This window comes from Rhamphochromis sp. 'chilingali' (assembly GCF_963969265.1).
Source record: "Rhamphochromis sp. 'chilingali' genome assembly, chromosome: 18".
Classification (NCBI taxonomy): Eukaryota; Metazoa; Chordata; class Actinopteri; order Cichliformes; family Cichlidae; genus Rhamphochromis; species Rhamphochromis sp. 'chilingali'.
In genome coordinates this window covers 25,692,155-25,824,469 of record NC_137945.1, presented here as the reverse complement: position 1 = coordinate 25,824,469, position 132,315 = coordinate 25,692,155, and the positions used below count along the sequence as shown (strand labels likewise).

At 41.8% G+C, this 132,315-nt stretch overlaps 12 protein-coding genes and 1 long non-coding RNA gene across 15 annotated transcripts in view; 8 read left to right on the top strand and 5 right to left on the bottom strand.

The window, feature by feature from the left end:
* LOC308385884 (DIS3-like exonuclease 1) overlaps nt 1-10,932 on the bottom strand; it is a gene marked incomplete at its 3' end in the record, with an annotated part of 11,350 nt that extends 418 nt beyond the window's left edge. Inside the window, exons 1-8 of the mRNA XM_080865078.1 lie at nt 10,793-10,932; nt 8,894-9,022; nt 7,270-7,391; nt 5,670-5,837; nt 3,914-3,992; nt 3,631-3,804; nt 694-863; nt 5-160 (exon numbers count right to left, since the gene is read on the bottom strand). Coding sequence (XP_080721204.1) covers nt 5-160; nt 694-863; nt 3,631-3,804; nt 3,914-3,992; nt 5,670-5,837; nt 7,270-7,391; nt 8,894-9,022; nt 10,793-10,817 — 1,023 coding nt within the window. The 5' untranslated portion in view covers nt 10,818-10,932. The remainder of the gene's footprint in view (nt 1-4; nt 161-693; nt 864-3,630; nt 3,805-3,913; nt 3,993-5,669; nt 5,838-7,269; nt 7,392-8,893; nt 9,023-10,792) is intronic.
* LOC308386001 (serine/threonine-protein kinase pim-2-like) lies at nt 10,861-13,846 on the top strand. Its single transcript, XM_080865269.1, has 4 exons — nt 10,861-11,058; nt 12,074-12,254; nt 12,341-12,511; nt 12,601-13,846. The coding sequence occupies exons 1-4, from the start codon at nt 10,879-10,881 to the stop codon at nt 12,690-12,692; spliced, it is 624 nt and encodes a 207-aa protein (XP_080721395.1). The 5' UTR covers nt 10,861-10,878; the 3' UTR covers nt 12,693-13,846.
* A 4,537-nt stretch (nt 13,847-18,383) lies between these two features.
* Nucleotides 18,384-28,334, top strand: LOC308385883 (TIMELESS-interacting protein-like). The gene is made up of 8 exons (XM_080865077.1): nt 18,384-18,400; nt 20,598-20,745; nt 21,204-21,294; nt 22,543-22,666; nt 22,796-22,918; nt 23,005-23,068; nt 23,851-24,063; nt 27,879-28,334. Exons 1-8 carry the CDS (start codon nt 18,398-18,400, stop codon nt 28,121-28,123), a joined length of 1,011 nt encoding a protein of 336 aa, XP_080721203.1. The 5' UTR covers nt 18,384-18,397; the 3' UTR covers nt 28,124-28,334.
* A 362-nt stretch (nt 28,335-28,696) lies between these two features.
* On the bottom strand, nt 28,697-56,311 carry LOC308386016 (DIS3-like exonuclease 1). The gene is made up of 17 exons (XM_080865291.1): nt 56,172-56,311; nt 54,273-54,401; nt 52,649-52,770; nt 51,049-51,216; nt 49,295-49,373; nt 49,011-49,184; nt 46,071-46,243; nt 45,672-45,833; nt 39,423-39,670; nt 37,311-37,403; nt 36,940-37,228; nt 34,272-34,507; nt 32,928-33,082; nt 32,574-32,752; nt 32,338-32,483; nt 31,503-31,674; nt 28,697-29,944 (listed from the first exon to the last, which is right to left on the bottom strand). The coding sequence occupies exons 1-17, from the start codon at nt 56,194-56,196 to the stop codon at nt 29,627-29,629; spliced, it is 2,868 nt and encodes a 955-aa protein (XP_080721417.1). The 5' UTR covers nt 56,197-56,311; the 3' UTR covers nt 28,697-29,626.
* LOC308386020 lies at nt 43,420-45,665 on the bottom strand. The gene is made up of 2 exons (XR_013969691.1): nt 45,420-45,665; nt 43,420-43,617 (listed from the first exon to the last, which is right to left on the bottom strand). It is a non-coding gene; the product is annotated as an uncharacterized lncRNA (long non-coding RNA).
* LOC308386003 (serine/threonine-protein kinase pim-2-like) lies at nt 56,240-59,530 on the top strand. Its single transcript, XM_080865271.1, has 4 exons — nt 56,240-56,437; nt 57,453-57,633; nt 57,720-57,890; nt 57,980-59,530. The coding sequence occupies exons 1-4, from the start codon at nt 56,258-56,260 to the stop codon at nt 58,069-58,071; spliced, it is 624 nt and encodes a 207-aa protein (XP_080721397.1). The 5' UTR covers nt 56,240-56,257; the 3' UTR covers nt 58,072-59,530.
* Nucleotides 59,531-63,004: 3,474 nt separating this feature from the next.
* LOC308386002 (serine/threonine-protein kinase pim-2-like) lies at nt 63,005-66,295 on the top strand. Its single transcript, XM_080865270.1, has 4 exons — nt 63,005-63,202; nt 64,218-64,398; nt 64,485-64,655; nt 64,745-66,295. Exons 1-4 carry the CDS (start codon nt 63,023-63,025, stop codon nt 64,834-64,836), a joined length of 624 nt encoding a protein of 207 aa, XP_080721396.1. The 5' UTR covers nt 63,005-63,022; the 3' UTR covers nt 64,837-66,295.
* A 3,474-nt stretch (nt 66,296-69,769) lies between these two features.
* LOC308386004 (serine/threonine-protein kinase pim-2-like) lies at nt 69,770-73,061 on the top strand. Its single transcript, XM_080865272.1, has 4 exons — nt 69,770-69,967; nt 70,984-71,164; nt 71,251-71,421; nt 71,511-73,061. Exons 1-4 carry the CDS (start codon nt 69,788-69,790, stop codon nt 71,600-71,602), a joined length of 624 nt encoding a protein of 207 aa, XP_080721398.1. The 5' UTR covers nt 69,770-69,787; the 3' UTR covers nt 71,603-73,061.
* Nucleotides 73,062-76,999: 3,938 nt separating this feature from the next.
* Nucleotides 77,000-87,202, top strand: LOC308386000 (TIMELESS-interacting protein-like). Of its 2 annotated transcripts, XR_013969682.1 has the most exons (9): nt 77,000-77,155; nt 77,257-77,302; nt 79,500-79,647; nt 80,106-80,196; nt 81,405-81,524; nt 81,658-81,780; nt 81,867-81,930; nt 82,713-82,925; nt 86,747-87,202. XR_013969682.1 is itself a non-coding variant. In XM_080865268.1 (7 exons), exons 4-7 carry the CDS (start codon nt 81,679-81,681, stop codon nt 86,989-86,991), a joined length of 624 nt encoding a protein of 207 aa, XP_080721394.1. In that variant the 5' UTR covers nt 77,923-78,333; nt 79,500-79,647; nt 80,106-80,196; nt 81,658-81,678; the 3' UTR covers nt 86,992-87,202. The 2 variants fall into 2 exon arrangements, 1 of the variants encoding a protein (XP_080721394.1); XM_080865268.1 differs by lacking the exons at nt 77,000-77,155; nt 77,257-77,302; nt 81,405-81,524 and adding an exon at nt 77,923-78,333.
* Nucleotides 87,203-87,564: 362 nt separating this feature from the next.
* Nucleotides 87,565-98,569, bottom strand: LOC308385972 (DIS3-like exonuclease 1). Its single transcript, XM_080865220.1, has 9 exons — nt 98,304-98,569; nt 96,189-96,281; nt 95,818-96,106; nt 93,150-93,385; nt 91,808-91,962; nt 91,454-91,632; nt 91,218-91,363; nt 90,383-90,554; nt 87,565-88,812 (listed from the first exon to the last, which is right to left on the bottom strand). The coding sequence occupies exons 1-9, from the start codon at nt 98,540-98,542 to the stop codon at nt 88,495-88,497; spliced, it is 1,827 nt and encodes a 608-aa protein (XP_080721346.1). The 5' UTR covers nt 98,543-98,569; the 3' UTR covers nt 87,565-88,494.
* A 3,732-nt stretch (nt 98,570-102,301) lies between these two features.
* LOC308385975 (uncharacterized protein) lies at nt 102,302-111,802 on the bottom strand. 2 transcript variants are annotated; one of them, XM_080865223.1, is made up of 17 exons: nt 111,670-111,802; nt 110,517-110,593; nt 110,011-110,308; nt 109,637-109,789; nt 108,572-108,648; nt 108,033-108,363; nt 107,570-107,809; nt 107,067-107,412; nt 106,729-106,967; nt 106,478-106,633; nt 106,153-106,380; nt 105,614-105,944; nt 105,151-105,390; nt 104,651-104,753; nt 104,313-104,551; nt 104,062-104,217; nt 102,302-103,964 (listed from the first exon to the last, which is right to left on the bottom strand). In XM_080865223.1, the coding sequence occupies exons 2-8, from the start codon at nt 110,589-110,591 to the stop codon at nt 107,285-107,287; spliced, it is 1,302 nt and encodes a 433-aa protein (XP_080721349.1). In that variant the 5' UTR covers nt 110,592-110,593; nt 111,670-111,802; the 3' UTR covers nt 102,302-103,964; nt 104,062-104,217; nt 104,313-104,551; nt 104,651-104,753; nt 105,151-105,390; nt 105,614-105,944; nt 106,153-106,380; nt 106,478-106,633; nt 106,729-106,967; nt 107,067-107,284. The 2 variants fall into 2 exon arrangements, with proteins under 2 accessions (XP_080721349.1, XP_080721350.1); XM_080865224.1 differs by lacking the exon at nt 111,670-111,802 and having other exon boundaries at nt 110,517-111,227.
* On the top strand, nt 110,209-113,347 carry LOC308385996 (leucine-rich repeat-containing protein 31-like). The gene is made up of 5 exons (XM_080865259.1): nt 110,209-110,247; nt 111,403-111,505; nt 111,831-111,995; nt 112,160-112,315; nt 112,589-113,347. Exons 2-5 carry the CDS (start codon nt 111,451-111,453, stop codon nt 113,044-113,046), a joined length of 834 nt encoding a protein of 277 aa, XP_080721385.1. The 5' UTR covers nt 110,209-110,247; nt 111,403-111,450; the 3' UTR covers nt 113,047-113,347.
* Nucleotides 113,348-114,151: 804 nt separating this feature from the next.
* Nucleotides 114,152-119,627, top strand: LOC308385997 (kinesin-like protein KIF1B). Its single transcript, XM_080865260.1, has 10 exons — nt 114,152-114,223; nt 116,083-116,225; nt 116,755-116,974; nt 117,483-117,931; nt 118,030-118,163; nt 118,264-118,325; nt 118,420-118,565; nt 118,744-118,925; nt 119,141-119,311; nt 119,405-119,627. Exons 4-9 carry the CDS (start codon nt 117,908-117,910, stop codon nt 119,154-119,156), a joined length of 564 nt encoding a protein of 187 aa, XP_080721386.1. The 5' UTR covers nt 114,152-114,223; nt 116,083-116,225; nt 116,755-116,974; nt 117,483-117,907; the 3' UTR covers nt 119,157-119,311; nt 119,405-119,627.
* Nucleotides 119,628-132,315: the final 12,688 nt, after the last annotated feature.

Sequence of the window (132,315 nt, the reverse complement as noted above, 5' to 3'; positions counted from 1 at the left end):
GTGCGTCTGAGAAAGGAAGAATATGGATGCAGTTCTCTAGGAGGATGGTCTGGACCTCAGTCTCAAGCTCTCCAGCTCGACCCAAAACCCGTACACTATGGCCGTTGGGATAGAATGACGTGCTTTCCCATGAATCAATGCGCACCACAACTCTGTGGTCCTAGGTGAGGATGAGAAGACAGGGATAGAAATGAGACAGCACTTAGTAAACACTGGTCACACTATGAGACAAAAGCATAATGCTATAGTAACACTAGAGACTGGAGCGCAAACAAGATCGGTGTTGCTATGTGCAATGAATTTGCAATATTGTTGGCTTTGAAATGCTTCTTTGGAAGACGGGGACTAATTCTGCAACTACTCTCAGTCAGTTACTTTTATTTAAAGGGTGCAAAACACCAATCAAATGGTGATAAGATGGTCTGGAGATAGAGTCCTGCTTTTCAAGGCAATCACCTTGAAAGCGTTCATCCAGAGGTTGACAGTGTTGTATTCTCAACCTTTGATCGACCAGTTGGTTGCCGTAACTACTTGTAATTGAACGCTGAATGCAAAATATTCACTGCAATCACTGGAAAAGCAGCGTTTTTTCTTTGTTACAAGGCAGGTGCCGTCCTATTTTTACTCATGTGACTAAGCCATAATGTACATCATGAAAATAAAATCAACCTATAGATGTAAGTCAAGTCAGACCTGCAGAGCTTCAGCCTGTTGAGTACTGATGCGGATTTTAGGAATACGCTGGTCCCAAGGTATGGTCAGTATCCGCTGGGAATTCCTGCTCTGGGACTGAATCCCATCCCTAGTGGGGAAAGTTACCACGTAGTCTCTCCAGTTCCTCTGCAGGATCCCTACAATACGACCTGTGGGGTTAAATGTCAGACATCAGTACAGAGAGACATTTATGGAGTAAGTGAGGATGGACTCGATGATTGCGGTGTAGAATTGCATCATCGTCCGTGTTGGCAGGTTGAATTTCTTCAGCTGCCTCAGGAAGCACATCCTCTGCTGAGCCTTCTTTATGACGGAGGTGACGGAGGCTCCCACTTCAGGTCCTGGGTGATGGTGGTACCCAGGAAGCGGAATGAGTCCACAGAGGTGATGGGGGTGTCAGTCAGGATGATGGGGGGGGAGTGGGGCTGTGTGCTTCCTGAAGCCCACAATAATCTCCACTGTCTTCTGGGCATTCAGCACCAGGTTGTTGTGGCTGCACCAGGACACCAGACGTTCAACCTCCCTCCTGTAGGCAGACTCGTCCCCGTCCGAGATGAGTCCAATAGCGGTGGTGTCATCTGCAAACTTGATTAGCTTGACAGACTGGTGGGTGGAGGTGCAGCAGTTGGTGTACAGGGAGAAGAGCAGAGGAGAAAGAACGCAGCACTGGGGGGGAGCCGGTATATACATATGTACTACATAATTACATATGTGTTCATTCATAGTTTTGATGCCTTCAGTGAGAATCTACTATGTAGAAGTACCAGGCCATGACAGAAAAACCACTAAAAAAAAGGCGTGTCCACACTTTTGACTGGTAGGGGCTTCAGGTGTGCTTAGTGAATACCTCAGGCACCAGAAACCCAAGAAAGAGGAGCAAGAAGAGGAACCATCATGGAAGGACAGGATCCTGCACAGTACCACCAACAGATAAAAGAACTAGCTCACATCCAGAAATCCTACCAGTGGCTGGACTGGACTGAAATAGAGCACAGAGGCACTAATAATGGCAGCACATGAAGCCATAAGTACAAGATCCATAGAGGCTGGGGTCTACCAGACCAGTCAGTCAAGACCCCAGATACAAGCGTAAAGATGCCCCTGAGACAATCCAGCACATAACAACAGGGTGCAAGATGCTAGCAGACATACATGGAACGCCATAACCAAGTGGCCGGCATAGTATAAAGGGAATATCTGTGCCGAGTATGGCCTGGAAGTCCCGAGGTCAAAACGGGAGACGCCCCTTAGTGTGATGGAGAATGACCGAGCTAAGATGCTTCGGGGCTTCCAGATACAGACGGACAAAATGGTGATGGCTAATCGGACATAGTGGTGGTGAACAAGCAGAGGAAGACGGCTGTAGTGACAGATTTAGCAATCATCAGGAACATCAGGACGAAGGAACATGAGAAGCTAGAGTACCAAGGGCTCAGAGAAGAGCTTGAGAAGATGTGGAGGTGACGGTAACAGTGGTCCCCGTGGTAACCTGAGCACTCGGTGCGGTGACTCCCAAGCTAGGCGAGTGGTTCCAGCAGATCCCGGGAACAACATCTGAGATCTCTGTCCAGAAGAGCGCAGTCCTGGGAACAGCAGAGATGCTGCGCAGGACCCTCAAGCTCCCAGGCCTCTGGTAGAGGACCTGAGCTTGAAGGATTGACCGCCCGCAGGGGGGGGAAGTTTTTTGTCCTTAGGACCTCGTGTGTAAAAATAATAACAATAAGAAGGGTTAACAATGGTCAATTGCCTCCAGTTAGATTAAAATGTATTTTATGTGTTGCATATTTTTTTATGTAAAAACACAGGGTGTTCCCATTAGCCAAATTAAAAGTGTGACAAGCTAAAACAGTATTTTTGCACCTGAACTATCCCTCCCTGTTCTAGGTCTGCCACAGCTGAAAAGATTATTGATTATTTGTGCGAGTCCACGTGTATAGTTGCAGGAGTGTTCCTCGCCTTTTGAATACTGGGCCCTGAGTTGTGTGCTTAATTAATTAGTGTTTTTCTTTCTTTCTCTCTTTTGTCATTTGCGAGGTTACACTGGCAAACTTACGGGGCCCCGTCTGTCTCTGTTCTGTTGTGTTTGGTAAAGGGAACTGTATGTTAGTGGAAGCTCAGGATGCGTTCCCTGCCATTTGTGTCTCCTAGACTTAAAACTTTCTTTTGTATTGGACGAAAGAAAAGGTGTCAGACGTAAAAAAAATTCTACAGAAGATGAACAATATCTGCCATGTCATTAAAAAGCAGGAAAAACCAGCAAAGACGTGACACAGAACCTGAGAGATGCATTTGGCCCTTGAGTTGTTCGACGAAACTTCATCGTTATTTGAATCTCTGGAAATGTGGCTGTCAAGAAGCTATTCCCTGACGAATGGAACCATGGAGAAGAGGTTCAGTTGTGCCAAATTACACCAGAACTGTAATAAAAATCAGTAGCAACTTTAAAAAAAGTTTAATTGTGAATGCCTGTCCAGAAAATAGCTTCCAAATGTTATTTCACCCAAATATGTTCTTATAATGTTGCTTCATGCAGGTGATATAAACAAGAATGGTGAATGGACTAATTCTTATACAGCTCTTTTCTACTCTCACCCAATCACCCCATTCACACAAGCACTTCCTTCTATGCGTTTAAGTGCTTACTAAGCAACATTCACACTCACTATACTCCAATGGATGCATCGGAGAGCAACTTGGGGTTAGTATCTTTCCCAAAGATACTCGGCTTGCAGACTCGGGGAGCCACGGATCGAACCATTCATGTGGTTCGATCAAGATGCTTCATTGTTTTCATTACTTATTTGTGAGATATCCTGAACATATTTTAGGCAAATCAGACAGAAAATATAATACACAAAATATCATTAAATACAAAAATAAATCAAATGTGAATGAATGGAGTACAAACATTCCCACCTGTTGGCAGAGGTGTACTCTCATTGTCCTCTCCAGTTTTTTCATCCCCATCAGTCAGGGCTGTGTCCCTCCCTCTCCACTCGTTCTTGGGCAACAACTCCACCACAACCTCGTCCCCATGCACCGCTCTGTTTCGATTTTTTCGACCATACACAAGCACATCCCAAGTCAGATCTAAGATGGATAGGGGGGGTCAAAGTCGGGAGAAGAGATCAGAAACGTCTAGCAAATATAAGTTTAATGTGTCTGTTCCACCTGTTTTGAAAATGTAAGGCGTTTTCACCTGTGCTCTTGGTTGAGAAGTTCTTCGGCCTGACGAAAGCCTCGTTCTGTGCCCGATGCTTGTTAACATTCAGTGTACCCTAGTAAAAAGGAATGAAACAAGACATTTACTCTTCTGCCACTGAGGTTGTGTTAAACAATCTGGTGAAAAACTCCACTGCCTTCTCTTTGTGACATCTCCATACCTGCTCAGGTACAGTTGGGGAAATAATTATCACTGCTGAATTTGTAGGTTTCCTCAGTTACAAAGAAAGAACAATTATTCATGTTATTTCTTTAATGTTAGTTTCATTTAATGGAGAGCGATAGAATATCAACCAAAAACTGTCTGTGAAGGTTCTCAGTCATCCAGGTCATCGTAGTCAAAGGAGCTTGCAAAGAAAAGCGTCTGGACTTCTTTAAGTTGCTTGAAGACGTTTCACCTCTCATCCGAGAAGCTTCTTCAGTTCTAAGGTCAAATGGTGGAGAGTCCCAGATATAAACCTAGAGGGAGTATCCCCCCACAGAGGGACAAAAGGACCCCCTGATGATCCTCTAATCGCCTGAGCCAAGGTGTGAAACTGGGTGTGGGTCCCAATCAGCCAGAGTTTCGGGTGTGTTCATTGTGAAACCTGGCCCCACCTTATCATGCGAATTCCTGAGGTCAGATGGCCCAGGATGTGAGTGGGCGTTAAGGCGTCTGGGAAGGATCTCAAAACTGGATTATAGATGGCAGAGAGTTGGTGTCGTAAGCCCCGCCTCTGTTCAAAGATGGTCGCTCACAGTGGACATAGATGGCTTCTTTCACTCCTCTTTCAAACCATCTGTCCTCTCTGTCCAAAATGTGAACATTGGCATCCTCGAAAGAGTGACCTTTGACCTTTAGACGCAGATGTCCATCTGCCTCAGGAAACTCTTTCTCCCCATCGTCACCCTCTGACTACTCCACTTGATACCAAGAAAAGTCTTACCACTGGCAACAAAGGTCTCTACCCCAAATACTAAGCCATGTTTTGCTTGGGGACTCACTGAAAGTAACTTGCCAATCCCTTTATGACTTTTTAAAATAATAATAATAATAATAATGATGTGTTTTTTCTGTCTCTCTCCTTTAAAATTAAACTGCAAGAAAACTTAGAGACAGTTCATATCTTCTTCATTCAATAACAGTCCTGCTCTTCATCTCATTTTCTTTATTCGTCAGCCCCTCAAATACTCCTACCTCCTCAGCACACTCCCTACACTCATCAGTGTATTTCGTTAGTATAGATTAGTATATGTATTAAAGGTACCTGCAGTTTCTCTGAAAAATGAACAGGCTTAAAGCTACTAAAATATTTAAACGTTGTTCCTGCAGTTGTTTTAAACTCGTGTTTTAAAGAGAGATCCGGTATACTTAAAACAGGAGTTAGAGAATTGTGGATCAATATGTTTGTCATTGCACAAGATGATCAGATCTTTAGCATGAATGCTCACCTCTGTTTTCTACACACACACACATCACTGATCACATCACATGCTCACAGAGACACATTCACATACACACACATCACATGTTCACTCTTGCAGAGACACACGTTCACATGTGCGTGTCTTATCTGTCGCATCATTAATGTTGATGTTTGTGTGACCACTGAAGTTAATAAAAGGGCTTTGAGGGAAGGCTGGAGTTGGGCTAAGATCAGATGAAGACCTTCTCCCCTTGCAGCAAGTAAAAGAAAGCGCTGAGTCAGCGGGGTTTGAGCGTTAGACCCAACAACAGGTTGGTACATTTTTACCTGAATGTAACGTTCAGACTTTATACCAGCCTCCAGGACTTCAGCGGGAAGATGTTCGGGAAACTCTTTCTCCCCATCGTCGCCCTCTGTCTCTTGTTGTGCCTGAGAAATGGAGCTAAACAGTTCATGGGCTGCCTGCAGATCTGACCAGAAGCTTTGCAAATAATCCTGGCAAAGGAAAAACACACAGGTCAAGAAATAAATTACTTCAGTTGGCCTTCTTAGCTCCAGTAACATCCCTTCAAGGGCCTAAGTTTTGGATCCTCTTCCACTTAACCTTATCAGGTTCGAGAAAGAGAAATAGAGTAAAATCTTTCAAATTCACCTCAAATCAACAGCCAGATGCTTAAACCTTTTGATACAGTTAGACGTCCTCAGTATTAGTATTACAATAATAGTTAAATAGATATAAGAACTGGTTTCAGAATAAATAAAGCGAGTTTTTGGAATGGGCTTCCCAAAGCAACAACCTCAACCCTGTTGTTAATTGTTGGACCGTGCTTAAACGCCACGACCGTTTTAGGAAACCAACCAATTTAAATGAATTCTACCAATTCTGGTTGAAAATCTCTGTTTTCAGTGACCGAAAACGCCGTTTACGTGTGGACGAAAGGCGCAAACACATAGAAAAATCTGCGTTTTCAAAAATACCCGGGTACGTATGTTTGGATAAAAATATACAAATCTGGCAGCAATGTATCAAAAATGTATCACAATAGAAAGCGATGTAATATTAATTTCACGGCTACTAGCACGTACTGCTCTTTTTCCTTTAAATAAACATCAGACTTGATATCAGTCCTTATTGAGCAATGAGTTTACTCTCTGACCGACTCGTGTTTGCGGCGTTCCAAACACGTTGCCAAGAGGGAAGATGCAGAGTACCTGTGAAGCCAAACATATAATATCAATACCCATAACATGGCTAAAGGCTGTTTCTAACCTCTCTTCTTTACTTTAACTGTCATTTATTGACCATTTTAAATGGCGATACCAGTGTATCGACAAATAGGTAAAAAGTGTAACTGTTTTTTTCTGACAGAGCTCGGATCAATCAGTGCAATTACAAACAAGGCTGTGACCTTCACCTTTAGCGAAATTCTCATTTACATACTAGTTTAATAGTTTTCTGACTCATTGTCACTGTGTTTTATACAACCACAGCATGCTTGCTAGGCTGACATGAATTGAAAAACAAAGTGCAGCTCTCCGTATGTAAACAGACTAAATGCCACATATATTTACATTTTGTCACTTAACCAAGAAATCATGTGTAATGACCGAAAGTTTGACAACAACCACCAATTTCACTTCTAAGTGAGACTGTTCTAATACTGCTGCCAAAAATGTAAGTGTTTCAAAAACCCATGCCTGCTACATGCTACAATAGTCCCACTGAAGATTAGTGAAATAATACAGACCAACCAACTGTTCCATCATATAGGCTCCAACACAACGACTTTAACACAAAGAGCTGACTTTCAGTTTTAGGTGTTCAAACCACGTGTTTCTCTAAATGCATGATGATAAATCCCTGTAAGGTGGCTACATATAAGAAGCCGATATAGAGTAGATGGTATTATAAAGGTATTTCATATACCTGGACGGAGATGACGTACACTCCAGACGTCAGGCTGCTGAACTGAGCTACGGCCTCAGGATCCTCAGTGATCATCACTATATTCATCATTCCTGCCAGGTGGTTGTAGTACCACACTGCAGCTGAGTACACACACACACACACACACACATTAAATGAACTCACAAGTTTAGCATAAGATGCATGAAAGCAAATTGCCCGCTAAAGCAATAATCTTTAACATATCCCACTAAGTTTTTGCTGTTTTGTAGGTGGAAGTTATGATTTCACACTACTTGTAATTCAAATGGTGCTTCCACAGAAAGAATATAAAAAATAAATAATTGAGTGCCTTATCTATATAATAAACACATTTCATGAGAACACACTGCACTTCTAGCTTCATTTGTTGGCACAACATAAAAGTTTGTCAGATCGTGATTAACATTACAACCAAGTCTCTATTATTAAAAACACTCATTAAATCCTTTTGGTGCTTTTCTCTATTAAACTGGTATAAATATTAATCACTTTTAAGCTGCCATTCACAAGTCCTCCTGACTTCTTTGTTCCTGCACTTGTTTTCTACCTGAAGTGGAGGAAAAACATTTTTGAAAATGTTAAAATGACCCCTTTACCCATTGAACCCCTATTGGGACAAAACACTATGAATGCTCGATTGACATCTTAGCCAGTACGTGTGCTCTAAGTGCCATATGCATCTGCACCGCTGGCCTGTTGCACAATTTGAAAGAAAGTTCAAATGTAATGTTTACATTTTTAAATCTCCCAGATGAATTTTGCACACGTGTGAACTATACATTTATGTCACTTTCACAAAATATTTTTTAAACCCAGAGACTTAACATTTTTAGAAACACAATTTCCTTTCAAGAGTTGCTGAGCAGAAGTAGTCAGCAGGTGCAGTCAAAGACATTTTGTGTGATTGGATGATTATCAGGATGTCCTAAAAGCATCATTTGAAAAACCTTCAGTTAATCCAGTCCAAGAACAAAAGAACATATTTCTCCCATACTGGCTTCCCTGTTAAATCCAGAATTTAATTTAAAATCTTCTTACACAGAAAAGTCTTGAATAATCAAACCCCTTTTACACACCCACTTTACTCTCAGGCTGCGGGCTTATTTGTGGGGTTTACAAAAGTAGAATGGGAGGCAGAGCATCAGCCTTCATGCCCTTTTTTGTAGAACCAGCTTCCTATTTGCACACGGGAGACTGACGCCCTCTCACTATTAAGATTAGGATTAAAACTTTCCTTTTTGATTTATAGTTAGGGCTGGATTGAGTGACCCTGAATCCTCCCTTAGTTACGCTGCAATAGGCAAGATTGGGGACTTCCCATGGTGCAAGTATTTCATCTTTACTGAAGAACTGAATATGTTTTATTAGCATAATCTCCATTATAATTAATGAGATTTACAAATTTCACCTAGTGAAACATGTAACGTCACACTTTGACCCAGAAAAACAAAATGAAGTCAAAGAAGTATAAGTAGAAGAAAAAACATGACAAAGAGGAAAAAATGAGAAAGGAAAAGACTCTATAGACTCTATTTCTATGCTACATGTGCTGCAGCAACTTGACTGTACACTTCAGTGAGTGTGGTAAATAATGAGCACTGACCTGGTCTGCCATTTTTCCTGGCTCTCGCCCTTCTCTCGTGGACAGTAAGAGTACTTCTGAAATTCATTGGCAAACAGCACGCAGTCGTGTCGAGGGTCTTTGACAAGGGTTTGCAGCCGCTTGTAATATCTGCACAAACGCACATTACAAAAACAAGTACATTCAATAAAATCATAAATTACACTCAAGAAAGCCTCTCATTAGTTTGGGAGAATGGTGGGGATGTTAGGAGAACGTTAACCCTGAAGCACGAGGGAGAAAAAATAGACCAACGTATGTTGACTTTTCCTAACATAATTTATGTTCCTTTGTTCATTTTGGCTCATTTTTTAAATTCACTCTTGTTTGTAAAAATCAAAATAAAACAAAGACTTGTCTGTCAGATAATATGCATTAGACCTAAACATAAGATCCTGATCTGAAATTATTGAAAGAGGATGACACCTGGCTTTGTTATCCTTTGAGTTTCACAATAAAAGCCCAGTTGGTGAACTAAAGCAGCAGATTGCTTTTTTCTGAAACATGTTGACTATGTGTGAACACTATACTGCACTAACTTTAACGTGGCACATTTCAGAGTACATGTAGTAGCTGTTTCACACTAAAAATGAACACTTGTACTGATCAAACAGATGAAATAAGAAATAAAGGCCTACAAATGCCCCGATCACTAGTTGAGTTAATATAGATGATGTATAGAAAATTCAGCGATTCTGCAAAGTGAAACTGCAAAGAGAGTCCACGATGAAGCTTTTTTCTCTTTGCTGTGTACGTTAAATTCAATGGAAAACAGTAAGTAGTGATTCAGTATGACAACTCTGTATGTTTCACCAGATGTCCACCTAACGCTATCAAAGTGAAGCCTCATCACATTAATGATGCAACACTCTAAAATGGCTGTGTGAGCACAAATCAGGAATAAACTGGACTGAAACCCGAGTTCACGTGGGACTTCTTATTTACAGTGCTCATCAAGTTTGTCCAAAGCGCTCCTGCATGTTTATGCTGGACACATATTTCAAGTCACAGGCTGCGTCTCTTTCAGCTTTGTCAGCAGAGCTCTGATATAATGAGGCTGACCCCTGGTCAATGTCTACAGACATGTGTAGCTAGGTTAAGCTGGGCACACAGCTAACAGCTTGATTATGAATGCAACTCAACATTTCAAACAGAGCATCAGAATGGGGAGGAAAGTCGTTTAAAAGACTTTGAGCACGGCTGGTTACTGGTTGCAGATGAGCTACTCTGAGCATTTCAGGAAGCAGGTGCCGTGTTTGGGGATAGTTAACAACGCAGACAAGTTGCATTCATTTTAATGACATCACCACTAACTGCATTTTAAGACATGCAGTTAGTGGTGACAGGTTAATTGGAAACACTAAATTGCCCATAGGTGTGAATGCAGAAATGCGAGTGTGAATGGTTGTGTTAGTCCTGTAAGACTGGCTGACACATACCCAGGTACTTATATTCAGGTGAAGAGCAAAATGAACATTTAGGGTACAGCAGAGAGTAATTTGTGTGACAGCTGTAGTAAAACCCAATTTGTGTTTGTCTGTTTAGGTGACTTCCAAGCAAGATACGTGGAGGAGCACCGGCTTGGAGAAGGAGGCTGTGGAGCAGTGTTTGCTGGCTACCGCATAAAGGATCATTTACCAGTAAGTGTTCAGATGGTGGTAGTAAGACAGGCAGTAATGCAGATAAGGGATAATATCGTAAGCTGAGATGTATGCTGTTTTACACCTTTAATGATGTCATACTGAGGAAATGCTCATCAATGCCCTGTGTCTTTTAGGTGGCCATCAAACACATCCCAAAGGGGAAAGTGTACTGCAAAGTGAAGGTAAATGTGCAAGACTTGAATTGTTTTTACATTAGTGGATTGCATGCAGCGTTCACCTGTGGAACGTCTGTGCCTCATCATCCACTTTGTTGAAATATTTCAGGATGATAACGGGAAGAATGTGTCAGTGGAAGTTGCCATCATGCTGAAGCTTGCAGCTGAAGCAGATGGATCAGTGGAAACATCAGCCCCAGTGTCTCTGTTGGAGTGGTTTGACTTTGGCAGAGAGCTGATCCTGGTGATGGAGAGACCTGTCCCCGCTGTGGACCTGGATAAATACATAGAAGAAAATGGAGGATTTTTGCCAGAGGACAAGGCCAAGGCAAGTTGACTTGCCTTAGAAGAGTCTTAGACTGTACATCATTCAATCAAAGCACAGAGTATTAGAGAAACATTAACCCATTGATTGATTATTGTCTTTTTCATCGTTTCCAGGTAGGGCTGGGCTATATCATACCATTCACGGTAATACCGGTGTAATTTTGGGCAACGATAGGAAAATGAAATATCGCGCTAGAATAGGTAAAACGCGCATGCGCAGTGCCTATGTTTACATACGCAGATGGCGGTGACGCAGAAAGAGAAGAGCAAAAGTGGATCGTTGAATGAAACGGATGAACCAGAACTGATTTGTAAAAATGCTGCAACTTTAGTGGTGTGGAACTGGTTTAGCTTTCGTCCGTCAGATACACAACAAAGCACGATTTTTGGTAGCGCATGCTAGCGGGCCGCCGTTATTACCGTGTTGTTTGGAAAATACGGCACACTTAAAATCAATCCTTTGATTTTTCTGAAACTCGACAGTGCCCCTTATAATCCCGTGTGCCTTATGTATGAATTCTGGTTGTGTTTACTGACCTCAAAACGATTTTATGTACACGGCGACTTTGCTAAGCTACAAAGCCGCACCGCTCGATGGATTGTCGGAGCATTACGGCTATCGTAGGCAGGCGCCTCGCGGAGTGATACGTACTGCACCTCAACGTGATATTACCGTATTGTGTGTGTATAACCTCTTTTTAAGCTTTGTGGATATTTTACATGGTTATGCTGAGGATATGTCGGCCAATTTCCACTGGAAATGCCTTTTGGTTAAACTGTCAGCGAGGAATTTGCATTTGCACTGTTACATTTTTATATAACTTTAATGCACATAAAAAAACAGCTGCTTGTTTAAGTGAAAATACATTTATGGGGTTTTTTGCACTAATAAAGTTGTGGCGTTGTAAAGTATTTTGTCTAGTGTCAGTTATATCGTCAGTTATATCGTTATCACAACTTTTCAAATGTATATCGTGATAAATATTTTTGGTCATATCGCCCTGCTCTATTTCCAGGTCATTCTGAAGCAGCTGGTTGATGCTGCGAAGCACCTGGAGGATAAACACATCTTTCACCGGGACATCAAGAGTGAGAACATTCTAATTGAGACCGGCTCAGATGTACCGCGTGTTCGTATCATCGACTTTGGACTGAGCTGCTTTGTTAAGGAGCAGTCGCAGTACCGCGTCTTCTATGGTAACATATTCTGCTCTTGCTCTTCACAGATGTCACAATTTTCGCCTTTTGTTTTAGAAGAAATTGCAATTGTGTCTGTTTATTAGGTACAGAAATTTACTCCCCTCCCGAGTGGTACGGGCGCAGTTGCTACAGGTGTGGACCCACCACGGTATGGCAAATGGGAGTGGTTCTGTACGAAGCGCTTCATGCCGGGGACTTTAACACCACGAGCTTCCTCAAAAAGCGCCTGAAATTCAAAAGACATCTGTCCAAAAGTAAGAAAACGTCACACTTCAAGACTGACTGATGGCTTGGACCACTGGAACTATCATCTTCATGTTTTTTCTCTTTCCTTTCTTTCCAGACTGCCGGGATTTCTTGGACGCGTGTTTAACCAAAGTCCCGGAGACGCGGCCGACGCTGGAGGAGCTACAGCATCACACTTGGCTGAGATAAGCCTATCACACACACACACACAAACACACACAATTCAGACGTTATCATTTATGTGTGATGTATGAATTACCTTTCTTTTTTTCAGGAAATAATTTTTTTTAATTGGCCCACTTTAAATTTCAGTGTTTTGGAATTCCTGTAACCCCCCCCAGCCATCCCAGGAAAGGGGATCTCTCTTTGAATGGGCTTTCCCGAGGTTTCTTCCCGTCAGTCTGGCCCCCCCAGGGGAGTTTTTCCTCGTCTTCATAGAGAGCTTGGGCTGGCTCAGGAGCTCCATCAAAACTGTCTTTATTTAATTACTCTAATGTAATCATATACTTTAAAGTAATCAAATAAAAGACAGTAAAAATCTGAAGACTTGAAGTAAACTTCCATTAAAATAAAACTTGTTTAATTCATCTTTGCTGAGGATACTGTGTTATTACTATTTCAAGGATTATGTCAGAACACCGGATACTGGTACCCATCCCTACCCATCACTAGGGAACAGAACAAACCAGACATCAATTACAACAAAAATGACACTGACCCAGCCAGCATGACTCGTCTGCCTTAAGAAATGTTTAGCAATATTACAAATTGGGTGATATGCCTTAAAGTAGCTTCTCATGTGTTCAGCATTGTCAAAGGCTACATTTTAATTAAAACCACAATCTAGTAATGTTCTGTCTTTAACCTTCCTAATTTGTTTTTTGTCCTAACCTAATACTAAATTGCCAGTGAAAACAAAAGTTACATAAATAAAGAAGAGTAAAGAAAATTACGGTCTTTTTTATTGTAACAGTTTACCAGTGTACAGTTTGGTTTGTGACATATCTATCTAATAGACTCCAATTTGTGCATGTAAATGGAGAGTCCTCTTCACACACTGAGGTTAATTATGGAGTTCCACAGGGTTCAGTGCTAGGACCAATTCTGTTTACATTATACATGTTTCCCCTAGGCAGCATCATTAGAAGACATAGCATAAATTTTCACTGCTATGCAGATGACACCCAGCTCTATCTGTCCATGAAGCCAGATAACACACACCAATGAGTTACACTGCAGGAATGTCTTAAAGACTTAAAGACCTGGATGGCCGCTAACTTTCTGCTTCTTAATTCAGATCAAACTGAGGTTATTGTACTCGTCCCTGAAAAGTTTAGAAATATGGTATCTAACCAGATCCTTACTCTGGATGGCATTACCTTGGCCTCCAGTAACGCTGTGAGGAACCTTGGAGTCATTTTTGACCAGGACATGTCCTTCAACGCACATATTAAACAAATATGTAAGACTGCGTTCTTCCATTTGCGCAACATCTCTAAAATTAGAAATATCCTGTCTCAGAGTGACGCTGAAAAACTAGTTCATGCATTTATTGTGTGAATGTGTGTGTGAATGGGTGGATGACTGGATATGTAAAGCGCTTTGGGGTCCTTAGGGACTAGTAAAGCGCTATATAAATACAGGGCATTTACCATTTATTACTTCCAGGCTGGACGACTGTAATTCATTATTATCAGGATGTCCAAAAAACTCACTGAAAAGCCTTCAGCTGATCCAAAATGCTGCAGCAAGAGTCCTGACAGGGACTAGAAAGAGAGAGCAGATTTCTCCTGTTAAATCCAGAATTGAATTCAAAATCCTGCTCCTCACATACAAGGTCTTAAATAATCAGGCCCCATCTTATCTTAATGACCTTGTAGTACCATATCACCCTATTAGAGCACTTCGCTCTCGCTCTGCAGGCCTACTTGTTGTTCCTAGAGTATTTAAAAGTAGAATGGGAGGGAGAGCCTTCAGTTTTCAGGCCCCTCTTCTGTGGAACCAGCTTCCAGTTTGGATTCAGGAGACAGACACTATCTCTACTTTTAAGATTAGGCTTAAAACTTTCCTTTTTGCTAAAGCATATAGTTAGGGCTGGACCAGGTGACCCTGAATCCTCCCTTAGTTATGCTGCAATAGACGTAGGCTGCCGGGGATTCCCATGATGCATTGAGTTTTTCCTTTCCAGTCACCTTTCTCACTCACTATGTATTAATAGACCTCTCTGCATTGAATCATATCTGTTATTAACCTCTGTCTCTCTTCCACAGCATGTCTTTATCCCATCTTCCTTCTCTCACCCCAACCGGTCGCAGAAGATGGTCCCGCCCCTCCCTGAGCCTGGTTCTGCTGGAGGTTTCTTCCTGTTAAAAGGGAGTTTTTCCTTCCCACTGTCGCCAAAGTGCTTGCTCATAGGGGGTCATATGATTGTTGGGTTTTTCTCTGTATCTATGAAGCGCCTTGAGGTGACTTTTGTTGTGATTTGGCGCTATATAAATAAAATTGAATTGAATTGAATTGAATTATCTGAGGAAGAAGCAGAGTTGGTTTGTTTCCAGCTGAAATCATCCAGGCTCAGGAATTTGAATCGATCCACATCATTTCTGCTTGAACTAGAGAACATGAGTGTCGACTTACATTTGGTCTGTGAGACACATGTCATAGTGACAGTATTTGGGTTAATATGGCATTACTCACCCTGGTCGCATTTCTTCAATATCAGGCACCAAGTTCAGGAACTCGTTCTTTGCAGCCCGCGCAAGGTAGGAGGTCTCCAGAGTGGGAACCATCGGGAAGTTTTCACAGTCTGAGCAGGAGGGACTGGAGGCACGTGAGCTGTTCTCAGGGGTCCTTTAACACAAATCACACCAAGTTAGAATCAAATGGATAACCTGTCAATAACCGTTTGCAGATCGAGGTCAATGTTCCTAAAAATATGTTTACTTCTGGCCCATGGAGCCACAGCGCGAGTCCGAGAGAGAGGGGCAGGTAGAGGAAGGGGTGAGGGTGGCACTGCTGAAGCTCGTCACGGATGGATCACGTCCGATCGGTGAGATGAGAGAAAGCTGAAGTGAAACAACAGCAGGATGAGGTAGACGTCAATATAGGAACTCCCTGATGTGACACAGAAAGGCTATTTTTTTATTTCTTTGTATTATTTCTCACCTTGCAGTCACTGATGCTGTTCACCAGCTGGTTGTATTCAGTATTGAAGGTGTGTGTCAGAAGGCGCAGGCACTACAACACAACAGGAACAAGACCGAGCAGAGAAGGAAGAAGGCAGCAACAAGAACGCCCACTAAGCCCACGTTTTTCTCACCTTGGTGGCCAGCTCCTTCTCACGCTTTCAAAGGTGGTGCTGGAGATCTGCGAGGAGGCGGAGGTGGACGTGGACAGAGTGCTGGAGCTCACGCTGGGGGACAGAGACTCACTCAGGGACTTGGTGGTGGGAGCTGTTCCCACGGGAGCCGCCACTCCCAGAAGGTGACGGGTCTTTTCCACCTGGAAGAAAGATGGGGGCTAATGTGAGGTAGGGAGAAGAGGGGACGTTAGTCATGTAAAGGCCATAGGTGAGGGTAGGGACGTAGATCGACCGGTAAATTGAGAGCTTCGCTTTTACACTCAGCTCCCTCTTCACCACGACGGACCGGTGCAGCGTCCGCATTACTGCAGCTGCAGCCCCAATCCGTCTGTCGATCTCCGGCTCCCTTCTCCCATCACTCGCGAACAAGACCCCGAGATACTTGAACTCCTCCACTTGGGGCAGGAACTCATCCCCGACTCATCCTATATTTCCGTTTTTATATTTCTAATGTTTGCCTTGTTTTCTTCACTGTCTGGTCTGCCTCTGTCTTGCCTGTATGGATGCATTTACACCGAAATGTCCCCAACAAAGGATGTTTTAATTCACCACTATTCCAGTGAAACACGAGTCTCCCATCTTCCTGCTACCAGTCTGGAGTTTTTGTTCACCAAAGCACACACCAACTTCATACTGACGGACAGATCACTGCCCTTTTGCCGCCTTGTCTGACCGTGTTTTGTGGCTGTGGTTCACTTCACCTCACTCTTCCCCATTCTTGTCATTAAATCAGGCTGTTCTGCAACCATGGCAGCCATTCACTCTATGGCTTTATTCATGGTGTATTTTACCCCTTCACTAAAGGCCGTTCTCGTTTCCAACATTATATTTGCAGTGTTCGTCTATCTATCTATCCGGTTGTTCAGTGATGACGCGACGAATCCTACTTCCGGGTCTAAAGTAGTCTGCGTTTAATATGGCTTTTGTGTTGTTAACATGTTTAATGTTATGTATTTTCTTCTATTTGATCTCAAAAAGCTCCTAAAACAGTCAGTGATCCCTGTTGACCTCCCTCGGCTTTTATTACCGCTAATCATTTATTTAAGCTCAGTTTTTAAAACCTTACGATGTAACTACAGCCCAGCCCATGCAGCAGTATATGAATGACTAACCTCGTATTGTGGATGGATTATCTCAGTTGTTCTCCTGGCTGAAGTTTGGTCCTTTTACAGCATCCTGCCATGCGATTACATTTGTTTCTGACCACCGAGAACACTCACGTTAACTTTTATCGAGTGGAAAAAAAAGTTAGCTTGTTTATATTATGCTAACATAGCTATGTCGCTAGCGGTCACGTAGCACATCATTATATACCAGCTAGCCCAACTTCAGTAACCCTACAAACGTCACTGCTGTTTAGTTTTCTGTCTTCATTTATGCTGGAAGTGATAACAGAGCTGTATGTTTTAATTTGTTTCCAAAACCCCGCAGTCAGGACATGCTATATTGTATTTAGATAGAAGCTAGCGAGCTAACTCCCTGCTAACTTCTAACTCCATTAAATGTCATAAATTCCGTTTTCATGGATGCCTGGATGTTAAACTCAATTGTTACACCTGGTAGAGCAGAACGCTGATCATTTTATTAAAGATGAAAGACTTTAGACAGTTTTTCAACTCTCAGTAATGCCACAGTGATCGTTTGATATATGGACCTGCAGCGGAGTTTAGACCCAGACACGGCTAGTGACGTCAGACTGAACAACCGGATATCTGCGGAGTATTTTTTTTTAACGAGTATCCTATTTTCTAAAGCACAGCATGTAAAGGGTAGCTCGGTTAGCAGGATGCTAGCATGTAGCGCTTAGTGAGACACGCCTCAGACGAGTTGAGCAAAGACCCCGTCTGTGTACTTTATACGTGAGCAACGGATTTAAATAAAATTAAGGTTTCAAAAGACAAACTTGAAGATAAAAAAAATATATATATATACTCACCGGAGAGCCGCCAGGGTTTGCCGCTGCCATCTTGGCGCTCCTAAATTCAAAACTGCCTCTGCAGTCAGGCAGGGGAGGCGTGGAAATTGTCTTTGAGTTAGTCAAACGTTTTCCTTAGTTCGAGTAGATGATAAAAAAAAAAAATAATAATAAATGGGATTTTAAGTAGGACTAGGCGTTCTGTAATGATCTCTATTTAGGAGAAAAACTTAATCACTCACCTTTAAACAGCTCTCTTTTAGGAGACACACTGCTGGCTAACGGTGTCATGTGATCAAACAGCGTAATTTAATTGGCTGAGAGCCACTCGACTCGATCTGGTGCTGATTGCTCTGGCTTGGGTCATTAAAGTTCATCACTTTTGCAGTTGAATTTTTGCAGGTGAATTTTTTTCAGGTGAATTTTTGCAGGTGAATTTTTTTCAGGTGAATTTTTGCAGGTGAATATTTGCAGGTGAATATTTTTGCAGGGAAATTTGGAGGATAAAAATTCAGTGTCATAAATTCAATGTCTAAAAATACTTGAATTCTGATGATACTATATTTCTTCCATAGATATCCGTGCTCTCTGTTTATTAATAAAAGCCAAACTTCATTAATGGTAAGTGACAGAGATCTGATGAGTTCTTGCTGGTTTGTATCCACAGGAGGATACAAGCAGCTGCTTCTGTTTGCAGTCACCGTGCACCAGTGTTGTGTTTAATTGTGTCAGTGTTCATTTTTAAACACGTTTTTTAAATCAAATGTTTATGTATACATCAAGATTAATGTTCCAAACAAATGACACTGTACAGCAAATACATACATAGACATGTGCAGCAAAAGGAATCCGAGAAGATGTTTAACTTCTAAATGTTTAAATTGTTTGTTTTATATCCAAAGTCTGTCAGTTTGTCATTCCCTGTTATTGCTGCTGACTAATCACTCAAAGTGACACAACATGACCGTGGGTCTGATTTTTCTGGTAAACTTGTTTAGCAGCCCACTGGAGACGGATACCCTGTTCTTTGAACTTTAATACTGGACAGAAAATCGTCTCCTTCCAGAAACAAAGGGTAGCATTAGAACTTGTGTGAACAGCAAAACAATGTAGAAGATTTCCTTTTGTGTCTGTGTTGTGTCTAGGGCTGCCACGATTTGTCGACTAGTCACGATTACGTCGACTATCAAAATCGTCGACGACTGATTTAATAGTCGACGCGTCGTTTGAAGCTTTGTAAGATCCCAAAAGACGCAGGAATAAGTAGCAGGATTTAAGAGTGTAATAACGGACTGAAACAGAAGATGGCAGCACTGCATGTACAAGGATGCCAGCTGCCGTTAAACCCCGAAGAAGAAGAAGAAGAAGAAGAAGAAGAAGAAGCAGCAGCTGTGTCCCAGAATTCATAGCGCGGCCCAGCTCAGTTTCCAACAATGGCGGCAGCTAGTTAGTTTTAATATTACTCTTATTATTCTTTCTGGGTCACAAAATAAACGTTTAACATATTTTCAGCCGAGAATGTAGCTGTGTAAACCTCAAATATCGGCTCAGTTTATCAGGACACCACATATTTTCAAAAGCGCTCCGACGTTTTCAGAGTCGTCTGTTACCCACTAGCTCGATAGCTAGCCGGGGGCTAGGTCACTAGCACGGTGAGAACACCGGACTCCAGGCAAATTGTTTTCAAACCCACCGCCGTCTTTCGCTACTCAGGTTAAATATATATGAGTCACTTAGATAAATTAAAAATGTTGTTGTTTGGCTTTTTTTTTTTTTAGTATTTTATTTGTTCCTGAGTAAATCGGTTTGTCTGAGATTAAAGTTATAGTTTTTACACAGCTGAATAAACGTCAAGCAGACAACTGATTATCAGAAGTGTGAGATGCTGGAGAATATACTCCGTTGTCCTGTTATATTTTAGATAGCAAGGAGTTTATTAAACTTCACCGAAACAATCTGCAAATTTCATTAAAATTGAATAAACTATCATCTTGTCTTTATTTTTAGTTAGCACCTTAAAAGCTTAAAGCTGTAAGCTAATGATAGTTATATAAGAGCATATGCTGCATGGTGCAATAAGCTGTAGTTTTATGTCCAGTGGATGATGATCTGATTAGTCGACTAATCGCATAAATAATTGGTGACTAGTCGACTATCAAAATAATCGTTTGTGGCAGCCCTAGTTGTGTCACATCATTTTGGCTCAAGAGTTTACTTTATTGCTATGTTTGTTTTTTGCTATTTTATTACTACATTTGTATTGTGCAGCACTTCGGTCTGCCAGGTGTGTTTTTAAAGTGCTATATAAATGATGATGACGATGATGCTTACGGAACAGCTGAAAGACTTTAAAACAAACCTGTTACTTTAATGATATTTCTGTGGTACTACAGAGTCCAAAAGAAGTATCGCAGTAATAATTCATCCAAATTGTAACTTTTAAATGTCATTATCAGCCCAAAGGTTCACAACCAGTTCATCCCTGATAGAATGTAAATATATACAAATCTATAAATTGTATTATGTATATAACTGTGAAACAAACATAATGGACCATTAATGTATCATAATAGTACATTTCTGAATTTGGGGTATAATTCCAGGTGGGATGAGTGTCTGTACAGCTCCTCCTGTTGATGTAAAAAAAGAAAAAAGTAAATGCCAGTTTTTTTTAGGTTTTCATGTTGATGTTGTAACACAGTAAAGAATTACTCTTACAGAAATAAATGTCATTTTTTCAACTTGCAGTTAAATTCATGTAACTTAATGCTGATGCTGTTGACGACTGGGGCTCACACGTCTTTTACTTTGTCTCCAGGACCGACTCACCATGGTTGACCCACAGGAAAATAGCCCGCAGGACATTCCTGACTATGACGGCATAGAGGATGAAGCTTTCCCCCCACTCCCACCACCACACTCCCCAGGCCGGGGAGGCCAGGAGGAAGGAGACCCTTTTGCAGATGGTAGATGCTGCTGTGCTCTTACAGGATTACTATGAGGTCTTTAAGATGTGATGATTCAGAACTTTGTATTTTAAATTCATGGTTTAATGAAGAATCATAGAAAAATAAGATTCAGGAAAAAAGGCTAATGTGGGAGAAATACAACCTCTCATAGTCCTTCCACAAAGCTTTTTGGAACAGCTTGATAATAATGAATTTGTTAGTTCAGCCTAGAATTAACAAATGCATGAACTGGTTTTTCAGCATCTCTCTGAGACTGGATGTTTCTAACAATAACAACACACATGTTTTTGTTTGCGTGAGCAAATGAAACCTATCAGATACTGTTCAAACCAGCACATTTCTTCTGTAACCTCCAGTCTATAATTTGTCTGGATTTAAAGATAAGCTTGAAGTTTGCCACGCTGCCAACAGAATGAGTTAGAAACACATCCTGTTGTCATGTGTTTTCAATGCAGGAGATGAAGGTGAGGTATCACAGCTGGCTGATGTCCCTACTGCTAAAAGGAGAGGCGTGAAGAGACCCCAACCCAAGCTGGACTCCCACAGGTAGCAAAGACATTTATATCACGACAGAGGGTTGAAATGCATTAAAATGCGCATTTAAATAGGAATTTGATGTCATCTTGTGTGAGCTGGGACACAAGGAGGCCAAAATCATTGATTGACGTGTGCAGACTGTCAGTGTTGCAGCCAGGTTGAACACGAGTCTGTGACTGCACTGGTTTTTATCACCGTTTCACTAATAATCGTGCACAGAGGCTCAGAGACACACTGACACACAGAGTTGTTGCAAATGTTTGAAAACGTAAGTTTGTGGAAAGAACTTTGCACAAAAAAAGTGATGTGATATTATCTGAGTGGCGACACCTGTCGTTTCGCAGAGTACTGCAGCGTCTTCTTACGCTTTAGCGGCGGGTACAAATGACTGCATCTGTGTGATGATGGTGCAGCTTCACTCTGCCAGTCATTTAAAGAAGAAAGACTCTAATACCATTGTTGTTTTCATCATTTGGATGGGCAAAATTCCCAGACTGAAAATTGTCAGAGCGTTGGAGACATCCCTGGATGTGTGTGAGAAAGATGTTTCCAGTCTCTGTACACCTATAGTGTGAACCTGGTTAGTATTGCCAACCATAAGTCAGGCTCGTTCCCAGTAGTCTCCCAGTGGGTGTTCCAGTGGCACTCCTCTGTTACTGTTCTGTTCACAATGTTCCTGGACAGAACTAAGTTATACTAAATCAAAGGATGTTAAATAAGCTTTTAAGTAAGAACGTCGATTATACTTAGGATAAAACTTGCAAGCTGTATTAAAGAAAAACATAGATTTTCATTTGATAAAATATTCAAATTAATTGCAACTTTGCTATAAATATATATATATATATATATATATATATATATATATATATATATATATATATATATATATATATATATATATATATATATATAGCAATTTTTTATTTTTAGATGGAGAAATTTGACTATTTCTCATTATACTGCCTTATGTACAAACAGGTAGGAAAAGAAAGGTTGTGGGCACCCTGAAAACCAAACACCCTACCCCCCCCCAACAAGCTACTGCCTTCTGAACATGGTACATCTGAAGGCACTGACATTTCCATTCAGAGGGTCTGTCTGTGTTGGCCCTGTGACAGGCTGGCGACCTGGCTGCTGGGATGGGCTTCAGCCATCCACGATCCTGAATTGGATAAGCCAAATACGCCTGGATGTGCTGCTAACCCTGCTTGTAATCCATTAATGGTTTAACTTAGTCTTAATATTTTTTCCCAGGCTGATATCAGATCGAGGGCTTCCAGCTCTGGGCACTCTCTTTGACAATATCCAGTTCAAAGGCAAAGGTCAAAAGTTGCCCTTTCTGTCGTGGTCAAAAATGAGTGAGGGGAACCAGAGGTTGGTTTACCAAATTAAGATGTCTTTTGTTCCAATGACTGGAAGTCATTTTTTAGTGGGAAGAAGAAGCGTCCTATCACACACAGCCCTCTTTCATATCACTACTCGCTGTTTTTGATGTTTGCCCCATTAGGCTGCAGACCTGCGGCTGCTGATGCAGAAGATGGAGAACTGGGCCCACAGGTTGTACCCCAAATTGCAATTTGAAGATTTTATTGACAAAGTGGAAAGGCTCGGCAGCAAAAAGGAAGTGCAGGTGAGAGGAAGCAGTAGAATATTTCCTGCAAGCGTGTGGGATTCCTAATGTTCAGAATTTGTAATTTTTTACTCATTCTTCTATAGACATGTCTTAAACGAATACGACTGGACATGCCCCTGACACATGAAGATTTTACAAGTACAGATGGTAAGAAGAAAAATCATTACTGATGGGGATACGGTGGACTAGGGCTGTGAGATATGACCAAAGTCTCATCTCCCGATATAAGAATTCTATCGTCCGATAACGATATAAATCACAGAAATGTAACATTTTCTGTCAATTCTGTGAATCTCGACTTGCGTGAAGTGTTTCCAGCTGCGCGTCATGTAGCTGGAGTCGAGTGTTTTAACCGATGCATGAAACGACACATTTTTAGACAGAAGTTGTAACGGCGCCGTTTTCTTTGTGAGTATTTATTACACGGCGTGCTGCGGGGGAAAGCCTGTTCTAACGTTTGAGTCTAAGGTTTATTTTTTAGCACCTGGCGGCTCTGTTTTACTTCTCATCCGTAAACACTCTGCTCTTTCACGTGATTCCGTTTATTTTGAAAAGCCTCAACAGGATCTTGAGCTTTATTCTGAAAGGTTTATGTGGAACATAAACAAGCGGACACGCGATGGTTTTACCGTCGTTGTTGCTAACGACAACGCATAAAAACAGGCGCTTGTCCGTCCGTAGTGTGGTTATATATAAGAGAAAGAGAGAACTTTACTACAGTGACATCAGAACCATGAAGAAATATTGCCGTAAACAGTTTATTTTGCGACACCACGAAACAAACGATAGCGTAAAATGAAATAGACGTTTTTGTATATATCGTTGTATCGAACAGCCCTACGGTGGATTCACACCTGCAGGTGCACATAGGAAATACTTGCCATATTCCACAGGACTTAATTATCAGCACTGCTTGAAATTGTGTTCAGGTGCTGGTGACGAAGAGGTACAACGTGAACTGGAAACATTTGGGGATCCTGATCTGTTCAGCAGAGAGAGTTTTATTAATGCTCCCCAAGGGCAGATTGCCGAAGCCCTCGCTCCCCCACCTACTCCCTCTCTGACCGAAGAGCAGCAGAAACGTATTGAGCTGAACAGACAGCGGGCCCTGGAAAAGAGGCGCGCACGCCAGCAGCAAATTGGTAAGAATGGCAAAAATGTATCATACAGCTGGGACACAATATAACAGAAATAATTAATGATTCTGCTACAAAACATCCAGCGAAGGTTCATAAGGATCATCTAGCTTCATTGGTGTATTAACTTTATATGAAAATACAAAAAGCAAAACATTGAATGTACAGTATATTGCCAAAAGTGTTTGCTCATCTGCCCCCACACTCATATGAACTCGAGTGACATCCCATTCACGACGTCCGCCTGTGCAGCTATATCAGCTTCAACTCTTCTGGGAGTGTGTATGGGAGTTTATGACCATTTGTAAGGTCAGACACTGATGTTGAAGGCCTGGCTCCAAGTCTCTGCTCTCATTCATCCCAGTGGTGTTCTGGTCAGGACTCCCATGCCAGAGTTCATGTCTTTGTGGACCTTGCTTTGTGCACTGGTGCCCAGTCATGCTGGAACAGGAAGAAGCCATCCCCAAACTGTTCCCTTAAAGTCGGGAGCCAAAATGTCTTTGCATGCTGAAGCATTAAGAGTTCCTTTCACTGGAACGAAGAGACTGAGCCCAACTTCTGAAAAACAACCCCGCACCGAAATCCCCCTGCCACCAAACCTGGAGCTCTGTTGTCCTGGCAACTGCTAAGTTGACTTGTCTATCGGCTTTCCAGATTGAGAACTGTGATCCGTCGCTCCATAGACTGCATCTCTCCTGTTCTAGAGTCCAGTGGCGGCGTGCTTTACACCGCTGTGTCCCATTGCTTTGCGTTGCACTCTGTGATGTAAGGCTTGGACTACAGCTGCTCGGCCATGGAAATGGATTCCACGAAGCTCTCTGTGCACTGTTCTTTAGCTAATCTGGAGACCACGTGAAGTTTGGAGCGATGGACTCCACAGAAAATTAGCAACCTCTGTGCGCCTCAGTATCCACTGACCCCCACTCTGGGATTTTACGTGATCCACCACTTGATGGCTGAGTTGCTGTCGTTCCCAAACACTTCCACTTAGTAGCAGCAGTCTGCATGCCTAGGTGCTTGATTCTATACAGCTGTGGAAGTTACTGGATCACCTGAATTCAATGATTTGGATGATGGGTGGTGAGTGAATACTCCTTACAATATAGTGAAGTGGATCTAGTGTATATATCCACCAGAAACCCTGAAGGTCGAGTGACGAGTTCCCGTATTGCACAGTTCGTCCAAACCACCAGAGATTCCTCACATTAGTGTGGAGTTTGGTAATAAGAGGCAAAGCATGTAGAAAACATTGATTTCTTTACTGCCTGTCTGATGTCAGCTTCAATTAGGCGTAGTATTTTTGTTTTTGCCTTACACTTGTGATCCAAACTGTTTTTACTTCCTCTTTAGTTAAAGCGGAGCCAGCTGTCTGCGATCTATTGTCTACAAATCTTTAACAGTGACATTAAATCGTTCTTCAGGGTCCTCATTTACCGCAGAAATGATGTAATGTGATTTAAATGAGACCCATAGAAAAGAAAATGACCTGTTGATCGGTCTCTATTATGAGCCTTCACCCATAAAAATGTGTTTACAGTTTATAACACTAGATGGTGATATGAGACCGTTTCCATTGTATTACCCGAGCATGATTTACTCATCGACTTTAAACTTTCACATTTTAGTCATTAGTCCTCCTTAAGAGGAGCCAATCCACCCCCCCCCCCCTTTTTTTTCTGTCCAGTATAGAAACTAAACAGCTGACATCGTTCGGGTAGTGTAGCTTCCAGAGATCTGAAGTTAACGTGAACTCTGGAGGGCAGTCAAAAGCTTAATTTTTTATAATGCAACATACTATTATTTACATACATATTATTTTAATAAGCAGTTTCAGGGTTCGTGCTGTTTTAATGAGTGTTCGATGGAAAACGACACTGAAGGAATTTGTACTCTTGAGTCACATGACAGTAAATAATTTCGAGTATGTGTACATAACACAGGCTAATGTTTAAAACTATGATTATTATTTTGCTAGCTATCAAACTATCTGGAGAAATGATTGAAATGCACTGAGTGTGATAGAGTACGGCAGTGCTAGCACAGCAGTTAGTTATGGCATGGTGATTTATGCAGTGTGCTTTAAACTTGGCTAACATTACTTAGCAGTAGCAGTAATATTAGTGACTTCACTCAAGTGAAAGCTTTAATCGTTAGTCCGACACTTAACTAGCCAACTTAAGCCTTAAAGAAAAACTGGTAAAAAGAGGGACTGATGCATGTGGGCACAAAGAAGCCATTTCTTGTGCTGCTGAAGTTCCCTGGCTTTCATTCAAAATGTGTTTATCGTGAGCACCGACACATTAAACCATTTAAAAATTATAAATGGCTTTAAGCTCACATTGATGCCTGTGGGGCTCTATCAGCCACGGAGACGACAGACACATTTTAGTGTTTTAATGAATGAATGTTTCATACTTTAAGGCTGCCTGTTTATTTAAGGGAGATGAACAATACATTATTATTTGACATAATTCTATGACAGGTGATGGACTGAATAAATAGATTTTAGGTCGATGTTTGTGCGTTTTTAAAGTCTTATATGTTGAATTGAACTGAGTGTGTCATCTGTTCAAAGCCTCCTGTCAGTGCTGTTCTCCATGCCTGTCTTACTGTACATGGTGTTATTAGCACAAACACTTTAAAGCTGATCATTTAGGACTGTAACAATAATCCAGAGAGCAATGTAGTCAAACATCTCACAGTTAGTTTTATTGGGAATGAACTTTGACCTGTTAGGCCCCCAGGGCTTTTCTGAGCTTCCTGCTCGAAAATGAAGAGGCCAAAATAAATGGAGTATTTCTCTGCAATTACAAACTCTGTGTAAACAGTCTTGGTATCAAAATAAAGCTAACGCTTGTGAGCTGTCATCAGAGGGGTAAATATTACTGCAGATGTTACTATGTCAAAGTTACTGGGACTCAAACATAGAAAAAAATGATTATTTCCCTCACCTAATTTTTAAAAGTATTTTATAGCTTATATGCTATAAAATATACTTTGGGTCACATTTAACTCCAGAAAATCATAAATCAAAATATGGATGTTACCTGTCCACAGATTCATGGTGATGTAACTGCTCTTTTAACTGTTTGGTGTTTGTAGAAATGGTTTACAGCTGAGATTCAGAGGCTTCTGTGGACACTCATGTCTGCACTTATATTTCTGACCTCGTGTTATAACCGATTAAATGTGATCTCCTCTCTTTTCCCCCATTTTTGGTGGTGTGGGTGCTTAACTAGTTAAAGTACCAAACATCTGTCTCCTGTTGTTGTGTCACGTAGGAAAGAAGCATCAATATCTGATGAGCAGACTTGTTCATTTGTGCAGATTTCTTCTTTTGTGTGGTTGTTTTTTCCAAGTGGAGATGAGCATCTCTAACAAGTTGATTTGTTCACATTTGCACATCTGCATTTTTGAGAGAAATGAGTTTTTTGAGTTTGTGCACTATATGCATATAAGACAACCATTTCCTTTTTCAGTATTTTTGTGTGGTGCATTTTTCTCTGTTTTAACAAAAGAGGAACAAAGAACATTTAAGTCAACCTAAGACGATTTGTTTTAATTTTTACATGGTCTTACTGAGGTGATGCAAAGTGGAACATGCAAACTGTTTTTTTGGTAATGTGCTGGAAAAGCTTGATAATGGACCTTGAAAGTGCTTAAAGTGCTTAAATTTGACCCTGAACAATGAGTTTGAACCCTGCAGTTTACAGTTTCATTTTTCATTATCTCAGCTTTGCCTGTCTTTTATAAATCGTAGTAGACTGAGTGTGTCTGTGTTGACTGAAACCATCACTGTTTCTAATTCTCAACCCTTTCAGGCCCTTCAGCCTCTCAGACTGCTGACATGTTAGGAGACAAACCTCCAGCTGCATCCTCACCAAATGTCATCAAAGGTTCTACTGATGGAGATGAAACTGTAGAAGATCCTGACCTCGAGCCTTCCAACAACACCTCCACGCAACAAACCAGCCCGCTTCCCCCCAAAGACTCTGAGCCCGCTGAGGCTGAGACCGGCCTCAGCCCTGAGCAACAGCTCAGCAACGACTGTGTAGAGGGGGATTAAAGTTCACGTGCAGCAGTTTCTGCTGAAAAGCTTTGGCAGTGAGCAGATTTAAAGGTTTCCCAATGTTCGTGCCTGCTCATTCGAGTAATGTTGTGCATTTCTGGTGGTTTATATCTTGAGCACATGTTCCTACTGTGACGTCAGCTTTGGGTTAGCAAAGACATTTATAATCAATGGAAATAAATGTTTTTCTTATTTTTAAAAGTCCAAATCCTAAACGTATTTACCATGTGTTGGTATCTGTTACAGAAAAATATTTGAACTGATCCACAGTTCCTGCTCTGATGCATCTTCTTTCTCCAGTTTCACTATTGGCAGAATTTTGGTTGCAAACATGTTTCTATAAAAGGCCTCTGTGTGTGTGTAGTATGTGAGCTGTCAACTGACCATCACCCTCTTCCAAGCATTAAGTGCTCGTTCAATTATGAACAGTTCTTTCTTAAGCTACTGCAGGGACATGAAACGCAACACGATGAAGTGGCTCCATCTGCGCTAATGAAAACACCATTTTTAATTACAGGCCACTGCACACATATTGAAATAGTTATGTACAGTTCATATTTCTGTTGGTAGTTCTAGAAAACAATCTTAAAATCCACAAACCAAAAAACGCTTCTGATTATTTACCAGTTCAAACAATAAAAATGTCCTTGGTGTTGGTGTCTTCTATACAGGCTCTTGATATACAAACTATAAGATAAATACATCCTAGTTTTATACATCACTTCCAACACAACCAACCTCAGGTGTATTTCATTACTCTACGGGTTTATTTTAAAGTCTGCTAATGAGTGACATGAAGTTTTATCAGTCCGGTGACCTGTCCAGGGCGTATCCTGCCTCTCACCCTATGACAGCTGGGACAGATTCCAGGACGTGCAGAAGAAAATGGACGAGTGGACGTTTTATCATCTCCAGAACAATACTCGTGCTGGGTTTTGTATGAAGTGGTCACAGGTAGTACAATATGTGTGAACTCACCAAAAATGGTTCTATAACACAAGACATTTAATTTACACAAGACATTGATCCCACCAGTGAGATATTGAGATCACTGGTGCTGAGAGAAAAGCCTTTTGTTACCAGACTTCTTTAACCTGCTGCAGTTGACTAGTTTCCTGCAGGATTGAACCACATTTGCAGTGAGTACTAGGTCTTGTCAAAGTAACTGCTGACACTTCACTGGCATTAACACGTTCCCTATCCTCCTTACAACTAAGTTTAACTTGATGTGATTTTAAAAACTAACTTTTACAAAACGTATCCACTGATTCGGTTTGACTCTGGTTTCTAAAAAGATGGCGGGACATGTTTTTACTTAATATTGTGTTTGCTTTCCTGTGACTTCACACACTCGTGTGGTTTGTCCACACACAATCTGGAGCTACAAGAATGACCTGGATGACTCAGCACGAGTGATCTTCAATGATCACCGTTCTGTTAGCGCACAGCGTGCAGTTCTCACAAGTGTCTGCTTGGAGGTAAAGCTGGGCTACAGCGTTTCTATGCTGTTGTTGCCGGGAGGCGTGAAGCCCTTTCCAGATCCATCAGAGCCAACTCTCTGATTTCTTCCAGAATAGAGTACAGACTGGGAGTTTTGCTCTGACGAAACTCTCTTTCCTCTTTGGAGAGTTTGGGGCGCCGGGCTGTCTTCTCCTGAGCCAGCGCCTCTTCATTCTGACGCACCACCTCTTTGACCAGCTGACTGCGGCCCTGAGGGCTGGGCTGCTGGGACTTGGCACTGTGGTGAGGCTTGTTGCTGATGACCTCGAGGTTTAGACGGTCAGCGTGGCAAGTTGAAGAGTGGACAGAAATACGAACCTGAAGAGAGCAGAGAACGTAAGTCACAGTATTCCTCAGTTCGATCACTACACAGTAATGGCACCTACTGAAAATAGTCTAATGGAATGCTATGCAAAGACAGGCCCACTTAAGGTTTGTGACGTAATATATAACAGCAGTCCTCTCAGCACTGTGCGCAGCGTCACAGCTAAGTAGACAGTGGTGTAGAGTGGAGAAGTTTCCGACTGTGCCACAATTTTGTTCATAAATAGGATAAATTGGATACGTATGTTACACACACGTATCCAATGTAACAAACGTTCATCCATCCGTACACGAACTTTCTTTACTGTGCTTTCTAACATTCACACGACGTGGAGACTGGAGCAGAGGGGGAGAAAAACATTCATTAACACTGTGACCTCGGTCAAGTGTCACAGTGAGGTTGTTGTTTTGTTGATTTGTTTGTTGAATATCATCATCATCTCTTTGTTTGATATGATCATAGCTTGACAGCAGTCAATGCTGTGGTGGACAACTTGTGTTTGGGCTAATGTTTCTTTCTATCTTGTTTTGGCCACATGTGTCATCCATCAGTAAGCTATGTTGTTAGCATTGCCTTTGCCCTTTGACATTTATGACCCCAGGATAAGTCCATGAAAGAAAGAAAAGATGTTGATAACAGTGGAAGCAGCAGTACTCTGTCACTTTTTCATGTCTTAAAGCCAAAGATGTGAGAATAACACACCGTTACTTCAGTTTCTTTTTGTTAGCTAACCTTAGGGTAATGTTTCCTGCTCTTTTTGCTTAAATCACATGCACTTATTCCTCACAATCATCGTGTGTAACATGCCTGAACTTAATATAACTTGACGCCAGTGATGGGCAGCAACGCATAATTAGATTACTTTTTTCAAGTAACGAGTAAAGTAAGGGATTACTGTTGCAAAAAAGGTAATTAGATTACTGTTACTGTCCCGTAAACACGCTGCTCTACTGTGTTACTAAACCGTGAGTTTGTTTGCAAGAGTGTCTCATGACAATGACATAAGTGCATGCGACGTTTGTGGTAACAAACGTGTGCAGAGCAACAATGGATCATTTATCGAGTGCGAGAGAGAGAGTGCGACCGTGCAGCGTTTAAAGGCGTTTATGTGAAAACAATTACCGCCCACTGTCATTTTTTATCTCCCTTTACAAAAAGGTTTGTGTAGAAACGCCACAAACTGGAAGCATTACATTTCTTGTCTTGGAGGAGAGCCTCCCCCCCCCCACACTTATGTTTTTGTTTTCATATAATATTTAAAAACAATAAACTGAATAACTTTAAATGATTTATTTTCAGGAATCATTTTCGTCTCATTCATCTTACTGACGTTTTGTTACCTTGAGATTAGCTAACAAAGCAGCAACCACACAACACTTTATCACAACAAGATCATAAAACGTCTCTTAATGTTGGACCACAAAAGATCCAGTAGTCGTATGAACCTGTGATTCATATACACTCATGCATATATATTTGGAATCGTCGCCTTTAGGCGCTGCATTGCTGGAAACCTTCTAAAATGATTGATTAGCGTTTTCTGTGACTTACGGTGATGTGGTCAAACAGTTTGAAGGTGGAGGTGCCACAGCTGGAGGTGGTGGTAATGCGGTCCGGGTATTTTCGCACAGTGCCACCCTGCCAATCACAGCTGCCGTCCTGTCCCGCTACCACCACCAGGCCCTCTTTGTTCTTCAGATACACAGGCCCCCTCACACCATACCTGTGAACAACATGGCTGTGGTCAGAGGCAGCCTTACTTACTCAGTGATATTACTCAACCTGCTTTGCGCCCTGTGATTTTAATCATTACATGGATTCTACAGCCTTCTCAAAATGACCACAGGTTACATTTTAATAAACTGTTAATATTGCATATCCCTGTAACACCACAAGCATGGAGAACACTGATGTTATTAAATTACACTTTCCTTGCAATAAACAAGCAGCAACCTCCAGAGGTTAGCTAAGCTAACGTAGAAGTGCCACAAACACAAGGCTGGCTCCAAAGCACCGTCCCTCCCCACAGACTCAACTTCAGCAATGCAATTAACTTATTTAAAGCCTGGTAGAGAAAAGATTCGGGGTTTTAGCCGATTTTCCCTGCTCACAATAAATGTTTAAGGAATTAGTTTAGTAAATTTATACAATTTAAAACTCATTTTGAGGTTTTTTAAGAGAAAATAAAACTAGCGTGTATACTGTTAAATATACATTGATTAGCGTGCAATTACATCTTCCAACAAATTCATTCATTGTCATAAACTTTGAATTCGTCTATTAAAAATACACGAGTGGTTGGCCGTCTGTGAGCTGCTGTACAGCTCCATTAAACAAAGGAAAAGAAGAAGACTGCAGAACAAAACACAGGACTGAAGGTTCTTACTCTGGGATAAACACCAAGACACCGTTGTCTCGAATGGAGTAGACAACAGCGTCAGCCACACAGCACGGGTCTGTCTGAGGGTCTCGTTCTCTGAAAAACAGACACTGAAACAGTGCTGTGGATCGCATTTGGGCTGCCTGTGCTGCCTGCAAATGAAACACAGACGTCAGCACAGCTTCTGTTAATAGAGTAAGAGGTGAATCATTGAAAAACACAAACAATAAAACACCCCTGACCCTGTTCTTGCTGTTGACATGGTGAGCCATTTCCTCCACTTCTTTGTTACTGGCTGGTGCTTTACCAGATACAACGCCCCTCTGCATGTGCAGGGCTGCGGTAAGAAGGCGGTGCACGACAATGTCTGCGTACCGACGGATGGGTGAGGTAAAGTGTGTGTAGCGATCCAGAGCCAGACCTACGACAACGAAGCAAATATCAGCACGTTAGCCTTCTTTCTAGTTCTCAGTCGAATAATTCTTCACAAGCAACAGACGTTGGACAAGTGTGTGCAGACGTGTGATGGATGGACTGACCCACAGTCACACTGAAACTCTAGTGCAGCCAATAAAAGCTGTGCAGCGGTATCGTACCATAATGGTAGTATTGGTCTTGAGGATGAGCACCAGTGGAGAAGTACAGAGCCTGTGACATAGCAGTGGTGGCCATCATTCTGAACAACCTGTTCACCAAGGGGTCCTGTGGGTCCACAGCTCGGTCCAGTGAGGCAGCTAAAGCCTTGTTGGACCTGAAGGAACAGAGCCAGAAACCAGGGATGAGTGAGGCCTCTCATCTCAGCAGTCAGTGACACAAAGCTACTTGCATCACCATGTCTCTTGTCCTGGGACCGGTTCTGCTGTTGGTTTAACCCCCCCCCCCCCCCCCCACAATCCTCCAACCGCACATTCATATTTTGTTTTCAAACTCCATTGCAGTTCATTCCACGCCTCAGATCCTCAGACCTTTTGTAAACAGTTAAACAAATAAAAGTTAACTGTAATAGATTACAGGTTGTAATTAAATAAATCACTGCCTCTTTTAAAAAACAGAAAAACAAACCATCTTTAATTATTTGAGTTGTTTGTTTTGTTCCCGTGTGAGAATATTCAACACTGCTCTCTGTGCAAAACGGGTTTAAAAGCATAAACAGCTGTGGGATCCTGTTTGTCCGGGATTTGAACCGGGGAACAAACTGCGGCAGGATCAGCGTTGTGCCGAGGTCGGCATCGCCGACAGCATGTGTTCCCCCTGCGTGGCGAGCGTTCGCTGGGCACGGAGTGTGGATCCAGGTTACGCCGCCTCCATTACAAACAGTCAGACGTGGAAGTAGTGATGTTTTAGTTTTGTAAAAAAGTGAAACCTGAGTGTCGTTACATTACCATTCAGTTTAAGGGTTACAACAGAAAATGAAATATTTATTGTCCTCTCGTGGTATCAGACGGGATTATTTTAACAAACGAAGGACATTTTGCCTGATAATTATATTTATCCTGTAACTTTACTGTGTAAAGAGCTAAAACCTCCAAAGTTTCAGGAGTAGTTAGTCGTTATAAGAAGTGTTTGTGAACTGAAAATCAAGAATGTGGGATCCTGTTTGTCCGTGATTTGGACAGCCCAGCGTGTGCTCCCGACGCAGGGGAAACTAATTCTGTCGGGGAGACCGACCTTGCCACGACAGCTGTTGTGAAGCTGAAGCCAAAGGCAAGATATGCTTCATCATATGTTCTAGTCTTTGGTTTGGAAGCATATTTGGCTTCAACCTCAACCTGAGCTGAAGGAACATGTCTTCTTCTTGTCTGACTGCTCATGTGACACCTGAGTGTGTCCCCGTGTTATCAAACATTTCAGGTTCACACACTTGTGTGTCTGAACATGATGTGCGTTGGACTACAATATGCATTTCCTCAGTTTCTATACTGAACAGTCAAAAACATTACCTGGTGTCAATGGTGAAACCTTTGGCCTTTGCAGTGTCCACCAGCTGGTTGAATAGCTCCTGTTGTGGTGGTGGGTGACACCTTAGAAGGGCCTGGTTGGGGAAAGCTTCCTGGATCTTGCGGGCCACCCAGTGGTTGGCGTAAATCATGCACTCTGCCACGGTCTCATGGACCTCCAGGGGCTGACGAGGGACCAGGGCCGTAATGTTCCTCTCCTCATCCAGCTGGGCACCCACCTGAAAAGGGAAAATGCTTCTAACGTGACTTCAATGAAAAAGAATATGAAAATGCATCAGTGGGCCACATTTTACTACAGTTTACTTTAACTCAGTTGAACATGCACCATTCCACCGGAACAAATGCTGCACGGAGAACCAAATGTGAATGAATCTCAACCTGAAAACAGTCTACTGTCTTTCCTACGTTCAGCTCTCTATCATACCAGTAAGAACACATATCCCTAACAGGCACACAGCTCTGCTCATGGGCACAGAAACTCCACCGATCTGCTGTTCATGCTTTTTGTTTATAGTGGACAGCCAATCAGAGTTTAAGTTAGCTCAAAGGAAATGTGCCTTAAAGAGAGAACAAAACTTTTCTCAGACTAAGGATGAACTGAGGGGACCCAAAGCACTTCAGCAGGAACCAAAAGAAGCCAGAAAGTTTGGATTTGAACACAGTTTTGGCCGTTTTATATAATAGATCAAGATGAAACATCTGTTGTCCTTATCCTTCAGGACAACTGATGTTTCACCAGCGGTCAATAATCCAGCTTTGTCAAGATAAGAACTTGATTTTTGGGTGGCAGCTCAATCATTAAACACACTTTTAGAAATATATTGGTTTTTCCACTATCCCAGAAGCAACCCGAGAGAATCATTTTTACTTCATATCAATATTCTGTGTGCGTACAGCCATAACAGGAATGCAATAACTGAATAATAAATAAATCCAAGACATCCTATTAGAGAGCATCTTATAGAACAACAGGAATTGTCCATATGAGGTTTTAACAGATGGCCGACCAGCCGCTGTAGATAAATGGCTGTGATCTAATGTGAAAACTGTCAGTGGTTTCACAGTGGAGTGCTTGGTTTCTTTATTCCAATATTCTCACTGAAATGACTTTCTGATAAAATGTTTTCTGCTGAGGAACGTGTTCTGCTTAGACGCCTGATTTTAAAAATAACGTCTCTATTAGACCGTACTATAATTTATTATCGATGAAAAGAAATATATGGTATCCATCTGTAATTCTGTAAATAACACAGCAAAAAACCAAACTAAACATAAAGACCTGGAAGACTCCTGCGTCTAAATTCATTCAGTTATTGTACTGAGTCCTGAACATGTTAGAAATATGGTATCTAAGCAGATTCTTACTCTGGATGGCATTACCTTGGCCTCCAGTAACGCTGTGAGGAACCTTGGAGTCATGTTTGACCAGGACATGTCCTTCAATGCACATATTAAACAAATATGTAAGACTGCGTTCTTCCATTTGTGCAACATCTCTAAAGTTAGAAATATCCTGTCTCAGAGTGACGCTGAAAAACTAGTTCATGCATTTATTACTTCCAGGCTGGACGACTGTAATTCATTATTATCAGGATGTCCAAAAAACTCGCTGAAAAGCCTTCAGCTGATCCAAAATGCTGCAGCAAGAGTCCTGACAGGGACTAGAAAGAGAGAGCAGATTCCCTTCATTGGCTTCCTGTTAAATCCAGAATTCAAAATCCTGCTCCTCACATACAAGGTCTTAAATAATCAGGCCCCATCTTATCTTAATGACCTTGTAGTACCATATCACCCTATTAGAGCACTTCGCTCTCGCTCTGCAGGCCTACTTGTTGTTCCTAGAGTATTTAAAAGTAGAATGGGAGGCAGAGCCTTCAGTTTTCAGGCCCCTCTTCTGTGGAACCAGCTTCCAGTTTGGATTCAGGAGACAGACACTATCTCTACTTTTAAGATTAGGCTTCAAACTTTCCTTTTTGCTAAAGCATATAGTTAGGGCTGGACCAGGTGACCCTGAATCCTCCCTTAGTTATGCTGCAATAGACCGTGGCAGCTGGGGGATTCTCATGATGACGCCGAACATCATCATCACCTCTTTGTCATCATTATCACTGACTACATGTTTATAGACCAATCTCCATTTAATCATTAGTTATCATTAATCCCTGGCCCTTTTCCACAGGTGTCTTTTGACCTGATTTCCTCCCCTCAGCTGTATGAAGTGTTTCGGGGTGACTGATACTGAATTTTCTAACCATGATGTCATCTGACAAAATGACCAAACACAGAGGTTAAGTCAAACTTTCACTTAGACAGAAGCTTAGAAGGGAGAATCTTCTGCAGCTGAAATGTGCGAGAAAGATAGTGGTTCCAGTTTTTAATGTGCAGAATGGATTTCTCTCCACTGAAGCTATGTGCACGGTTTACTTTGTTTGATTCACTTCAGATTCATTGAATCATTTTGTGTCGTATGTTAGACGTCAGTAGTGACGATGTGTTAGGGTTAGACACTCAGCTATAACATGCTTACGCTTTCAATTAAGAACATGAACCTTAAATGTTTGCAGTCTTTATTTATATAGTCTTACTGTTAAGTACACACATTACCAAAACACACAAAATACTCTATGAAGATACAAGAAACCAATCATACCTCCACTCCTTCCAGCTCCAGCGCTCCTCCTCTGTCCCTCTTTGCCCGAAGATGTCTGGCTACATGTGTGAGCATCTCAAGTGCCTCAGTGAGTTGAGCTAGCTTAGAACCCTTTTCCTGAGGACCCAGGTTGGCCAGTTCCGCTACCTCAACCTGTTCTCCGTTGAGGAGCGCCTGAGCCAGCTCGTAGTGGAGCTGATAGGAGGAGCGGATGAGTGTACGACCATACCAGACCTCTTGGACTTCAAGGGATTCTGCGTCAAGCTCCCAAAGCACGCTCATTGCATACCTGAATTTGAAAGTGTCAGTTACACAACTAGCATGCATTTTAAGCATATGAAAATGAAACGTGTGATGGGAAGTCTACTAACCTGTCAGCACCTCCCAGCAGTGAGCAAAGGTCTGCGCTGAGAATAGCAGGCAGCATGTCGTACCTGCGGTCTGCCAGGTAGTAGGTTGTAGCCCTTAAGAAGTGACATAATAAATATAAAAAGGCAATGAGATCAAAGCAGCAGCTTTATCATCTTCTTTCTAATCAAAAGTGAGACATAATTTGAAAATAAGTACTAAATATTCAGAGTTTGTTCCACCTTTGTCATTTTCATCCTTCTGTTTATTAATAAGTCAGGAAGGATGAAATAAATAAGCAAAATGTTTTTCTTATGATTTAATAAATATTCCCCATTTTCTGAAATAGAATTTAAGGCTTCAAACCACAATCATGAGATTTTAATTTACTTCTTTAAAGTGTGGAGGCGAGCTGGACAGGTGGGTGATCTGCACGCTGCTTTGTGGACAGCTATGAAATGTAAAATGGAATTTTAGAGTAAGTCAGAGAGAAAGCAGAGGACCAAAACTACATTAAAAATCACAACATAAAAAATATATAGTAAGATTTCAGTATTATTTTATAAGTGCACGTTGTTAACAGTCTACACGGAGTTTCTCTCCTCACTCGGCTCTCAATCATCTTCTGTACATGCTGCTGCTGCTGCTGCTGCTGCCTTTAAAAAACGACATGCACTTCATGGACCTTCTTACTAATTTATCTGCAGACTACACTTTATCAGATACATTTTATTAGCACTGGGTTAGACACTTCTGCCTTCTGAACACTCCTTTCTTCACTTCCAAGACTCAACAAGGTGCTGAAAGAATTCCGTAGAGATTTTGGATTATAGCGAGATTACACCGAGATGACAGCAGAATGCATTTGCTGCAGATTTGTCGGCCGTTCAGCTGTGACACAAATTTTTTTGGGCTGCTTCCCTGTCACATGGTGTCATCGCTGCATGTTCCCAGGAAGGAAAATTTGTGGAGATCAAGTGCAAGCATTACTTTTGCAGCCCCGACCTTCACTTCATTTACTGCAGATATTTTAAACTCAGTTTTATTCATTTGTACAATACAGCACAAAATAAATAAATAAATCAGAACATGTGCATATATCTGGACATAAACACAGATGAATATCTTCTTGTTCTATTACTGTGGTTCAACTGTCTTGTATCATCATCCTCTTTATTAATAAGATGCACTGAAAGCCAATTATAGACAAACCATTAACATCAGGTACTCAAGGTCACATGCCATCATGTGACCTCCGGTGTTTTCCTGACACCCGTAACTGTACAAAGGGGATCTGAAAACAAATGATGTGTGACACACTGTTCTTTACTTCTACCACTCAGTAGAATAAAACTAATTTAGTTGGAAGCGGACTCATTTTTCCTTTTTTTGCTGCATGACCTTCTGGTTGAATGTTGTGTACAAGTATGGCTGCCATGTCCCGTAGTAATATATGTTTATGAAGGCCACAGTGAAAATCACTCAGGCTTTCCCACAGCGGAAACATTCCCCTGTCCTGTTAATGGCATCGTACTCAAAATGAGCACAAGTTCTTCGTAACAACATGGACCACTGTGTTCTGTGTGTAGCAGTTCTCTACTGTGAGAACCCCAACCACCTTTTAGCACGACCAGCATTCGTCCATTCGCACACATATTCATACAGCGCGTTAGTCTATACCTTTAAGCATTTTCTCTCACATGCACACTCACACTAACGGATGCATCCAGGGAAATTTGGGGGTTAAGTATTTTGTGCAAGGTGACTTTAACATGAAGCCCGAAGGCATCAGGGATTGAACCAACAATGTGCTGACCATTGGTTCAATTCCTGGTGCCAGTGATACTTTCAAAGCCATCATGGACCCTGTGAAGTCCTTCTACATGTGATTAAATGATAGACATTTAAGGCTTAATGCTTCACATCAGACACGAGCCTTATTTAAGGTGGCCCTCTGTGTTATTTATAATTGCGCTACAAGGCATGCTGCTGATGCAACATTAATTCAGGCAACAACTTTCTTGCCTCTTTGTACTTCTGAAAGTTCCTCTGAACACTTATGCAAGATGCTGTAATTTTCTTTTATCCTTTTATATCCCACCTACTCTACCCAACCACTCCAACCAGTTCCTCACCTTGAACGTGCCTCCAAGTCTGTGAGCGAACCCTCTTTGACAAAGTGAGTGACATCAGCAATGTGAACTCCCAGCTCCAGCCTTCTGTTGGGGAGCTTGTGTACAGACAGCGTGTCGTCTACATCTTCACAGCCGCGTGGATCGATGCTGAACACCAGGCGACTGTCCCTAAGATCCCGCCGCTCTGCCACCTCAGAGGGGTCTACCGTCCACGGCTTCTCCAGAGAGTTGACCGGCATCTCTCTCAGCTGATGGCAGACGGACAGGCACAGCTAAACAGCCGCATAGTCTTTTGAACTTTTCACATTTTGTTATGATTCTATACAAAACATTAATAATAATAATAATAATAATACATTTTATTAAGCGCCTTTCAAAACACTCAAGGACACTTTACACAAAGACAAAGCAAAACAGTGTTTCACTTTCAGTTGCTCCCTTGTCACAAGGGGTCACCACACCTGATAGCTCAGCATCTTTTGATACGGCAGAGTTTTATACCAGATGCCCTTCCAGGCACAACCCTGATTTGTATCTCCGGTTGCAATCGAACCAGTGACATTTTGCCTGCAAGCCAGTGTGTAAACCACTGATGAAAAAAGGAAAGAATGAACTATTCCACATATTTAATGATTCTTTAATATTTTGTTGATTTGATAATAATAATAATAATAATAATGGATTGGATTTATATAGCGCTTTCCAAGGCACCCAAAGCGCTTTACAATGCCACTATTCATTCACTCTCACATTCACACACTGGTGGAGGCAGCTACAGTTGTAGCCACAGCTGCCCTGGGGCAGACTGACAGAAGCGAGGCTGCCATATCGCACCATCGGCCCCTCTGGACAACAATAGCTATATTGCAATCTTTAAAACCTTTGGTTACTATGGTAACTCTCTGATAACCAAGCACTCTCTGATGTGACCAATCACAGAAGCTCTACTGCCACCCCCTTTATAACATAAAAAGTTATGAATGATGTTCCAGTCTATGATAGTGGACTCATCTGTGCTTGTCCTTTGTTACAGCCCATTGCAACCCTTACACTCCTTACAGTGGAAATGCAGTTGTCTTCAGGTGTTGCCTAGGTTTAACTGCCGATTGTCTACACCTGGTGAGGTGTGGCTAAAGGCGTTCCTGAAGTGGTCTAGTCCAATCACCTTCTCCAGGCCAATCAGCATTCATGCTGTGTCCTCGGTTATTCTTCCTTGTACACGCCTCATCTCATCACTCATGCTCCATTCAACCATTCCACCACCAGCTTCCAGGCTCTCGGGGCTCCTGCTCTAATCCTTTTCACAGACGGGGTTCTGTTCCGCTGAGATAGGCCATCTGAGTCTAACGGCAAATCACCTGTTTAAATTCTGTTCATCAGTAAATCAATTTCATTCTTTCAAATAACCTCTCCTTATTAAAATATCTGTACTGTATTTAGTGATGAACAATTGTTAAACTCTGGTGTTTGCTCCCATAATTTCCCTTTTATTTTGACGCTCTCTGCTCTTTCCTCTTTCACCTGATCTCTGACTGCGATTGTTTGGAGGTGAAAACCAAACATCACCTGGGTTTCAGAAAACCAGAGTTACCCTGGTAAGCAACCATTCTCTGTATCTCACTATGGGAGATATAATCTACTTCCAGGTTGTAAGTTCTTTATCCTTAACAAGGTATGGAGCAGGGTAAGCCCACACTAAGGACTGAGTGTGCCAGTGAGGATGCAATAATATCAAAAACGCATAACCTAACAAATGTAATAGATGGTCCTCTGGTGAACTGTGAAGGTCACACTCTCAGTAGCCTTCAACAGCCACACAGACAGATACACTCAACAAAACAGGAACACACAGATGCTTCAATCTATGCAAAGGAGTGCAAGACACAGAAAAGCGCTATATATGGCTACATTTTCAGCAATTTACCGTTTAAAAGTGGGCCCTGCATAAACAGGATGTGGACCAATTGGTGCATTCCCAAAGTAAATGTGATACGAAAGAGTAGCTAAATGCAGTTTAATAAATGGAAAATAATCCTCTCTTATTTAGCTAATCCTGAAGGAAACATAACACATGTGGAACAGAGTTAGGAATGGGTACCGGCAATGTTCCCTCGAAGCTGTGTGTGTGCACAATTGCGCACTGCTGGCACGGTCTCTGCGCACAGAAAATCTGCGTTGCGCACAAAAAAAAAAATCTAATCTGAATTGAAATTAAAATCAATACTTTAACAAGTCTGTTTTGCAGTGTTAGTCAGTGACTGGCTGCTCCCGTATGGGATCCAGCCAGTAATGCGATTCACATTCGTATATACGCAGCTAATCAATGTCGTTGACAGGCTCTGACAGCGTCCTTATGTGCCGACACCGGTGTTTTAGCGAGCAAAGCGGCGTGGCGACGTTTAGTGTGTGTCAGAACAATGAGGCGACTGCTGAGTGTTACAGGTGTTACAGCAGTGACACATCTGCTGCTGTCAGGCCTGCAGGTATCAGGCTGTTGTTCTCCTTCATCTCATAGTTGACAGAAATTATTTTTGGAGTGGCACAAATAATTTGTGTGGCATCAGATTTGATGCAATTTGATGATTGTTCTCTAAATAATTTAAAATGTTTATTTAAAAAAACGCCTTGGCTGCATTTTTAGGTAAACAGCTGCAAAAAACTTTGTTGTTTGCATAACTCAGTTACTTTTTTGAAGAAGTAACTATATAATTAATTACCCAACATTGGTCATTATTTACTGTATTTTGCAGACAGAGTTACAGACTCTCTCCCAGACCACAGACTCATAATACAAGTCAGAGCTTTATGAAAAAAAAACAAAAGAAACTTGTGTTTTCAAAATTGGAGTTCAAGTTATTTTTACTTCCAATAGTGTTAACATGCTACACAGGTCATGAACAAGATTTTTTTGTTTTGTTTTTTTAAATTTTCATTGTAAGTGGGCTAAAATAGTTAATTAAAAGTAGTCTAACATAAATGTAAATGCTGTAATTTTATTATTTTAATAAACCATGTAACTTGCATGGATTCAATGCTGGCGTCACCACAGTGCACACGTCTGCTGTTGCTCACAGTGGTCCAAGGGATCGCTCAGGGAGTTTCTGTGTTCGCTCAGACACATGAAAAATTAGAGGGAACATTGGGTGCGGGTATACCGGATACGGGTGGCTTTTTTTTTTCTTGAGATGTCATACACTTTGGATTCTAGCCAATCATTTTACGTTTCCGAGGATAGTAGGCGGGTCCAGGTACGTATGTTCTTTGAGAGCAGAGCTACAGATTAAATGTCCAAGGCAAAGCGGTCAAAAGTCTGGCTGTACTTCACAGCAAAATATGCAAACTCAGCAGCAACAAGTGCTTTAAGGTGATACTGTGATACTGTGCAAAGGAAGTAACACCTCGAATCCAATGAAACACCTGGCAACGCAATAGCGTTTTTTTAAAAGCAGAGAAATGCGCCGTATTTGATAGCTTGCTGCGAGACTTCACACCGAGCACATCTGCTGCGGGTGGGTTGCCTGTTATTGGACCTGGAGTTAGCAACATCCCCCAAAAACCCGAAGAGGAGAGTCCTGGCCCCTAGCCCTGCCAGTGTAGCAGACGGATGATGATGCAGCAGCAACCGTTCTTCTCTGCGTGAGGAGCTTAATGTTGTTCGTGTGTAATTTACGTTGAGTAGGCTAACCACGTTATTACATTAATGCATGTAAGGTGAACTAGCAAACACCGTCGTAGTTACATGCGACTGTCTTCTTGTTTGATAGAGTGATACCATACATGCCCTGTAGCTGCAGAAAAAGCTAACACCGTTATCTTTTTACAAAAAAAACAAACAGCTAAACATGTTTTCCATTATTCACCGGTTCCAAACAAAGTAGGTATGTTGTATCAAAAGAAAAGGCTAACTTGGTTATCATTTTGCAGAAAAAAGAGACTGCTAAAAATAAAAACATAAGAGGTTTTTGGACAAAGTTTGTGTTCTCCATTCTTTAAGCAATTCAATTCAATTCAATTTTATTTATATAGCACCAAATCACAACAAAAGTCGCCTCAAGGCGCTTCATAGATACAGAGAAAAACCCAACAATCATATGACCCCCTATGAGCAGCACTTTGGCAACAGTGGGAAGGAAAAACTCCTGTTTAACAGGAAGAAACCTCCAGCAGAACCAGGCTCAGGGAGGGGCGGGGCCATCTGCTGCGACCGGTTGGGGTGAGAGAAGGAAGCAACGGTTAGAGCACCATTTAAGCACCCGCACAGTTTCAAAAGTACCGGTATCGGATAAAACCTAAACGATACCCATCCCTAAACAGAGTATAGATAAGGAATCTCTCAAATACTTCATAAAATGAGCATGTAGAAAGTGATCTAGCATTCTGAATGTTCACAATGACTCTCAGAGAGAGACCTGCTTCATTTTAAATCAGCCACTCGTGTGCCACGCCCAGAGTGCTGACCATTTGGGATGTGGAAGAAAAAAATCACGCCAAGTCAATGTTCAAAGGCAATGGTCATGGCCAGTAGTGGAACAGAAAAGCTAGTTCTGCCATCAATGGCCTGATGGGCCAGTATGGGATCTATAAAAATGAGAGACAGCTACTCCTCCCTCACCCCACTCAGTATCACTGGTATGAGGTTGAGAAGGGGAAAATGCATACAGGTGCCCTTATCAAGCAGGTGGCCAATGTCCTGAAAGAGCTTAGCCAAGTAAGCTGACAGTAGGGTGACCACATTAAGGGTTATTATGGACCGAGCTGTCAACTTGCAAACCTTTTGGTCATATAAGTCTGTGAAGGTTCTCAGTCATCCAGGTCATCGTAGTCTAAGGAGCTTGGAAAGAAAAGCGTCCAAACTTCTATAAGTTCCTTGAAGACGTTTCACCTGTCAGAAGCTTCTTCAGGTCTAGGAGTAACTGGTGGAAAGAAAGGCTGTTGGCTCTTTTAAAGGGACAGTACCTAACCACTGGTACAGATATGTTGATGACACATGGGTCAAAATCAAAACCCAGGAAGTAGAATCCTTCACTGTTTACATCAACGCTGTGGATAAAAACAAAGTTCACCAGGGAAGACACAAAGGATAACAGTATGCCATTCCTGGACTTTGCCGTGCGCATTAAAGAGAACGGAAACCTCAACATGAAGTTTACTGGAAGCCCACACACACGGACCAGTACCTCCTGTTTGACTCCCATCACCCTCTGGAACACAAACTTTGAGTAATCAGGACCCTACACCACCGGGCAGAACATGTTCCCTCTAAGCCTGAAGGAAAAAAGAGGGAACACACACATGTAAAGGAAGCTCTTAAAATGAGACAAGACTCAGCTGTCAGAAGACATAGTTTGAAAGAGAAGTAAAAGAGGCATCTATGTCCACTGTGAGCGACCATCTTTGAACAGAGGCAGCGGCTTACGACACCAACTGTCTGCCATCTATAATCCAGTTTTGAGATCCCTTCCCAGACGCTTCCACTCACATCCTGGGCCATCTGACCTCAGGAAATCACATGATAGGCTGGGGCTAGGATTCACAGTGGGTTCACCCGAATACTTGGCTGATTGTGACCCACACCCATTTTCACACCTTGGCTCGTGTGATTAGGTAGAGGATCATTAGGGGGTCCATCTCTCCTGGGGGACACTCCCATAGGGCTTAAAATCTGGGACTCTGCACCAGTTTCTCCTAGAACTGAAGAAACCTCTCAGATGAGAGGTGAAACATCTTCAAGAAAAAGTCCAGACTCTTTTTTTCCCCAAGCTTTTGGTATATGGAGCTGCTAGGGTTCTTTCACTGCTTGGTGATTTGGTAATAATGTTTTAATAATGTCCAGCTGTTTTTGGACAATTCTGAAGCTTATTAATCCTTAACAATCAAAAACCTACATCCAAAGTACAACCAGAGCTGGGAATTAGTAACAAAAACATATTTTCTGAAATTACTTAACTTACTAGAATCCTGCAAGTTTTATCACACAGGATGAAGCAAATTACTCACCAAAGTATTTCCAAACTGTGTAGATGGGTATTTGCCACCATTTGCGTCAATTATGGTTGAATTTAACTGTTTAATTGCAATTTATAGACATCAAAAAAAAATCACATTTTATCATAATATTTATATTCACAATAATTGCTGATGGGTTCACAACAGCTAAATACGAAAGGTGAAACATACTATATAGGCTTGTGGAATTTGCCTTTTAGAGATGTAAAAACTTGAATTTATCTCTAACGTAGGTGCTCTCACCTGTGCGTCTGAGAAAGGAAGAATATGGATGCAGTTCTCTAGGAGGATGGTCTGGACCTCAGTCTCAAGCTCTCCAGCTCGACCCAAAACCCGTACACTATGGCCGTTGGGATAGAATGACGTGCTTTCCCATGAATCAATGCGCACCACAACTCTGTGGTCCTAGGTGAGGATGAGAAGACAGGGATAGAAATGAGACAGCACTTAGTAAACACTGGTCACACTATGAGACAAAAGCATAATGCTATAGTAACACTAGAGACTGGAGCGCAAACAAGATCGGTGTTGCTATGTGCAATGAATTTGCAATATTGTTGGCTTTGAAATGCTTCTTTGGAAGACGGGGACTAATTCTGCAACTACTCTCAGTCAGTTACTTTTATTTAAAGGGTGCAAAACACCAATCAGAGCTTCAGCCTGTTGAGTACTGATGCGGATTTTAGGAATACGCTGGTCCCAAGGTATGGTCAGTATCCGCTGGGAATTCCTGCTCTGGGACTGAATCCCATCCCTAGTGGGGAAAGTTACCACGTAGTCTCTCCAGTTCCTCTGCAGGATCCCTACAATACGACCTGTGGGGTTAAATGTCAGACATCAGTACAGAGAGACATTTATGGAGTAAGTGAGGATGGACTCGATGATTGCGGTGTAGAATTGCATCATCGTCCGTGTTGGCAGGTTGAATTTCTTCAGCTGCCTCAGGAAGCACATCCTCTGCTGAGCCTTCTTTATGACGGAGGTGACGGAGGCTCCCACTTCAGGTCCTGGGTGATGGTGGTACCCAGGAAGCGGAATGAGTCCACAGAGGTGATGGGGGTGTCAGTCAGGATGATGGGGGGGAGTGGGGCTGTGTGCTTCCTGAAGCCCACAATAATCTCCACTGTCTTCTGGGCATTCAGCACCAGGTTGTTGTGGCTGCACCAGGACACCAGACGTTCAACCTCCCTCCTGTAGGCAGACTCGTCCCCGTCCGAGATGAGTCCAATAGCGGTGGTGTCATCTGCAAACTTGATTAGCTTGACAGACTGGTGGGTGGAGGTGCAGCAGTTGGTGTACAGGGAGAAGAGCAGAGGAGAAAGAACGCAGCACTGGGGGGGAGCCGGTATATACATATGTACTACATAATTACATATGTGTTCATTCATAGTTTTGATGCCTTCAGTGAGAATCTACTATGTAGAAGTACCAGGCCATGACAGAAAAACCACTAAAAAAAAAGGCGTGTCCACACTTTTGACTGGTAGGGGCTTCAGGTGTGCTTAGTGAATACCTCAGGCACCAGAAACCCAAGAAAGAGGAGCAAGAAGAGGAACCATCATGGAAGGACAGGATCCTGCACAGTACCACCAACAGATAAAAGAACTAGCTCACATCCAGAAATCCTACCAGTGGCTGGACTGGACTGAAATAGAGCACAGAGGCACTAATAATGGCAGCACATGAAGCCATAAGTACAAGATCCATAGAGGCTGGGGTCTACCAGACCAGTCAGTCAAGACCCCAGATACAAGCGTAAAGATGCCCCTGAGACAATCCAGCACATAACAACAGGGTGCAAGATGCTAGCAGACATACATGGAACGCCATAACCAAGTGGCCGGCATAGTATAAAGGGAATATCTGTGCCGAGTATGGCCTGGAAGTCCCGAGGTCAAAACGGGAGACGCCCCTTAGTGTGATGGAGAATGACCGAGCTAAGATGCTTCGGGGCTTCCAGATACAGACGGACAAAATGGTGATGGCTAATCGGACATAGTGGTGGTGAACAAGCAGAGGAAGACGGCTGTAGTGACAGATTTAGCAATCATCAGGAACATCAGGACGAAGGAACATGAGAAGCTAGAGTACCAAGGGCTCAGAGAAGAGCTTGAGAAGATGTGGAGGTGACGGTAACAGTGGTCCCCGTGGTAACCTGAGCACTCGGTGCGGTGACTCCCAAGCTAGGCGAGTGGTTCCAGCAGATCCCGGGAACAACATCTGAGATCTCTGTCCAGAAGAGCGCAGTCCTGGGAACAGCAGAGATGCTGCGCAGGACCCTCAAGCTCCCAGGCCTCTGGTAGAGGACCTGAGCTTGAAGGATTGACCGCCCGCAGGGGGGGGAAGTTTTTTGTCCTTAGGACCTCGTGTGTAAAAATAATAACAATAAGAAGGGTTAACAATGGTCAATTGCCTCCAGTTAGATTAAAATGTATTTTATGTGTTGCATATTTTTTTATGTAAAAACACAGGGTGTTCCCATTAGCCAAATTAAAAGTGTGACAAGCTAAAACAGTATTTTTGCACCTGAACTATCCCTCCCTGTTCTAGGTCTGCCACAGCTGAAAAGATTATTGATTATTTGTGCGAGTCCACGTGTATAGTTGCAGGAGTGTTCCTCGCCTTTTGAATACTGGGCCCTGAGTTGTGTGCTTAATTAATTAGTGTTTTTCTTTCTTTCTCTCTTTTGTCATTTGCGAGGTTACACTGGCAAACTTACGGGGCCCCGTCTGTCTCTGTTCTGTTGTGTTTGGTAAAGGGAACTGTATGTTAGTGGAAGCTCAGGATGCGTTCCCTGCCATTTGTGTCTCCTAGACTTAAAACTTTCTTTTGTATTGGACGAAAGAAAAGGTGTCAGACGTAAAAAAAATTCTACAGAAGATGAACAATATCTGCCATGTCATTAAAAAGCAGGAAAAACCAGCAAAGACGTGACACAGAACCTGAGAGATGCATTTGGCCCTTGAGTTGTTCGACGAAACTTCATCGTTATTTGAATCTCTGGAAATGTGGCTGTCAAGAAGCTATTCCCTGACGAATGGAACCATGGAGAAGAGGTTCAGTTGTGCCAAATTACACCAGAACTGTAATAAAAATCAGTAGCAACTTTAAAAAAAGTTTAATTGTGAATGCCTGTCCAGAAAATAGCTTCCAAATGTTATTTCACCCAAATATGTTCTTATAATGTTGCTTCATGCAGGTGATATAAACAAGAATGGTGAATGGACTAATTCTTATACAGCTCTTTTCTACTCTCACCCAATCACCCCATTCACACAAGCACTTCCTTCTATGCGTTTAAGTGCTTACTAAGCAACATTCACACTCACTATACTCCAATGGATGCATCGGAGAGCAACTTGGGGTTAGTATCTTTCCCAAAGATACTCGGCTTGCAGACTCGGGGAGCCACGGATCGAACCATTCATGTGGTTCGATCAAGATGCTTCATTGTTTTCATTACTTATTTGTGAGATATCCTGAACATATTTTAGGCAAATCAGACAGAAAATATAATACACAAAATATCATTAAATACAAAAATAAATCAAATGTGAATGAATGGAGTACAAACATTCCCACCTGTTGGCAGAGGTGTACTCTCATTGTCCTCTCCAGTTTTTTCATCCCCATCAGTCAGGGCTGTGTCCCTCCCTCTCCACTCGTTCTTGGGCAACAACTCCACCACAACCTCGTCCCCATGCACCGCTCTGTTTCGATTTTTTCGACCATACACAAGCACATCCCAAGTCAGATCTAAGATGGATAGGGGGGGGTCAAAGTCGGGAGAAGAGATCAGAAACGTCTAGCAAATATAAGTTTAATGTGTCTGTTCCACCTGTTTTGAAAATGTAAGGCGTTTTCACCTGTGCTCTTGGTTGAGAAGTTCTTCGGCCTGACGAAAGCCTCGTTCTGTGCCCGATGCTTGTTAACATTCAGTGTACTCTAGTAAAAAGGAATGAAACAAGACATTTACTCTTCTGCCACTGAGGTTGTGTTAAACAATCTGGTGAAAAACTCCACTGCCTTCTCTTTGTGACATCTCCATACCTGCTCAGGTACAGTTGGGGAAATAATTATCACTGCTGAATTTGTAGGTTTCCTCAGTTACAAAGAAAGAACAATTATTCATGTTATTTCTTTAATGTTAGTTTCATTTAATGGAGAGCGATAGAATATCAACCAAAAACTGTCTGTGAAGGTTCTCAGTCATCCAGGTCATCGTAGTCAAAGGAGCTTGCAAAGAAAAGCGTCTGGACTTCTTTAAGTTGCTTGAAGACGTTTCACCTCTCATCCGAGAAGCTTCTTCAGTTCTAAGGTCAAATGGTGGAGAGTCCCAGATATAAACCTAGAGGGAGTATCCCCCCACAGAGGGACAAAAGGACCCCCTGATGATCCTCTAATCGCCTGAGCCAAGGTGTGAAACTGGGTGTGGGTCCCAATCAGCCAGAGTTTCGGGTGTGTTCATTGTGAAACCTGGCCCCACCTTATCATGCGAATTCCTGAGGTCAGATGGCCCAGGATGTGAGTGGGCGTTAAGGCGTCTGGGAAGGATCTCAAAACTGGATTATAGATGGCAGAGAGTTGGTGTCGTAAGCCCCGCCTCTGTTCAAAGATGGTCGCTCACAGTGGACATAGATGGCTTCTTTCACTCCTCTTTCAAACCATCTGTCCTCTCTGTCCAAAATGTGAACATTGGCATCCTCGAAAGAGTGACCTTTGACCTTTAGACGCAGATGTCCATCTGCCTCAGGAAACTCTTTCTCCCCATCGTCACCCTCTGACTACTCCACTTGATACCAAGAAAAGTCTTACCACTGGCAACAAAGGTCTCTACCCCAAATACTAAGCCATGTTTTGCTTGGGGACTCACTGAAAGTAACTTGCCAATCCCTTTATGACTTTTTAAAATAATAATAATAATAATAATGATGTGTTTTTTCTGTCTCTCTCCTTTAAAATTAAACTGCAAGAAAACTTAGAGACAGTTCATATCTTCTTCATTCAATAACAGTCCTGCTCTTCATCTCATTTTCTTTATTCGTCAGCCCCTCAAATACTCCTACCTCCTCAGCACACTCCCTACACTCATCAGTGTATTTCGTTAGTATAGATTAGTATATGTATTAAAGGTACCTGCAGTTTCTCTGAAAAATGAACAGGCTTAAAGCTACTAAAATATTTAAACGTTGTTCCTGCAGTTGTTTTAAACTCGTGTTTTAAAGAGAGATCCGGTATACTTAAAACAGGAGTTAGAGAATTGTGGATCAATATGTTTGTCATTGCACAAGATGATCAGATCTTTAGCATGAATGCTCACCTCTGTTTTCTACACACACACATCACTGATCACATCACATGCTCACAGAGACACATTCACATACACACACATCACATGTTCACTCTTGCAGAGACACACGTTCACATGTGCGTGTCTTATCTGTCGCATCATTAATGTTGATGTTTGTGTGACCACTGAAGTTAATAAAAGGGCTTTGAGGGAAGGCTGGAGTTGGGCTAAGATCAGATGAAGACCTTCTCCCCTTGCAGCAAGTAAAAGAAAGCGCTGAGTCAGCGGGGTTTGAGCGTTAGACCCAACAACAGGTTGGTACATTTTTACCTGAATGTAACGTTCAGACTTTATACCAGCCTCCAGGACTTCAGCGGGAAGATGTTCGGGAAACTCTTTCTCCCCATCGTCGCCCTCTGTCTCTTGTTGTGCCTGAGAAATGGAGCTAAACAGTTCATGGGCTGCCTGCAGATCTGACCAGAAGCTTTGCAAATAATCCTGGCAAAGGAAAAACACACAGGTCAAGAAATAAATTACTTCAGTTGGCCTTCTTAGCTCCAGTAACATCCCTTCAAGGGCCTAAGTTTTGGATCCTCTTCCACTTAACCTTATCAGGTTCGAGAAAGAGAAATAGAGTAAAATCTTTCAAATTCACCTCAAATCAACAGCCAGATGCTTAAACCTTTTGATACAGTTAGACGTCCTCAGTATTAGTATTACAATAATAGTTAAATAGATATAAGAACTGGTTTCAGAATAAATAAAGCGAGTTTTTGGAATGGGCTTCCCAAAGCAACAACCTCAACCCTGTTGTTAATTGTTGGACCGTGCTTAAACGCCACGACCGTTTTAGGAAACCAACCAATTTAAATGAATTCTACCAATTCTGGTTGAAAATCTCTGTTTTCAGTGACCGAAAACGCCGTTTACGTGTGGACGAAAGGCGCAAACACATAGAAAAATCTGCGTTTTCAAAAATACCCGGGTACGTATGTTTGGATAAAAATATACAAATCTGGCAGCAATGTATCAAAAATGTATCACAATAGAAAGCGATGTAATATTAATTTCACGGCTACTAGCATGTACTGCTCTTTTTCCTTTAAATAAACATCAGACTTGATATCAGTCCTTATTGAGCAATGAGTTTACTCTCTGACCGACTCGTGTTTGCGGCGTTCCAAACACGTTGCCAAGAGGGAAGATGCAGAGTACCTGTGAAGCCAAACATATAATATCAATACCCATAACATGGCTAAAGGCTGTTTCTAACCTCTCTTCTTTACTTTAACTGTCATTTATTGACCATTTTAAATGGCGATACCAGTGTATCGACAAATAGGTAAAAAGTGTAACTGTTTTTTTCTGACAGAGCTCGGATCAATCAGTGCAATTACAAACAAGGCTGTGACCTTCACCTTTAGCGAAATTCTCATTTACATACTAGTTTAATAGTTTTCTGACTCATTGTCACTGTGTTTTATACAACCACAGCATGCTTGCTAGGCTGACATGAATTGAAAAACAAAGTGCAGCTCTCCGTATGTAAACAGACTAAATGCCACATATATTTACATTTTGTCACTTAACCAAGAAATCATGTGTAATGACCGAAAGTTTGACAACAACCACCAATTTCACTTCTAAGTGAGACTGTTCTAATACTGCTGCCAAAAATGTAAGTGTTTCAAAAACCCATGCCTGCTACATGCTACAATAGTCCCACTGAAGATTAGTGAAATAATACAGACCAACCAACTGTTCCATCATATAGGCTCCAACACAACGACTTTAACACAAAGAGCTGACTTTCAGTTTTAGGTGTTCAAACCACGTGTTTCTCTAAATGCATGATGATAAATCCCTGTAAGGTGGCTACATATAAGAAGCCGATATAGAGTAGATGGTATTATAAAGGTATTTCATATACCTGGACGGAGATGACGTACACTCCAGACGTCAGGCTGCTGAACTGAGCTACGGCCTCAGGATCCTCAGTGATCATCACTATATTCATCATTCCTGCCAGGTGGTTGTAGTACCACACTGCAGCTGAGTACACACACACACACACACACACATTAAATGAACTCACAAGTTTAGCATAAGATGCATGAAAGCAAATTGCCCGCTAAAGCAATAATCTTTAACATATCCCACTAAGTTTTTGCTGTTTTGTAGGTGGAAGTTATGATTTCACACTACTTGTAATTCAAATGGTGCTTCCACAGAAAGAATATAAAAAATAAATAATTGAGTGCCTTATCTATATAATAAACACATTTCATGAGAACACACTGCACTTCTAGCTTCATTTGTTGGCACAACATAAAAGTTTGTCAGATCGTGATTAACATTACAACCAAGTCTCTATTATTAAAAACACTCATTAAATCCTTTTGGTGCTTTTCTCTATTAAACTGGTATAAATATTAATCACTTTTAAGCTGCCATTCACAAGTCCTCCTGACTTCTTTGTTCCTGCACTTGTTTTCTACCTGAAGTGGAGGAAAAACATTTTTGAAAATGTTAAAATGACCCCTTTACCCATTGAACCCCTATTGGGACAAAACACTATGAATGCTCGATTGACATCTTAGCCAGTACGTGTGCTCTAAGTGCCATATGCATCTGCACCGCTGGCCTGTTGCACAATTTGAAAGAAAGTTCAAATGTAATGTTTACATTTTTAAATCTCCCAGATGAATTTTGCACACGTGTGAACTATACATTTATGTCACTTTCACAAAATATTTTTTAAACCCAGAGACTTAACATTTTTAGAAACACAATTTCCTTTCAAGAGTTGCTGAGCAGAAGTAGTCAGCAGGTGCAGTCAAAGACATTTTGTGTGATTGGATGATTATCAGGATGTCCTAAAAGCATCATTTGAAAAACCTTCAGTTAATCCAGTCCAAGAACAAAAGAACATATTTCTCCCATACTGGCTTCCCTGTTAAATCCAGAATTTAATTTAAAATCTTCTTACACAGAAAAGTCTTGAATAATCAAACCCCTTTTACACACCCACTTTACTCTCAGGCTGCGGGCTTATTTGTGGGGTTTACAAAAGTAGAATGGGAGGCAGAGCATCAGCCTTCATGCCCTTTTTTGTAGAACCAGCTTCCTATTTGCACACGGGAGACTGACGCCCTCTCACTATTAAGATTAGGATTAAAACTTTCCTTTTTGATTTATAGTTAGGGCTGGATTGAGTGACCCTGAATCCTCCCTTAGTTACGCTGCAATAGGCAAGATTGGGGACTTCCCATGGTGCAAGTATTTCATCTTTACTGAAGAACTGAATATGTTTTATTAGCATAATCTCCATTATAATTAATGAGATTTACAAATTTCACCTAGTGAAACATGTAACGTCACACTTTGACCCAGAAAAACAAAATGAAGTCAAAGAAGTATAAGTAGAAGAAAAAACATGACAAAGAGGAAAAAATGAGAAAGGAAAAGACTCTATAGACTCTATTTCTATGCTACATGTGCTGCAGCAACTTGACTGTACACTTCAGTGAGTGTGGTAAATAATGAGCACTGACCTGGTCTGCCATTTTTCCTGGCTCTCGCCCTTCTCTCGTGGACAGTAAGAGTACTTCTGAAATTCATTGGCAAACAGCACGCAGTCGTGTCGAGGGTCTTTGACAAGGGTTTGCAGCCGCTTGTAATATCTGCACAAACGCACATTACAAAAACAAGTACATTCAATAAAATCATAAATTACACTCAAGAAAGCCTCTCATTAGTTTGGGAGAATGGTGGGGATGTTAGGAGAACGTTAACCCTGAAGCACGAGGGAGAAAAAATAGACCAACGTATGTTGACTTTTCCTAACATAATTTATGTTCCTTTGTTCATTTTGGCTCATTTTTTAAATTCACTCTTGTTTGTAAAAATCAAAATAAAACAAAGACTTGTCTGTCAGATAATATGCATTAGACCTAAACATAAGATCCTGATCTGAAATTATTGAAAGAGGATGACACCTGGCTTTGTTATCCTTTGAGTTTCACAATAAAAGCCCAGTTGGTGAACTAAAGCAGCAGATTGCTTTTTTCTGAAACATGTTGACTATGTGTGAACACTATACTGCACTAACTTTAACGTGGCACATTTCAGAGTACATGTAGTAGCTGTTTCACACTAAAAATGAACACTTGTACTGATCAAACAGATGAAATAAGAAATAAAGGCCTACAAATGCCCCGATCACTAGTTGAGTTAATATAGATGATGTATAGAAAATTCAGCGATTCTGCAAAGTGAAACTGCAAAGAGAGTCCACGATGAAGCTTTTTTCTCTTTGCTGTGTACGTTAAATTCAATGGAAAACAGTAAGTAGTGATTCAGTATGACAACTCTGTATGTTTCACCAGATGTCCACCTAACGCTATCAAAGTGAAGCCTCATCACATTAATGATGCAACACTCTAAAATGGCTGTGTGAGCACAAATCAGGAATAAACTGGACTGAAACCCGAGTTCACGTGGGACTTCTTATTTACAGTGCTCATCAAGTTTGTCCAAAGCGCTCCTGCATGTTTATGCTGGACACATATTTCAAGTCACAGGCTGCGTCTCTTTCAGCTTTGTCAGCAGAGCTCTGATATAATGAGGCTGACCCCTGGTCAATGTCTACAGACATGTGTAGCTAGGTTAAGCTGGGCACACAGCTAACAGCTTGATTATGAATGCAACTCAACATTTCAAACAGAGCATCAGAATGGGGAGGAAAGTCGTTTAAAAGACTTTGAGCACGGCTGGTTACTGGTTGCAGATGAGCTACTCTGAGCATTTCAGGAAGCAGGTGCCGTGTTTGGGGATAGTTAACAACGCAGACAAGTTGCATTCATTTTAATGACATCACCACTAACTGCATTTTAAGACATGCAGTTAGTGGTGACAGGTTAATTGGAAACACTAAATTGCCCATAGGTGTGAATGCAGAAATGCGAGTGTGAATGGTTGTGTTAGTCCTGTAAGACTGGCTGACACATACCCAGGTACTTATATTCAGGTGAAGAGCAAAATGAACATTTAGGGTACAGCAGAGAGTAATTTGTGTGACAGCTGTAGTAAAACCCAATTTGTGTTTGTCTGTTTAGGTGACTTCCAAGCAAGATACGTGGAGGAGCACCGGCTTGGAGAAGGAGGCTGTGGAGCAGTGTTTGCTGGCTACCGCATAAAGGATCATTTACCAGTAAGTGTTCAGATGGTGGTAGTAAGACAGGCAGTAATGCAGATAAGGGATAATATCGTAAGCTGAGATGTATGCTGTTTTACACCTTTAATGATGTCATACTGAGGAAATGCTCATCAATGCCCTGTGTCTTTTAGGTGGCCATCAAACACATCCCAAAGGGGAAAGTGTACTGCAAAGTGAAGGTAAATGTGCAAGACTTGAATTGTTTTTACATTAGTGGATTGCATGCAGCGTTCACCTGTGGAACGTCTGTGCCTCATCATCCACTTTGTTGAAATATTTCAGGATGATAACGGGAAGAATGTGTCAGTGGAAGTTGCCATCATGCTGAAGCTTGCAGCTGAAGCAGATGGATCAGTGGAAACATCAGCCCCAGTGTCTCTGTTGGAGTGGTTTGACTTTGGCAGAGAGCTGATCCTGGTGATGGAGAGACCTGTCCCCGCTGTGGACCTGGATAAATACATAGAAGAAAATGGAGGATTTTTGCCAGAGGACAAGGCCAAGGCAAGTTGACTTGCCTTAGAAGAGTCTTAGACTGTACATCATTCAATCAAAGCACAGAGTATTAGAGAAACATTAACCCATTGATTGATTATTGTCTTTTTCATCGTTTCCAGGTAGGGCTGGGCTATATCATACCATTCACGGTAATACCGGTGTAATTTTGGGCAACGATAGGAAAATGAGATATCGCGCTAGAATAGGTAAAACGCGCATGCGCAGTGCCTATGTTTACATACGCAGATGGCGGTGACGCAGAAAGAGAAGAGCAAAAGTGGATCGTTGAATGAAACGGATGAACCAGAACTGGTTTGTAAAAATGCTGCAACTTTAGTGGTGTGGAACTGGTTTAGCTTTCGTCCGTCAGATACACAACAAAGCACGATTTTTGGTAGCGCATGCTAGCGGGCCGCCGTTATTACCGTGTTGTTTGGAAAATACGGCACACTTAAAATCAATCCTTTGATTTTTCTGAAACTCGACAGTGCCCCTTATAATCCCGTGTGCCTTATGTATGAATTCTGGTTGTGTTTACTGACCTCAAAACGATTTTATGTACACGGCGACTTTGCTAAGCTACAAAGCCGCACCGCTCGATGGATTGTCGGAGCATTACGGCTATCGTAGGCAGGCGCCTCGCGGAGTGATACGTACTGCACCTCAACGTGATATTACCGTATTGTGTGTGTATAACCTCTTTTTAAGCTTTGTGGATATTTTACATGGTTATGCTGAGGATATGTCGGCCAATTTCCACTGGAAATGCCTTTTGGTTAAACTGTCAGCGAGGAATTTGCATTTGCACTGTTACATTTTTATATAACTTTAATGCACATAAAAAAACAGCTGCTTGTTTAAGTGAAAATACATTTATGGGGTTTTTTGCACTAATAAAGTTGTGGCGTTGTAAAGTATTTTGTCTAGTGTCAGTTATATCGTCAGTTATATCGTTATCACAACTTTTCAAATGTATATCGTGATAAATATTTTTGGTCATATCGCCCTGCTCTATTTCCAGGTCATTCTGAAGCAGCTGGTTGATGCTGCGAAGCACCTGGAGGATAAACACATCTTTCACCGGGACATCAAGAGTGAGAACATTCTAATTGAGACCGGCTCAGATGTACCGCGTGTTCGTATCATCGACTTTGGACTGAGCTGCTTTGTTAAGGAGCAGTCGCAGTACCGCGTCTTCTATGGTAACATATTCTGCTCTTGCTCTTCACAGATGTCACAATTTTCGCCTTTTGTTTTAGAAGAAATTGCAATTGTGTCTGTTTATTAGGTACAGAAATTTACTCCCCTCCCGAGTGGTACGGGCGCAGTTGCTACAGGTGTGGACCCACCACGGTATGGCAAATGGGAGTGGTTCTGTACGAAGCGCTTCATGCCGGGGACTTTAACACCACGAGCTTCCTCAAAAAGCGCCTGAAATTCAAAAGACATCTGTCCAAAAGTAAGAAAACGTCACACTTCAAGACTGACTGATGGCTTGGACCACTGGAACTATCATCTTCATGTTTTTTCTCTTTCCTTTCTTTCCAGACTGCCGGGATTTCTTGGACGCGTGTTTAACCAAAGTCCCGGAGACGCGGCCGACGCTGGAGGAGCTACAGCATCACACTTGGCTGAGATAAGCCTATCACACACACACACACAAACACACACAATTCAGACGTTATCATTTATGTGTGATGTATGAATTACCTTTCTTTTTTTCAGGAAATAATTTTTTTTAATTGGCCCACTTTAAATTTCAGTGTTTTGGAATTCCTGTAACCCCCCCCCAGCCATCCCAGGAAAGGGGATCTCTCTTTGAATGGGCTTTCCCGAGGTTTCTTCCCGTCAGTCTGGCCCCCCCAGGGGAGTTTTTCCTCGTCTTCATAGAGAGCTTGGGCTGGCTCAGGAGCTCCATCAAAACTGTCTTTATTTAATTACTCTAATGTAATCATATACTTTAAAGTAATCAAATAAAAGACAGTAAAAATCTGAAGACTTGAAGTAAACTTCCATTAAAATAAAACTTGTTTAATTCATCTTTGCTGAGGATACTGTGTTATTACTATTTCAAGGATTATGTCAGAACACCGGATACTGGTACCCATCCCTACCCATCACTAGGGAACAGAACAAACCAGACATCAATTACAACAAAAATGACACTGACCCAGCCAGCATGACTCGTCTGCCTTAAGAAATGTTTAGCAATATTACAAATTGGGTGATATGCCTTAAAGTAGCTTCTCATGTGTTCAGCATTGTCAAAGGCTACATTTTAATTAAAACCACAATCTAGTAATGTTCTGTCTTTAACCTTCCTAATTTGTTTTTTGTCCTAACCTAATACTAAATTGCCAGTGAAAACAAAAGTTACATAAATAAAGAAGAGTAAAGAAAATTACGGTCTTTTTTTATTGTAACAGTTTACCAGTGTACAGTTTGGTTTGTGACATATCTATCTAATAGACTCCAATTTGTGCATGTAAATGGAGAGTCCTCTTCACACACTGAGGTTAATTATGGAGTTCCACAGGGTTCAGTGCTAGGACCAATTCTGTTTACATTATACATGTTTCCCCTAGGCAGCATCATTAGAAGACATAGCATAAATTTTCACTGCTATGCAGATGACACCCAGCTCTATCTGTCCATGAAGCCAGATAACACACACCAATGAGTTACACTGCAGGAATGTCTTAAAGACTTAAAGACCTGGATGGCCGCTAACTTTCTGCTTCTTAATTCAGATCAAACTGAGGTTATTGTACTCGTCCCTGAAAAGTTTAGAAATATGGTATCTAACCAGATTCTTACTCTGGATGGCATTACCTTGGCCTCCAGTAACGCTGTGAGGAACCTTGGAGTCATTTTTGACCAGGACATGTCCTTCAACGCACATATTAAACAAATATGTAAGACTGCGTTCTTCCATTTGCGCAACATCTCTAAAATTAGAAATATCCTGTCTCAGAGTGACGCTGAAAAACTAGTTCATGCATTTATTGTGTGAATGTGTGTGTGAATGGGTGGATGACTGGATATGTAAAGCGCTTTGGGGTCCTTAGGGACTAGTAAAGCGCTATATAAATACAGGGCATTTACCATTTATTACTTCCAGGCTGGACGACTGTAATTCATTATTATCAGGATGTCCAAAAAACTCACTGAAAAGCCTTCAGCTAATCCAAAATGCTGCAGCAAGAGTCCTGACAGGGACTAGAAAGAGAGAGCAGATTTCTCCTGTTAAATCCAGAATTGAATTCAAAATCCTGCTCCTCACATACAAGGTCTTAAATAATCAGGCCCCATCTTATCTTAATGACCTTGTAGTACCATATCACCCTATTAGAGCACTTCGCTCTCGCTCTGCAGGCCTACTTGTTGTTCCTAGAGTATTTAAAAGTAGAATGGGAGGGAGAGCCTTCAGTTTTCAGGCCCCTCTTCTGTGGAACCAGCTTCCAGTTTGGATTCAGGAGACAGACACTATCTCTACTTTTAAGATTAGGCTTAAAACTTTCCTTTTTGCTAAAGCATATAGTTAGGGCTGGACCAGGTGACCCTGAATCCTCCCTTAGTTATGCTGCAATAGACGTAGAGTTACACACTTACTCTCTGTCCCACCACTGCATTTACGGCTGCATTTCCAGGGATGTTGAGTTCAGCAATGACCTTTGGCCTCTGCTCTTTGAGATAGAGCATGAAGGCATTTGGCGGCTTCTTGACGTATGGCCCATCTTCATCCTGCTGGGCTGGGCACTTTCTTTTTCTTCAGGAATAAAACACAGAGTAAGAGCACATGTTAGCACTGTGTACAACTGTGAGGGAAGCAGTTCAAAAACACGAGACAAGCTGTAAAACTGAATGAAATCAGGCACCATTAATGGATCATTACAATAATTCCTGCAGACATCTGCAAACAAATGACAGATACTTGCAGATCAGTGAACCAAAGCAGCCGAGCAAACTTAGTTTGGAGTGGAGGTGTTAGGTGGAGGAGCAGGAGTGACATACTCATACATCTGTACACCGTTCCTACACAGATGAAGGGAGACATATGAGATAACAGGAAGAAGTTATGAATATAGAGATGTTCAGCAGCTGTGTTCACTCCAGTGTTTGTGTGTTTTACGTACAGTACTCCAACAGGACGCAGGTTCTGGAGCACACAAAACACACAACAGGTGACGAGACAAGCTGCAATACTATCATCTATCCACTAGGTGGAAGAATTGATCAGTAGAAAGAGGAGATGTGCTCAAAACGACATTCATACATAGATTTATTCTTCTTAGTTAGTCTTAAGAATTAGGATTCACTGACAGTGAAGAAGTTTCAGACGTGCACTCGCGTTTCCCCTTTTGCCTTTTCCTGCTCCAGCCAAGTCCTCCGCCTGCTCGACATCTCTCCTATTACCTTTTATTACGCTTGCACTCATGCCTTTGCCTTTCACCACTTCAAAACTGCGCCTTCTTCAATATTACCTTCATATGCTCGCTTTGCTTTTCGCCTTCCTCACTACACTAAGTACCATTTTTTAACGCTGTGTACTCACTCTTGCTAAGTACATGTGAACAGATCTTGAAGAAAAAAAACAAAACAAAACATACTTTTCTTTTCTCTTCTGATACTATTGAATGATCCTAACAGAAAAAAACAGAGTTAACACTGACTTAATAAAAAAGTGTTATATTTTATCTCAGATAAACTAGTCAGTGTTTATTAGTGTTTGCTCAACTAGAAGTCTTCATAGTAGCATCCACACATCAAGTCTTTAAACAAATAATGAAAGGATAATGAAAGAAAGTTTAATGTGAAATTACTGAATTATATGAAATGCCAGAGTGTTTTTCTTTAAACTACTTGCCTTTTAGTGATGTCACTAAAAGGCAAGGTTCTAATGTTGTGTTGCCATAGACTCCGGAGTTTACTTTTAAAGCTCACTTACAGAACTGACTTATACAGCTTAGTTAGAAAAGTCAAGCATCCAGACATTTGAAGGACTATTCACTCATTAAGGTGACATTTTCTATTTTAAAAATTAAGATGAAAAAGGAAACAAGAAAAGTTACGACTGAGGCAGATAAGAAAGATCCAGGAGATCAAAGTAAGTAAAAAATAAAATCCCCTAAATAACAGAATGTACATTTCTAACAATGTTGAGGCTCTGTGTATAAAATGATTCATTTTTAGAGGATTTAAATCCTGGTTTTGATTGAAACTAACCTGAGTGCAACATGTCTAATCAAAGAAAGGTTACTGGGGCACTTTGTCTTTTGGTAAAATAATGTGACAAGTTTATTCTTGGACTGAGCAGTGAAAACAGAGCAACAAGTGTCATCAGTATCTAGACTTAGTAGACCTAGTATGGTCCACTCGTGTTGGTGTGTTTTTTATCAAAAGGATAAACTTGTTATTATATTGTAAGCAATACTAATTTAAAATTCAATGACATCAAAATCCTTCTAGTCCTGATGTCGAGCGCTCTTTTTCACTAATGTGTTGTTGTTGTTTATAGATTGTAAGAGCAGGATGGCTAAAAGAAAGGCCAGTCCTGAAAAAACGACCCCCATAAAAAGAAGGAGGGTCACTGAGCAGGCTGGTCCTTCCACCAGCTCAGATGCTCATGTGGTCGGGGGAGTCAAGCGAAAGGTCCAACAAGATGAAGCGGGGACAACCAATACAGCAAAAAAGCGTAAACTTCTTGAGCATGTGAGCGGTGACAAGGGGCAGGCATCTTCCTGGTTGGACACTGGTAAAGGTAGGCTAATTAGTTGAGTGAGGGGTAGATTAAGTGTACATCTGGTTGCTAGTTTGAAGATATTAGTGTTTGGGAGATATTTGTGTCTATTATCTAATAAGCTGATGTGCTTTTGGTGTTTTCCACATCTGCAGACTGCAGCATAGAGATTTCAGAGAGCTGCAGTAAAAACAAAAAGGCTGGCAAAAGGAAAGCTGCGGGAGACACCAGGGACCCACCTAAGAAAAAGAACGTGGACCAGGACAAAACCAAAACCGTTGCCAAAAAGTCAGTGGCTGAACAGAAACGTAAGTAGCAAGCAGCTTAGCTTTTATATTCAGGTGAAGAGCAAAATGAACATTTAGGGTACAGCAGAGAGTAATTTGTGTGACAGCTGTAGTAAAACCCAATTTGTGTTTGTCTGTTTAGGTGACTTCCAAGCAAGATACGTGGAGGAGCACCGGCTTGGAGAAGGAGGCTGTGGAGCAGTGTTTGCTGGCTACCGCATAAAGGATCATTTACCAGTAAGTGTTCAGATGGTGGTAGTAAGACAGGCAGTAATGCAGATAAGGGATAATATCGTAAGCTGAGATGTATGCTGTTTTACACCTTTAATGATGTCATACTGAGGAAATGCTCATCAATGCCCTGTGTCTTTTAGGTGGCCATCAAACACATCCCAAAGGGGAAAGTGTACTGCAAAGTGAAGGTAAATGTGCAAGACTTGAATTGTTTTTACATTAGTGGATTGCATGCAGCGTTCACCTGTGGAACGTCTGTGCCTCATCATCCACTTTGTTGAAATATTTCAGGATGATAACGGGAAGAATGTGTCAGTGGAAGTTGCCATCATGCTGAAGCTTGCAGCTGAAGCAGATGGATCAGTGGAAACATCAGCCCCAGTGTCTCTGTTGGAGTGGTTTGACTTTGGCAGAGAGCTGATCCTGGTGATGGAGAGACCTGTCCCCGCTGTGGACCTGGATAAATACATAGAAGAAAATGGAGGATTTTTGCCAGAGGACAAGGCCAAGGCAAGTTGACTTGCCTTAGAAGAGTCTTAGACTGTACATCATTCAATCAAAGCACAGAGTATTAGAGAAACATTAACCCATTGATTGATTATTGTCTTTTTCATCGTTTCCAGGTAGGGCTGGGCTATATCATACCATTCACGGTAATACCGGTGTAATTTTGGGCAACGATAGGAAAATGAGATATCGCGCTAGAATAGGTAAAACGCGCATGCGCAGTGCCTATGTTTACATACGCAGATGGCGGTGACGCAGAAAGAGAAGAGCAAAAGTGGATCGTTGAATGAAACGGATGAACCAGAACTGGTTTGTAAAAATGCTGCAACTTTAGTGGTGTGGAACTGGTTTAGCTTTCGTCCGTCAGATACACAACAAAGCACGATTTTTGGTAGCGCATGCTAGCGGGCCGCCGTTATTACCGTGTTGTTTGGAAAATACGGCACACTTAAAATCAATCCTTTGATTTTTCTGAAACTCGACAGTGCCCCTTATAATCCCGTGTGCCTTATGTATGAATTCTGGTTGTGTTTACTGACCTCAAAACGATTTTATGTACACGGCGACTTTGCTAAGCTACAAAGCCGCACCGCTCGATGGATTGTCGGAGCATTACGGCTATCGTAGGCAGGCGCCTCGCGGAGTGATACGTACTGCACCTCAACGTGATATTACCGTATTGTGTGTGTATAACCTCTTTTTAAGCTTTGTGGATATTTTACATGGTTATGCTGAGGATATGTCGGCCAATTTCCACTGGAAATGCCTTTTGGTTAAACTGTCAGCGAGGAATTTGCATTTGCACTGTTACATTTTTATATAACTTTAATGCACATAAAAAAACAGCTGCTTGTTTAAGTGAAAATACATTTATGGGGTTTTTTGCACTAATAAAGTTGTGGCGTTGTAAAGTATTTTGTCTAGTGTCAGTTATATCGTCAGTTATATCGTTATCACAACTTTTCAAATGTATATCGTGATAAATATTTTTGGTCATATCGCCCTGCTCTATTTCCAGGTCATTCTGAAGCAGCTGGTTGATGCTGCGAAGCACCTGGAGGATAAACACATCTTTCACCGGGACATCAAGAGTGAGAACATTCTAATTGAGACCGGCTCAGATGTACCGCGTGTTCGTATCATCGACTTTGGACTGAGCTGCTTTGTTAAGGAGCAGTCGCAGTACCGCGTCTTCTATGGTAACATATTCTGCTCTTGCTCTTCACAGATGTCACAATTTTCGCCTTTTGTTTTAGAAGAAATTGCAATTGTGTCTGTTTATTAGGTACAGAAATTTACTCCCCTCCCGAGTGGTACGGGCGCAGTTGCTACAGGTGTGGACCCACCACGGTATGGCAAATGGGAGTGGTTCTGTACGAAGCGCTTCATGCCGGGGACTTTAACACCACGAGCTTCCTCAAAAAGCGCCTGAAATTCAAAAGACATCTGTCCAAAAGTAAGAAAACGTCACACTTCAAGACTGACTGATGGCTTGGACCACTGGAACTATCATCTTCATGTTTTTTCTCTTTCCTTTCTTTCCAGACTGCCGGGATTTCTTGGACGCGTGTTTAACCAAAGTCCCGGAGACGCGGCCGACGCTGGAGGAGCTACAGCATCACACTTGGCTGAGATAAGCCTATCACACACACACACACAAACACACACAATTCAGACGTTATCATTTATGTGTGATGTATGAATTACCTTTCTTTTTTTCAGGAAATAATTTTTTTTAATTGGCCCACTTTAAATTTCAGTGTTTTGGAATTCCTGTAACCCCCCCCCAGCCATCCCAGGAAAGGGGATCTCTCTTTGAATGGGCTTTCCCGAGGTTTCTTCCCGTCAGTCTGGCCCCCCCAGGGGAGTTTTTCCTCGTCTTCATAGAGAGCTTGGGCTGGCTCAGGAGCTCCATCAAAACTGTCTTTATTTAATTACTCTAATGTAATCATATACTTTAAAGTAATCAAATAAAAGACAGTAAAAATCTGAAGACTTGAAGTAAACTTCCATTAAAATAAAACTTGTTTAATTCATCTTTGCTGAGGATACTGTGTTATTACTATTTCAAGGATTATGTCAGAACACCGGATACTGGTACCCATCCCTACCCATCACTAGGGAACAGAACAAACCAGACATCAATTACAACAAAAATGACACTGACCCAGCCAGCATGACTCGTCTGCCTTAAGAAATGTTTAGCAATATTACAAATTGGGTGATATGCCTTAAAGTAGCTTCTCATGTGTTCAGCATTGTCAAAGGCTACATTTTAATTAAAACCACAATCTAGTAATGTTCTGTCTTTAACCTTCCTAATTTGTTTTTTGTCCTAACCTAATACTAAATTGCCAGTGAAAACAAAAGTTACATAAATAAAGAAGAGTAAAGAAAATTACGGTCTTTTTTTATTGTAACAGTTTACCAGTGTACAGTTTGGTTTGTGACATATCTATCTAATAGACTCCAATTTGTGCATGTAAATGGAGAGTCCTCTTCACACACTGAGGTTAATTATGGAGTTCCACAGGGTTCAGTGCTAGGACCAATTCTGTTTACATTATACATGTTTCCCCTAGGCAGCATCATTAGAAGACATAGCATAAATTTTCACTGCTATGCAGATGACACCCAGCTCTATCTGTCCATGAAGCCAGATAACACACACCAATGAGTTACACTGCAGGAATGTCTTAAAGACTTAAAGACCTGGATGGCCGCTAACTTTCTGCTTCTTAATTCAGATCAAACTGAGGTTATTGTACTCGTCCCTGAAAAGTTTAGAAATATGGTATCTAACCAGATTCTTACTCTGGATGGCATTACCTTGGCCTCCAGTAACGCTGTGAGGAACCTTGGAGTCATTTTTGACCAGGACATGTCCTTCAACGCACATATTAAACAAATATGTAAGACTGCGTTCTTCCATTTGCGCAACATCTCTAAAATTAGAAATATCCTGTCTCAGAGTGACGCTGAAAAACTAGTTCATGCATTTATTGTGTGAATGTGTGTGTGAATGGGTGGATGACTGGATATGTAAAGCGCTTTGGGGTCCTTAGGGACTAGTAAAGCGCTATATAAATACAGGGCATTTACCATTTATTACTTCCAGGCTGGACGACTGTAATTCATTATTATCAGGATGTCCAAAAAACTCACTGAAAAGCCTTCAGCTAATCCAAAATGCTGCAGCAAGAGTCCTGACAGGGACTAGAAAGAGAGAGCAGATTTCTCCTGTTAAATCCAGAATTGAATTCAAAATCCTGCTCCTCACATACAAGGTCTTAAATAATCAGGCCCCATCTTATCTTAATGACCTTGTAGTACCATATCACCCTATTAGAGCACTTCGCTCTCGCTCTGCAGGCCTACTTGTTGTTCCTAGAGTATTTAAAAGTAGAATGGGAGGGAGAGCCTTCAGTTTTCAGGCCCCTCTTCTGTGGAACCAGCTTCCAGTTTGGATTCAGGAGACAGACACTATCTCTACTTTTAAGATTAGGCTTAAAACTTTCCTTTTTGCTAAAGCATATAGTTAGGGCTGGACCAGGTGACCCTGAATCCTCCCTTAGTTATGCTGCAATAGACGTAGAGTTACACACTTACTCTCTGTCCCACCACTGCATTTACGGCTGCATTTCCAGGGATGTTGAGTTCAGCAATGACCTTTGGCCTCTGCTCTTTGAGATAGAGCATGAAGGCATTTGGCGGCTTCTTGACGTATGGCCCATCTTCATCCTGCTGGGCTGGGCACTTTCTTTTTCTTCAGGAATAAAACACAGAGTAAGAGCACATGTTAGCACTGTGTACAACTGTGAGGGAAGCAGTTCAAAAACACGAGACAAGCTGTAAAACTGAATGAAATCAGGCACCATTAATGGATCATTACAATAATTCCTGCAGACATCTGCAAACAAATGACAGATACTTGCAGATCAGTGAACCAAAGCAGCCGAGCAAACTTAGTTTGGAGTGGAGGTGTTAGGTGGAGGAGCAGGAGTGACATACTCATACATCTGTACACCGTTCCTACACAGATGAAGGGAGACATATGAGATAACAGGAAGAAGTTATGAATATAGAGATGTTCAGCAGCTGTGTTCACTCCAGTGTTTGTGTGTTTTACGTACAGTACTCCAACAGGACGCAGGTTCTGGAGCACACAAAACACACAACAGGTGACGAGACAAGCTGCAATACTATCATCTATCCACTAGGTGGAAGAATTGATCAGTAGAAAGAGGAGATGTGCTCAAAACGACATTCATACATAGATTTATTCTTCTTAGTTAGTCTTAAGAATTAGGATTCACTGACAGTGAAGAAGTTTCAGACGTGCACTCGCGTTTCCCCTTTTGCCTTTTCCTGCTCCAGCCAAGTCCTCCGCCTGCTCGACATCTCTCCTATTACCTTTTATTACGCTTGCACTCATGCCTTTGCCTTTCACCACTTCAAAACTGCGCCTTCTTCAATATTACCTTCATATGCTCGCTTTGCTTTTCGCCTTCCTCACTACACTAAGTACCATTTTTTAACGCTGTGTACTCACTCTTGCTAAGTACATGTGAACAGATCTTGAAGAAAAAAAACAAAACAAAACATACTTTTCTTTTCTCTTCTGATACTATTGAATGATCCTAACAGAAAAAAACAGAGTTAACACTGACTTAATAAAAAAGTGTTATATTTTATCTCAGATAAACTAGTCAGTGTTTATTAGTGTTTGCTCAACTAGAAGTCTTCATAGTAGCATCCACACATCAAGTCTTTAAACAAATAATGAAAGGATAATGAAAGAAAGTTTAATGTGAAATTACTGAATTATATGAAATGCCAGAGTGTTTTTCTTTAAACTACTTGCCTTTTAGTGATGTCACTAAAAGGCAAGGTTCTAATGTTGTGTTGCCATAGACTCCGGAGTTTACTTTTAAAGCTCACTTACAGAACTGACTTATACAGCTTAGTTAGAAAAGTCAAGCATCCAGACATTTGAAGGACTATTCACTCATTAAGGTGACATTTTCTATTTTAAAAATTAAGATGAAAAAGGAAACAAGAAAAGTTACGACTGAGGCAGATAAGAAAGATCCAGGAGATCAAAGTAAGTAAAAAATAAAATCCCCTAAATAACAGAATGTACATTTCTAACAATGTTGAGGCTCTGTGTATAAAATGATTCATTTTTAGAGGATTTAAATCCTGGTTTTGATTGAAACTAACCTGAGTGCAACATGTCTAATCAAAGAAAGGTTACTGGGGCACTTTGTCTTTTGGTAAAATAATGTGACAAGTTTATTCTTGGACTGAGCAGTGAAAACAGAGCAACAAGTGTCATCAGTATCTAGACTTAGTAGACCTAGTATGGTCCACTCGTGTTGGTGTGTTTTTTATCAAAAGGATAAACTTGTTATTATATTGTAAGCAATACTAATTTAAAATTCAATGACATCAAAATCCTTCTAGTCCTGATGTCGAGCGCTCTTTTTCACTAATGTGTTGTTGTTGTTTATAGATTGTAAGAGCAGGATGGCTAAAAGAAAGGCCAGTCCTGAAAAAACGACCCCCATAAAAAGAAGGAGGGTCACTGAGCAGGCTGGTCCTTCCACCAGCTCAGATGCTCATGTGGTCGGGGGAGTCAAGCGAAAGGTCCAACAAGATGAAGCGGGGACAACCAATACAGCAAAAAAGCGTAAACTTCTTGAGCATGTGAGCGGTGACAAGGGGCAGGCATCTTCCTGGTTGGACACTGGTAAAGGTAGGCTAATTAGTTGAGTGAGGGGTAGATTAAGTGTACATCTGGTTGCTAGTTTGAAGATATTAGTGTTTGGGAGATATTTGTGTCTATTATCTAATAAGCTGATGTGCTTTTGGTGTTTTCCACATCTGCAGACTGCAGCATAGAGATTTCAGAGAGCTGCAGTAAAAACAAAAAGGCTGGCAAAAGGAAAGCTGCGGGAGACACCAGGGACCCACCTAAGAAAAAGAACGTGGACCAGGACAAAACCAAAACCGTTGCCAAAAAGTCAGTGGCTGAACAGAAACGTAAGTAGCAAGCAGCTTAGCTTTTATATTCAGGTGAAGAGCAAAATGAACATTTAGGGTACAGCAGAGAGTAATTTGTGTGACAGCTGTAGTAAAACCCAATTTGTGTTTGTCTGTTTAGGTGACTTCCAAGCAAGATACGTGGAGGAGCACCGGCTTGGAGAAGGAGGCTGTGGAGCAGTGTTTGCTGGCTACCGCATAAAGGATCATTTACCAGTAAGTGTTCAGATGGTGGTAGTAAGACAGGCAGTAATGCAGATAAGGGATAATATCGTAAGCTGAGATGTATGCTGTTTTACACCTTTAATGATGTCATACTGAGGAAATGCTCATCAATGCCCTGTGTCTTTTAGGTGGCCATCAAACACATCCCAAAGGGGAAAGTGTACTGCAAAGTGAAGGTAAATGTGCAAGACTTGAATTGTTTTTACATTAGTGGATTGCATGCAGCGTTCACCTGTGGAACGTCTGTGCCTCATCATCCACTTTGTTGAAATATTTCAGGATGATAACGGGAAGAATGTGTCAGTGGAAGTTGCCATCATGCTGAAGCTTGCAGCTGAAGCAGATGGATCAGTGGAAACATCAGCCCCAGTGTCTCTGTTGGAGTGGTTTGACTTTGGCAGAGAGCTGATCCTGGTGATGGAGAGACCTGTCCCCGCTGTGGACCTGGATAAATACATAGAAGAAAATGGAGGATTTTTGCCAGAGGACAAGGCCAAGGCAAGTTGACTTGCCTTAGAAGAGTCTTAGACTGTACATCATTCAATCAAAGCACAGAGTATTAGAGAAACATTAACCCATTGATTGATTATTGTCTTTTTCATCGTTTCCAGGTAGGGCTGGGCTATATCATACCATTCACGGTAATACCGGTGTAATTTTGGGCAACGATAGGAAAATGAAATATCGCGCTAGAATAGGTAAAACGCGCATGCGCAGTGCCTATGTTTACATACGCAGATGGCGGTGACGCAGAAAGAGAAGAGCAAAAGTGGATCGTTGAATGAAACGGATGAACCAGAACTGGTTTGTAAAAATGCTGCAACTTTAGTGGTGTGGAACTGGTTTAGCTTTCGTCCGTCAGATACACAACAAAGCACGATTTTTGGTAGCGCATGCTAGCGGGCCGCCGTTATTACCGTGTTGTTTGGAAAATACGGCACACTTAAAATCAATCCTTTGATTTTTCTGAAACTCGACAGTGCCCCTTATAATCCCGTGTGCCTTATGTATGAATTCTGGTTGTGTTTACTGACCTCAAAACGATTTTATGTACACGGCGACTTTGCTAAGCTACAAAGCCGCACCGCTCGATGGATTGTCGGAGCATTACGGCTATCGTAGGCAGGCGCCTCGCGGAGTGATACGTACTGCACCTCAACGTGATATTACCGTATTGTGTGTGTATAACCTCTTTTTAAGCTTTGTGGATATTTTACATGGTTATGCTGAGGATATGTCGGCCAATTTCCACTGGAAATGCCTTTTGGTTAAACTGTCAGCGAGGAATTTGCATTTGCACTGTTACATTTTTATATAACTTTAATGCACATAAAAAAAACAGCTGCTTGTTTAAGTGAAAATACATTTATGGGGTTTTTTGCACTAATAAAGTTGTGGCGTTGTAAAGTATTTTGTCTAGTGTCAGTTATATCGTCAGTTATATCGTTATCACAACTTTTCAAATGTATATCGTGATAAATATTTTTGGTCATATCGCCCTGCTCTATTTCCAGGTCATTCTGAAGCAGCTGGTTGATGCTGCGAAGCACCTGGAGGATAAACACATCTTTCACCGGGACATCAAGAGTGAGAACATTCTAATTGAGACCGGCTCAGATGTACCGCGTGTTCGTATCATCGACTTTGGACTGAGCTGCTTTGTTAAGGAGCAGTCGCAGTACCGCGTCTTCTATGGTAACATATTCTGCTCTTGCTCTTCACAGATGTCACAATTTTCGCCTTTTGTTTTAGAAGAAATTGCAATTGTGTCTGTTTATTAGGTACAGAAATTTACTCCCCTCCCGAGTGGTACGGGCGCAGTTGCTACAGGTGTGGACCCACCACGGTATGGCAAATGGGAGTGGTTCTGTACGAAGCGCTTCATGCCGGGGACTTTAACACCACGAGCTTCCTCAAAAAGCGCCTGAAATTCAAAAGACATCTGTCCAAAAGTAAGAAAACGTCACACTTCAAGACTGACTGATGGCTTGGACCACTGGAACTATCATCTTCATGTTTTTTCTCTTTCCTTTCTTTCCAGACTGCCGGGATTTCTTGGACGCGTGTTTAACCAAAGTCCCGGAGACGCGGCCGACGCTGGAGGAGCTACAGCATCACACTTGGCTGAGATAAGCCTATCACACACACACACACAAACACACACAATTCAGACGTTATCATTTATGTGTGATGTATGAATTACCTTTCTTTTTTTCAGGAAATAATTTTTTTTAATTGGCCCACTTTAAATTTCAGTGTTTTGGAATTCCTGTAACCCCCCCCCAGCCATCCCAGGAAAGGGGATCTCTCTTTGAATGGGCTTTCCCGAGGTTTCTTCCCGTCAGTCTGGCCCCCCCAGGGGAGTTTTTCCTCGTCTTCATAGAGAGCTTGGGCTGGCTCAGGAGCTCCATCAAAACTGTCTTTATTTAATTACTCTAATGTAATCATATACTTTAAAGTAATCAAATAAAAGACAGTAAAAATCTGAAGACTTGAAGTAAACTTCCATTAAAATAAAACTTGTTTAATTCATCTTTGCTGAGGATACTGTGTTATTACTATTTCAAGGATTATGTCAGAACACCGGATACTGGTACCCATCCCTACCCATCACTAGGGAACAGAACAAACCAGACATCAATTACAACAAAAATGACACTGACCCAGCCAGCATGACTCGTCTGCCTTAAGAAATGTTTAGCAATATTACAAATTGGGTGATATGCCTTAAAGTAGCTTCTCATGTGTTCAGCATTGTCAAAGGCTACATTTTAATTAAAACCACAATCTAGTAATGTTCTGTCTTTAACCTTCCTAATTTGTTTTTTGTCCTAACCTAATACTAAATTGCCAGTGAAAACAAAAGTTACATAAATAAAGAAGAGTAAAGAAAATTACGGTCTTTTTTTATTGTAACAGTTTACCAGTGTACAGTTTGGTTTGTGACATATCTATCTAATAGACTCCAATTTGTGCATGTAAATGGAGAGTCCTCTTCACACACTGAGGTTAATTATGGAGTTCCACAGGGTTCAGTGCTAGGACCAATTCTGTTTACATTATACATGTTTCCCCTAGGCAGCATCATTAGAAGACATAGCATAAATTTTCACTGCTATGCAGATGACACCCAGCTCTATCTGTCCATGAAGCCAGATAACACACACCAATGAGTTACACTGCAGGAATGTCTTAAAGACTTAAAGACCTGGATGGCCGCTAACTTTCTGCTTCTTAATTCAGATCAAACTGAGGTTATTGTACTCGTCCCTGAAAAGTTTAGAAATATGGTATCTAACCAGATTCTTACTCTGGATGGCATTACCTTGGCCTCCAGTAACGCTGTGAGGAACCTTGGAGTCATTTTTGACCAGGACATGTCCTTCAACGCACATATTAAACAAATATGTAAGACTGCGTTCTTCCATTTGCGCAACATCTCTAAAATTAGAAATATCCTGTCTCAGAGTGACGCTGAAAAACTAGTTCATGCATTTATTGTGTGAATGTGTGTGTGAATGGGTGGATGACTGGATATGTAAAGCGCTTTGGGGTCCTTAGGGACTAGTAAAGCGCTATATAAATACAGGGCATTTACCATTTATTACTTCCAGGCTGGACGACTGTAATTCATTATTATCAGGATGTCCAAAAAACTCACTGAAAAGCCTTCAGCTAATCCAAAATGCTGCAGCAAGAGTCCTGACAGGGACTAGAAAGAGAGAGCAGATTTCTCCTGTTAAATCCAGAATTGAATTCAAAATCCTGCTCCTCACATACAAGGTCTTAAATAATCAGGCCCCATCTTATCTTAATGACCTTGTAGTACCATATCACCCTATTAGAGCACTTCGCTCTCGCTCTGCAGGCCTACTTGTTGTTCCTAGAGTATTTAAAAGTAGAATGGGAGGGAGAGCCTTCAGTTTTCAGGCCCCTCTTCTGTGGAACCAGCTTCCAGTTTGGATTCAGGAGACAGACACTATCTCTACTTTTAAGATTAGGCTTAAAACTTTCCTTTTTGCTAAAGCATATAGTTAGGGCTGGACCAGGTGACCCTGAATCCTCCCTTAGTTATGCTGCAATAGACGTAGGCTGCCGGGGATTCCCATGATGCATTGAGTTTTTCCTTTCCAGTCACCTTTCTCACTCACTATGTATTAATAGACCTCTCTGCATTGAATCATATCTGTTATTAACCTCTGTCTCTCTTCCACAGCATGTCTTTATCCCATCTTCCTTCTCTCACCCCAACCGGTCGCAGAAGATGGTCCCGCCCCTCCCTGAGCCTGGTTCTGCTGGAGGTTTCTTCCTGTTAAAAGGGAGTTTTTCCTTCCCACTGTCGCCAAAGTGCTTGCTCATAGGGGGTCATATGATTGTTGGGTTTTTCTCTGTATCTATGAAGCGCCTTGAGGCGACTTTTGTTGTGATTTGGCGCTATATAAATAAAATTGAATTGAATTATCTGAGGAAGAAGCAGAGTTGGTTTGTTTCCAGCTGAAATCATCCAGGCTCAGGAATTTGAATCGATCCACATCATTTCCGCTTGAACTAGAGAACATGAGTGTCGACTTACATTTGGTCTGTGAGACACATGTCATAGTGACAGTATTTGGGTTAATATGGCATTACTCACCCTGGTCGCATTTCTTCAATATCAGGCACCAAGTTCAGGAACTCGTTCTTTGCAGCCCGCGCAAGGTAGGAGGTCTCCAGAGTGGGAACCATCGGGAAGTTTTCACAGTCTGAGCAGGAGGGACTGGAGGCACGTGAGCTGTTCTCAGGGGTCCTTTAACACAAATCACACCAAGTTAGAATCAAATGGATAACCTGTCAATAACCGTTTGCAGATCGAGGTCAATGTTCCTAAAAATATGTTTACTTCTGGCCCATGGAGCCACAGCGCGAGTCCGAGAGAGAGGGGCAGGTAGAGGAAGGGGTGAGGGTGGCACTGCTGAAGCTCGTCACGGATGGATCACGTCCGATCGGTGAGATGAGAGAAAGCTGAAGTGAAACAACAGCAGGATGAGGTAGACGTCAATATAGGAACTCCCTGATGTGACACAGAAAGGCTATTTTTTTATTTCTTTGTATTATTTCTCACCTTGCAGTCACTGATGCTGTTCACCAGCTGGTTGTATTCAGTATTGAAGGTGTGTGTCAGAAGGCGCAGGCACTACAACACAACAGGAACAAGACCGAGCAGAGAAGGAAGAAGGCAGCAACAAGAACGCCCACTAAGCCCACGTTTTTCTCACCTTGGTGGCCAGCTCCTTCTCACGCTTTCAAAGGTGGTGCTGGAGATCTGCGAGGAGGCGGAGGTGGACGTGGACAGAGTGCTGGAGCTCACGCTGGGGGACAGAGACTCACTCAGGGACTTGGTGGTGGGAGCTGTTCCCACGGGAGCCGCCACTCCCAGAAGGTGACGGGTCTTTTCCACCTGGAAGAAAGATGGGGGCTAATGTGAGGTAGGGAGAAGAGGGGACGTTAGTCATGTAAAGGCCATAGGTGAGGGTAGGGACGTAGATCGACCGGTAAATTGAGAGCTTCGCTTTTACACTCAGCTCCCTCTTCACCACGACGGACCGGTGCAGCGTCCGCATTACTGCAGCTGCAGCCCCAATCCGTCTGTCGATCTCCGGCTCCCTTCTCCCATCACTCGCGAACAAGACCCCGAGATACTTGAACTCCTCCACTTGGGGCAGGAACTCATCCCCGACTCATCCTATATTTCCGTTTTTATATTTCTAATGTTTGCCTTGTTTTCTTCACTGTCTGGTCTGCCTCTGTCTTGCCTGTATGGATGCATTTACACCGAAATGTCCCCAACAAAGGATGTTTTAATTCACCACTATTCCAGTGAAACACGAGTCTCCCATCTTCCTGCTACCAGTCTGGAGTTTTTGTTCACCAAAGCACACACCAACTTCATACTGACGGACAGATCACTGCCCTTTTGCCGCCTTGTCTGACCGTGTTTTGTGGCTGTGGTTCACTTCACCTCACTCTTCCCCATTCTTGTCATTAAATCAGGCTGTTCTGCAACCATGGCAGCCATTCACTCTATGGCTTTATTCATGGTGTATTTTACCCCTTCACTAAAGGCCGTTCTCGTTTCCAACATTATATTTGCAGTGTTCGTCTATCTATCTATCCGGTTGTTCAGTGATGACGCGACGAATCCTACTTCCGGGTCTAAAGTAGTCTGCGTTTAATATGGCTTTTGTGTTGTTAACATGTTTAATGTTATGTATTTTCTTCTATTTGATCTCAAAAAGCTCCTAAAACAGTCAGTGATCCCTGTTGACCTCCCTCGGCTTTTATTACCGCTAATCATTTATTTAAGCTCAGTTTTTAAAACCTTACGATGTAACTACAGCCCAGCCCATGCAGCAGTATATGAATGACTAACCTCGTATTGTGGATGGATTATCTCAGTTGTTCTCCTGGCTGAAGTTTGGTCCTTTTACAGCATCCTGCCATGCGATTACATTTGTTTCTGACCACCGAGAACACTCACGTTAACTTTTATCGAGTGGAAAAAAAAGTTAGCTTGTTTATATTATGCTAACATAGCTATGTCGCTAGCGGTCACGTAGCACATCATTATATACCAGCTAGCCCAACTTCAGTAACCCTACAAACGTCACTGCTGTTTAGTTTTCTGTCTTCATTTATGCTGGAAGTGATAACAGAGCTGTATGTTTTAATTTGTTTCCAAAACCCCGCAGTCAGGACATGCTATATTGTATTTAGATAGAAGCTAGCGAGCTAACTCCCTGCTAACTTCTAACTCCATTAAATGTCATAAATTCCGTTTTCATGGATGCCTGGATGTTAAACTCAATTGTTACACCTGGTAGAGCAGAACGCTGATCATTTTATTAAAGATGAAAGACTTTAGACAGTTTTTCAACTCTCAGTAATGCCACAGTGATCGTTTGATATATGGACCTGCAGCGGAGTTTAGACCCAGACACGGCTAGTGACGTCAGACTGAACAACCGGATATCTGCGGAGTATTTTTTTTTAACGAGTATCCTATTTTCTAAAGCACAGCATGTAAAGGGTAGCTCGGTTAGCAGGATGCTAGCATGTAGCGCTTAGTGAGACACGCCTCAGACGAGTTGAGCAAAGACCCCGTCTGTGTACTTTATACGTGAGCAACGGATTTAAATAAAATTAAGGTTTCAAAAGACAAACTTGAAGATAAAAAAAATATATATATATACTCACCGGAGAGCCGCCAGGGTTTGCCGCTGCCATCTTGGCGCTCCTAAATTCAAAACTGCCTCTGCAGTCAGGCAGGGGAGGCGTGGAAATTGTCTTTGAGTTAGTCAAACGTTTTCCTTAGTTCGAGTAGATGATAAAAAAAAATAATAATAATAAATGGGATTTTAAGTAGGACTAGGCGTTCTGTAATGATCTCTATTTAGGAGAAAAACTTAATCACTCACCTTTAAACAGCTCTCTTTTAGGAGACACACTGCTGGCTAACGGTGTCATGTGATCAAACAGCGTAATTTAATTGGCTGAGAGCCACTCGACTCGATCTGGTGCTGATTGCTCTGGCTTGGGTCATTAAAGTTCATCACTTTTGCAGTTGAATTTTTGCAGGTGAATTTTTTTCAGGTGAATTTTTGCAGGTGAATTTTTTTCAGGTGAATTTTTGCAGGTGAATATTTGCAGGTGAATATTTTTGCAGGGAAATTTGGAGGATAAAAATTCAGTGTCATAAATTCAATGTCTAAAAATACTTGAATTCTGATGATACTATATTTCTTCCATAGATATCCGTGCTCTCTGTTTATTAATAAAAGCCAAACTTCATTAATGGTAAGTGACAGAGATCTGATGAGTTCTTGCTGGTTTGTATCCACAGGAGGATACAAGCAGCTGCTTCTGTTTGCAGTCACCGTGCACCAGTGTTGTGTTTAATTGTGTCAGTGTTCATTTTTAAACACGTTTTTTAAATCAAATGTTTATGTATACATCAAGATTAATGTTCCAAACAAATGACACTGTACAGCAAATACATACATAGACATGTGCAGCAAAAGGAATCCGAGAAGATGTTTAACTTCTAAATGTTTAAATTGTTTGTTTTATATCCAAAGTCTGTCAGTTTGTCATTCCCTGTTATTGCTGCTGACTAATCACTCAAAGTGACACAACATGACCGTGGGTCTGATTTTTCTGGTAAACTTGTTTAGCAGCCCACTGGAGACGGATACCCTGTTCTTTGAACTTTAATACTGGACAGAAAATCGTCTCCTTCCAGAAACAAAGGGTAGCATTAGAACTTGTGTGAACAGCAAAACAATGTAGAAGATTTCCTTTTGTGTCTGTGTTGTGTCTAGGGCTGCCACGATTTGTCGACTAGTCACGATTACGTCGACTATCAAAATCGTCGACGACTGATTTAATAGTCGACGCGTCGTTTGAAGCTTTGTAAGATCCCAAAAGACGCAGGAATAAGTAGCAGGATTTAAGAGTGTAATAACGGACTGAAACAGAAGATGGCAGCACTGCATGTACAAGGATGCCAGCTGCCGTTAAACCCCGAAGAAGAAGAAGAAGAAGAAGAAGAAGAAGAAGCAGCAGCTGTGTCCCAGAATTCATAGCGCGGCCCAGCTCAGTTTCCAACAATGGCGGCAGCTAGTTAGTTTTAATATTACTCTTATTATTCTTTCTGGGTCACAAAATAAACGTTTAACATATTTTCAGCCGAGAATGTAGCTGTGTAAACCTCAAATATCAGCTCAGTTTATCAGGACACCACATATTTTCAAAAGCGCTCCGACGTTTTCAGAGTCGTCTGTTACCCACTAGCTCGATAGCTAGCCGGGGGCTAGGTCACTAGCACGGTGAGAACACCGGACTCCAGGCAAATTGTTTTCAAACCCACCGCCGTCTTTCGCTACTCAGGTTAAATATATATGAGTCACTTAGATAAATTAAAAATGTTGTTGTTTGGCTTTTTTTTTTTTTAGTATTTTATTTGTTCCTGAGTAAATCGGTTTGTCTGAGATTAAAGTTATAGTTTTTACACAGCTGAATAAACGTCAAGCAGACAACTGATTATCAGAAGTGTGAGATGCTGGAGAATATACTCCGTTGTCCTGTTATATTTTAGATAGCAAGGAGTTTATTAAACTTCACCGAAACAATCTGCAAATTTCATTAAAATTGAATAAACTATCATCTTGTCTTTATTTTTAGTTAGCACCTTAAAAGCTTAAAGCTGTAAGCTAATGATAGTTATATAAGAGCATATGCTGCATGGTGCAATAAGCTGTAGTTTTATGTCCAGTGGATGATGATCTGATTAGTCGACTAATCGCATAAATAATTGGTGACTAGTCGACTATCAAAATAATCGTTTGTGGCAGCCCTAGTTGTGTCACATCATTTTGGCTCAAGAGTTTACTTTATTGCTATGTTTGTTTTTTGCTATTTTATTACTACATTTGTATTGTGCAGCACTTCGGTCTGCCAGGTGTGTTTTTAAAGTGCTATATAAATGATGATGACGATGATGCTTACGGAACAGCTGAAAGACTTTAAAACAAACCTGTTACTTTAATGATATTTCTGTGGTACTACAGAGTCCAAAAGAAGTATCGCAGTAATAATTCATCCAAATTGTAACTTTTAAATGTCATTATCAGCCCAAAGGTTCACAACCAGTTCATCCCTGATAGAATGTAAATATATACAAATCTATAAATTGTATTATGTATATAACTGTGAAACAAACATAATGGACCATTAATGTATCATAATAGTACATTTCTGAATTTGGGGTATAATTCCAGGTGGGATGAGTGTCTGTACAGCTCCTCCTGTTGATGTAAAAAAAGAAAAAAGTAAATGCCAGTTTTTTTTAGGTTTTCATGTTGATGTTGTAACACAGTAAAGAATTACTCTTACAGAAATAAATGTCATTTTTTCAACTTGCAGTTAAATTCATGTAACTTAATGCTGATGCTGTTGACGACTGGGGCTCACACGTCTTTTACTTTGTCTCCAGGACCGACTCACCATGGTTGACCCACAGGAAAATAGCCCGCAGGACATTCCTGACTATGACGGCATAGAGGATGAAGCTTTCCCCCCACTCCCACCACCACACTCCCCAGGCCGGGGAGGCCAGGAGGAAGGAGACCCTTTTGCAGATGGTAGATGCTGCTGTGCTCTTACAGGATTACTATGAGGTCTTTAAGATGTGATGATTCAGAACTTTGTATTTTAAATTCATGGTTTAATGAAGAATCATAGAAAAATAAGATTCAGGAAAAAAGGCTAATGTGGGAGAAATACAACCTCTCATAGTCCTTCCACAAAGCTTTTTGGAACAGCTTGATAATAATGAATTTGTTAGTTCAGCCTAGAATTAACAAATGCATGAACTGGTTTTTCAGCATCTCTCTGAGACTGGATGTTTCTAACAATAACAACACACATGTTTTTGTTTGCGTGAGCAAATGAAACCTATCAGATACTGTTCAAACCAGCACATTTCTTCTGTAACCTCCAGTCTATAATTTGTCTGGATTTAAAGATAAGCTTGAAGTTTGCCACGCTGCCAACAGAATGAGTTAGAAACACATCCTGTTGTCATGTGTTTTCAATGCAGGAGATGAAGGTGAGGTATCACAGCTGGCTGATGTCCCTACTGCTAAAAGGAGAGGCGTGAAGAGACCCCAACCCAAGCTGGACTCCCACAGGTAGCAAAGACATTTATATCACGACAGAGGGTTGAAATGCATTAAAATGCGCATTTAAATAGGAATTTGATGTCATCTTGTGTGAGCTGGGACACAAGGAGGCCAAAATCATTGATTGACGTGTGCAGACTGTCAGTGTTGCAGCCAGGTTGAACACGAGTCTGTGACTGCACTGGTTTTTATCACCGTTTCACTAATAATCGTGCACAGAGGCTCAGAGACACACTGACACACAGAGTTGTTGCAAATGTTTGAAAACGTAAGTTTGTGGAAAGAACTTTGCACAAAAAAAGTGATGTGATATTATCTGAGTGGCGACACCTGTCGTTTCGCAGAGTACTGCAGCGTCTTCTTACGCTTTAGCGGCGGGTACAAATGACTGCATCTGTGTGATGATGGTGCAGCTTCACTCTGCCAGTCATTTAAAGAAGAAAGACTCTAATACCATTGTTGTTTTCATCATTTGGATGGGCAAAATTCCCAGACTGAAAATTGTCAGAGCGTTGGAGACATCCCTGGATGTGTGTGAGAAAGATGTTTCCAGTCTCTGTACACCTATAGTGTGAACCTGGTTAGTATTGCCAACCATAAGTCAGGCTCGTTCCCAGTAGTCTCCCAGTGGGTGTTCCAGTGGCACTCCTCTGTTACTGTTCTGTTCACAATGTTCCTGGACAGAACTAAGTTATACTAAATCAAAGGATGTTAAATAAGCTTTTAAGTAAGAACGTCGATTATACTTAGGATAAAACTTGCAAGCTGTATTAAAGAAAAACATAGATTTTCATTTGATAAAATATTCAAATTAATTGCAACTTTGCTATAAATATATATATATATATATATATATATATATATATATATATATAGCAATTTTTTATTTTTAGATGGAGAAATTTGACTATTTCTCATTATACTGCCTTATGTACAAACAGGTAGGAAAAGAAAGGTTGTGGGCACCCTGAAAACCAAACACCCTACCCCCCCCCAACAAGCTACTGCCTTCTGAACATGGTACATCTGAAGGCACTGACATTTCCATTCAGAGGGTCTGTCTGTGTTGGCCCTGTGACAGGCTGGCGACCTGGCTGCTGGGATGGGCTTCAGCCATCCACGATCCTGAATTGGATAAGCCAAATACGCCTGGATGTGCTGCTAACCCTGCTTGTAATCCATTAATGGTTTAACTTAGTCTTAATATTTTTTCCCAGGCTGATATCAGATCGAGGGCTTCCAGCTCTGGGCACTCTCTTTGACAATATCCAGTTCAAAGGCAAAGGTCAAAAGTTGCCCTTTCTGTCGTGGTCAAAAATGAGTGAGGGGAACCAGAGGTTGGTTTACCAAATTAAGATGTCTTTTGTTCCAATGACTGGAAGTCATTTTTTAGTGGGAAGAAGAAGCGTCCTATCACACACAGCCCTCTTTCATATCACTACTCGCTGTTTTTGATGTTTGCCCCATTAGGCTGCAGACCTGCGGCTGCTGATGCAGAAGATGGAGAACTGGGCCCACAGGTTGTACCCCAAATTGCAATTTGAAGATTTTATTGACAAAGTGGAAAGGCTCGGCAGCAAAAAGGAAGTGCAGGTGAGAGGAAGCAGTAGAATATTTCCTGCAAGCGTGTGGGATTCCTAATGTTCAGAATTTGTAATTTTTTACTCATTCTTCTATAGACATGTCTTAAACAAATACGACTGGACATGCCCCTGACACATGAAGATTTTACAAGTACAGATGGTAAGAAGAAAAATCATTACTGATGGGGATACGGTGGACTAGGGCTGTGCGATATGACCAAAGTCTCATCTCCCGATATAAGAATTCTATCGTCCGATAACGATATAAATCACAGAAATGTAACATTTTCTGTCAATTCTGTGAATCTCGACTTGCGTGAAGTGTTTCCAGCTGCGCGTCATGTAGCTGGAGTCGAGTGTTTTAACCGATGCATGAAACGACACATTTTTAGACAGAAGTTGTAACGGCGCCGTTTTCTTTGTGAGTATTTATTACACGGCGTGCTGCGGGGGAAAGCCTGTTCTAACGTTTGAGTCTAAGGTTTATTTTTTAGCACCTGGCGGCTCTGTTTTACTTCTCATCCGTAAACACTCTGCTCTTTCACGTGATTCCGTTTATTTTGAAAAGCCTCAACAGGATCTTGAGCTTTATTCTGAAAGGTTTATGTGGAACATAAACAAGCGGACACGCGATGGTTTTACCGTCGTTGTTGTTAACGACAACGCATAAAAACAGGCGCTTGTCCGTCCGTAGTGTGGTTATATATAAGAGAAAGAGAGAACTTTACTACAGTGACATCAGAACCATGAAGAAATATTGCCGTAAACAGTTTATTTTGCGACACCACGAAACAAACGATAGCGTAAAATGAAATAGACGTTTTTGTATATATCGTTGTATCGAACAGCCCTACGGTGGATTCACACCTGCAGGTGCACATAGGAAATACTTGCCATATTCCACAGGACTTAATTATCAGCACTGCTTGAAATTGTGTTCAGGTGCTGGTGACGAAGAGGTACAACGTGAACTGGAAACATTTGGGGATCCTGATCTGTTCAGCAGAGAGAGTTTTATTAATGCTCCCCAAGGGCAGATTGCCGAAGCCCTCGCTCCCCCACCTACTCCCTCTCTGACCGAAGAGCAGCAGAAACGTATTGAGCTGAACAGACAGCGGGCCCTGGAAAAGAGGCGCGCACGCCAGCAGCAAATTGGTAAGAATGGCAAAAATGTATCATACAGCTGGGACACAATATAACAGAAATAATTAATGATTCTGCTACAAAACATCCAGCGAAGGTTCATAAGGATCATCTAGCTTCATTGGTGTATTAACTTTATATGAAAATACAAAAAGCAAAACATTGAATGTACAGTATATTGCCAAAAGTGTTTGCTCATCTGCCCCCACACTCATATGAACTCGAGTGACATCCCATTCACGACGTCCGCCTGTGCAGCTATATCAGCTTCAACTCTTCTGGGAGTGTTTATGGGAGTTTATGACCATTTGTAAGGTCAGACACTGATGTTGAAGGCCTGGCTCCAAATCTCTGCTCTCATTCATCCCAGTGGTGTTCTGGTCAGGACTCCCATGCCAGAGTTCATGTCTTTGTGGACCTTGCTTTGTGCACTGGTGCCCAGTCATGCTGGAACAGGAAGAAGCCATCCCCAAACTGTTCCCTTAAAGTCGGGAGCCAAAATGTCTTTGCATGCTGAAGCATTAAGAGTTCCTTTCACTGGAACGAAGAGACTGAGCCCAACTTCTGAAAAACAACCCCGCACCGAAATCCCCCTGCCACCAAACCTGGAGCTCTGTTGTCCTGGCAACTGCTAAGTTGACTTGTCTATCGGCTTTCCAGATTGAGAACTGTGATCCGTCGCTCCATAGACTGCATCTCTCCTGTTCTAGAGTCCAGTGGCGGCGTGCTTTACACCGCTGTGTCCCATTGCTTTGCGTTGCACTCTGTGATGTAAGGCTTGGACTACAGCTGCTCGGCCATGGAAATGGATTCCACGAAGCTCTCTGTGCACTGTTCTTTAGCTAATCTGGAGACCACGTGAAGTTTGGAGCGATGGACTCCACAGAAAATTAGCAACCTCTGTGCGCCTCAGTATCCACTGACCCCCACTCTGGGATTTTACGTGATCCACCACTTGATGGCTGAGTTGCTGTCGTTCCCAAACACTTCCACTTAGTAGCAGCAGTCTGCATGCCTAGGTGCTTGATTCTATACAGCTGTGGAAGTTACTGGATCACCTGAATTCAATGATTTGGATGATGGGTGGTGAGTGAATACTCCTTACAATATAGTGAAGTGGATCTAGTGTATATATCCACCAGAAACCCTGAAGGTCGAGTGACGAGTTCCCGTATTGCACAGTTCGTCCAAACCACCAGAGATTCCTCACATTAGTGTGGAGTTTGGTAATAAGAGGCAAAGCATGTAGAAAACATTGATTTCTTTACTGCCTGTCTGATGTCAGCTTCAATTAGGCGTAGTATTTTTGTTTTTGCCTTACACTTGTGATCCAAACTGTTTTTACTTCCTCTTTAGTTAAAGCGGAGCCAGCTGTCTGCGATCTATTGTCTACAAATCTTTAACAGTGACATTAAATCGTTCTTCAGGGTCCTCATTTACCGCAGAAATGATGTAATGTGATTTAAATGAGACCCATAGAAAAGAAAATGACCTGTTGATCGGTCTCTATTATGAGCCTTCACCCATAAAAATGTGTTTACAGTTTATAACACTAGATGGTGATATGAGACCGTTTCCATTGTATTACCCGAGCATGATTTACTCATCGACTTTAAACTTTCACATTTTAGTCATTAGTCCTCCTTAAGAGGAGCCAATCCACCCCCCCCCCCCCCCTTTTTTTTTTTCTGTCCAGTATAGAAACTAAACAGCTGACATCATTCGGGTAGTGTAGCTTCCAGAGATCTGAAGTTAACGTGAACTCTGGAGGGCAGTCAAAAGCTTAATTTTTTATAATGCAACATACTATTATTTACATACATATTATTTTAATAAGCAGTTTCAGGGTTCGTGCTGTTTTAATGAGTGTTCGATGGAAAACGACACTGAAGGAATTTGTACTCTTGAGTCACATGACAGTAAATAATTTCGAGTATGTGTACATAACACAGGCTAATGTTTAAAACTATGATTATTATTTTGCTAGCTATCAAACTTGCTAGAGACATGATTGAAATGCACTGAGTGTGATAGAGTACGGCAGTGCTAGCACAGCAGTTAGTTATGGCATGGTGATTTATGCAGTGTGCTTTAAACTTGGCTAACATTACTTAGCAGTAGCAGTAATATTAGTGACTTCACTCAAGTGAAAGCTTTAATCGTTAGTCCGACACTTAACTAGCCAACTTAAGCCTTAAAGAAAAACTGGTAAAAAGAAGGACTGATGCATGTGGGCACAAAGAAGCCATTTCTTGTGCTGCTGAAGTTCCCTGGCTTTCATTCAAAATGTGTTTATCGTGAGCACCGACACATTAAACCATTTAAAAATTATAAATGGCTTTAAGCTCACATTGATGCCTGTGGGGCTCTATCAGCCACGGAGACGACAGACACATTTTAGTGTTTTAATGAATGAATGTTTCATACTTTAAGGCTGCCTGTTTATTTAAGGGAGATGAACAATACATTATTATTTGACATAATTCTATGACAGGTGATGGACTGAATAAATAGATTTTAGGTCGATGTTTGTGCGTTTTTAAAGTCTTATATGTTGAATTGAACTGAGTGTGTCATCTGTTCAAAGCCTCCCGTCAGTGCTGTTCTCCATGCCTGTCTTACTGTACATGGTGTTATTAGCACAAACACTTTAAAGCTGATCATTTAGGACTGTAACAATAATCCAGAGAGCAATGTAGTCAAACATCTCACAGTTAGTTTTATTGGGAATGAACTTTGACCTGTTAGGCCCCCAGGGCTTTTCTGAGCTTCCTGCTCGAAAATGAAGAGGCCAAAATAAATGGAGTATTTCTCTGCAATTACAAACTCTGTGTAAACAGTCTTGGTATCAAAATAAAGCTAACGCTTGTGAGCTGTCATCAGAGGGGTAAATATTACTGCAGATGTTACTATGTCAAAGTTACTGGGACTCAAACATAGAAAAAAATGATTATTTCCCTCACCTAATTTTTAAAAGTATTTTATAGCTTATATGCTATAAAATATACTTTGGGTCACATTTAACTCCAGAAAATCATAAATCAAAATATGGATGTTACCTGTCCACAGATTCATGGTGATGTAACTGCTCTTTTAACTGTTTGGTGTTTGTAGAAATGGTTTACAGCTGAGATTCAGAGGCTTCTGTGGACACTCATGTCTGCACTTATATTTCTGACCTCGTGTTATAACCGATTAAATGTGATCTCCTCTCTTTTCCCCCATTTTTGGTGGTGTGGGTGCTTAACTAGTTAAAGTACCAAACATCTGTCTCCTGTTGTTGTGTCACGTAGGAAAGAAGCATCAATATCTGATGAGCAGACTTGTTCATTTGTGCAGATTTCTTCTTTTGTGTGGTTGTTTTTTCCAAGTGGAGATGAGCATCTCTAACAAGTTGATTTGTTCACATTTGCACATCTGCATTTTTGAGAGAAATGAGTTTTTTGAGTTTGTGCACTATATGCATATAAGACAACCATTTCCTTTTTCAGTATTTTTGTGTGGTGCATTTTTCTCTGTTTTAACAAAAGAGGAACAAAGAACATTTAAGTCAACCTAAGACGATTTGTTTTAATTTTTACATGGTCTTACTGAGGTGATGCAAAGTGGAACATGCAAACTGTTTTTTTGGTAATGTGCTGGAAAAGCTTGATAATGGACCTTGAAAGTGCTTAAAGTGCTTAAATTTGACCCTGAACAATGAGTTTGAACCCTGCAGTTTACAGTTTCATTTTTCATTATCTCAGCTTTGCCTGTCTTTTATAAATCGTAGTAGACTGAGTGTGTCTGTGTTGACTGAAACCATCACTGTTTCTAATTCTCAACCCTTTCAGGCCCTTCAGCCTCTCAGACTGCTGACATGTTAGGAGACAAACCTCCAGCTGCATCCTCACCAAATGTCATCAAAGGTTCTACTGATGGAGATGAAACTGTAGAAGATCCTGACCTCGAGCCTTCCAACAACACCTCCACGCAACAAACCAGCCCGCTTCCCCCCAAAGACTCTGAGCCCGCTGAGGCTGAGACCGGCCTCAGCCCTGAGCAACAGCTCAGCAACGACTGTGTAGAGGGGGATTAAAGTTCACGTGCAGCAGTTTCTGCTGAAAAGCTTTGGCAGTGAGCAGATTTAAAGGTTTCCCAATGTTCGTGCCTGCTCATTCGAGTAATGTTGTGCATTTCTGGTGGTTTATATCTTGAGCACATGTTCCTACTGTGACGTCAGCTTTGGGTTAGCAAAGACATTTATAATCAATGGAAATAAATGTTTTTCTTATTTTTAAAAGTCCAAATCCTAAACGTATTTACCATGTGTTGGTATCTGTTACAGAAAAATATTTGAACTGATCCACAGTTCCTGCTCTGATGCATCTTCTTTCTCCAGTTTCACTATTGGCAGAATTTTGGTTGCAAACATGTTTCTATAAAAGGCCTCTGTGTGTGTGTAGTATGTGAGCTGTCAACTGACCATCACCCTCTTCCAAGCATTAAGTGCTCGTTCAATTATGAACAGTTCTTTCTTAAGCTACTGCAGGGACATGAAACGCAACACGATGAAGTGGCTCCATCTGCGCTAATGAAAACACCATTTTTAATTACAGGCCACTGCACACATATTGAAATAGTTATGTACAGTTCATATTTCTGTTGGTAGTTCTAGAAAACAATCTTAAAATCCACAAACCAAAAAACGCTTCTGATTATTTACCAGTTCAAACAATAAAAATGTCCTTGGTGTTGGTGTCTTCTATACAGGCTCTTGATATACAAACTATAAGATAAATACATCCTAGTTTTATACATCACTTCCAACACAACCAACCTCAGGTGTATTTCATTACTCTACGGGTTTATTTTAAAGTCTGCTAATGAGTGACATGAAGTTTTATCAGTCCGGTGACCTGTCCAGGGCGTATCCTGCCTCTCACCCTATGACAGCTGGGACAGATTCCAGGACGTGCAGAAGAAAATGGACGAGTGGACGTTTTATCATCTCCAGAACAATACTCGTGCTGGGTTTTGTATGAAGTGGTCACAGGTAGTACAATATGTGTGAACTCACCAAAAATGGTTCTATAACACAAGACATTTAATTTACACAAGACATTGATCCCACCAGTGAGATATTGAGATCACTGGTGCTGAGAGAAAAGCCTTTTGTTACCAGACTTCTTTAACCTGCTGCAGTTGACTAGTTTCCTGCAGGATTGAACCACATTTGCAGTGAGTACTAGGTCTTGTCAAAGTAACTGCTGACACTTCACTGGCATTAACACGTTCCCTATCCTCCTTACAACTAAGTTTAACTTGATGTGATTTTAAAAACTAACTTTTACAAAACGTATCCACTGATTCGGTTTGACTCTGGTTTCTAAAAAGATGGCGGGACATGTTTTTACTTAATATTGTGTTTGCTTTCCTGTGACTTCACACACTCGTGTGGTTTGTCCACACACAATCTGGAGCTACAAGAATGACCTGGATGACTCAGCACGAGTGATCTTCAATGATCACCGTTCTGTTAGCGCACAGCGTGCAGTTCTCACAAGTGTCTGCTTGGAGGTAAAGCTGGGCTACAGCGTTTCTATGCTGTTGTTGCCGGGAGGCGTGAAGCCCTTTCCAGATCCATCAGAGCCAACTCTCTGATTTCTTCCAGAATAGAGTACAGACTGGGAGTTTTGCTCTGACGAAACTCTCTTTCCTCTTTGGAGAGTTTGGGGCGCCGGGCTGTCTTCTCCTGAGCCAGCGCCTCTTCATTCTGACGCACCACCTCTTTGACCAGCTGACTGCGGCCCTGAGGGCTGGGCTGCTGGGACTTGGCACTGTGGTGAGGCTTGTTGCTGATGACCTCGAGGTTTAGACGGTCAGCGTGGCAAGTTGAAGAGTGGACAGAAATACGAACCTGAAGAGAGCAGAGAACGTAAGTCACAGTATTCCTCAGTTCGATCACTACACAGTAATGGCACCTACTGAAAATAGTCTAATGGAATGCTATGCAAAGACAGGCCCACTTAAGGTTTGTGACGTAATATATAACAGCAGTCCTCTCAGCACTGTGCGCAGCGTCACAGCTAAGTAGACAGTGGTGTAGAGTGGAGAAGTTTCCGACTGTGCCACAATTTTGTTCATAAATAGGATAAATTGGATACGTATGTTACACACACGTATCCAATGTAACAAACGTTCATCCATCCGTACACGAACTTTCTTTACTGTGCTTTCTAACATTCACACGACGTGGAGACTGGAGCAGAGGGGGAGAAAAACATTCATTAACACTGTGACCTCGGTCAAGTGTCACAGTGAGGTTGTTGTTTTGTTGATTTGTTTGTTGAATATCATCATCATCTCTTTGTTTGATATGATCATAGCTTGACAGCAGTCAATGCTGTGGTGGACAACTTGTGTTTGGGCTAATGTTTCTTTCTATCTTGTTTTGGCCACATGTGTCATCCATCATCATCCATCAGTAAGCTATGTTGTTAGCATTGCCTTTGCCCTTTGACATTTATGACCCCAGGATAAGTCCATGAAAGAAAGAAAAGATGTTGATAACAGTGGAAGCAGCAGTACTCTGTCACTTTTTCATGTCTTAAAGCCAAAGATGTGAGAATAACACACCGTTACTTCAGTTTCTTTTTGTTAGCTAACCTTAGGGTAATGTTTCCTGCTCTTTTTGCTTAAATCACATGCACTTATTCCTCACAATCATCGTGTGTAACATGCCTGAACTTAATATAACTTGACGCCAGTGATGGGCAGCAACGCATAATTAGATTACTTTTTTCAAGTAACGAGTAAAGTAAGGGATTACTGTTGCAAAAAAGGTAATTAGATTACTGTTACTGTCCCGTAAACACGCTGCTCTACTGTGTTACTAAACCGTGAGTTTGTTTGCAAGAGTGTCTCATGACAATGACATAAGTGCATGCGACGTTTGTGGTAACAAACGTGTGCAGAGCAACAATGGATCATTTATCGAGTGCGAGAGAGAGAGTGCGACCGTGCAGCGTTTAAAGGCGTTTATGTGAAAACAATTACCGCCCACTGTCATTTTTTATCTCCCTTTACAAAAAGGTTTGTGTAGAAACGCCACAAACTGGAAGCATTACATTTCTTGTCTTGGAGGAGAGCCTCCCCCCCCCCCCACACTTATGTTTTTGTTTTCATATAATATTTAAAAACAATAAACTGAATAACTTTAAATGATTTATTTTCAGGAAGCATTTTCGTCTCATTCATCTTACTGACGTTTTGTTACCTTGAGATTAGCTAACAAAGCAGCAACCACACAACACTTTATCACAACAAGATCATAAAACGTCTCTTAATGTTGGACCACAAAAGATCCAGTAGTCGTATGAACCTGTGATTCATATACACTCATGCATATATATTTGGAATCGTCGCCTTTAGGCGCTGCATTGCTGGAAACCTTCTAAAATGATTGATTAGCGTTTTCTGTGACTTACGGTGATGTGGTCAAACAGTTTGAAGGTGGAGGTGCCACAGCTGGAGGTGGTGGTAATGCGGTCCGGGTATTTTCGCACAGTGCCACCCTGCCAATCACAGCTGCCGTCCTGTCCCGCTACCACCACCAGGCCCTCTTTGTTCTTCAGATACACAGGCCCCCTCACACCATACCTGTGAACAACATGGCTGTGGTCAGAGGCAGCCTTACTTACTCAGTGATATTACTCAACCTGCTTTGCGCCCTGTGATTTTAATCATTACATGGATTCTACAGCCTTCTCAAAATGACCACAGGTTACATTTTAATAAACTGTTAATATTGCATATCCCTGTAACACCACAAGCATGGAGAACACTGATGTTATTAAATTACACTTTCCTTGCAATAAACAAGCAGCAACCTCCAGAGGTTAGCTAAGCTAACGTAGAAGTGCCACAAACACAAGGCTGGCTCCAAAGCACCGTCCCTCCCCACAGACTCAACTTCAGCAATGCAATTAACTTATTTAAAGCCTGGTAGAGAAAAGATTCGGGGTTTTAGCCGATTTTCCCTGCTCACAATAAATGTTTAAGGAATTAGTTTAGTAAATTTATACAATTTAAAACTCATTTTGAGGTTTTTTAAGAGAAAATAAAACTAGCGTGTATACTGTTAAATATACATTGATTAGCGTGCAATTACATCTTCCAACAAATTCATTCATTGTCATAAACTTTGAATTCGTCTATTAAAAATACACGAGTGGTTGGCCGTCTGTGAGCTGCTGTACAGCTCCATTAAACAAAGGAAAAGAAGAAGACTGCAGAACAAAACACAGGACTGACGGTTCTTACTCTGGGATAAACACCAAGACACCGTTGTCTCGAATGGAGTAGACAACAGCGTCAGCCACACAGCACGGGTCTGTCTGAGGGTCTCGTTCTCTGAAAAACAGACACTGAAACAGTGCTGTGGATCGCATTTGGGCTGCCTGTGCTGCCTGCAAATGAAACACAGACGTCAGCACAGCTTCTGTTAATAGAGTAAGAGGTGAATCATTGAAAAACACAAACAATAAAACACCCCTGACCCTGTTCTTGCTGTTGACATGGTGAGCCATTTCCTCCACTTCTTTGTTACTGGCTGGTGCTTTACCAGATACAACGCCCCTCTGCATGTGCAGGGCTGCGGTAAGAAGGCGGTGCACGACAATGTCTGCGTACCGACGGATGGGTGAGGTAAAGTGTGTGTAGCGATCCAGAGCCAGACCTACGACAACGAAGCAAATATCAGCACGTTAGCCTTCTTTCTAGTTCTCAGTCGAATAATTCTTCACAAACAACAGACGTTGGACAAGTGTGTGCAGACGTGTGATGGATGGACTGACCCACAGTCACACTGAAACTCTAGTGCAGCCAATAAAAGCTGTGCAGCGGTATCGTACCATAATGGTAGTATTGGTCTTGAGGATGAGCACCAGTGGAGAAGTACAGAGCCTGTGACATAGCAGTGGTGGCCATCATTCTGAACAACCTGTTCACCAAGGGGTCCTGTGGGTCCACAGCTCGGTCCAGTGAGGCAGCTAAAGCCTTGTTGGACCTGAAGGAACAGAGCCAGAAACCAGGGATGAGTGAGGCCTCTCATCTCAGCAGTCAGTGACACAAAGCTACTTGCATCACCATGTCTCTTGTCCTGGGACCGGTTCTGCTGTTGGTTTAACCCCCCCCCCCCCACCACAATCCTGCAACCGCACATTCATATTTTGTTTTCAAACTCCATTGCAGTTCATTCCACGCCTCAGATCCTCAGACCTTTTGTAAACAGTTAAACAAATAAAAGTTAACTGTAATAGATTACAGGTTGTAATTAAATAAATCACTGCCTCTTTTAAAAAACAGAAAAACAAACCATCTTTAATTATTTGAGTTGTTTGTTTTGTTCCCGTGTGAGAATATTCAACACTGCTCTCTGTGCAAAACGGGTTTAAAAGCATAAACAGCTGTGGGATCCTGTTTGTCCGGGATTTGAACCGGGGAACAAACTGCGGCAGGATCAGCGTTGTGCCGAGGTCGGCATCGCCGACAGCATGTGTTCCCCCTGCGTGGCGAGCGTTCGCTGGGCACGGAGTGTGGATCCAGGTTACGCCGCCTCCATTACAAACAGTCAGACGTGGAAGTAGTGATGTTTTAGTTTTGTAAAAAAGTGAAACCTGAGTGTCGTTACATTACCATTCAGTTTAAGGGTTACAACAGAAAATGAAATATTTATTGTCCTCTCGTGGTATCAGACGGGATTATTTTAACAAACGAAGGACATTTTGCCTGATAATTATATTTATCCTGTAACTTTACTGTGTAAAGAGCTAAAACCTCCAAAGTTTCAGGAGTAGTTAGTCGTTATAAGAAGTGTTTGTGAACTGAAAATCAAGAATGTGGGATCCTGTTTGTCCGTGATTTGGACAGCCCAGCGTGTGCTCCCGACGCAGGGGAAACTAATTCTGTCGGGGAGACCGACCTTGCCACGACAGCTGTTGTGAAGCTGAAGCCAAAGGCAAGATATGCTTCATCATATGTTCTAGTCTTTGGTTTGGAAGCATATTTGGCTTCAACCTCAACCTGAGCTGAAGGAACATGTCTTCTTCTTGTCTGACTGCTCATGTGACACCTGAGTGTGTCCCCGTGTTATCAAACATTTCAGGTTCACACACTTGTGTGTCTGAACATGATGTGCGTTGGACTACAATATGCATTTCCTCAGTTTCTATACTGAACAGTCAAAAACATTACCTGGTGTCAATGGTGAAACCTTTGGCCTTTGCAGTGTCCACCAGCTGGTTGAATAGCTCCTGTTGTGGTGGTGGGTGACACCTTAGAAGGGCCTGGTTGGGGAAAGCTTCCTGGATCTTGCGGGCCACCCAGTGGTTGGCGTAAATCATGCACTCTGCCACGGTCTCATGGACCTCCAGGGGCTGACGAGGGACCAGGGCCGTAATGTTCCTCTCCTCATCCAGCTGGGCACCCACCTGAAAAGGGAAAATGCTTCTAACGTGACTTCAATGAAAAAGAATATGAAAATGCATCAGTGGGCCACATTTTACTACAGTTTACTTTAACTCAGTTGAACATGCACCATTCCACCGGAACAAATGCTGCACGGAGAACCAAATGTGAATGAATCTCAACCTGAAAACAGTCTACTGTCTTTCCTACGTTCAGCTCTCTATCATACCAGTAAGAACACATATCCCTAACAGGCACACAGCTCTGCTCATGGGCACAGAAACTCCACCGATCTGCTGTTCATGCTTTTTGTTTATAGTGGACAGCCAATCAGAGTTTAAGTTAGCTCAAAGGAAATGTGCCTTAAAGAGAGAACAAAACTTTTCTCAGACTAAGGATGAACTGAGGGGACCCAAAGTACTTCAGCAGGAACCAAAAGAAGCCAGAAAGTTTGGATTTGAACACAGTTTTGGCCGTTTTATATAATAGATCAAGATGAAACATCTGTTGTCCTTATCCTTCAGGACAACAGATGTTTCACCAGCGGTCAATAATCCAGCTTTGTCAAGATAAGAACTTGATTTTTGGGTGGCAGCTCAATCATTAAACACACTTTTAGAAATATATTGGTTTTTCCACTATCCCAGAAGCAACCCGAGAGAATCATTTTTACTTCATATCAATATTCTGTGTGCGTACAGCCATAACAGGAATGCAATAACTGAATAATAAATAAATCCAAGACATCCTATTAGAGAGCATCTTATAGAACAACAGGAATTGTCCATATGAGGTTTTAACAGATGGCCGACCAGCCGCTGTAGATAAATGGCTGTGATCTAATGTGAAAACTGTCAGTGGTTTCACAGTGGAGTGCTTGGTTTCTTTATTCCAATATTCTCACTGAAATGACTTTCTGATAAAATGTTTTCTGCTGAGGAACGTGTTCTGCTTAGACGCCTGATTTTAAAAATAACGTCTCTATTAGACCGTACTATAATTTATTATCGATGAAAAGAAATATATGGTATCCATCTGTAATTCTGTAAATAACACAGCAAAAAACCAAACTAAACATAAAGACCTGGAAGACTCCTGCGTCTAAATTCATTCAGTTATTGTACTGAGTCCTGAACATGTTAGAAATATGGTATCTAAGCAGATTCTTACTCTGGATGGCATTACCTTGGCCTCCAGTAACGCTGTGAGGAACCTTGGAGTCATGTTTGACCAGGACATGTCCTTCAATGCACATATTAAACAAATATGTAAGACTGCGTTCTTCCATTTGTGCAACATCTCTAAAGTTAGAAATATCCTGTCTCAGAGTGACGCTGAAAAACTAGTTCATGCATTTATTACTTCCAGGCTGGACGACTGTAATTCATTATTATCAGGATGTCCAAAAAACTCGCTGAAAAGCCTTCAGCTGATCCAAAATGCTGCAGCAAGAGTCCTGACAGGGACTAGAAAGAGAGAGCAGATTCCCTTCATTGGCTTCCTGTTAAATCCAGAATTCAAAATCCTGCTCCTCACATACAAGGTCTTAAATAATCAGGCCCCATCTTATCTTAATGACCTTGTAGTACCATATCACCCTATTAGAGCACTTCGCTCTCGCTCTGCAGGCCTACTTGTTGTTCCTAGAGTATTTAAAAGTAGAATGGGAGGCAGAGCCTTCAGTTTTCAGGCCCCTCTTCTGTGGAACCAGCTTCCAGTTTGGATTCAGGAGACAGACACTATCTCTACTTTTAAGATTAGGCTTCAAACTTTCCTTTTTGCTAAAGCATATAGTTAGGGCTGGACCAGGTGACCCTGAATCCTCCCTTAGTTATGCTGCAATAGACCGTGGCAGCTGGGGGATTCTCATGATGACGCCGAACATCATCATCACCTCTTTGTCATCATTATCACTGACTACATGTTTATAGACCAATCTCCATTTAATCATTAGTTATCATTAATCCCTGGCCCTTTTCCACAGGTGTCTTTTGACCTGATTTCCTCCCCTCGGCTGTATGAAGTGTTTCGGGGTGACTGATACTGAATTTTCTAACCATGATGTCATCTGACAAAATGACCAAACACAGAGGTTAAGTCAAACTTTCACTTAGACAGAAGCTTAGAAGGGAGAATCTTCTGCAGCTGAAATGTGCGAGAAAGATAGTGGTTCCAGTTTTTAATGTGCAGAATGGATTTCTCTCCACTGAAGCTATGTGCACGGTTTACTTTGTTTGATTCACTTCAGATTCATTGAATCATTTTGTGTCGTATGTTAGACGTCAGTAATGACGATGTGTTAGGGTTAGACACTCAGCTATAACATGCTTACGCTTTCAATTAAGAACATGAACCTTAAATGTTTGCAGTCTTTATTTATATAGTCTTACTGTTAAGTACACACATTACCAAAACACACAAAATACTCTATGAAGATACAAGAAACCAATCATACCTCCACTCCTTCCAGCTCCAGCGCTCCTCCTCTGTCCCTCTTTGCCCGAAGATGTCTGGCTACATGTGTGAGCATCTCAAGTGCCTCAGTGAGTTGAGCTAGCTTAGAACCCTTTTCCTGAGGACCCAGGTTGGCCAGTTCCGCTACCTCAACCTGTTCTCCGTTGAGGAGCGCCTGAGCCAGCTCGTAGTGGAGCTGATAGGAGGAGCGGATGAGTGTACGACCATACCAGACCTCTTGGACTTCAAGGGATTCTGCGTCAAGCTCCCAAAGCACGCTCATTGCATACCTGAATTTGAAAGTGTCAGTTACACAACTAGCATGCATTTTAAGCATATGAAAATGAAACGTGTGATGGGAAGTCTACTAACCTGTCAGCACCTCCCAGCAGTGAGCAAAGGTCTGCGCTGAGAATAGCAGGCAGCATGTCGTACCTGCGGTCTGCCAGGTAGTAGGTTGTAGCCCTTAAGAAGTGACATAATAAATATAAAAAGGCAATGAGATCAAAGCAGCAGCTTTATCATCTTCTTTCTAATCAAAAGTGAGACATAATTTGAAAATAAGTACTAAATATTCAGAGTTTGTTCCACCTTTGTCATTTTCATCCTTCTGTTTATTAATAAGTCAGGAAGGATGAAATAAATAAGCAAAATGTTTTTCTTATGATTTAATAAATATTCCCCATTTTCTGAAATAGAATTTAAGGCTTCAAACCACAATCATGAGATTTTAATTTACTTCTTTAAAGTGTGGAGGCGAGCTGGACAGGTGGGTGATCTGCACGCTGCTTTGTGGACAGCTATGAAATGTAAAATGGAATTTTAGAGTAAGTCAGAGAGAAAGCAGAGGACCAAAACTACATTAAAAATCACAACATAAAAAATATATAGTAAGATTTCAGTATTATTTTATAAGTGCACGTTGTTAACAGTCTACACGGAGTTTCTCTCCTCACTCGGCTCTCAATCATCTTCTGTACATGCTGCTGCTGCTGCTGCTGCTGCTGCCTTTAAAAAACGACATGCACTTCATGGACCTTCTTACTAATTTATCTGCAGACTACACTTTATCAGATACATTTTATTAGCACTGGGTTAGACACTTCTGCCTTCTGAACACTCCTTTCTTCACTTCCAAGACTCAACAAGGTGCTGAAAGAATTCCGTAGAGATTTTGGATTATAGCGAGATTACACCGAGATGACAGCAGAATGCATTTGCTGCAGATTTGTCGGCCGTTCAGCTGTGACACAAATTTTTTTGGGCTGCTTCCCTGTCACATGGTGTCATCGCTGCATGTTCCCAGGAAGGAAAATTTGTGGAGATCAAGTGCAAGCATTACTTTTGCAGCCCCGACCTTCACTTCATTTACTGCAGATATTTTAAACTCAGTTTTATTCATTTGTACAATACAGCACAAAATAAATAAATAAATCAGAACATGTGCATATATCTGGACATAAACACAGATGAATATCTTCTTGTTCTATTACTGTGGTTCAACTGTCTTGTATCATCATCCTCTTTATTAATAAGATGCACTGAAAGCCAATTATAGACAAACCATTAACATCAGGTACTCAAGGTCACATGCCATCATGTGACCTCCGGTGTTTTCCTGACACCCGTAACTGTACAAAGGGGATCTGAAAACAAATGATGTGTGACACACTGTTCTTTACTTCTACCACTCAGTAGAATAAAACTAATTTAGTTGGAAGCGGACTCATTTTTCCTTTTTTTGCTGCATGACCTTCTGGTTGAATGTTGTGTACAAGTATGGCTGCCATGTCCCGTAGTAATATATGTTTATGAAGGCCACAGTGAAAATCACTCAGGCTTTCCCACAGCGGAAACATTCCCCTGTCCTGTTAATGGCATCGTACTCAAAATGAGCACAAGTTCTTCGTAACAACATGGACCACTGTGTTCTGTGTGTAGCAGTTCTCTACTGTGAGAACCCCAACCACCTTTTAGCACGACCAGCATTCGTCCATTCGCACACATATTCATACAGCGCGTTAGTCTATACCTTTAAGCATTTTCTCTCACATGCACACTCACACTAACGGATGCATCCAGGGAAATTTGGGGGTTAAGTATTTTGTGCAAGGTGACTTTAACATGAAGCCCGAAGGCACCAGGGATTGAACCAACAACGTGCTGACCATTGGTTCAATTCCTGGTGCCAGTGATACTTTCAAAGCCATCATGGACCCTGTGAAGTCCTTCTACATGTGATTAAATGATAGACATTTAAGGCTTAATGCTTCACATCAGACACGAGCCTTATTTAAGGTGGCCCTCTGTGTTATTTATAATTGCGCTACAAGGCATGCTGCTGATGCAACATTAATTCAGGCAACAACTTTCTTGCCTCTTTGTACTTCTGAAAGTTCCTCTGAACACTTATGCAAGATGCTGTAATTTTCTTTTATCCTTTTATATCCCACCTACTCTACCCAACCACTCCAACCAGTTCCTCACCTTGAACGTGCCTCCAAGTCTGTGAGCGAACCCTCTTTGACAAAGTGAGTGACATCAGCAATGTGAACTCCCAGCTCCAGCCTTCTGTTGGGGAGCTTGTGTACAGACAGCGTGTCGTCTACATCTTCACAGCCGCGTGGATCGATGCTGAACACCAGGCGACTGTCCCTAAGATCCCGCCGCTCTGCCACCTCAGAGGGGTCTACCGTCCACGGCTTCTCCAGAGAGTTGACCGGCATCTCTCTCAGCTGATGGCAGACGGACAGGCACAGCTAAACAGCCGCATAGTCTTTTGAACTTTTCACATTTTGTTATGATTCTATACAAAACATTAATAATAATAATAATAATAATACATTTTATTAAGCGCCTTTCAAAACACTCAAGGACACTTTACACAAAGACAAAGCAAAACAGTGTTTCACTTTCAGTTGCTCCCTTGTCACAAGGGGTCACCACACCTGATAGCTCAGCATCTTTTGATACGGCAGAGTTTTATACCAGATGCCCTTCCAGGCACAACCCTGATTTGTATCTCCGGTTGCAATCGAACCAGTGACATTTTGCCTGCAAGCCAGTGTGTAAACCACTGATGAAAAAAGGAAAGAATGAACTATTCCACATATTTAATGATTCTTTAATATTTTGTTGATTTGATAATAATAATAATAATAATAATGGATTGGATTTATATAGCGCTTTCCAAGGCACCCAAAGCGCTTTACAATGCCACTATTCATTCACTCTCACATTCACACACTGGTGGAGGCAGCTACAGTTGTAGCCACAGCTGCCCTGGGGCAGACTGACAGAAGCGAGGCTGCCATATCGCACCATCGGCCCCTCTGGACAACAATAGCTATATTGCAATCTTTAAAACCTTTGGTTACTATGGTAACTCTCTGATAACCAAGCACTCTCTGATGTGACCAATCACAGAAGCTCTACTGCCACCCCCTTTATAACATAAAAAGTTATGAATGATGTTCCAGTCTATGATAGTGGACTCATCTGTGCTTGTCCTTTGTTACAGCCCATTGCAACCCTTACACTCCTTACAGTGGAAATGCAGTTGTCTTCAGGTGTTGCCTAGGTTTAACTGCCGATTGTCTACACCTGGTGAGGTGTGGCTAAAGGCGTTCCTGAAGTGGTCTAGTCCAATCACCTTCTCCAGGCCAATCAGCATTCATGCTGTGTCCTCGGTTATTCTTCCTTGTACACGCCTCATCTCATCACTCATGCTCCATTCAACCATTCCACCACCAGCTTCCAGGCTCTCGGGGCTCCTGCTCTAATCCTTTTCACAGACGGGGTTCTGTTCCGCTGAGATAGGCCATCTGAGTCTAACGGCAAATCACCTGTTTAAATTCTGTTCATCAGTAAATCAATTTCATTCTTTCAAATAACCTCTCCTTATTAAAATATCTGTACTGTATTTAGTGATGAACAATTGTTAAACTCTGGTGTTTGCTCCCATAATTTCCCTTTTATTTTGACGCTCTCTGCTCTTTCCTCTTTCACCTGATCTCTGACTGCGATTGTTTGGAGGTGAAAACCAAACATCACCTGGGTTTCAGAAAACCAGAGTTACCCTGGTAAGCAACCATTCTCTGTATCTCACTATGGGAGATATAATCTACTTCCAGGTTGTAAGTTCTTTATCCTTAACAAGGTATGGAGCAGGGTAAGCCCACACTAAGGACTGAGTGTGCCAGTGAGGATGCAATAATATCAAAAACGCATAACCTAACAAATGTAATAGATGGTCCTCTGGTGAACTGTGAAGGTCACACTCTCAGTAGCCTTCAACAGCCACACAGACAGATACACTCAACAAAACAGGAACACACAGATGCTTCAATCTATGCAAAGGAGTGCAAGACACAGAAAAGCGCTATATATGGCTACATTTTCAGCAATTTACCGTTTAAAAGTGGGCCCTGCATAAACAGGATGTGGACCAATTGGTGCATTCCCAAAGTAAATGTGATACGAAAGAGTAGCTAAATGCAGTTTAATAAATGGAAAATAATCCTCTCTTATTTAGCTAATCCTGAAGGAAACATAACACATGTGGAACAGAGTTAGGAATGGGTACCGGCAATGTTCCCTCGAAGCTGTGTGTGTGCACAATTGCGCACTGCTGGCACGGTCTCTGCGCACAGAAAATCTGCGTTGCGCACAAAAAAAAAAATCTAACCTGAATTGAAATTAAAATCAATACTTTAACAAGTCTGTTTTGCAGTGTTAGTCAGTGACTGGCTGCTCCCGTATGGGATCCAGCCAGTAATGCGATTCACATTCGTATATACGCAGCTAATCAATGTCGTTGACAGGCTCTGACAGCGTCCTTATGTGCCGACACCGGTGTTTTAGCGAGCAAAGCGGCGTGGCGACGTTTAGTGTGTGTCAGAACAATGAGGCGACTGCTGAGTGTTACAGGTGTTACAGCAGTGACACATCTGCTGCTGTCAGGCCTGCAGGTATCAGGCTGTTGTTCTCCTTCATCTCATAGTTGACAGAAATTATTTTTGGAGTGGCACAAATAATTTGTGTGGCATCAGATTTGATGCAATTTGATGATTGTTCTCTAAATAATTTAAAATGTTTATTTAAAAAAACGCCTTGGCTGCATTTTTAGGTAAACAGCTGCAAAAAACTTTGTTGTTTGCATAACTCAGTTACTTTTTTGAAGAAGTAACTATATAATTAATTACCCAACATTGGTCATTATTTACTGTATTTTGCAGACAGAGTTACAGACTCTCTCCCAGACCACAGACTCATAATACAAGTCAGAGCTTTATGAAAAAAAAAACAAAAGAAACTTGTGTTTTCAAAATTGGAGTTCAAGTTATTTTTACTTCCAATAGTGTTAACATGCTACACAGGTCATGAACAAGATTTTTTTGTTTTGTTTTTTTAAATTTTCATTGTAAGTGGGCTAAAATAGTTAATTAAAAGTAGTCTAACATAAATGTAAATGCTGTAATTTTATTATTTTAATAAACCATGTAACTTGCATGGATTCAATGCTGGCGTCACCACAGTGCACACGTCTGCTGTTGCTCACAGTGGTCCAAGGGATCGCTCAGGGAGTTTCTGTGTTCGCTCAGACACATGAAAAATTAGAGGGAACATTGGGTGCGGGTATACCGGATACGGGTGGCTTTTTTTTTTCTTGAGATGTCATACACTTTGGATTCTAGCCAATCATTTTACGTTTCCGAGGATAGTAGGCGGGTCCAGGTACGTATGTTCTTTGAGAGCAGAGCTACAGATTAAATGTCCAAGGCAAAGCGGTCAAAAGTCTGGCTGTACTTCACAGCAAAATATGCAAACTCAGCAGCAACAAGTGCTTTAAGGTGATACTGTGATACTGTGCAAAGGAAGTAACACCTCGAATCCAATGAAACACCTGGCAACGCAATAGCGTTTTTTTAAAAGCAGAGAAATGCGCCGTATTTGATAGCTTGCTGCGAGACTTCACACCGAGCACATCTGCTGCGGGTGGGTTGCCTGTTATTGGACCTGGAGTTAGCAACATCCCCCAAAAACCCGAAGAGGAGAGTCCTGGCCCCTAGCCCTGCCAGTGTAGCAGACGGATGATGATGCAGCAGCAACCGTTCTTCTCTGCGTGAGGAGCTTAATGTTGTTCGTGTGTAATTTACGTTGAGTAGGCTAACCACGTTATTACATTAATGCATGTAAGGTGAACTAGCAAACACCGTCGTAGTTACATGCGACTGTCTTCTTGTTTGATAGAGTGATACCATACATGCCCTGTAGCTGCAGAAAAAGCTAACACCGTTATCTTTTTACAAAAAAAACAAACAGCTAAACATGTTTTCCATTATTCACCGGTTCCAAACAAAGTAGGTATGTTGTATCAAAAGAAAAGGCTAACTTGGTTATCATTTTGCAGAAAAAAGAGACTGCTAAAAATAAAAACATAAGAGGTTTTTGGACAAAGTTTGTGTTCTCCATTCTTTAAGCAATTCAATTCAATTCAATTTTATTTATATAGCACCAAATCACAACAAAAGTCGCCTCAAGGCGCTTCATAGATACAGAGAAAAACCCAACAATCATATGACCCCCTATGAGCAGCACTTTGGCAACAGTGGGAAGGAAAAACTCCTGTTTAACAGGAAGAAACCTCCAGCAGAACCAGGCTCAGGGAGGGGCGGGGCCATCTGCTGCGACCGGTTGGGGTGAGAGAAGGAAGCAACGGTTAGAGCACCATTTAAGCACCCGCACAGTTTCAAAAGTACCGGTATCGGATAAAACCTAAACGATACCCATCCCTAAACAGAGTATAGATAAGGAATCTCTCAAATACTTCATAAAATGAGCATGTAGAAAGTGATCTAGCATTCTGAATGTTCACAATGACTCTCAGAGAGAGACCTGCTTCATTTTAAATCAGCCACTCGTGTGCCACGCCCAGAGTGCTGACCATTTGGGATGTGGAAGAAAAAAATCACGCCAAGTCAATGTTCAAAGGCAATGGTCATGGCCAGTAGTGGAACAGAAAAGCTAGTTCTGCCATCAATGGCCTGATGGGCCAGTATGGGATCTATAAAAATGAGAGACAGCTACTCCTCCCTCACCCCACTCAGTATCACTGGTATGAGGTTGAGAAGGGGAAAATGCATACAGGTCAATGCTGAACACATGAGAAGCTACTTTAAGGCATATCACCCAATTTGTAATATTGCTAAACATTTCTTAAGGCAGACGAGTCATGCTGGCTGGGTCAGTGTCATTTTTGTTGTAATTGATGTCTGGTTTGTTCTGTTCCCTAGTGATGGGTAGGGATGGGTACCAGTATCCGGTGTTCTGACATAATCCTTGAAATAGTAATAACACAGTATCCTCAGCAAAGATGAATTAAACAAGTTTTATTTTAATGGAAGTTTACTTCAAGTCTTCAGATTTTTACTGTCTTTTATTTGATTACTTTAAAGTATATGATTACATTAGAGTAATTAAATAAAGACAGTTTTGATGGAGCTCCTGAGCCAGCCCAAGCTCTCTATGAAGACGAGGAAAAACTCCCCTGGGGGGGCCAGACTGACGGGAAGAAACCTCGGGAAAGCCCATTCAAAGAGAGATCCCCTTTCCTGGGATGGCTGGGGGGGGTTACAGGAATTCCAAAACACTGAAATTTAAAGTGGGCCAATTAAAAAAAATTATTTCCTGAAAAAAAGAAAGGTAATTCATACATCACACATAAATGATAACGTCTGAATTGTGTGTGTTTGTGTGTGTGTGTGATAGGCTTATCTCAGCCAAGTGTGATGCTGTAGCTCCTCCAGCGTCGGCCGCGTCTCCGGGACTTTGGTTAAACACGCGTCCAAGAAATCCCGGCAGTCTGGAAAGAAAGGAAAGAGAAAAAACATGAAGATGATAGTTCCAGTGGTCCAAGCCATCAGTCAGTCTTGAAGTGTGACGTTTTCTTACTTTTGGACAGATGTCTTTTGAATTTCAGGCGCTCCACAGGACGCCTGTCTTTTTCAGGCTCTTCTCCACAGGACGCCTGTCTTTTTCAGGCTCTTCTCCACAGGACGCCTGTCTTTTTCAGGGACAATCTTCACCCACAAATTCATAAAGTCCTTGTGAAGGGTCAGTTTCTCAATGATTGTTCGCCCATGGTACCTGTGGAAGATTACAGTTGTCATTAATTTTCATTAATTGTGTAAACTCACAGAAAATAAAACATTGATGCACTTCAAACCCATTTAAAAGTACCCACCTGGCTTCAGGTGCAGCATCCCCTGCCATTCTAGAGGCAGCAATTAGAAATCTTTCAGTGAAGGTTCCTGTTTTCAGGGTGACGGCTGCTCCAAGTTTGTCAGCCAGCTGGTGCAGGTGTTGAGCCGTGCTATTCCTCACTGCAACACAGCGATGGCTGAGCAAGGACAATATTAGACACACAACTCAGTGAACATGATCTCTCTTTCATGTCTTCTAATAAAATCACTACAGCTTCTTCTCTCCTCTTACGTCAGTCCTGTGTTAAACAGAGCGCTCAGAATCCGTCCATGGCTGCAATTTTCCACCATGGCATCAAGCGCCAGATTGACCTCCTGATGTAGAAAGTTGTTGTTGGTCATTGCAAGCTTCAGCAATAGAGCTCGGCCTGTTGTTTCAACTTCTGGGTCCATTGTTCTCTGGAGCTGAATGTAGAGCTCATTGATGGCATGTATGGCCTCAAAGGCTATTGCTGAGCGTTGGTTTTTCACCTAAAATGTGAGTGAAAATCATCAGTTGAGGCTGTAGTATGCACTTGAAGGGAAACTAGCTGCATGAAACGCATATAAGAAACATAAAGTGTGCAATACCTCCTCAATGAGGACCAGACACACTTCATGTAGTTTAGTCTTCAGGATGTCCGAGTGGTGCTTTGCCAGAGACTGAATAGTTTTCTACTGTCTTTTCTTAATCCTGTATTTACACAACACAACATTGAACACGACTTCAGGAACACCACAAATAACACAGCCACATTATGCAGCACTGTTTCTGTGCAGTATTTAATGTCTCCTTACTACGTTTCTTACCAGTCGTCTGAAGACAGCAGACTAAAGCTGTGGGACAGGCTCTCTACAGGTGTAGCTACAGGCGGGAGTTTGACCCTGCTCTCTCTTGGATTATTCTGACTGCACTGACTGTCTGCTTTCTTGTCTGATAATCAACGAGGTTAGTAAAAAGAAACTGTCATTTCTTCTAATTCGAAGCATGATGCAGTGATTAATTGTTCATTAAAATCTTTTTAAAAAATCTCTTAATTTAAAGTTTGATTATTCAGCATCTTCTACAGTTACTGAGGAAAACCACTTACCGTCTATAGGGACGACTTTTGCACGGCGCAGCAGCGTCCCAGGCCGAGGTCCTCGTTTTTGCGGTATGGGAACTGTTGGAGGTTTTGGAGTCAAAGGCTTTACTGCAGTAAATGTTTTGGTTGGTACTGTGTGTCCAGGTGAGGTTACAATCCCATCCTGGAAATGCTGCAGTTTTTCCAAAATAGGCCCAAATTTGTCTTTTGCTGTCAAGACTCTTATTCCACGAATGACCTTCGTGTCTGTTTAGACAAAAAAATAACTAAATAACTACAAATTGACATCTTACAAAAACAACAATAAACATTTTTCTTCCTGATTTTTTTTTTCTTCAAAAAAGCATATAAAATGAATGGACAGCAAGAATGTGTAATTTAGCATTAAAATAGATAATCTACAGTGTCAAATTTTAAAATCTAAACTAACTGATTAACAGCAGGTGTAACCACTAAAGAAAAGCATCACCTTTGAACCGACCTGCTCCTGAATGTTTAGCAGAGAAAACAGGCAATTGCGATGGACAAGCTGCTCGAGGAGGTGGAGGAACTGGAGTGAGCGGTGTCATCTCAACAGGACTAACAATGAAAGGAATGGCCCTCAGATCACTTGGTGTGTGTGTGTCTGCAGAGCTGAGGCTACTCAGACTTCTTTCAGGGTCCTCCTGATTCCAAAAGGGGTCATCCAAACAGTTCCAGCTTCCCTGGACTATCTCTGGAGAGCCTGCGCATTGCTCAGGTAAAGGTGGGAGTTGCACAGCATAATCTCTGGGTCTCTGTGCGATATGCAATGTGTCTGCCTGTTGAAAGAACACATTTGTCTTACTGCTCTGAGCTTTGTGAAAGTCCAGGATCCTGGACTCTGTGGTGAAGCGCTGACAGTTGCTCTGTCTACAGTGACTTACACAAAAATTACACTGTGCAAAGCAGCAAAATATAACACATCTCTCAGAAACATTTACATTTGATCAGCAGAGAAGTCAAGAATGAGTATGTTTAGTTACTTACATCTCCACCTGTGCGTCCCCTTGTCCGTCAACTGGACACACAGGAACTCCCTAAGCTCTTTCTTCTTCGCAGGACGCCTGTCTTTTTCAGGCTCTTCTCCACAGGACGCCTGTCTTTTTCAGGCTCTTCTCCACAGGACGCCTGTCTTTTTCAGGGACAATCTTCACCCACAAATTCATAAAGTCCTTGTGAAGGGTCAGTTTCTCAATGATTGTTCGCCCATGGTACCTGTGGAAGATTACAGTTGTCATTAATTTTCATTAATTGTGTAAACTCACAGAAAATAAAACATTGATGCACTTCAAACCCATTTAAAAGTACCCACCTGGCTTCAGGTGCAGCATCCCCTGCCATTCTAGAGGCAGCAATTAGAAATCTTTCAGTGAAGGTTCCTGTTTTCAGGGTGACGGCTGCTCCAAGTTTGTCAGCCAGCTGGTGCAGGTGTTGAGCCGTGCTATTCCTCACTGCAACACAGCGATGGCTGAGCAAGGACAATATTAGACACACAACTCAGTGAACATGATCTCTCTTTCATGTTTTCTAATAAAATCACTACAGCTTCTTCTCTCCTCTTACGTCAGTCCTGTGTTAAACAGAGCGCTCAGAATCCGTCCATGGCTGCAATTTTCCACCATGGCATCAAGCGCCAGATTGACCTCCTGATGTAGAAAGTTGTTGTTGGTCATTGCAAGCTTCAGCAATAGAGCTCGGCCTGTTGTTTCAACTTCTGGGTCCATTGTTCTCTGGAGCTGAATGTAGAGCTCATTGATGGCATGTATGGCCTCAAAGGCTATTGCTGAGCGTTGGTTTTTCACCTAAAATGTGAGTGAAAATCATCAGTTGAGGCTGTAGTATGCACTTGAAGGGAAACTAGCTGCATGAAACGCATATAAGAAACATAAAGTGTGCAATACCTCCTCAATGAGGACCAGACACACTTCATGTAGTTTAGTCTTCAGGATGTCCGAGTGGTGCTTTGCCAGAGACTGAATAGTTTGCAAGCCGTGTCTTTTCTTAATCCTGTATTTACACAACACAACATTGAACACGACTTCAGGAACACCACAAATAACACAGCCACATTATGCAGCACTGTTTCTGTGCAGTATTTAATGTCTCCTTACTACGTTTCTTACCAGTCGTCTGAAGACAGCAGACTAAAGCTGTGGGACAGGCTCTCTACAGGTGTAGCTACAGGCGGGAGTTTGACCCTGCTCTCTCTTGGATTATTCTGACTGCACTGACTGTCTGCTTTCTTGTCTGATAATCAACGAGGTTAGTAAAAAGAAACTTTCATTTCTTCTAATTCGAAGCATGATGCAGTGATTAATTGTTCATTAAAATCTTTTTAAAAAATCTCTTAATTTAAAGTTTGATTATTCAGCATCTTCTACAGTTACTGAGGAAAACCACTTACCGTCTATAGGGACGACTTTTGCACGGCGCAGCAGCGTCCCAGGCCGAGGTCCTCGTTTTTGCGGTATGGGAACTGTTGGAGGTTTTGGAGTCAAAGGCTTTACTGCAGTAAATGTTTTGGTTGGTACTGTGTGTCCAGGTGAGGTTACAATCCCATCCTGGAAATGCTGCAGTTTTTCCAAAATAGGCCCAAATTTGTCTTTTGCTGTCAAGACTCTTATTCCACGAATGACCTTCGTGTCTGTTTAGACAAAAAAATAACTAAATAACTACAAATTGACATCTTACAAAAACAACAATAAACATTTTTCTTCCTGATTTTTTTTTTCTTCAAAAAAGCATATAAAATGAATGGACAGCAAGAATGTGTAATTTAGCATTAAAATAGATAATCTACAGTGTCAAATTTTAAAATCTAAACTAACTGATTAACAGCAGGTGTAACCACTAAAGAAAAGCATCACCTTTGAACCGACCTGCTCCTGAATGTTTAGCAGAGAAAACAGGCAATTGCGATGGACAAGCTGCTCGAGGAGGTGGAGGAACTGGAGTGAGCGGTGTCATCTCAACAGGACTAACAATGAAAGGAATGGCCCTCAGATCACTTGGTGTGTGTGTGTCTGCAGAGCTGAGGCTACTCAGACTTCTTTCAGGGTCCTCCTGATTCCAAAAGGGGTCATCCAAACAGTTCCAGCTTCCCTGGACTATCTCTGGAGAGCCTGCGCATTGCTCAGGTAAAGGTGGGAGTTGCACAGCATAATCTCTGGGTCTCTGTGCGATATGCAATGTGTCTGCCTGTTGAAAGAACACATTTGTCTTACTGCTCTGAGCTTTGTGAAAGTCCAGGATCCTGGACTCTGTGGTGAAGCGCTGACAGTTGCTCTGTCTACAGTGACTTACACAAAAATTACACTGTGCAAAGCAGCAAAATATAACACATCTCTCAGAAACATTTACATTTGATCAGCAGAGAAGTCAAGAATGAGTATGTTTAGTTACTTACATCTCCACCTGTGCGCTTTCTCTGAATCAAATCTTCAAAGCGATGGAAAAAGTTATCTGATGTCTTTTCAGACATGCCTGAGATAAAAAGTGAACAAATTGTTTAGAAATAGAAAGTTAGTGAGTGCTGCTCAGTGTGTGAGTGGCAAGTTCTAACTGAGCTGCTCAGTAAATAACTGTTATGATGTGGAACTCACAGAGCATTTTTTGAAAATATTCATATATATACACTATTTTGTGTTTACAAAAATATCAGACATGTCTAAATCAAAGGCAGGTTATGATCTCTAATTATGATCTTTAATCAACAAATTTAAATAGACGTCCTAATCACAGCTTCTAAAACTAGACAACACTATACTGATAAATTCATATAAAACAGCAAAAAGGAGATAAAAGCACTGTCATAAATAGAGAAATAAGTACAGTAAATAAATAAATACAGTTTTTAAAAAATATAGAAAAAAAACATGTGTCATTTGTTACAACGACAACAAAATAGCAGCTTGGACAAAGCTGTTTCTTCAAGCTTCGCCTGCATTTAGGGTCTGCAAACCTCTGTCCCACAGGAAGAAGCTGAAATCCTCCAATAAGGGGTGGGAGTCATTTAAAGTAGAGTAACTCATCCTCTACAACTGCCTAGTATTCAAGGACTCTATGTTAAGATGCTCTAACATGGTACAGTACCTTCAGAAACGCCTCAAATTTCTTAGATACTGAAAATTAAATCTCTTCTCAGGAACCTTTTCTCCATTCAGTAGAAGTAGATCTAGTATTCATTTTAAAGTTCTAATGAAGACAGCAGACTAAAGCTGTGGGACAGGCTCTCTACAGGTGTAGCTACAGGCGGGAGTTTGACCCTGCTCTCTCTTGGATTATTCTGACTGCACTGACTGTCTGCTTTCTTGTCTGATAATCAACGAGGTTAGTAAAAAGAAACTGTCATTTCTTCTAATTCGAAGCATGATGCAGTGATTAATTGTTCATTAAAATCTTTTTAAAAAATCTCTTAATTTAAAGTTTGATTATTCAGCATCTTCTACAGTTACTGAGGAAAACCACTTACTGTCTATAGGGACGACTTTTGCACGGGGCAGCAGCGTCCCAGGCCGAGGTCCTCGTTTTTGCGGTATGGGAACTGTTGGAGGTTTTGGAGTCAAAATAGGCCCAAATTTGTCTTTTGCTGTCAAGACTCTTATTCCACGAATGAACTTCGTGTCTGTTTAGACAAAAAATAACTAAATAACTACAAATTGACATCTTACAAAAACAACAATAAACATTTTTCTTCCTGATTTTTTTTTCTTCAAAAAAGCATATAAAATGAATGGACAGCAAGAATGTGTAATTTAGCATTAAAATAGATAATCTACAGTGTCAAATTTTAAAATCTAAACTAACTGATTAACAGCAGGTGTAACCACTAAAGAAAAGCATCACCTTTGAACCGCAATTGCGATGGACAAGCTGCTCGAGGAGGTGGAGGAACTGGAGTGAGCGGTGTCATCTCAACAGGACTAACAATGAAAGGAATGGCCCTCAGATCACTTGGTGTGTGTGTGTCTGCAGAGCTGAGGCTACTCAGACTTCTTTCAGGGTCCTCCTGATTCCAAAAGGGGTCATCCAAACAGTTCCAGCTTCTCTGGACTCTCTGTGGAGAGCCTGCGCATTGCTCAGGTAAAGGTGGGAGTTGCACAGCATAATCTCTGGGTCTCTGTGCGATATGCAATGTGTCTGCCTGTTGAAAGAACACATTTGTCTTACTGCTCTGAGCTTTGTGAAAGTCCAGGATCCTGGACTCTGTGGTGAAGCGCTGACAGTTGCTCTGTCTACAGTGACTTACACAAAAATTACACTGTGCAAAGCAGCAAAATATAACACATCTCTCAGAAACATTTACATTTGATCAGCAGAGAAGTCAAGAATGAGTATGTTTAGTTACTTACATCTCCACCTGTGCGCTTTCTCTGAATCAAATCTTCAAAGCGATGGAAAAAGTTATCTGATGTCTTTTCAGACATGCCTGAGATAAAAAGTGAACAAATTGTTTAGAAATAGAAAGTTAGTGAGTGCTGCTCAGTGTGTGAGTGGCAAGTTCTAACTGAGCTGCTCAGTAAATAACTGTTATGATGTGGAACTCACAGAGCATTTTTTGAAAATATTCATATATATACACTATTTTGTGTTTACATGGCAACGGGAGGAAACAACCCGGCAAAATAACACATGACAGCGAGATAAATTTATTGGATTGCCAGTCAGAGAAGTGTGATTCGTCACTCCAGTAAACACATCTCCACTGCTTTAGAGTCCAGTGTTGAGATGCTTAAATCACTCCATCTGACGCTTTGCATTGTGTTTGTCAGTGTAAGGCTGGGATGCAGCTGCTCAGCCATGGAAACCAATGAAGTTTGGACATCTGTAACAACAGCAGACTGCAGATATTGGTGACTTAAGTGCACTATGAGCCTTAGCATCAGCTGACTAGCTGTCATTTCCAATTACTTCCACTTTGTTATAATATCACTAACAGCTGACTATGGAATATTTAATAGCGAGGAAATTTCATGACTGGACTTGTTGCACTGGTGCATCCTATCACATTACCATGCTGGAATTCATTCAGTTCCTGAGAGCGACTCGTCCTTTCACACATGTTTGTAGAAGTAGTCTGCATGCCTAGGTGCTTGATCTAATAGACCTGTGTCCATGGAAGTGATTGGAACACATTAATTGAATGATTTGGATGGGTTAGGGAATACTTTTGGCAACATAGTGTATGCCTGACCTTACAAACTCTATGATTATAACAGTCATTTTCACTGTTTTCAGAACACAAGTTATGGTTGGAGATATCATGACCGCCACCCCACCATACAGATGTTTTGGGAGGTATTTGATGAACTAACTGAAGAGCAGAGGAAAGATTTCCTTCGTAAGTACTTGCTGAAGCCTCCATTATGATATGTTACTGAAATCACACTGTATCATATAAAACATTAGATTTTTCTGCGCTTTACCAAGATACATTAGAGAGCAGCATTGTTCTGATTAATATACTGTAAAGCTGCTTCTAGCTGGTGGACTGAGCCGCCTCACCTTTCACCTGGCTCACGTCACACACCTGGAGAGACTCGACCTCCACCTGTGTTGCCTCACGCGAGATGATCTAGAGGCTCTGAGTCAGTTGCTACCAATCTCACACGCCGGACACTAATCGCATGCTCGCTGCAGCAGTCATGTGACTCGTTGTTTTTCAGTCCAGGTGCTGCCCTCTCTCACTGCACTGACCGAGCTTGATGTGTCATCCAATAAGGAAGTGGGAGGTGTGGTCCACCTGCTGGTCTCCGCCCTCCCTGCGACACAAATGAGGAGGCTGCCATTCAACAGCTGCTACATGAGCAACGAGTCCTTCACTGCTCTGGGTAACACACACACACACACACACACACACACACACACACACACACACACACACACACACACACACACTTGTTTATTTATAGAAGTTTTCCTTCAAGTCATTCTCCCTGAATACCTCTTCCACCCTCTAGCCTGAAATGGTGAAAACTTTGTGTTTATGCATCAGCCCTGGCGGTGTCCTATCTGCGCACGGTGGATATTTCCTGGTGTAAAGTGGTTGGCGGTCACTTGGCGCTCCTGCTGGATGCTCTGCAGCCATCAGTCGTCAGCGAGCTCCGTCTTTGCAGCTGCGAGCTCACCACTGATGACATGCAACATCTGGGTAACTAACACACAATGACATTATACTTTTTCTTTTTTGGTCTGTAGTGGATCATTAGGCTGCATAAATGTATATTAAGACAAGTAAAGCCTGAAGGAAATTGATATTTCTTTCATTTATTTCATGCTGCCAGCATCTGTAGCTGTCGTATAAAACAAAACAATGAAACTATTCGGTGTTATTTTTGTCTCCATCAGAAACATTGTGAACAAAACAGTAAAGTGAACAGGCATAAAGTGATCAGTTATCAATGGGTCCTCTTCCTCTGTGCAGCTGCCGTGTGCAGACGGGGCTGTCTCTCCTCACTCCGTGCACTGGATCTGTCCTACAACAGCTTGGTGGGAGACAACGGTTGGTGCAGTCTGTTTGCAGCAGGAGGTCTGGGCTCTCTGGAAGACGTGGATGTCAGTTTGCGACCTTCAACCTCTGCTCCGTGCTCAGCCTGGCTGCCCGCTCTGCTCCGAGCTCTGCCTCAAATTTCGGCGCTGGCTCGACTGGCCATGCAGAGGTGGACAGCTGACTGTCAGGAGAGAGAGCAGCTCAGGTACTGTCTGAAAAAGAGGAGCGTCCTGCTGGAAAGGGATCCAGATTTACAAGACACATCATCAGCATGTAAAGGGAACAGTCAGGAGAGCCTAGAAGAGAGTCAGCCTGAGGAGATTGGAGCGGACCGCACTGGAATTTACTGTCAAAGAGCGACCCACTTTGTTGCTTTATTATTATTTTTTTAAGTCTCTGTTACCACAAGAAGGTCAGTGTTGAGGTCAGCTGCATCACGTCTGATGTAAACTGTGTCACACGTGATGGTTTCAGGGAATACTGGGAACTTACAGAGTTAAGCACAGCTGGTGTGGGTTATCATATTTGTCGTCTCTCACCTTGGCTGCAGGGTCTGGGTCTTTCCAATGCAGCAGTCCTAACACTTGAGACACACATGCCGAGAAGTGGGGATACCTGGAAATGGACAAAGGCTTTCAGCAGAGTTTTAAAGCAGCTATTCAGGAAAAGAGCTGTGAATTATCTGCATACCTTGTTAGGTAATCAGCTATTTTGGGGTTCTTTAACAAATCAACCAAAAGGTCGACTGAGTATTTTCTCGTCAGAGTACCTTCACCGTTCACGATGATGTTGAGCACAAGCTGGAGCGTTTGATGGATGTTCTTTGCATCAAAGAGCTACGAGGAAATCCCAGAGAGTAGAGACAGGATATTATGTGAATCAGCATGAATGTTGTTTGTTGTTCAACAGATAAAAACAAGAAGAGAAAATAGAAACAAAGTAAAAAAGGAACAATTGTTTCTGCCGTTAAGAAAAAAAAATGAGTCATGGCAGAGACCTGCAGAAGTCTTGAGTCTCATTTGATGACATTTTGTCAGATTGCCTTGTAATTTAAAAAAAACAAAACTGTTTTTTGAGCAAAAGTTCTCCAGATTTTTTTGGAGTTCTTTCAAAGTTTTCTTATTTTTGGACGTTAGCTGCTTTTTCACTCTTTTTCAGTCCAGTCTGTGCATCTGAACATTTACAGAAAGATTTCTTTGTTTCGTCTTTAGACACTTTGTTAAACGCAGATCCCAGCAGAGTTCGCCTACCTTCTCTCCAACCTTCTCAGGTTTTGTGGATATTATACATGGTTATGCTGAGGATATGTCGGCTACTTTCCACTGGAAATGCCTTTTGGTTAAACTGTCAGCGAGGAATTTGCACTGTTACATTTTTATATAACTTTAATGCAAAAAAAACAGCTGCTTGTTTAAGTGAAAATACACTGATGGGGTTTTTTTCTATTCATGAACAGGAGTGTGATCAGTTTAATAAAAGAAAAAATAACCATAACCAAGATATGAGGGGAAATCTTGGACAAATACAAGCAGACTGGAGCAGCCAGCGTTCAAAACACCGACGTTCAAGGTAACAGAAGGTTCCCGAGCCACATCCACCCAGCTGGTTTCTGTGTTTCTTGTGTATTTGTGTACACTGTGACTTCATGGCTGTCTTGGGCTCCAGCTCTTGTTTTGGTGTCTCATTAATTTGATTTAAGCTACTGCAGGGACATGAAACGCAACACGATGAAGTGGCTCCATCTGCGCTAATGAAAACACCATTTTTAATTACAGGCCACTGCACACATATTGAAATAGTTATGTACAGTTCATATTTCTGTTGGTAGTTCTAGAAAACAATCTTAAAATCCACAAACCAAAAAACGCTTCTGATTATTTACCAGTTCAAACAATAAAAATGTCCTTGGTGTTGGTGTCTTCTATACAGGCTCTTGATATACAAACTATAAGATAAATACATCCTAGTTTTATACATCACTTCCAACACAACCAACCTCAGGTGTGTTCATTACTCTACGGGTTTATTTTAAAGTCTGCTAATGAGTGACATGAAGTTTTATCAGTCCGGTGACCTGTCCAGGGCGTATCCTGCCTCTCACCCTATGACAGCTGGGACAGATTCCAGGACGTGCAGAAGAAAATGGACGAGTGGACGTTTTATCATCTCCAGAACAATACTCGTGCTGGGTTTTGTATGAAGTGGTCACAGGTAGTACAATATGTGTGAACTCACCAAAAATGGTTCTATAACACAAGACATTTAATTTACACAAGACATTGATCCCACCAGTGAGATATTGAGATCACTGGTGCTGAGAGAAAAGCCTTTTGTTACCAGACTTCTTTAACCTGCTGCAGTTGACTAGTTTCCTGCAGGATTGAACCACATTTGCAGTGAGTACTAGGTCTTGTCAAAGTAACTGCTGACACTTCACTGGCATTAACACGTTCCCTATCCTCCTTACAACTAAGTTTAACTTGATGTGATTTTAAAAACTAACTTTTACAAAACGTATCCACTGATTCGGTTTGACTCTGGTTTCTAAAAAGATGGCGGGACATGTTTTTACTTAATATTGTGTTTGCTTTCCTGTGACTTCACACACTCGTGTGGTTTGTCCACACACAATCTGGAGCTACAAGAATGACCTGGATGACTCAGCACGAGTGATCTTCAATGATCACCGTTCTGTTAGCGCACAGCGTGCAGTTCTCACAAGTGTCTTTGTGTCCGGGGATGCGCGTCCAGGTACACACCGGTTCACTCCTTGGCGGCCGCTTATCGGGGCCTGGAGCCTGGGGCTCGCTCGGGCCACTTCGGAGGTGGGGGTGCCCCCGGCCTCTCGGCCTGGGGCTCGGTCACTCAGGCACGGCTGGCTGCCGGCGGAGCTCACGGGCGCGTCACTGCAACTCCCCCTGGCTTCTGCTCCGCGGCTGCTGAGTGAGCCCTCATCTGGGACTCTCCTCAGCTCTTTCTGGGACAGTGGCGCGGCTGCCCCTCTGTTGGTCTTCCTTGGTCTGTTGTGTTCTGGGGGCCTCTGGATGTCTGGAGTTTTGATCTCCTCCATACCTGCTTCATGCCCTGGAGGACGGGGCTGTGGCCCCCCCACACCCTCTAGCAGATCATTACATGAAGGAACCTTTTTAAAAAACAAGCGCGTCCATGCTCACAGGTGCTCACACACACAAACTTCACCCTTTTTGGCTCCTACCTCAAAGCACACTGTGTTCTGTTGATCTTATGTGCTGCACAATAATGTTTAATATTTAGTATTTACTGTCATATTCCCATATATCATTGTGATGTTGTTTATTCTATTACTCTTGTTCTCTTCTGCTTGTTTTCTTTTTTCTTTCTCAACAGGTGATCCAGGTGATTAATAGATGCATTTTTTTTCTTTTTTTTTTCTATGGCTTTGTGTCCAGATATCAGCGCTCACCTGGCTGGTACCAAGAAGGTTCAGCAAGTGCTCCCCAGACCTGGAGTCCTGGACAGATTCTTCCCAGACCAGCCTCAAGCTGTGCAGCAGATCCGAGCGACATTGGCTGACCTCTACACTCTAGACATGGTGAGAAAAAGGGCACGGTTTGTTCATTGTTTGGAAAATTTGGCATTAGATAATCCTCACCTGGGTGTTGCTGTTCAGTGTAAGCAATATCATTTGCATTTTATTCCTCTGATTTATTTCTCTGTGGCGTTTATGAACTCGTATTTCTTAGGCTGGCTTTTAAGGAAGGAGAAAAGGTATGTATCAGTTGGCTGGGAAGAAAGATGGAGGTGGAAAGGATGTGCAAGCTATGGGACAAAGTTGCTGAGACTAGGTTAAAAAGAGGTGAGGATCAGTGAGCAGGAGTGTGGCTTTGTGCTGAAAAGAGCACAACAGATTGTTTGGAGAGAAGGTGAAGGAAAGTCAGCTGAAGCAAGACAGTTTGTGGAGTTTGTGTTGGACTGTATGTTATGCTGGGAGCCTGGGGATTAGTGCACTTTGATTCCAAGTTAATACTAACTAGTGTTTCTCACTGGTTTTTGGGTGGTGGAGTAAAAGGGATTGGTTGGTGGCTGTTTCTAATGTTAGCCTTTTCTTGGTTTTCTTACAGGCAGGGTAAAGACATGGTGATGAATGAGTGTGTGGGCCGTCTGCTGAGGACCAAGAGCTCAGGACAGTCAGACGGGGGTGTCGCAGCAGGAGTCACCGTGCTCGACAACCCTCTGCTGTCCTGAGATGTCAGACTCCTGCCTGCACATACAAACCACACTGAAGTCAAAGTTCCACCTGCACCTCCACCTGTTCTTGCAACAGCATGAAAACTGACAGAGGTGAGACAGAAGAAAAGTTCTTGTCTATTTTTTTTTTTTTTTTACTAAGTTAAGGAATTAAGTTAAGAAGAGTGATTAAATAAATAGTTTCTTGCATTTTTGATTTAATGATTGTGTTTAGGATTATTTCAGAAACATGTTTAGAGGATCTTTGTAAGCCTGTATTTACTTTAAAAGAAGGGAAGCACTTCTTCATCCTACAGAAAAGGTGACACATTACAGATGAGTTCATAAAAAGTGTCTCTGTCACTCTTTCAAGGCTCTGTCACTTTTTCTTTTGTACTGGAACAGCATGTTAAAGTAGGCCTAGGCTGCCATCTTGTGGCAGTGTGTTGTTACTACAACATATGAAATTGTGTTTCTATTGGAAATATAATTCAGCGCCACTGAGCCGCTCTCTCAGTTACAAACTGAACCTGTTTTGTAGACGTATAAATCACTAAGTACAGTGAAGCTTTTGGTTTTGTAAAAGTGTTTCTTATTCTAAATGCATGTTGATTTTTATCAGGGTGAAGAGCAGTTAGCAGTGCATTCATGGACATCTTTAAACTATTAATTGAAGAATCTTTGGTCATGATGGCATGAACTAGAAGCGTGAGCTCCAGGTGAGACTGCACAGAACAACAAGTGTCCTTAAACTGCATCAACTGATGACGTCTTACAATTTTATTCCACTGTGTGTTTTTATCATTGAATGTTTCTGTCTTTGTGTACATGTAATGCAGACACTAAAGCTGAGCCAGAACTTCATGCTGAAGAGAAGGATTCTTTTAAAATGCATGGGGGAGCAAGCGAGTCAGATACCAAGGGCACAAAGATGAAGCAGGTCTGATCGGAAACCGTTTATTTCCAGGCCAGGGAGCACAAATAAAAACACCCTTAAAAGGTTCCCTCCTGCTCAACCGCGTCACTCCCTACGGAGAGAAGATCTACATGACCTTATCTGCGTATCTGGAGGTCAGCCGCTGCTCCGCCGTGTTGTACCTGTTTGTACGTGTTTTTAAGTCTCTTGATGTCATCGTGTCTAACACACACCCTTTATCTCCTCTCTGCAGCTGGACCATTGCATCCAGCCTGCCATTATCACCAAAGACATCTGCACGGTCTTTTACTCCCGAGACGCCAAGATTTCCCCACCCCGTTCTCTCAAGAACCTCTTTGGGACTGGATACTCCAAAACTCCTGACTGGTAAATCTGGGCTGCTGCACTGTGGCCATCTCTGTTTCACAATCAAAGATATCTGCCCTGTTACAAAGTTTCCTTGTTCAAAACTTCTGCTTCATTATAGCAACCGAGTGACTGGGATCTACGAGCTGAGCTTGTGTAAGATGTCTGACACTGGAAGCCCAGGTGAGCGGCCATGAAACATGTTTAAAGAACGGCAGCTGTTTTATCATAATTCTGTGGAGAGCTTCATCCTAATGAGGGCTCATGTCCTGAGCAGGGATGCAGAGGAGGAGGAGGAAGGTCCTGGACACATCAGTGGCTTATGTGCGTGGAGAGGAGAACCTGGCCGGCTGGAGGCCCAGAGGAGATAGCCTCATCCTAGAGCACCAGTGGAAGCTGGAGAAGATGGAGCAGCTGCAGGAGGTGGGGCCTTAAAAGATTCATAAAGAAATAAATCTGTTTAATATCGTAGAGGGAAAAATGACTTTTCAACTCAAAGACCAAAGTGCTATTCTAAAAAGTTTTTTCTTAGAGTACAGACTTTACATGACTAACCTCCCCTCTTCTCCCCACCTCACATTCGCCCCCATCTTTCGTCCAGGTGGAAAAGACCCGTCACCTTCTGGGAGAGGCGGCTCCCGTGGGAACAGCTCCCACCACCAAGTCCCTGAGTGAGTCTCTGTCCCCCAGCGTGAGCTCCGGCACTCTGTCCACGTCCACCTCCGCCTCCTCGCAGATCTCCAGCACCACCTTTGAAAGCGTGAGAAGGAGCTGGCCACCAAGGTGAGAAAAACGTGGGCTTAGTGGGCGTTCTTGTTGCTGCCTTCTTCCTTCTCTGCTCGGAGCTGATCGGTCTTGTTCCTGTTGTGTTGTAGTGCCTGCGCCTTCTGACACACACCTTCAATACTGAATACAAGCAGCTGGTGAACAGCATCAGTGACTGCAAGTTGAGAAATAATACAAAGAAATAAAAAAATAGCCTTTCTGTGTCACATCAGGGAGTTCCTATATTGACGTCTACCTCATCCTGCTGTTGTTTCACTTCAGCTTTCTCTCATCTCACCGATCGGACGTGATCCATCCGTGACGAGCTTCAGCAGTGCCACCCTCACCCCTTCCTCTACCTGCCCCTCTCTCTCGGACTCGCGCTGTGGCTCCATGGGCCAGAAGTAAACATATTTTTAGGAACATTGACCTCGATCTGCAAACGGTTATTGACAGGTTATCTATTTGATTCTAACTTGGTGTGATTTGTGTTAAAGGACCCCTGAGAACAGCTCACGTGCCTCCAGTCCCTCCTGCTCAGACTGTGAAAACTTCCCGATGGTTCCCACTCTGGAGACCTCCTACCTTGCGCGGGCTGCAAAGAACGAGTTCCTGAACTTGGTGCCTGATATTGAAGAAATGCGACCAGGGTGAGTAATGCCATATTAACCCAAATACTGTCACTATGACATGTGTCTCACAGACCAAATGTAAGTCGACACTCATGTTCTCTAGTTCAAGCAGAAATGATGTGGATCAATTCAAATTCCTGAGCCTGGATGATTTCAGCTGGAAACAAACCAACTCTGCTTCTTCCTCAGATAATTCAATTCAATTCAATTTTATTTATATAGCGCCAAATCACAACAAAAGTCGCCTCAAGGCGCTTCATAGATACAGAGAAAAACCCAACAATCATATGACCCCCTATGAGCAAGCACTTTGGCGACAGTGGGAAGGAAAAACTCCCCTTTAACAGGAAGAAACCTCCAGCAGAACCAGGCTCAGGGAGGGGCGGGGCCATCTTCTGTGACCGGTTGGGGTGAGAGAAGGAAGACAGGATAAAGACATGCTGTGGAAGAGAGACAGAGGTTAATAACAGATATGATTCAATGCAGAGACGTCTATTAACTCATACTGAGTGAGAAAGGAGACTGGAAAGGAAAAACTCAATGCATCATGGGAATCCCCGGCAGGCTACATCTATTGCAGCATAACTAAGGGAGGATTCAGGGTCACCTGGTCCAGCCCTAAATATATGCTTTACCAAAGAGGAAAGTTTTAAGCCTAATCTTGAAATCTTGTCTTCTGAATCCAAACTGGAAGCTGGTTCCACAGAAGAGGGGCCTGAAAACTGAATGTGTTCACTGACCGGTGTTGCCAGCTTTGGTGGCTCGTCTCCCGCTCGAAGAGGACCAAAAAGAGAACAATACAGTGTTCAGCTGCCTGGCTGTGCTCTACACACACAGCCCTGCTCTGGTACAGTAAAAACCACATTTACATTTGTTTACATTTCCAATGTAGAGGATGAGTTTAGATCACTGTGGTCCAAGCTTGTCGTCAGTTATAGAAACTGGATGTGTTTCCTTACATTTATTTTGTGTTGACAGAAGTCTTTGATTCATATTGATTATTAAAGCGGGCTTTAACCTGTGGAGAAACGCGTGTGTTCTTGCTCCTTCAAACGGTTTTCTTCAGAGATTTCTCACTGTTTGTACACATGCTGAGTGGCTAGTTTTGAAAACACTTACTTTACCTTTACTACTCTGCTCAGAAATGCAACCTGTGACCTTACACAGCCCAAAAACTTATCCTAAAACATAAATTAACAAGGACAGAAGCTTTTTACAAATGCTTCAACAGTGTAATTCTAACAAGGTATGCAATACATCTAATGTCAGTTCAGAGGTATGAAGTGATGACACTTTGACATCACTGAATAAAAGCAGTCTTGTCATAATAAGCTTTGCTGTGGACAGTTGGCGCGTTCATGTTAAACTTTTTCTTACAAATAAAAAAGGTAATCAGATGTTAAGTTTGTTCAGTTTTAGTTGTTCTCATCGTGTTGCTCCTCAGATCTCCCGTTGTCCCTGAGCCTGACTAAAGCTCGGCAGCTTGTTTTCAGGGCATGGCAATGCAGATATGAGCTAAATGTGACACAGCAAAGAAAAATCAGAATCAAGAAACCCTGAGCTGACTTTCATGGCTGCAGACGTGACATTAAGAGCCTCACAGATCAAAAAAGTATGGGATTTAAACTGCTTCTAGACCTGCACACGTCTGTTTCCAGGGCAGGATATCCATTCCAGTGCAGCAGAAGGAGCGGTCAGTGTGGACCTCGGTGCTGTACAGGACCTCCTGGAGCTGCTTGTCTCCTGGCATCTGGGCTTTCACTCGTATCTGAAGGACAAAATAGGAAAATCAAGTTGCTCTCACTGTCACCTGATTTCCACAGACTGCCATCTGACCACATCCCTGCAGTTGGATCCCACCGCCGTACCTCTAGGATGGGTCTTCTTGGTGTCAACCCAAACCACCCTCTCCTTCAGCTCTGAGCTGAATATATACACATGATTGCTTCTTAAAAAACAAACAAAAACAAAAAAACGTCCCCACACGGAGTGAGACTCAGTCTTGGATGCCCAGATCAGCCAGTGTGGTGTCCAAGAAAGGGAAGGGTTGGTTTGCCAAGTTGGGCTGTACCTCGATGGGCAGTGTCACCAACATGGGGATATCCTGCTCCAGTCTGACGCGCAACATCTTGTTGTGGGACCCCGGGAGCTTCCTGTCTGCCGATCCGCCTCTCCGTTGGCCTGCTCCACAGTCGCCGCCTCCTCCAGAGAGCGTTTTGTGTCGTCTGCTGCCAGCTTGACTTGCTGATCTTTATCTCAGGAGGCAGTGGGTTTTTACCCTCTCCCCCTTTGATCCTGTGCGTTATCGTTTAAAACTCGCTATCTGCATCTTTTGGCTCCAGCACGTCTTTATTGTTAGAGTTGTTGCTTGCTGTGTTCTTCTGCAGGGTGCTGATGATTCATTGTTCTGCTTCTTCTGATGGTAAACGCCTCTGGAAAGCCTGAATATGTGAGCGCGTCTGATTCATACAGAGTTCTGCTCTGCCCCCCCGGACTGATATATGCAGCCAGTGTGAATGTGTGTTATGTATCAATCACATGTTAGGTTCATTAGACTGACACAAGGGTGATGCACGGATGTTGGTGTTTTTAGGGCCAAGTGTGAAAGTGGAAGAAAGACAATTTGCAGGTTTCTTTTGAAATGTTAAAAGAATGTTGGAAATTTGATCAGAATACAGTAAAAATGAGAGAAACAGACATTTTTCTCAGATCATTGTGTTAAATTGTCATAATCGCCGTGTTCTTTAAGACTATCAGCTCTACTCTAAACAACCCTGAAAGCCTCTGCTGACACATGTCATCAGTTCCTTTCTTTCTTTGTAAACAAGGTCGAGTCTGTCAGGTCAGCAATAGAACTTCCTACAGATGACCCATCAGTGTTTATTCCATGACTGTAAACATGTTTCCATTTGTCACTTCAGTCTTTACTCTGAAATACAGGAAATGACATCATGGCTCAAAATCTTTGTCGTTCAAACAATTCTTTATTTAACAATATTTTAACTTTATTTAACAAAATACATTCAATAAAAACTTAAACAACAGAAAACTGATTTTTAATCCAACCACTGAAAAAAAAAGGTAACGACTGAACACAAACAGAAGAACAATTTATAAAGATTAACATTGAACTATAGGAACAGTTTGATTCACAGCCTCATTTGAACTTTAACTTAAACTTAAGGAGAGCCGACCTGAACTCTGTGGAGCCTGATCTCCAGGGTTTTAAGTTGGACTCTGAAACCAGAGGATGTCTCTCTCTCTTCAGATTCACTCTGATCCTGTGATGGGAATGATTTCAGCCCTGCGTGATCGCGCTGATGTTTGCACAGAGCAGATGATGAAGTGAATGTTTTGGCACAGTGGTAACAGTGAAACAGTTTATTAGTAACGTGGGATCGTTTGTGTGCAGAGTATGAACTGAGATTACTGAAGCTCTTGTCACACTGCTCACAGCTGTAGTTTCCTTCCATGTGTGTACGTTCATGCTTGTTACGATTACCTGACTGTGAGAAGCTTTTGTCACAGTGTCTGCACTTGTATGGTTTCGCTCCTGTGTGGACTCGTTTGTGTCTTTTAAGCTGACTTGCAGTGGTGAAGGATGACCCACACTGATCACAGAGGTGCTTTTTGACCCCACTGTGAAAGAGTTCATGTCGTTTTAAGTCAGCTGATGTGGGGAAGCTTCTCCCACATTCTTTGCAGTATTTCAGTTTGTCTCCAGTGTGTTTACGTTGATGTATTTTTAGGCTGGCTTGGTGACTGAAAGTTTTTCCACAGATGTCACAACGAAAGTCTTTCCCACCACCACAGCGATGACAGGGTTGAGAAGTGGATCCATCTGTGTCGCTCTGCTTCTAAACAAAGACACAAAGACAGTGTAAGTCAGTCCTTCAACACTTTTATCCTGGAAGTCGCCTGAAATAAAGAGCATCTCTGCAGACGTCCAATTACATTTTACTGTTTCAATTAACACACTCAGTTTACTGGGCTACAATAACTACAATACTACCACCATAATACTACAGCAATACTTATTTAATATTACAGTAACATCTGACTTACACTTAAATGAAATGAAAACCTGAATAATGGCTCAGAGCTACTCTTCGGTGCAGTAGAAGTGCTAACATGCTAACACGATTTAATGAGCACACTTGTTCCAAACAGTCAGACTGAACTTACAAGAATAAAATAAAAATACAAACCTCACAGTAACTGCACTTGTAGAGTCTCTTTCTGGTGTGGATCTGTTGGTGTTCTCTCAGGTACTGTGGAGTTTTAAAAGTCTTCTCACACAGGTCACATTGATAAGGTCTCTCCTCAGTGTGGGTAAACATGTGGTGTTGTAACTGTGCGTCTGTTGTAAAGTATTTACCACACTGATCACACCAGTACACATCTTCTCCGGAGTGAATGCGTAGGTGTATATTTTGGTACCCTAGCTGGCTGAAGGTTTTTCCACAGATGTCACAGCTGTATGCCTTAACTCCAGAGTGGGTAACTAGATGACTCTGTAAGTGGCTACTTCGAGTAAAAGCTCTGCCACACTGATCACAGCTGTAAGCTTTAACTCCACTGTGGACGACTTGGTGTCTTTTCAGGGAATTCTTCCAGGAAAACGACTTTCCACACAAGTCACAGCTGAACGGTCTCTCTCCAGTGTGGATGAGCTGATGTTGTTTTAGTTTAAACTTCCAGGTAAAATCCTTCCCACACTCGTCACAGGTGTTTTTTTTCTCTCTCTTTCTTCTGTGAGGTTTGTCGGCCTCCTGAGAGCGCTGACTTCTCGGTCCATGTTGGTCCTGCAGTGACAGAGATACAGAGTCAGTGAGTGAAATGCAGTCATTGAACAAACTGAAGCTTCAAACTCCCTCCATTAACACTAGTTTTAAACCTGAAGGTGGAGTGTGGCACCAAACACCACCAGAACCTGAACGACTGCAGGTGCTGATAAGTTGCGGTCGCGGTATTTCAACATCTAGTTAGCAATACAGAAGACGAGCGAGAATAAATGGAGTAATATTTTTTATGTGGCAGGTAATTTCAAATGCAGCGATTCTATCAGCCCAACAAACATCAGTAAACACACAAACTGTTTGTGTGCAGTTTGTCTCACAATGTGATGTAAAGACTGCAGTAAAATCCTCTGCAGGTTAGTGCAGGATAAGCAGGCAAGTTTACTGTAATGTGATGGATTTAAGTAAAGAACAGTGTGTGACTGGTGCACAGTGACTGTGGTGCTCATGTCAGAGTTAGATTACATCAAGTGTAGCAGAGATTAACTTAAACTTAAGCTCATGATGCTGACATTCATTCACTGAGCTCCACCCACATATCAACAGTATAGTGTCTAATATAAAGACAGTGTACTGTCAGTGTAGAGAAAGGAAATCAGCCAGGACAACTCGTGAAACATCTGCTGACATCTGGTTGAATTCACAGAGAGCAGCAGGTCAGCTGATCACAGCCTGCACATTAAAAAAAATCTACTGGAGCTCTCAATAGAAATGATTGTGAGCTGTGACCCTTTTCCCCACACTGAGCCACTACAGCTGATTTTAGGGTTGAATCCTGCTGAATCCCACTTTAACATCTTCCTGCTCATTTTGATGTTTAGAGGCAACGTCACCGTCTAAGATGTAGGCATTGTATACATTGTATACATTATTTCTACATTACATTAATATTGCACAAGGTTCACTTAGTTTAGCATAAAATATACATACTGTATCAGTACTTCAGCTTTTAATGGAGTATTTCTTAACACTAGTATCTGTCACCTTCTGTGTTGAGCTCATTGTTTTCTCTGCAGTGGCTGAGCTGAGTCCAAGTAGCTGAAATTTCCTCTGCTGCTCCGTCAGACTCTTCTCCTCCTCCTGATCAGCTGGGACACAAAACAGAACTTTGTTAAGCTCCACACTGCACTGAAGAGTCAAAGTGTCTTATATGTTCATCTGAGAACACACAGAACACATTTTAGCTTCCTTGGGTGGACAACTTGTTTGAAACAAACACAAAAGGTTTGAACACCGATACCAAATTCAGCAGTATGGCACACCAGTACCAGGAGAGCAATTCCTCTTTAAAATATGCCCTGGCCAAGAAAAAACCCGACAATATACGTGTGCCGTGAGAAATGATAGATAGATAGATAGATAGATAGATAGATAGATAGATAGATAGATAGATAGATAGATAAAATTTATTGCAAACATGCAAATATAATTGAAATAACAACAGAAAAAAATAAAAATAACAAAACTTAAAAATCATCAAGTTTTCATGTAAATATCTATGTCTACAGAATGTGTGTGCTCGAAAAGGAGTAGGATGAAGTTTTCTTGTTCCTACCCCCTTATTTCAAATTTCATTGCTTACAAATCCATATCCAGGATTCAACATTATTTGATCATATATTTAACTATGTACAAGTCTAACACATTGAACATACACAAATAAAACCATTTTCAGCACGTAAACCAGAACAACAACAAACTACATTTTTTACATAAACTAATCACTCTGTTTATAACAGCCGCTTAATCTCTGAGTTTATTTTCTATCTATGTGACAAAAACCTTAATGAACACTTAAGGTTGGGTTACTCAGGCCTTGATTTATAAAAAATGAGGACACAATGAGACAACTCAGTCACTGAGAGGAAGATTTCCTATATTCATGCAATTTATTATATTTTGAACAATCGTGTGAATTTTTGTATTGATGTACTTGTCTTGATTTCATCTGTATATCCGAGTGGGTGTAGAAATCTGAGCCATCATCTGAGTAAGCCTCATCACAACTTTGCGCTGATAAAGGCAGCTGTGTTTTAGCCTGGAACACATTTATTTTTACATTTCTCATAAATGTATTTCATTATAGCACTTTTACCGCCAACATGTTGGGTCTTTTGGAGCCGGAAGTGACCTTATATGGAAGAAGGGTGGCGCTAGCTAGCTTAGTTAGCAAGCTGCATTCATAAGCTGTGCAGGTGCCACAGAGATGCTAAGTAGCCTTAATAACAGACTAATAAAACAACAGAAACTCTGATTACAATGAGCTCATTTAAAAGCTTTCTTCTAATAAAATTCTTTTCTTCTCTGTGTTTCACAACCTTTTGCTGATATCTTTCTGTAAATTAGTTTAAAGCAGCTTGAGTCAATTTAGTCAGATTTTTTTTTCCAACTTGTTCACAAAAACTTGAGAAGAGACACCGAGGAGAGCAACAGAAAGACTCATTCAGGAGCTAAACTCAAGATTAACTAGACTCGGATTAATATTAGCTCGGTGCTTACCTTTAAATCAGTCTTGACAATAATCGGAGAGAAAAACGCCATAAAGCGGGAACTCGGCTTCTTCTTCTTCTTCTGCTCTTGTATTTTTTGGCGGTTAAAGCTTTAAGGCGCATTACCGCCACCTGCTGGACTGGACTTTTCATGTCCCAAACATCATCAATTGGGCACAAATTTGTTGGAGTTTCTGTTAATAAAAAAGATGGAATTCAAGGATCTTGTTATTTGGTTTGTTCGTTTTCACCATTTACTCTACAATTTTCTGCCAGTGTATAGCAAACCCCACAGCTCAAATCAATGAAGAATTTAGTATTTTTAACATATTGCTTAAGCTGGAACCAGCAGCTATATAGGCCTAATTTTTAATCCAAACATGTGATAGAGGTTTACCACCAGGAGAAGCAGACTGTAAATAAAAGACTGTGCTACTGAAAACTGTTAGTCTGACTTTGGATTGTAAATATGTTTCCATTTGTCACTTCTGTATTTGTATATGGCTCAAACTATTTGTTATGAAAGCAAAACAAACAAACTGATGTTGTATAAATTGATTCAGGATTATTTACTTCGAGTCCAGAAATCATAGCTGTCTCATCAGATCCAGTTGTGACATTAGCTATAGTTTCCGCGGAGGGTACTTGGTTCTGTATGACAGCACAGCTTTTAGGTTGAATTCAAGCGCTTGAGTACAGCCTGATAATTAGAGGCCTGCAAACATGTTTGCTGATGAACTTTGGAGGTAAAAGTACAGACAGCTATAGAAGACACAGGACACGAGATGGGTTCATTATTTCTTTTGAGTTCCATGTAACAATCCGTAACTCTGTAATTAATGAATGTGCCATTTAATCTTGGCTGCAGCCAAGATTAAATGGCACATTCATTAAATGGCTAAAATGGGTTGGCTGCCGTTCAGCATTTAGCACAAGTCAGCTTTTGATCAGAAAGTTTTCTGGTTTGATCCCTGGCTGCTCCGGTCTGCAGGCGAAATATCCTTGGACAAGATTGTAATCCCAAGCTGCTTTCTGATGCATCCATTGGAGTGTGAATGCTTTATAGAGTTTGTGAAACAGTTGTACGTGTGGTCAGATTGTTTTGTATTTGTGTGTGGATTGAAGCACATGTCTGAGAGCACATCAATCACTGCACATATTTTTTAAAATCTTAGTTTAAATAAAGTTTTTGATTATTTATTATAAAAAAGAGATGATATATATATAATGCAGTGGGCACTCTACCAGCTAACATGTCAGTTAATTTGACACATTGATTTATTTATCATTTCTTTTTCTCTCTCAGCTTTTCAGCTCCATATTTTTGCCATTTCTTCCACACTCAACTCTGTTCTACAAGGTGAGCCCACAGTTAATGTAGGAGAGGGCAGGTGGCATTAAGAGATTTGATTGGGCAATCTAGGGCCCAGTTAGTTCTTCCTTTTGGTGAAAGCTGGGCTCTTCAGTTCAGCATGGTACAGCTCCAAAGATTCTGCAACATCAAACCCTCTGTCTGCTAATGTTACATCACCTGGGCTGAGGCAGTCCAGGTAATTGCAACAGTTTCTTGAAATTAGTTAATTCAGATATAAACAGAGTGACAGTTTACAGATTCAAACATGTCTCAGAGAAAACAGAAAAAAACAGTAAAGCCCAACTCTCCTCTTTGTGATCAGGAAGACAAAATTCAACTTCCTGATCAAGTAGACAAATCATTCAACCAGCTTCTAGAAAAGGAAGATATTCAAAAGTTGAAAGAAATGGAACTCCTAGAAATGCAGGGAAGAAACTTTGAGCTCCAAGCAAAGCTTGATAGAGCACTAGAAAAACTAGTGCTGAAGGACAAAAAGAATCAGGAGCTGCAAGTAAAGCTTGATGAAAGACCGCACACAAATGAAGAGTTTCTTCAAGAAAAAAGGCTACAGGAGATAAAACAGAAGGAAATGGATTTCAAGCTCCAGGACCTGGAGAAACACAACAAAGGCTTGCAAATCAAGCTTAATGAAGCTCTGCAAAAAAAATTAAGAACTCCTCCAAGAAAAACAACAACAGGACATGAAGCAGTGCAAACTCCAAGGCATGGAGGAAAAATACAAAGCGCTTCAGGTAAAGCTTGATAAAACACTGAACAAAAATAAAGAGTTGCTTCAAGAACAAAAGCAACAAGAAATTAAACAGAAACAAACGGACTGCAAGCTTGAAGACGTGCAGGAAAAATACACAGCGCTGAAAATAAAACTTGATAAAGCCAGAGGTGGGACCAAGTCATTGTTTTGCAAGTCTCAAGTAAGTCTCAAGTCTTTATCCTCAAGTCTCAAGTCAAGTCTCAAGTAATGTCAGGCAAGTCAGAGTCGAGTCTCAAGTCACTGGTGTAAAAGTCCGAGTAAAGTCACAAGTCTGAAATTTTGAATTTCAAGTCCTTTCGAGTCTTTAAAAAGAAAAAAACAAAAAAATAATGTTGCAGTTATGCTAAATGTAAATATTAGACCATGTAATTTTTAAATCTGTGTTTTTCTCAACACATGACAAAATAGTGAACTTAGAAAATATACACAAATTGTGAAATTGCACCTCTTTAAAATGCAGCTAAATTAAACCTAGCTCCAAGGATAATTTTCACCGACAGTTCTGAGATAAGCTGCATGTTATTCTTGGATGCGGTTGTAGGACCGGTGTCGTGCCAAAGTAGGTATCCCCGACAGAATTTGTTTCCCCTGTGCTGGGAGCATGCAGGAAGTACTGATGTTTTCATTTTGTGAAAAATTAGTATCGTTACATTACCATTCAGTTTGAGGGTTACAACAGAAAATTATATATTTATTGCTCACGGGGTATCAGATGGGATTATTTTAATAAACCATAAACATTTTGGCTAATAACTATTTTTATTCTCCTGTAACTTTATTATATAAAGAGCTAAATCCTCCAAAGTTTCAGGAGAAATGCGTCATAATAAGAAGTGTTTGTGAACGAAAAATCAGCAATGTGGGATACTGTTTGTCCGTGATTTACACAGGGGGAACAAATTGTGGCAGGACCAGCCTGATATTATTTGTATCCCACTATAACTTCGTTGTATAAAGAGCTAAGATCTCAAAAATGTCAGGAGTAGTCAGTCATTATAAGAAGTGTTTGTAAACTAAAAATCAACAATGTGGGATACTGTTTGTCCGTGATTTGGACAGTCCAGCGTGTGCTCCCGACGCAGGGGAAACAAATTCTGTCGGGGATACCTAGTTTGGCACGATAGTAACTTCAGGTCACTGCAACAAGCCCAGGTACAGTTTACCGACGGATGGGTGCAGGACCTTGAAATGCACCGTGTAGAACGAAAGACCATCGTACGTATCATAAGTTTACCAGTCTCACAAATTGTCGTCATAAATACACATTCCTTAACCGTTTATTAATAGGACCTTTGAGCTCAACGGTAATTAATTAGCAGTGGAAATAATTTCTGGTACGCGTTACAGAAATGTAGCAGTGACAATAATACTGTATGCTGTAATCGTACTGGACAATTAGTGATACAAAAAACCTGTTTTATCCTGTCAATAAAAGTATATGTTTTTGTCAATGTACCAAAATAACAGAAGCGAAATGCAATATTGTGTCAGGACAATTCACTATTTATGCACAACAAACAAAGGAGCGACAATTTCTGTTCAGCGCCAGACTTGCTTGTAACCTATATCACCAATTATGTTATGAAAATGACGCATTAACTACAACAGCAGACTGACCTTTGTGTAAATGCTTGGAGCAGACTAACCTGTGAGCTGGAGTGTTCTGGGACGTTATATTTGGTCTTTGAATGGCTGCAATCCAGGCCACCCGTCGCCTCTTTGTTACTTCGGAAACATGGCTCGAACAATTTCTCTTCAACAACGTAATCCGATAACAACCGATCTCTTTACCCGTCGGCTTCCCGTGGCTGTCATGCGACCGGCTATTGCAGTTAATAATACAACAGCTTCTTGCCATTTTTGTGTTTCTTTTTTATCGCTGTGATTTCAATTGAAAGCCTGCGTGCGCTAGTACCTCTTGCCACGAGTTCCCAGAATCCTTTGCGGTTTTACCCCTGAATGACGTCACATTTTCAATCTCTATATAATATGTATGTTAAATTTTATATTTGGGGTGAAATATCAAGTCTTTTCAAGTAAACCGGTTCAAGTCCAATTCAAGTCCCAGGTCATTGGTGTAAAAGTCCAAGTCAAGTCACAAGTCTTAGAACATTTTTTCAAGTCAAGTCTAAAGTCATAAAATTAATGACTCGAGTCTGACTCGAGTCCAAGTCATGTGACTCGAGTCCACACCTCTGGTTGTTTATGATCAGTAAAAAATAAAACAAACAGTGGGACACAGAGTTTTCTTAAAAATAAACACATGAAAAAAGTCTTTGGTATATTATCTTAATTGCCTCTAGATGCTCCCAGGGCTAGGACTCAGCTATCTCCAGCATGGACTGCAGGATGGAAGCAACAACAATAAAGAGGATGATAGAGAGGAGGAAGGCTCTGTGGATGACCTGCAGCTCAATGAGGCCAGTTTGGACAGCAAGGATTAGCAAGGTGATCCCTTCAGTCATCCCCCTGCACAGAGAGGAAGCAACCTATTATGCTACAATATAGTCTTTGTGCCAGCGAGGCTTGTACTTGACGCGTGGCAGTCTTCTGGCAGTAGGTGAGCCAGTCTGAGTGTGGTGCAGCCTAGCAGTGTCAGCGTTCTTTTCAGTCACTGGGCGACAGCGTGCTAGATGAGTGGCATTCCAACTCTTTCCATCACTCAGCAAGAAGGCATTCAAGCCTTTGGCTTTTGTTACTGTTACAGGAGGGGTAAATCTGGGATGTCCTTTGGGAACATGGTGGGGTTTCCTTATCCTCACACTCTCTCCTGGTAGAAAAGAAGGTTTCCGTGCGTGACGCCTACCATCAGTGTAACGTTGCATTTTCAACTGATATTTCTGAACTGAGTGACGTGCAACGTATCCAGTGGAGACACAGCAGGAGGCAAAGGGAGTACATCCAGTATAGTACGCATCTTCCTGCCACACAGGAGTTCTTAGGGAGAGGGAAGTAGAGGGAAGTAGTTGCATGCGGTGTTGCACAGTAAACTTGAAGCCAATCCAGCACAGTCGCCTTCCATGGTTTCGACTGCTGGATTGATGTCTGGATACAGGTGCGGAGGGCACGATGAAACCGTTCGATTGCTCCGTTTGCAGCTGGGTAGTAGACAGATGTTCTGCTGTGGGAGATGCCTCTATTCTGGAGGAATGAGGTGAACATTACAGAGGTGAACTGTGCACCATTGTCAGTTATGATGTTCTCTGGGTTGCCATGACGACTAAAGACAGATGAGAGGAACTGAATGACATCATCAGTAGTAGCATAAGGTGAAAAGGCAAGCTCAGGCCATTTGGAGTAGTAGTCAGTCAATGTTATGACGTATCTACAAGCAGGTATTGCAGTATCAAAAGGCCCAACAA

What these genes read in the sequence shown, in the direction of transcription:
- LOC308386001 (XM_080865269.1), top strand. Translation starts at nt 10,879, where the DNA reads ATGCTGAAGCTTGCAGCTGAAGCAGATGGATCAGTGGAAACATCAGCC. An exon ending in GCAGTACCGCGTCTTCTATG is followed by an intron (nt 12,255 to 12,340) that starts GTAACATATTCT and finishes TCTGTTTATTAG; the next exon opens with GTACAGAAATTTACTCCCCT. An exon ending in CAAAAGACATCTGTCCAAAA is followed by an intron (nt 12,512 to 12,600) that starts GTAAGAAAACGT and finishes CTTTCTTTCCAG; the next exon opens with ACTGCCGGGATTTCTTGGAC.
- LOC308385883 (XM_080865077.1), top strand. An exon ending in AGGAGACCCTTTTGCAGATG is followed by an intron (nt 20,746 to 21,203) that starts GTAGATGCTGCT and finishes TTTTCAATGCAG; the next exon opens with GAGATGAAGGTGAGGTATCA. An exon ending in CCCAAGCTGGACTCCCACAG is followed by an intron (nt 21,295 to 22,542) that starts GTAGCAAAGACA and finishes ATTTTTTCCCAG; the next exon opens with GCTGATATCAGATCGAGGGC.
- LOC308386016 (XM_080865291.1), bottom strand. Translation starts at nt 56,196, where the DNA reads ATGATGAGGCACAGACGTTCCACAG. An exon ending in CAGGAAAAATGGCAGACCAG is followed by an intron (nt 52,771 to 54,272) that starts GTCAGTGCTCAT and finishes GTGTGTACTCAG; the next exon opens with CTGCAGTGTGGTACTACAAC. An exon ending in TGGAGCTGGAAGGAGTGGAG is followed by an intron (nt 34,508 to 36,939) that starts GTATGATTGGTT and finishes TTCCCTTTTCAG; the next exon opens with GTGGGTGCCCAGCTGGATGA.
- LOC308386003 (XM_080865271.1), top strand. Translation starts at nt 56,258, where the DNA reads ATGCTGAAGCTTGCAGCTGAAGCAGATGGATCAGTGGAAACATCAGCC. An exon ending in TGCCAGAGGACAAGGCCAAG is followed by an intron (nt 56,438 to 57,452) that starts GCAAGTTGACTT and finishes CTCTATTTCCAG; the next exon opens with GTCATTCTGAAGCAGCTGGT. An exon ending in CAAAAGACATCTGTCCAAAA is followed by an intron (nt 57,891 to 57,979) that starts GTAAGAAAACGT and finishes CTTTCTTTCCAG; the next exon opens with ACTGCCGGGATTTCTTGGAC.
- LOC308386002 (XM_080865270.1), top strand. Translation starts at nt 63,023, where the DNA reads ATGCTGAAGCTTGCAGCTGAAGCAGATGGATCAGTGGAAACATCAGCC. An exon ending in TGCCAGAGGACAAGGCCAAG is followed by an intron (nt 63,203 to 64,217) that starts GCAAGTTGACTT and finishes CTCTATTTCCAG; the next exon opens with GTCATTCTGAAGCAGCTGGT. An exon ending in CAAAAGACATCTGTCCAAAA is followed by an intron (nt 64,656 to 64,744) that starts GTAAGAAAACGT and finishes CTTTCTTTCCAG; the next exon opens with ACTGCCGGGATTTCTTGGAC.
- LOC308386004 (XM_080865272.1), top strand. Translation starts at nt 69,788, where the DNA reads ATGCTGAAGCTTGCAGCTGAAGCAGATGGATCAGTGGAAACATCAGCC. An exon ending in TGCCAGAGGACAAGGCCAAG is followed by an intron (nt 69,968 to 70,983) that starts GCAAGTTGACTT and finishes CTCTATTTCCAG; the next exon opens with GTCATTCTGAAGCAGCTGGT. An exon ending in GCAGTACCGCGTCTTCTATG is followed by an intron (nt 71,165 to 71,250) that starts GTAACATATTCT and finishes TCTGTTTATTAG; the next exon opens with GTACAGAAATTTACTCCCCT.
- LOC308386000 (XM_080865268.1), top strand. Translation starts at nt 81,679, where the DNA reads ATGCAGAAGATGGAGAACTGGGCCCACAGGTTGTACCCCAAATTGCAA. An exon ending in GCAGCAAAAAGGAAGTGCAG is followed by an intron (nt 81,781 to 81,866) that starts GTGAGAGGAAGC and finishes ATTCTTCTATAG; the next exon opens with ACATGTCTTAAACAAATACG. An exon ending in CGCACGCCAGCAGCAAATTG is followed by an intron (nt 82,926 to 86,746) that starts GTAAGAATGGCA and finishes CAACCCTTTCAG; the next exon opens with GCCCTTCAGCCTCTCAGACT.
- LOC308385972 (XM_080865220.1), bottom strand. Translation starts at nt 98,542, where the DNA reads ATGCCGGTCAACTCTCTGGAGAAGCCGTGGACGGTAGACCCCTCTGAG. An exon ending in CTGCTGGGAGGTGCTGACAG is followed by an intron (nt 96,107 to 96,188) that starts GTTAGTAGACTT and finishes TTTCAAATTCAG; the next exon opens with GTATGCAATGAGCGTGCTTT. An exon ending in TGGAGCTGGAAGGAGTGGAG is followed by an intron (nt 93,386 to 95,817) that starts GTATGATTGGTT and finishes TTCCCTTTTCAG; the next exon opens with GTGGGTGCCCAGCTGGATGA.
- LOC308385975 (XM_080865223.1), bottom strand. Translation starts at nt 110,591, where the DNA reads ATGTCTGAAAAGACATCAGATAACTTTTTCCATCGCTTTGAAGATTTG. An exon ending in AAAAGTCGTCCCTATAGACA is followed by an intron (nt 108,649 to 109,636) that starts GTAAGTGGTTTT and finishes TTTTTATCTCAG; the next exon opens with GCATGTCTGAAAAGACATCA. An exon ending in AGGAGCAGGTCGGTTCAAAG is followed by an intron (nt 107,810 to 108,032) that starts GTGATGCTTTTC and finishes TTGTCTAAACAG; the next exon opens with ACACGAAGGTCATTCGTGGA.
- LOC308385996 (XM_080865259.1), top strand. Translation starts at nt 111,451, where the DNA reads ATGTTTTGGGAGGTATTTGATGAACTAACTGAAGAGCAGAGGAAAGAT. An exon ending in CGAGTCCTTCACTGCTCTGG is followed by an intron (nt 111,996 to 112,159) that starts GTAACACACACA and finishes TTTATGCATCAG; the next exon opens with CCCTGGCGGTGTCCTATCTG. An exon ending in TGATGACATGCAACATCTGG is followed by an intron (nt 112,316 to 112,588) that starts GTAACTAACACA and finishes TCCTCTGTGCAG; the next exon opens with CTGCCGTGTGCAGACGGGGC.
- LOC308385997 (XM_080865260.1), top strand. Translation starts at nt 117,908, where the DNA reads ATGACCTTATCTGCGTATCTGGAG. An exon ending in GTCTGACACTGGAAGCCCAG is followed by an intron (nt 118,326 to 118,419) that starts GTGAGCGGCCAT and finishes TGTCCTGAGCAG; the next exon opens with GGATGCAGAGGAGGAGGAGG. An exon ending in AGATGGAGCAGCTGCAGGAG is followed by an intron (nt 118,566 to 118,743) that starts GTGGGGCCTTAA and finishes TCTTTCGTCCAG; the next exon opens with GTGGAAAAGACCCGTCACCT.